This window comes from Beta vulgaris, chromosome 5 (assembly GCF_026745355.1).
Source record: "Beta vulgaris subsp. vulgaris cultivar EL10 chromosome 5, EL10.2, whole genome shotgun sequence".
Lineage (NCBI taxonomy): Eukaryota > Viridiplantae > Streptophyta > Magnoliopsida > Caryophyllales > Amaranthaceae > Beta > Beta vulgaris.
In genome coordinates this window covers 931917-1076095 of record NC_079206.1, presented here as the reverse complement: position 1 = coordinate 1076095, position 144179 = coordinate 931917, and the positions used below count along the sequence as shown (strand labels likewise).

Here is a 144179-nt window from a genome sequence, read left to right as displayed (position 1 = left end):
TTTATCTAGTAAAAAGTTGGTGGAAATGTGAAGAAATTTCCTTGATTATGACTCATGATTAGTCATTTCATGATCTTCCAATGAATTAAATCACAATTATATGTTTTTTTTATCTGGTGCAACACTAAATTTCGTGATAATTGTAACACTTCAATTTTATCTAAATAACCTTTTTAAAGCATAACTTGACTAAGTACTTAACATATTTACTTTATTAGTAAAATTTTTTACCACATTGATAGTTTGTAAATATAAGTTGAAACTAATCTTCACAACACATACACAATACACTATTTTGGTATAAAAGCCAAGAAAAAGTGAAAAATTATTTTAAGAGTCCGTTTTTGGAGAGACGGTCTAACGTGAGACCGCTGATGTCATGCCGAAATCACGCGCGTGCATCAAACCAGCAGTAAATTTATTTAAGCGCTTGCACCCATTAGTTATGCTAGCCTTAAATTGCTTCTGGGTGAATTAGTTAAGCGTTGAAGTATATTAGTTAAGCGCTGAAATATATTAGTTATATCATAAAAATCAGATTATAATGCATTTTATTGGCCATAATTTCAGTATCACGCATAAATAATTCTCTCTTTCTTAAATAACTAACATACTAATTCTCTCTTTCTTGAATAACTATCGTATTTTTGCATTAGTTATGCCAACCTCAAATAATCAATGCAAAAATAATGTTTACTAATGCATACAATAAATGAAATTAATGACTTTAAAATCATAATTATTGACGACCCATACTAGCAACCCTCAAAGTATAATTGTTAACCAAATATCAAAACTATAACCATAAAACCATGCATCATTATTACTCATGAAATTAATAAATAATTATTCATTTTCTATAATAATACTCTTTCAGTTTTTTTATAGACTAAAACTATTAGCCATAAAACCGGAACTAAAAAAAAGTCATAACTAATGTAAAAAAAATAATAACTAAATACCCAAATATCATAACTATTTATTAGAAAACAATAACTAATAGCCAGAATCACAACTATCAACCATAAAACCATAATTATTAACCACAATTAATAACTAATAACCTAAAAATCATAACTATATATCCGAATTTCATAACTATTAAGCAAAAGCTAACTATGAATCAAAAACCATAACTAAGAGCCAAAAATATGTAACTAATTATTAAAATTCCTTAACTAATTGAAAAATTATAACTATAACTTAAAAATGACAAAATAGGCCCCTTTGAGAAATATGTAACCCATCATCTTTATTCGCTCTCATGGCTTCATCTAAAAGTGCCACATTAGTGTTTTGTTGTCAAAAGTTTGTCTCATTTCAACAAAATAAATGGAACCCCAAACCCAAAACTCTAACCTATTTCTCTCCCTCACTCACCATCCTTCTCCTCTTTCCTCTACTGCCGTCCTTTTTGTTGTCGCCTCTGCCGGCGACATTGTCGTGCTCCGGTGCTGCTACAATTGGTGCTGTTGTTGGTTGTTCTTAGTCCCATTTTCTCACTCCTATGCATTTGTTGCCCTCGTTCTCTCTCCTCGGCATGATTTGCCAGATGGTGGTGCATGCAGCGAGGTGCAGCGCCACCGTGGTGCTTTGAGTGTAGATTGCTGTTACAATGTTCGCGTAGCAATTGATTGGAGGTAAAAGGGACTAGTCTCACGTTAGTGTTAACGTGAGACGGCCTTTTATAAGACTTTGTGTTATTTCAAAGTCAGCACTTCATATGATATGGCTCAGACATTCCCAAGTCATGTCATGTAGTTTTTTAGTGATTTCTTTCGAGTTATATGTATCAATTATTTTACTTTAAGGACAACATTCGCTTATTTTTACATTTATTAAATTAGAATCTCAACAAAATATATAATCAAGAATATATAGAAAAATCGATTTTCTAGGTTAAACTATCAATTTTTTACCTTAATTCAACATAATTGATATATATATGACATAGTTTTATCATATGACTTTAAACGAATACAATAATGCTATGTTTGGCAATACTAGCTAAAGATATACTGAAACTGATAAGTTAATTGAGACTAATAAGATAAAGCTGAAACTAATAAGGTGTTGGAAGCTTGGAACTGATCGATAAGGTAGCTGATTAGTTTAAATGTTTGGCAAAATTAATTAGTTGCTTAAGTTGATAAATTATTTTGGCAAAATTAGTTTTATAAAAAATTTGAAAAGATTTTTCAAAATTCCAGTCACCTGATTTTAAAAAGGTAAAATTTTTAACTTATTATTTAAGTCAATTTAATCAACTAAAATTTTATTTTAGGTACTTCCAAAACATTGCTAATCATATTAGCACCTAAAATATGTTAGCAACTTATCATTTAAGGTAAGTAGGTAACGAAAATACTTTCCAAACATAGCCAATATACAAGATATTTTTTAAAATCATATATCAATGCTTTTACTTTAAGGACAACATTCACTTAATTTTACATTTAATAAATTAGAATCTCAACAAAATATATAATTAAGAATATATAAAAAATCGGTTTTTCTAACCTATGCACCTAATTCATAAGTTTAACTATTTATTTTTACCTTTATTCAACATTATTGATATACATCACATAGTTCATTAATGGAAAAAGCTATATGCAGCATTAATGGTTGTATATAAGAAGCTAAAAATGAAAATAAGTTGCATTAATTGATCATTTATTACATCGGTTGATGCAAAAAAAATTCATAAATTCACAACTTATTTCCATTTTAAGTAGTGTATGTATGTCTTGTATGCAACCCTAAGGGCTGCATATAGCATAACCCTTAATTAATTAATTAATGATATAGTGTCTAATTAATACTACTCTATCTAATTTCTATTATGAGAATAATATCTTTAATTAAATATGATATATTTAAAATGTGAACTTAGAATCAGGATTAATGTTGTACTGTCTCAAAGTCAATTCCTTATAACAATTAATTCATCTGCCTACATCATTTAACGATTGGAATGATTAGTTGATGATAATTTACACTTAGCACTAAAGACTAAAGTGAAGTCGGCACTCGGCAGTGGGCTCATCTAAACTGGGACTAGTCGCCTGAACTTATGATATGCTTCCACTAACCTTGAGATATGAGATATGATATCATAGGAATATTGTATGCAATGTGGTCTAAGGAGTTTGTGGTTACATATATGAGAATGTGAACACTCCCAACTTTTTTTTGTTAAAAAAAAAAAGATTGGACTGAATTTTCTTTACAAAAATTATTAAAAGAGACAGTCTAATTTTAATATAAAAGTAGACTTAATCACTGAATGGATTAAACTAGTCCGCTAACGAAATTAACCTAATCAATATGGTATGTATTTTGGGACATGGAACTTGGTTTCGGAATCAATCTTTTCTTTTTTGACGGTATGAATGAATCAAATTTACTGGTAAATTTTGTTTTATTTTATTTGGGACTTGTAGTGAGATGTGGATAATTTGTTTGGGCTTCTTCTTTCTGAAAAAGATTTGAAAAATATGTTTTGTTATATACATGAAAGCTTAGTTTGTTTTTTTTGGGTAAGGGACAAGCTTGACAAGTTGGGGAAAGGAGTAAAAGAAAATAGGGAATCTTAACTTACCAAGGGTGAAAATCAATCACAAAAGGTCTTAGAAGCGAAAAAGATGCTCTAACCATAAAATTACTCTTCACTCTTATAACAATTATTCAGTTGTGTAAACTAAAATATAAAAGGAAGTTTAAGTATATTGTATTATATATATGGCCTACATAAATATTAAGTTTAGATAAGAGGCGATAACAACTAAAGCTGAAAAGTTAGATAAGTGGCTATCAATTACAATTTGCAACTATCAAGAATGTCTTGGCCTAGTGGTTAAGATTGAGGTAATGTGGATAGATAGGTTACAGAAAAAAAAAATTTACAATTTGCAACTAGAATTAAGTTCATTTTTTCCAGTAAATTTTGATATGGGCTAATTGTGGTGATTTAATCTTATCTCCTATACTAATAAGTTCACAATAAAGTGTTCATTTTAAGTGATCTTTATTCTAAAGTTACCTGTAAATCTAATTACTGGTCAAAGTTGAAGTTTGCTTGTACTTGTTGGGACTAGCGAGTTTGTTGGATCGGCCTTGAATGACAAATTGCCGAGGTTCATTATGATTGGGCTCATTATATGGGCATTTCATTAAGAAGGCGCTCAGATCTCGTGGGTGGACGAGTAACGTTTGGATTTTATATTTGTACTTCGGGCCCGCTACAGAAAAGTATATACTTCCTCCGTTCCATATTACTCGCTGAAATTTACGGATTTTTAGGCAATTTTTGGAGAAAAGAGCGGTAGAGAGTAAAAAGAAAAGGGACCCATATGAGAGGAGAGACTGAGAGAGATAAGAAGAGTTTATTTCCCAAAATAAAAGTGTAGCAAGTAATTTGAAACTACCCATAATGGAAAGTGTAACGAGTATTATGAAACCGAGGAAGTAATATGTTTTCAACAAGGGTATAGTACTAAATAGTTCAACATATAGATGACATCTAACTTAGTTGATAAAGTCGTAAAGTCTTGTTGAGTGGTACTTAAGATTTTAGACTGAATTATCATTGCGCTTAATCGCTCTCTAACATAAATTTTTTTTTTATCAAATACAATATTATGATCTATCTTGAGTCCTACACACATAAACCTTTGTCGAAGCAAAGTTTAATCACATACAAACCCAATGAGATTATGTCATTGGCATTTGCAATAAGTAGGGTTGGAGCTTTGTTAAGAGTTGTGGGGTCAATTGATTTTATTTGAGTTTGAGATTTTTTCAAATTTTCCTTGAGATTATTTTTGATAATTCTACTTTAAGTTAGATAAGTTGATTCCATTAAAACTTTCAAATTCAAGTGGACAAAATAAAGAGGTTTTTTTTCGTAGTTTAACCATAGAAAACGTGAAATGTTTTTAAAAGTACGCAAGATTACTGTTAGGAGTAAAGCCCACATGTGAGTTAGGAATAATTGTCCCACATTGAAGACTTAGGCTATGTACCTTATTTTTGCTTATTTCGGATCAGATCAGATCAGAAAAAATAAGTTCAAATCATGCTTATATTTCAAAATCATTATTACTATTAAATATCTTTCATTACATATTAGTAAAAATTATAATAATTGAATATCAATAAAGTACTCATTTGAGACGAATCAAACAAGACCTCACATGACTATATTTTTTCTTATATATTGAGAAAAATCTAAAAGATAAGATCGTGTAAATCAGATCAGAAAAAATAAGTTCATATCAGATCAGATAAGTTCAGATCAGAAAATTTCAGGTGAACTAAACGTAGCCTTAGAGAGAGAATGACTAAACATATAGATTGGTGGGTTAATTCACCTATCACCAGTTGGTTTTAGGATAGAACCTTGCCAACCTTCATGTGGTCACTCTCTTCTCCGAGGTATGAATTTCCACGAATTTTTTACCAATTCATTTTCTTCCACAATATGTCGTACACATTTTTTCTTTACTAATAACAAGAGGCTCGGATAAAAGAGAGATTATGAATTATATACAGAATCTAGAAGTGGTATCATTCTCATGATCATTTGGGGGTGGCCTTCATTTTATTAGCAGTATTATGAAAACCACTAAAAACTTCTTGGAACGTCACTACCCAGCATGGCTAAGTGATGATGATGAATTTTAACTGTACATCATAATACTTATCACCTTCAATTTACGTAGTCATTCTCAATAAGTGTTATAGTAATGTATGATAACAAATCACAAACTTTCTTGTTAAATGCTTATATTTGGTATGATCTTATTGACTTATTAGCACTTTTTAAAAGATAGCAGTGCAAGTTCTTCACTTAGTGATTTGGTGAGAGTTTGAATAAAAAGAATACATATGTTACTTTGTTGGCCAAGGCTTCGAGATCAAGCATATGATCTGGGGCCACTTTAACTATGTCAATTCATAATTTAATTATTGATGCTAATTCGTTTGTCAAGGCATTGTGGGATTATGAGCTCACAATACAAATAAATATAGTTAACTAGTGTTTGCGTCCCGATGATGCTTCAGGCTAGTTTTTTTTTTTTAATTTGTATTAACAAAAAGAGAATAAGTTATTTGGTAGTGTTGGAATTAGAATTAAAAATGGATCCATATAAGAGATTTAGTTTAGTGATAAGATCATGACATTTGAAAGAAGAGGTCATGATGAGGTTTTAGACCTCTTACGCAAATCCATTGATCATTTTAAAGAGAATTTCATGTCGAGAAATTAAAGAGAATGAAAATAAGTCATTTTAAGCATAAAATATATTTAAAGCATCATAACTTAGCTCCTGGTTTCAAAACTCAACAATCGGTATACTTGTCTAGTAGCCTATGAACAAGTTCAGAAGACACCATGTAAAAAAGGTTATACCTAAATAATTAAAAATAAGGGTCATTTACACCAACACAAAACTCGTACCCCGCGTATTTCCTCTCGCTTCTCACTAACAAACTACCAACCCTAAAAGCTTAGCTCACCGCCCAACACAGGCTCGCTGGTGGCCGGCTGGAGCATTGCATTGCTTCGCAGTCAACGGCGAGCCTGCAAGTTAGTCGTCCTCTCAGTAAGTTGTCATAGGCCCGTCTTTTTCGAGTCTTTCTTCTTCCCCCTCCCCTCGTCAATCTCCATTTCCCCTCCCCCATCTCCCGTAGCGTCGCACCACCTCCCCCATTCCCCGCCGTCACGCCGTCCTTCCCCCATAGTAGCGTTGCCTCCCTTCCCTTAGTGTTTCGTCGGTTTAGTCTCCCCCTCCTCTATTTCGATTATGAAATATGATGGTTGCAGGTGTAAAACTCCTCTGACTTGTGTTTTTGTCGCCGCCACCGCCTGTTCATGGTGCTTCGTCGTTGTCCATGATCCCCGTCTTAACGTCCCTGTTTAGTGTTGTAGTTGTTGAGGGACAAGGTGACACAAGAAGTTCGTAAGCATGGACGAGGCGATGATAGTTTTTCATGGTCGTAACATTTGTTTTTCAATTTGCATCGATTTTGCAAAATGGAGGTGTGTTTGAGTGCTTAACTTGTTCGGCTCTCTAGCTTTGTAGCTTGGCATTGATCTTAATGGTCTTTGCCTTAACAACTTCAAATATATGAAGGCGGCACCTCAGTTGCATTTGGAGTATTCAGAAAGCCCACTCTTTGGTGTTTCTCCTACATTAGGGAGAAACCTGAAATACTCTCGATCGAGAGTAATGAGTCACAATGGAACTTGACTCCTCACATAATCATGAGATCAGAATCCCAAGTGATATCCGATCGTTGGGATTTCTCATTGCGGCGAGACGCGATGTTCGCCGTTGGTTGTTCGTTGTCCGGATCGTGATCGTCATCCGCTTCTTCTACCACTTCCATCAGCCATCCGAGGTTTGCATCCACCGTCACAGCCACTGACCAGTTCCCAAGTGATTTTGTATCAGTTTCACTTATTGTCGGTTTAGGTGGAATGTGCGCAGGCCCGACCCTGGGGGTTGTTTTGAGGGGCAACCGCCCAGGCCCCATAAACATAAGGGCCCCAGTTTTTCAGTAAGATTTAAATAAATAGAATTAACAACAACTACATTAGACAAGAATCAAGTTTGGCTTGTTGGTTTGCATCTATACTTATTAGTACACACATGACAGTAATGACACGGGTTCAAATCCCTTTATTAGGATAGAAATTTTGTTTGCTTTTTTTTCTTTTTACATTTTTCTTTTTACATTACTATCTCACAATACTTTTAACACTTTATTTCATTTATCCTACATTAGCCTTGACAATTTCATTTTTTGATAAAATTTCATTACTATGTCAATCTTTTTTGTCCTCGAAAAACATAAGTCATGACGCTTTCTCCTCTAAATAAAATAACCACTTGGCTAGCTTGTATCAGAACTACCTTTTTTACAAGATAACAACTGATATCAACCCTATAAAGTTATGTATCTTGATAGGTGTATGTCAAAGATAATATTTTAAAAAATATAAAAATAATGTACTTACCCTAAAAAATATACTTCCTCTGTTTTTTTAATTGCCTACTTTAACTTTACTACTATTAAGATATCTACATGACTATGACTATCTATTTTAAAGTGTACTTAAGAAAAAAATATAGTGTACTTATTTTGTTGTGTACGTGTCAAATAAAGTACTTTAGTGGCGAAAAATCTAACTCTGCCATCACATGTAAGGGTCTCCAAGCTTTTGTTTCTCCATGGGCCTACAAAATATCAGGAACGGCCCTGAATGTGCGAGCTTCTAATAAAGCTCCTTTAAGTTTGTTTGTTTGTTTTAGTTTGGGTTGTATTAGTGATAGAGTATAAATCTATTCATGGGGCCTCAACCATCAGCTTAAGCTTTTGGTTGAGTTAGTTGGTCCTTTGACATGGTATCAGAGCCAATGGTAGGCGTGTCGCGCACCTATCAAAAATAATTACCTAACTAACTTCCTAACTATGTAGCAGAGCAAGTCAGGGTCGAATCCACAGGGACAAACGTATCAAACACTAGCTATCTTGACTCAATTTAACTAAACGAGTGACAAACCATGATGAAAAGGGTGTTGACTAAGACTAACACTAAACTATGACAATTACTAGAAACACACAAGATATAATCAATTAATTAAAGCATCTAGAATTAAGCATCACCACTAGCATGACCAATACATGAATAAATTCCATCCCAAATAACATAATCAAGAATCCAAGAGGAGTAATGCACCCTATAATTACCAAAGATCTCTCCCGAGTACCAATGGCTACTCTAAACAAGCAATCAAACCTATTCCCATAGAATCATGCAAGAAAGAGGCATTAAGCATAGCATCACAATTAAATTCCTAGCAATCCCATCTAACTATTCCCATAGAAAATATTCATACCATTGATTGGATCAACAAAACCATCTAGATTCAATTCCCATTGAAAATAAGATATACGGAGTCAAATCAAAATCACCTATCCCTAGTATGATAATGAGCATAAGAACAATCCAATCAAACAAGAACAATTGATCATATAAATTTGGGATTAATGGAAGAATTCATATATTAAATCATTGCTAGGGTTTTACTTAACCCTAGATTAATGGACTACTCACTCATAATTGAAATAACAAAGCAAATAATAAACAAATTAAGAGACATAATAATAATGAAAGGAAAGAAGAGATTAAGAAAACTTAGTCTTTACTTGAAGCAATCAAAGCGTAGTAATCAATGTTTAACAATGGAGTAAACTCAAAAGCTCTCTAAAAAGTTATAAAATGTATTCTCTAGTAAAAAGGCGTAAATTCTAATTCTAAGAAAATAGTATTTATATGTCCCGTAAAAGTGGCGCAACACGCGCTTAAAACGCTCAAAGATCGTCCCGCCCGACCGGTCGGGCGGTCGTCAGGTGTCATTTTCCTTCGTCGCGCCTGGCCGGGCGCTTTTCAGCAGGTCTTCATTCGCCACGCCCGACCGCCCGGTCGGGCCCGCATGTAATACTCTTTTGGCTGCTTTAATCTTCTGAAAATTGGCTAAGTAGCATTCGCCCGACCGCCCGGGCGGATTTCGCCCGGTCGGGCGGTCGTCAGACTGCACAAAATCTCAATCTTTAAAACGCCATAACTTCTTCGTTACTCGTCGGAATTAGGCAATTATCTCCATTCGCTCTCCTAAAATCATCTTTTCCCATACAACATTTATTTAAATAAACAAAAAATCTTTACTATCCCAACTTGCATAAATTATCGTGAAAAAAGGAAAATGAGAACTATATTTTGGGACGGAGGAAGTATACTTATATTCTATAAGGTCATGAAAATGCTTATTAGATAAAGTAAAGAATGACTGTGTAATCATTTTAAAATCCACCTTCTCATTCTCAATTCGTTGTCATTTCTTTCCACCACAAAATTTCGTTGTCACTTCATAATCTTTATTGTTGCTGCCATTATTAGCGCTATAATCATAAATTTTCTAAGGAATATATAAAAATTGAATGTAATAGTTGCACTATTCGATCTTCCTGTTAACTAGTTATTAGGTTCGGACTATGTCTTGGGTAAGAAAAAAATTCATTTATTAATATAATACTTTATGATAATAACACTAAATACAACTTAGTCTAGTGGTTAAGACTTTATTATATGTACTTGAGGTCTCGAAATCAAATCCTATACTGCAAACAAGTTCTAATTTTTTTTTATATTGTTGTGGATTACATAGAGTAAAATTTCCTTAGAAAGAGCGCCACGTGACACCGTGTTTTGTTTAGGCACAACTTTTAATATATTAGTATATATTAGTCACGTATTCTTAATTTTTTCAATGTTTTTAATATATTTTATTTGGTTTCCCTTTCCTAACAATTAACATATGTAGAAGTTCAATGCTATATGATCGTGAAAAGAATAGCTAAAATATTTGTAGTAATTATTAGCCATTAAGCTTAGCAACATCTATGATGTTGGAGTGTGGGAGCTAATCAAGTTAGACACAGCAGTTGACCAGCATCTGTCAGAAGTCAACTGTCAATGAACAAAGATAAAACAAAACAATAATAAAACCCTATTTTCTGTGTATTATTAATTATATGTCATCAATAATCATACAACATGAGTAGAGGATTATTATAGGCTACTTAAGGAAAATTAGAATTTACTACTAGGCTTAGTGTATACACAATAATGGTCCATAAGTGGCCCTTCGGATGAAGTTCAATTGAATCCTATACTACACACAAGTTGTACTTGTTTTTTTTAATGTAAATGGGGTGAGCTAAAGCTCATTTTAGTGTTTGGTTAGTTTTACTTAGTTTATATTTTAATTTGTTGGCATGGTCTTTTCTAGGTTGTAATGTCAGGTTTTGATTAATGCAAATTTTATTGATGCCAAAAAAGAAAGTTTAGCACATAAAATAATGGAGCCTTTGTGGTATTTTATGCGGTAATAAGCTAATAACTACTAACATGCATGGTTGTATACAATGACACAGGATCATTAAGAATTGGGGATTACACGTGAAATTAAATCAGCTTGCAATTAAGTGAAAAAAGAATAGGAACAATCCAACTAGCTATGAATTTTTAATTCCACTTTTTTTATGCCAAAACCTTCTAATAAATTACTCTCTTCTAACTTACTTCAATGTATTTTTATTAAGATATGCTCCATCACAAAGGCCATTGATGTTATCATACTTTTTCTTTACAAGAAGAAAAATGATTTCATTCATAAGAAAGAGCCAAAACGACACTTATAATCAATTCTTGAAAAGTCGAAAATTTCAACACAAGTAACGCATATATAGAACTAGGTACATAGCAGATTCAATCAGATTTAACCTTAATGAAAAACTTCATCCGAAGCAATACAATATGTGAGTTCGCTCTGATTCAGCTTAGCTTCTGCTGATGCATAGTAGTTTGGGTGAAGATACTTTAGTGGTCTTCTAGATTCCTATAGAGAATAGAGATTGTTAGATCTGCCTCCTTCATCAGCAAACAAAAAAAGAAATTGAATAAAAATATCATCTTAAGGATATGAGATATACTTATTGGAAGCAATTAAAGGAGTTTTTGGGGCTTACTACCAGTAAGAACACCACTGGAACCCCCTATAAAGATTCAATTGAGGCCAAGAAGAAAATAGATAAAAGAGAAAGAAGGGTAAATAATGAAGGAAAGACCTCCGAAAAAAGCAGGAAAACCTGTGATGAAGGCTATAAAGAAACTTTTCCAAGGAGAAACCCTAAAGGAAACCAAAAAAAACCCTTACAATGAGAAACCCTATAGCAAACTTTCTACACTCCCTTGATTTGTCATTGGTGTTATGATACTAAGTGGTCATTTGTATGTCAGTTGTAATGTCTAATTTTATGAATTTTTTTTCATAACAAAAATGTGTTGTCTACCCCATCTATGTCCCAATAGTGGTAGATAGTGTATATTTTGTATTCATGTAAATTAAAAAAGCAATAGCCTTTAAATTTTAAGGTGAATTAAAATTGCCTATAAGATAATTGTTTACATTTTTGCTAACTTGCTATTAATACTTTTGGAGTGCTTGATGATGTAGTTGACTATATCTTACAATTTTTTTTGGTTGACATCAAATATATCTTACAAGTTACAATTTAGCACTATATACATATATGGCACCAATATTAAAAGTCAATACAAGAAATAAATTCCCAAAGTTATATTATATTGTGAAAGAGGCCGGTAAAAGGTCCCCTTTCTATGATGCAAAAGGAAAACAAATAAAATATACTCGTATACCCCCCAAAAAAAAAAATACTTGCAAAAGTTGAAAGTTGTCAAACCAAAATATAATAATGTATATATCTGCCAACAATTTTAGCTAGCTACTAATTATACATTGCCTAAGCTTTACTCTTTACCCACATAGTGGTACATGGTATCAATCGACTGGTAGGACCATAGGACGCATTTTGATCGGATGGATTAAATTTTGTACAAATAAATTTGTTTTTTTATTCAGTCTATGTAATGGCTCTATGCTGTATTCATCGTTATAACTTTACGGTCACTCTCCCTTGCCACAATTCGATCATAGTTATATTGAGGTGGTGGATTTAACTGTACTAAAGGCTTTTTGAGGGTGGAGATTTCTTCTTACCATTCCCTCCTACTTTTAAGAAACCTTGCGAGCAAATCCGAACCAGGTTGACCTGAGTGAGGTTACGGTTCAATTAAGCCGCATTCTCTTTACCTTATTAAAAAAATTCAGCTATGGTTATATGACATAGCCTAGACATAGGACTAAGGAGGAATAGATCTGGCAGGGTTATAATTATTGGTTTTAAGTCAAATTATTTTGCATATGTCTTGTTTTTAGATCATTTTAAGTCAGATATGTTCTATTTCCTTTTCGATTTTCATTTGGTTTTTTATGGATCAGGCCAGTTTGAAATTAAGTAGAAATCATGTAGGATTCAATCGAATTGCATCTATATTTGGTACGGTTCATGTAGGAGCAAAGGGAAAACAAAACTTTATATTTGGTTGGGCTAAATGACATTTGGGTTTGGATAAGTTTACAAGTCAAAAAGTAAAATGTATATTTTATAGGTTTAAATTCATTTTTTTTATTGGGAAATTAAGTCAGTTCAAGGGCTAACCCCTACCAAGGCTACTAGCCTTGTAAGAACTACCAGCACATTGGCTGGTAATGCATACAAAACATGCTAAGGAAATACCCCAACATAATGCTGGGGTAAGGATCGAACCCCTGACCTCATAGATCAGAGGGGAGTGCTCTACCACATGAGCTAGCTCCTCATCCTTTATAGGTTTAAATTCATAATAAGCAATAATGTCACTTGGAACATTAGGAATTTTCATTATTTATTATATTTTCATTAGGTTAACAAGTTTTTTAATTAGTGTTATGGTTTATTTTAGTCTAATATCTTACATAGACTGATCAATGTATATTTTAATACATAAGTGGTAAAACCACTTTATATTGAAATTTATGTTTCTCTTAAAAGTGGCAATTTTCAAGAAATCTTCAAATCCTGCAAGAGTTGGAATCCATTTTATTTTTATAGTTACTTACATTTGGGTCTACTTGATCCATATCACTGTTATCCTTTGAATATTTGCCTTTTTGGAATATGAGGTTACATCATATTATTTCGAGTTAGACCGGATCATTTTATATGAAAACATATTTATATAATATTATTATTTTTACATATAATTAGTATTATTATTGCTATTATTCTATTAATATTATTACTAATACTAATAACTTTAATACTATAGTTCGAGTAATCTGTCGCTCGAACCTCTTAAAAGTGACGTCATGTTTCTAGTATAAAGGTTGCATTAGTCACTTTTCCATCTAAAAATAAAAATCCCTTAGACCTTAGCATCTCAATTCTCAATTGTCAAAAATGCTCCTAATCTTTAAAACATCTCTTCAGTTTTAGTTAATTAATTTTTGTAATATCAAAGGAAGATCTCTCCATACTCCCTCTACTTTTTTCTGGCCTCATCTCTTTCTATCAAAAATTAGTGTCCTTCTAATTAGCTAGATGCGTGAAAGTTTTCGATTGTACGTCCCTCAAAATGCTTGAATACTGAAATACTTCCTCCGATATTTATTATGTTATCCACTTCTCTGGAGTTAGAATTCTGGAAGAACTAGATATGTGGGTTAGTTGATGCCTTCACATACGATAATCAAACCATTGTTGTTAAAATCCCGATCTGAATCTTACGATCCTACAATTTTACGATCCAGGAGTACCTCACTGATCCCGATCCTATGTAGGATCTTAATTTTTTATGATCTTTCGATCCTACCCAATTTTAACCGAAAGAGACATTTTCTTCTGAATACTTTCACTGAACTAGCTGTTTTCTTTCTTTTCACTTCAAAAGAAGCGTTCCTTGCAACAATTGTTTGTTTGTAACGAATTCATTGAATTTTTTTTTTAATCCGATTTGATTTCATTCAAATGTAGTAGTATACTAATGAACCGAACTAAACCTATTTCATCGAAGTTGAAGAATCAAGGAATTTGTCTTACAGATTCTGATAACTCGAGAAGTTTTTTACTGAGGTGAGAAGATATGGGATAGAAAAGCGCATATTTACACGATTCTATAATCCTACGACTTTACGATCCGATCCTACTGTAAAAAGTCATAAACAATTTCACATATTATTAAAAGGGTAACCCACGAGTACAAAAGAAGCTGGCCAATGCCTATTGAATATATTAAAAGGGTTGGCCCCACAACTTATCCTGAATTACTCGTGGGAGCCAAAACAATAATGAGTGGGGCCCTCTTTAACATCAACTTACCATTGGTGCTTCTTGTTTACCTTTTGGCTAATCAATGTTCTGTTCTTAAGGTATTATATCTAGCTATCTGCAACATATGAACAAAAATAAACATCACTTTGTCAGTTCTATATAGACTGGCCGGTGGTGGGCTTATGTCTCCTTACAACTTTAGATGAAAGAATCTTGGTTTCATTCCCAGCCCAAGAAACGCATTAAAAAAAAATTATCTTAAGTACTATCATTATTTAAGTCCTATTTTGTTAGAATAACACAATCATTCTAGATTGAATTAAAATTCATTTGTTTGAACTGAAGTGAATTAAATTTATAAGAAGAAATAAATGAATTTGAAATAAATTTGTGTGAACTAAATTGAATTGAATTTCCATTACTTTAGTCCAAAAAAAACAAGGACTTAATATTATGTAAATTGTGAGAAAAATGTGATATAAGTAATGACAAATGTATACTATTAATTGAGGAAATAGAGATAGGTAGTGCGCCAATATGAAATTTCTTTAGTATAATTAAATTATATAATTTCAAAAATAAATAAATTATATCAATAATGTGTAATTGAAATAAATTATTATATCTGGTATAACTATTAACTTTATAGGATATATTCTCATTACTTTTTGACCCAGTCGGACTTTATGAAGAAAAGCAAGCGCTAATCTCGAATCAAGAACAAACAGATTTACAAGCGATAAATCTGTAAAACTCCGGAATCCACCAGAATAAGAGTATAAACTTTGTGATATTATTAAAAGTCAAAAACTGCCTCCAAACATTGACCTAATAATGTTTAAATACGTAAAACAAAACCCTAATACGTAATTAAGGAAATAACAAAATTCGAAAATAATTAAAATGCCTATTTCGGGCCTTAAACGAACTCGTATGGCTTAAAAAGCCTTCCGAAAAGGTATCACAATAAGCAATCGGACTCCGTCGGCCCAATTAGCGCAAATCATTTCAGGCTTTTCGTCGCGCTTCCTTATCGAACTTATCTGCCAACCGTCCTACGTCACTTTTGTACCAAGCAAAGCTGGGCGTAGTAGTAAAAGTTTGGTCTCGTGAATTCAAGGTCATGGGATCAGATCCCACTAGGGACTTTTGGGGTGAAGTTTCCCTTACCATCCCCCTTTCCTCCAAGAAATCCTACATGTCCTCATTAGTTTTGTGAAAACTCATAATCTAGATGTTTCTTCCACTTTTAAAACTATGTTTTAGGTATCCGCATTATAATATACATTTCGTGAGCCAAATATATTCCACAAACTATTTCACGTAATTTTTCATGTAAAATTTTGCGTATGGTGATACTATCAATTGATTATGAAAGTTCGGTTGCTGGTAATTATCCATGTTGAAAAAAATTCCTAATAGTACCAATTTATTTTATTATTCATTATTATTCTTAGTATTCTCAACCCTATTCCTGCATGTAGTTTACCGTTTTCTTTTTATTTTACATTAATATTTTATCATGCTGTTACATTTTCGTCCCCATTTGCTTATATGCATAACACATGGAGATCTCGAAATTTAAGAGGGTAAAGGATAAAAATACACTTGAATATAGGAAGAATAATTATGTAAAAATTCAACTCTTTCTAGTCAGCTAAAGTACTATTCTTTCCACCTTTCTGGAGAAAAATGGAAAACGAGGCTTTCCAGTAAATGGGTGAATAACAATGTAATGTAACTTTTGACGGTTGAACAATGTTTTGGAATAGTTACATAAATCTGAGCTTTGTAGGTCATTGAAGTGTTTGTTCATTGTTCATGTTCGTTTACAAACCTAACAACTAAGTTTTACCGAACATTAATTATTCTAAAACTAATTTAATAGCTAATATGTAGCAAGTAACATTCAAAAGCTGAAAAATGTATATACCTTAATAACTAACACAACTCTAGTAATTGTCACAATTACTAATTTTACAAAAGAAGCCTTAAAAACTTACATACGGACTACAATATAACTTTATCTATGTAACCATTAGAGTAACATTATATGTAAAGGGTAGATATAAAAACGAGATATAAATGAACAGTAAAATCACACTACAACTAACAATTACCAAAATTAAGCAAACCACATTTGAAAGTAAAGGAGTTTATGTAGGAGAATTTAGACTTAGGCCTCATAGCTCAAAACACATGACCAAGATATTAATTAAACACATTATCTCCTAACAAGTTGGTCCACCATCCTCACTTTATGAGCTAAAAATAACCATTTCTTATGTGAGTATAATCATCCCTAATCAAAGATTGAGGATAATATTTTTCTAATTTAAATTGTAGACTTGTAGTACTTTTGTTTAACAACAAAAAAAAAAAATGCCACATAGGCAAGGGTGGTGGGGAGCACGCAGCATTACACTTGAATCACGTGTGTCCCTTTTGCTTCACTTCTCTACTTCTTATCACCACCAAGCAAACATGTTCCCTTCCTCCTCTTCTCCCCTTTCTTTATGATCCCATTTTCTTTTCCTTTTTCTTCAAAATAAGGATTCTTCAAAATAAGGAGTTCCTCAGTTTTATAATTAGTGCAACATCAGCTCACGACATATATATCATTTAAAACGATATGTGAAGAAATTAGACATGTAAATAGATTAAAAAAAAATGAGATTCATTTACTTGAAGAGATATAATATTATGAAACAAAAAGATCAGTTCACGACATATCATTTAAAACGATATGTGAAGAAATTAGACATGTAAATAGATAAAAAAAAATGATATTCATTTACTTGAAGAGATATAATATTATGAAACAAGAAGTCTTGTTATTAACGTTAAATTTCCATATAACGATATAAGAAAGATACTGCAACAAAAAAACGAAGGAAATATTATTCAATTTTTTATATAGTTACGCTAGACGGGTGCGATTAACCGGGAGAAGCGAAGGAAAAAAGTGGAGAGGGTTGTTAAATGTCGCTCCAAAATTACTTAAACTTGTCCCAAATTTATTTTTATAGACTATTTTACCCTTCCTCTTTTCCACACCACGTTCCACCACGCACTTGCCATCCCTTGCCACCATCGGCCATCGATCACCTACCTCCCCGCTGCCACCCGCCACCTCCTCCTCCACCCACATGGAAGCAGTCGAAATTTTTTTAGGTAGATGGGGAGAACGTCTGACCTAAACGTTCGGGCTATGGAGCGAACGTCTAGGCCAGACTTTTGCCACATCATCCTAAAAAAATTCCGACTGCTTCCAGGTGGGTGGTGGATGGTTGTGGCAATGGAGTGGTGGTCGCAGGAGGTGGATCGTGGTGGAGTGAGGTGGTGGTGGTTTAAGAAAAAGGGAGGAAAATGTTAGAGATATAATTTCAATTTTTTTTAGGCGATTTTAAGTACTTTTGGGGTGATGAATTGAAGTTCACAAGTGAAAGCCCATTTAACATATTGGCACGCTTAAGCACACGAGGGGATAGATAGAAAGGTGTTACGTGGAGGATGCTTCTTGGTTACACTTGGCACTCTTGGAGTTGATCAAAAAATTATAACTTTTCCCACATAAAAAAAAAGTTAAGTGGGCCCTGCAACAGGTTCATGGATAACTGCAAGGGGCCCACTTAAAACGGGGGAGTTCTTAATGTTCTTGGGCTAAGCCCACGCCGGACACCAGCCGCCACGTCCTGAATTTCACCCGTACATCATCATTCCGTTTAGTGGGCCCTTTTCTCCACCAGCCTCCACATTCCACAAGGCCATAAACTACTGTTTCTCTTTTTTCAGTTTTTTTTTTTTTTTTTTTTTTTTGTCTTTTCCAATAAAAAAACCTTATTGTTTACTCCCTTTCTATATATTTTTATTTTTTCATTACTTTCGCACAATTTTCAATATATGTTTCTGACGGATAATAGATGAATTCAACAAATTCTCAAACGAATATATTAAAAAAAAACTACATGCATTACCTCTGAAAATAAACACAATTTTACACATCAAATATTTATTGTTCCGTCAAATGAATTGATAATTTATATAAATTTTATAACAAGTTAATTTATATCTACTATATATGAGATTATAAGAGACAATTTCATGAAACTAGTAATAAGTTAAACATAAAACTCTTTTTTTTTTTTAAAAAAAAAAGGATTAAACATGGAAACTTTTGAGTAACATATCATTGTTTTACAATAAGTTTCAAATTTTCCGTTATCTTTCTATTGAAACAGTAATTTTTGGATTGCAACACTTTAATTATGGTATAACAGTTACACACTAAAACTCTGTTAGATGAAGAACAGCTCGTCGAAGCTACCCAAGCCATGGCTTAAAACTACTACTATAAGCCACGCCAAAGTCTCAAGCTTCCTTGTGATCTACACACTTATTTTTTTTTAAATGTATAGTTTTCGTGGAGGATCGTAGGCTGATATAATGATAACATTTTTGGAGAGCGGTCGTTGTCGCAATATATGACATAGCATTGGGGTCGGTTTGTGGGGTCCATTTTTAATCCTATCAAAGAACACAAATTATTATAATAGACGGTCTAATTTTAATATAAAATTAGACAATGCAAACGTACGTTCTTCTAAGAAGCCCATTCAATTTCTCTCTAACCTAACACTATTTTTAGGTATCTTGCACCATCCTAGTCGTCCATTCTCTTCTCCTTCTTTTATTTCCCTTCTAAATTTCGAATTAGAACAAACAATTTTTAAAAATAGTCCGTCAGTCTTACAAAATGGATTAAGCTAGTCACTAAATGGATTAAATCAGTCACTAAATGAATTAAAGAATGTTATTAATGAATAGATTAAACTGGTCACTAAATAGATTAAAATGGTCACTAAATAGATTAAAGTAGTCACTATATTAAGAAATATGATCTATTCTCTTCTTAATATTGGGCTTGGGCCGCGCCTACTTTTAAATTAAAAGTAGACGGTCTCTTACAAGACCAACTGATCAAAGAATTGAAAGAAAGAAATGGACTTTTAATTTAATATTTTTTTTATCGCTAACCAACCAATCAAAGATCGCGTGCATTTCTAATGTTTAAAGTATCCCAAAAAATAAAAAACACAAAAATGAAACAAAATAGTAATTCAGTAGTTTATTATTAATGAACAAAAATCCGAAAAGGTACTTTTTTAACGTTGTTTCTGAGTGTTTTGTTGTGTTTGTTGTTAAGTGGAAGTAATTACATAAGTTTATCATTTAATCAATCTGTACTAATATATTAACAGACGTGTGTGATAACATAAACACATCACGTGATATCTCTATATATCGATAAACAAAAGGAAATTGGCTTGTAACAAGATTTGATTATGTGATATTTTTGCTATTATAAATAGCACAATTACCATTTGAATCAACTTTTAATTATGTTTAAAATCTCGACATTATTGTATTTGTATCTTTTACATGTTGAATCTTCTTTAATATTGATGCGAATGGAAAAAAAGCATATTAAGCACGAAAAAGCAGTACTACCTGAAGCAACGTCTGAACCAAAATACTAGTTTTTATTTATAAGAGAGGGAAAAAGTAAAAACCCCGTGCAACACACTTTGAGAAGATGTTGAAGTTCAACGTTACAACTACTCTGATGTTGCTGACTCTTTTGGTCATGGTCAAGCACTCCTTTACACCACGCTTATCTCAGTTATCAGGCTGCTTGCTTCCCTCTTCTTTAGATTAATTTATAGGTGGTTTTAATGTTCATGTCACCTATAGTTTAGTCATTTAAACTTTGAAATCATTATGTTAAGAACATATATGTGTAAATATGTAATATATATACAATAAAGAGAAGGGCGTGAGTATCATATGATTTTTTGTTCATATAAGTTAAACTATCATATAATTTAAAGGTGCTTGTTTTTATATGTTCTTTTAAATTATATTAACAAAAAAACCACATAATTTAAAAGAACATATAAAAACAAGCACCTTAGTTAATTACTCTTGTTTTAAGTAACTCGAGCGTTAGACCATAACACTAAACCAAATAATTAAGAAAATCAATATTTTTGCAATCACATGTGCATGAGAGATAATGAGTCAGCCTAGATAATCAAGATGAATGTTTTATCTTACTTTTTAAAAATAAAAGTAAGAAAACAGAAGGTTAGCATACCCCGCACGAGGGGAGCTCCAACCTCATCGTTTACAAGAATAGTATGAAGAGTAGAATGAGTACATTTTTCTACATCAAACTGAGAATCAACCAAGTGGTCAACATTGGTTGTCCAATCAGCTGCTTTGTTTGCTTCTCGGTAAACATGACGAATAGTTAGCGAAATGAAGGAACGAAAAGCAGAGCTTGGATGTCTTGAATGATATAAGCAATCTGTCAAGAAGGAGACCAAAGACATTTAACTGCATTGATGACCATAAGATTGTCTGTGTAGGTGGTGAATATTATTTTGGATAGCAAGACAAATCCCTTGATAAAAAGCGGTGACTTCGTCCATGACCGCCTTGTGAAGGTGACCATCAGAATCCCCGATTATAATGCATGGTGCAGCAGAAGTACCACGAATCGTGTCGTCGAAGTTGAGTTTGAAGAAGGGGTTGGGAGGCGGCTCCGAAGCAATGAGGATGGAAGATGGATACTCGGGGTGGAAGAGAGGAATGAGAAAACGGGGATCCGAGGAGATGCAGATGTCAACCGCGTTCTTAAGTATCCATTATGTAAATAAAAATTTTGTTTTATTAAGAATCCTGTGAACATTAAGAGAAGCATTATGAAAAATTATATTATTTCTTTTCAATTGCTCCATTTTTATCTTACTACTAACAAATAAATTGATCATAGGAGTATATTTATTTAAAATAAGTACCTCAATTACTTTTGTTATACTATAAGCTACGAGTATCCCGAGTGATTAAAATACTTTCTTTTATGGTTATTCAATGACTAAAATTGATAATTAATTTTGTCATTATTATTAAACAATGCAAGAACTAATTTAATTACCTCCCATATGTATCAAATATAGACAAAAAAAAAGCACTACTTCAACAATCTATAAACCTAAAAAAAATATAGGGCAACTTCTAAAGCAACCAACCTATAAAAAAGATAAAAACTTTATAAATTTTGTGATTGGTTGCAAGTACCCAAGGGACAAAAACTGTAGAAGGACCAGTTTAGGTTGTAACTTTTGTTAGAACAACACAGTCCTTCTAGTTCAACTTACAATCCCAAAAAAAAAAAAACAAAAACAAAAAAAAAAGCCCTCATAATTCCAAATCTGTAGATCACACCATCTTTTTTGAGAAGCTTTTAGAAGACTAAAGCTTTCTCTTCTGCTGACATATCATGTAGTGTATGTACTATTATTTTTATTAATAATAAGGTCTTTATCAAAAGCTGGTAAGAGTATTAAGAGAAAGAATAGAAGAGTTTCCATCTTTTAATCCATATATCCTTAAGCTTATACCTTAATCTCACCCTCCATATCTGTCTCAAATCCTCCATTTTTCGCGGCGAAATCTTTCGCAGCAATCAATCCCAAGATAAGGAAGAAAGAGAATGAATTAGCCCTACATACTACATTTTCTAGAATGATGATTGATAATGAGATCACTATATTAGTTTTCAGCTAGGGATTGGTTTTTATTAGGGCTTTTTGCTTTTTTATAGAACCTTTGCTTCTTATTTAACCCTCCTTTCCTCTTTCTTTTTATCACTTCTTCTTTCTTCTTCTCCTCCTCATTATCCTTATTATCTTGGGATCTGATCCCACCCTCTCTCTCTCTCTCCTCCTCCTCCACCAATAGAGTTCTTGGTTCGTTTTTCGAGGAGCGCAAATCTAAAAGGACATCTGATCTTGTCTTACTTATATCTATCTTTGGTCCATTCTCTAAATAAGTGTCTATTTTAGTTACTCGAATCGATTCGAAGGAGGTTTGGATTTGATCTCAAGCTAAGTGTAGTGAAGCTGATCATATATATCAAAAGGTTATGTTTCTAGCTAGTATTATATATCTTCATATCTCTTAAGTAATAACTAGATCGATCTCTTTGTTTTGTTTACTATATGATGATGTTGTTGTGTGTTTTCTAGTTTTGTCTATATTTGTTCATAATATTTGTTTGTTTATAACTTCTTTGAGTTTTTAACTAACCATTATCATATCTAGGTTTTTTATATGATTATGTTTGATAATATGTTTGTTTTCCCCCCCTTGTTGGCGGTTGCTTTTGCTTTAAGCTTTTCTGTCATCAAGTGTGATAATCTCTTCTTCTTCTACTTCTTTTTTTTTTTTTGAAAAAAAAATCATTTTTGATGATCTATATAAATTTCTATGGTGATAATTCTACTTAGTGCAACTTAGTTATGATTTATATCGATTCAACTTCTATTTATATTGTATGATTCTGATATTTAAAAGGTGCATAAATCATATATATACACTTAACTTTGATGTTGGTTCTAATTTTTCTCTTCATGTTTAGTCTCTTTTTGTTGCAAAGTGGGAAATTTTTGTACAAGAAAGCACGTTTTTAATCAACCGAAAATTTGCTACCGCTTTCTAATCAGTCGCAGTTTCTTACATATATACTTCCTCCGTTTCGTTTTAAATGTAACAAAGGAGTATTATCAGTGAGATACAAAATATTCATTTGTTGCATTTAAAACGAAATGAAGAAAGTATAACAGATTACCTTCAAGAAGTCCCAAACAATTTTTTTCACAAATAAAACCCTTCTTTGATTTTGTTTTAAGGGAAATATATATTAGACTCTATTACATGATGATTTCTTACAACATTGGTTATATTTTTATGGAGATTAATTCTAGTACTTGGTTTATTTGTTTTCTTTTCCATTCGCTTTTGTACATCTATAAATTATGAACCCGGATCTATCTTCAGTGTAGTAAAATATACATAAGAAAATTAGACTGAACTTCTCTCAATGGTAAATATTATTTGGTGCAGTTTATAGGTTTGAAATACATATGAATTATCATTCAAATAAATGGAAAACTGAACAATAATCAACATAAGGAGGAAAATAAAAGTGTGAGTACGATTAGATCATTCCAATCCTCAAAATATTTATGTAGTACGTGCATCATTAAAATTGTGGAAACAAACCAAGGTGGTGAGCACTTGAACATACCCTCTTGTTATAAGTTCACTTTCATGAGTGGCAACAACGCCTTTTTTAAGCATTTTTACAAAAATTAATGTGATTTAGCTTTTAATCTAGTTACATAACATGCTTGAAATGGAAACTTAATTATAATCCAAAACTTACATATATATACACATAATTATTACTCGGTATGGGAATGAGGAATAATGAAAAATGCATAGTGTAATGCATTTCTTTTATCCTTTTCATCTTTTTAGTTCTAGAAGTATAGCTTCGTGTCCGTGATTTTTCTTTATGTTGAACAATACATTAAATTAAGAAGTCATGGCAAAAAGCCAGGTGTTCGTGATTGATTTTGGCTTTATATATATATGCTTGGAAAAATGATATCTATGGAAAAAAACCACTTACATTAAAAGTGTAAAACTTGACTTCATAACTTTACTTTATCATCCTTTTTCTATGGTAATCTTAGCTTGATGCTATACTTTCCAACTGAATTATGTTGACATGCATTATTCTACATAGCATGCATGCAAATTAAATTATGTAGAATTCATGATTAAGTTAACATTATCCTTGTAATTACTTTGTACGTACCTTTAAAGAAGCTACAAACTAATGGGTGACATTTGGATCATTAAGCATTTTACCATAATGTTTAATGCCTTAATTAGTCATCATCTCATGCAAAAATGGATTTGAAACATCATATTCTAGCACTTGTCCAATAGAAGCATGCAATGTAGAATAAAAGAACCTTACTATATAGTACTATAGTAGTACTCCAATAATTTTTGAGAATTTATTTCCACGCGTTCCCTTAATTAGTGATGATCATCTCAAGTTCTTAAGCCTTTCTCTAGTATAGTATATAGAGGCATTGGACATGTATAAGAGGGTTAATGTGAACATACCAAAACAAAAATAATAATAAAGCAGAAATTTAGATGATACAGTGAGTATGAGAAGGAATGATTCATTTCCTGTATAATCAACCCATACTAAAGCATGTAACTTATATTACTTCTTAATACCTATATATGCTTAAACAAATGGCTAAGGAACCATAGGAAGTTAATCCAATTACATATTCTAAGCAATAAAGACATACTTAAAGACTCTTGAGGTTATAAATAAAGAGCCACACATCGTACCCCTATGGCCTTCGTTTCCCTATCCTTCAAAGGCGAAGCCAGATTAGGTTTAGGTGGAGGGTCTCAAGGTCCAATATACTTCCCTTTTTTATTATTACATTACGAGGGGCCACTTTACCAGAATTCTTAATTTTCATATATTTGAGTTTCTTATATATTATAGGTACGGTTGGACTAGCAGGGGTCATGGCCATCTTAGCCCATCAGCAGTCTCACCCTGCTATCCTTTCTTGGTCGAAAGAGAACGGTTAGATTACAATGATATAGTAAAAAGGGTTCATAAGGTCTAACATGATCCTTACTAATAGGAGTATAGGACTATATATATTTAGGGTTGGGAAATCATGGCTCTTAGTCTGAATCATCATCTTCAACCTCGGTCCACGAGCCGAAAGGTCTATGTACTTGGCTAATTTCCTCCCTACCTTTCTGCAAAGATATGTCCGACTTAAGCACTCCATGCATATAATGCATGACATGATATTGTACAAAGTGGAATATGCATTTTGTCGGTGTGTTCTTGGTGATGCCTTTTATTGTCCTCTTAACAATCTGAAAGATATGTTGCGCCTTTAAACAATCGCACTTGAAATAACAGAAATTGGTTAGGTGTTGCAAATTTTATGTTAGGTTATTGGATAAACACCACAAACGCAATGTTTGTTACTTGACGTATAAATTTATGAAAATCAATACTCGTTTCTGAAATGTCAAGAGATTAGTGCATGGTTAAAGATCCCTATATATATTATATCATCTGTGGTCTCGACCATTGATGAGTTCCTATAGTGGAGCACTACATGTAAGCTAAGAGTAATTAATTATTTTGATGCCCTATCACAAATCACAATACTTAATTGGTAATTCTAGTGATGGGAATACTTAATGTTCTACATAGGACCTTTTATTATTGTGTTTGAACAAAGGTAATATCTGATATTATTAGGTCATACATACTAAAATATAAATCAATTTGTATGTAACACACTTGCTGGAAAAAAAAACTTATTTCTCTAGAAATAAGATATGGATTTTTAAAAGGATGAAGAACTAAAATTCGAGAAAATTAATCTATTATAGTTTAATTCCTCAAAACAAAAAAAAACCTAGAAAATTGTGCTATATGAGGTGTTCGTGAGATACTTGCTCTATTTGGGGAAGCATTTTAGTTAACTTGGATGATAAGGTGCTACAAATGATTATTGTTTGGAGAGTACCTAAACTGAATTTTAGGTGGTTAAAATGACTGAAATGATAAGTTAAAACTTTTTATCTTTTCAAAATCAGATGACTGAAATTTCGGAAAATCTTTTTAAAATTTTAATAACAACTAATTTTGCCGAAATAACTCATCAACTTAAGCAACTAATTCCGTCAAAATAATTCATCAACTTAAGCAACTATTTTTTTCCAAACAGTTAAGCTAATCAACTAATTTATAAGTTCCAGCACCTTTTCAATTTCAGTTCTATCTTATCTAATTTCAGCTAACTTATCTGTTTCAGTTTATTTTCAGCTAGTATATTGTCAAATCGAGCCACAATCCCCTGAATAGTATTTTTACTACTTTTTGCATTACCTATAAAAGATTTTAGCAAATCCATTATTTTTGGAAAAAAAAAATCTATACTACAATGAAGGAAACTAAGGGTTTATATCTAGAATGCAAGATTCATTTGTCTGCTCATTTAAGCATACTGGTGAGGGCAAAAGAGATTGGCCTTTCCTTTAGTAGCATCATCTTGTCTGCCACAGCTGAATACATGTGAAAAATTTGTTTGACCTGAAGAAAAAGGATTGACTCTATTATAATTTTGGTTAATTTGTTTATATTGCAATTAGCATGCGTTTGCATCTTTGTTGCATTTTTATAACAATGTGTGGCTACCACCTACTTAAGTATATCACGATTTGCCTCCCCGTTTTATGGCAAAATTATGCAGCCTAATATAGGGTTTTTATCATATAATTTGCTTCATTTAGTAGCTTATTTTCATGATTGAAATTTGAAGTGATCTCAATATAATATTGCATCACCTAAAAAATTTGTAGAAATTTGTCTAGCAGGAAATTTGTAGAAATACACATGTATGTACAAATACAATGCGAGCTAAACTGAAACGAGCTAAACTGAATTGAACTGAAGTAAAACATTAGGAGGAAAGTAGCTAAACTGAAGTGCACTGAACTGAAATAAATTGAAACTATGCCCAAAAGAACAAAGCCTAAATGATTTATATGCTAAATTTCTTTCTTTGCATGAAACATGCAGGTTGCTTGACCTAGTTTAAGAAAATGGATACATTTGCGCATGTTCCTCCGGGCTTCAGATTCCATCCAACTGATGAAGAACTGGTAGATTATTACCTGCGCAAGAAAATAGCTGCAAGAAAGATTGATCTTGATGTCATTAAAGATGTTGATCTTTACAAGATTGAACCATGGGATCTTCAAGGTAAGTCTTATTTTCAAATGTACACATTTCATTGAAGTGCCTAATGAAATTTTTTGTCCTTCGTTATGATCAGAATACTCAAAGGGGGTAATTCCAAATCAATTTGAGTCAATATGTAACAATCATTATATTATAACAAGCATAAGACATGTGTAGCACAATTTTTTTTTTTTTTTGGCTTTTAAAATATACTCCCTCCGTCCCAAAATATAGTTCCCATTTCTATTTTGGGAGTCAAATTTTAAAAACATTGACCAAACATTTTTACTAATGTATACAAAAAAACATATTCATGAGGGGTCTTGTTAGATTCGCCTCAATGTATAAATTCGTAATATCAAACTTTTTATATTTTTTACTAATAAGAAATAGAAGATATCGTAGGTCAAAGGTAAGTCTTGGAGACTGTGCAAAATGAAATGAGAACTATATTTTGGGACGGAGGGAGTAAATATTTCTAACATATGGAGACCTTTATGCATGTCCCGGTCATTTCGGAGATTTATTAGCATGAAAACAGTTGGGGTTTTGAGAATAGAAACGTTTTAAAGAAAAGGGAACTTCGAGTAGTCCTAGAGGTGTCCATGCTTCATACATAGTATAAAATTATTAGCTAAATCTATTTGACTCTATTATCATACCTAGGGTGAGAGTCTCTTTAGAAGCGTTGGACGCATATTAATGTTAACCTAAATAATTTCATTTATTCATGTTGTATCGTTTGTAAAAAAAATTGAAGCAGAATTATGCAAAATAGGTAGTGAAGAACAACATGAGTGGTATTTCTTCAGCCACAAAGACAAGAAGTATCCAACGGGAACTCGTACGAACCGAGCTACCAAAGCAGGATTTTGGAAAGCTACTGGAAGAGACAAAGCCATATACTTGAAGCATAGCTTGATTGGTATGAGAAAGACTTTGGTTTTCTATAAAGGTCGAGCACCTAATGGACAGAAGTCTGATTGGATTATGCATGAGTATCGCCTTGAAACTAATGAAACTGGAACCCCTCAGGCAAGTTTACTTATCTCCTAAGTTACAACTAAATTTGTATGCATGCTGTTCAAGCTATGATGTATAGCGCACAACACATGTTGTGAGTGTCCCACATTGATAAAAGAAGAGGGATGTGTTCACTTTATGGCGCCGTTTGGTAGGGCGTAAAACGTTTTCCTGGAAAACTATTTTCCTCTATTTTCAGTTTTACGTTGTTTGATTGACAAAAGAGTGTAAAACCATTTTACCTTGGGGTAAAATCAATTTCACAATGACGGAAAATCATTTACAATTCCCTTCAAAATAAAGGAAAAATTGTTTTCCTTAGCTCTCTTGTACATTCCTCTCACTACCTTCTTACTTTCCCTTTCATTTCATCATTTTTCTTACATGGAACCAAACAACAGAAAACTAATTTTGGAATTGTGTTTTACATTGTAAATTGTTTTCCATGAAAATCAGTTTACACTGAAAATATTTTACGCCCTACCAAATGGAACCTATATTGCAAAGGGGCTACTCCTTTTCTTGTCATATGGTTTTAAGGTGCAACATCTTTTGTCTTGTGAAGTGGGAGTTCTTGAGTTATGCGTGGTCGATCTGCACATTGATCAAGTCAAAACTTGTTAACTTTGACCATTAATTTCCCTAATATAAAACAAACATTACGAATATTAAAACACTTTTGTATGGTTTATTTTGTCAAATGCTTTTTATGCACATCAATGGTTAAAAAGAATTGTATAAGTGCGAGGGAATGAAGTGGTCATAATTAGTAAATTTTCGAAAAAAATGTTACACAATAAATTATGAAGTATTCGAATGTATGACGTAAATTATAACACGGTAACCTAATTGAGATAACATTACTCCTATCAATAGTGATCTCATACAAGATTACTACCTAAAAAAAACACATGCTATATATCAAGCCATATCATGCACTTTCTTGCAATATAATGTAAGCATTTTAGATATCAAATTTCCTGTCACTAATGAAAATTCTAACCTATGTTTAATTTACTAATATTATTCTTCCTAACAATTTTTTCAGGAGGAAGGTTGGGTAGTATGCAGGGTTTTTAAGAAGAGAATGGCAACAGTACGCAAGTTAGATGGTTCTCCATGTTGGTACGATGATCAAGTTTCTTTCATGCATGATATGGACTCTCCAAGAAGAATTCCTCATCATCCTAATTACCATGCACCTAATAATAATTTTCACAACCACAATATGTACCCATGCAAACAAGAGCTTGAAATACCACCCTACAACATGTCTCACCATGACCAATTCCTTCAATTACCTCAATTGGAAAGCCCTAAAATGCCTCAAGCTAGTGTGCAAAATTGTAGCTCAATACAACCCTATGGATCAAGCATGAATATGCATTCGTCGTCGATGCTTACTCAGGATCAAATTATTCATTCACAACCATTGAATTCAATATATGGCAACAATTTTGGAGGAGTTGTAGATCAAGTTACAGATTGGAGGGTACTTGATAAGTTTGTTGCTTCTCAACTTAGCCAAGATGAACATGGCCCTCCTGGTCCGAGTAAGGAGTCAAATTACTCGAATGCGCCTATTTTTCCTGAATCTGAGCACATGAACATGGTGATAAGCCCTAATTCGAATAAGCAAGATAATCTAGGGATGTCATCGGATCAATATGCTTCAACATCTACCTCGAGCTGTCAAATTGATATGTGGAAGTAAACAAAGATGTTTACTATATTACATGCTAATTAATTACCTAATTAATCTGATCTTATACATATACATACTGATTATATAGGAAGTACAATTACTACAAGAGGAATCTTGGATAAGTGCCTTGTACATAATAAAAATATACATGGTTATGCAATATTGTTAGTAATTAAGGGTATTGGACTTAATTATGAGATCAACCCTTGTGGTTGTCCTCAAATGTGGACTTAGAATATATGATGCCTATTGTTATTGGATGATAATAGCATCTATCTAGGAGATTGAAAGGTTTCCAAGTATTATTGGGATTTCAGACTCAAAACGAATATTTGATTGTACTTATTTTTATTGAACTTAACTTACATTCGACGGATTATTCTGTTATCTTTATCCAATCGCTTGATTATTTGTTATTCTACAATATTATGCACTACTAATTTTCATGTATGAAGAAATATACTTTGTATTTCAATAGATTTCTATGAATATTTTGTTTGTAAATAAATCATCCAAAGTAAGAGATTACTTGTATTAATTTTTATTCTACTAAGCTTGATCTAACTTAGTATATTTATATATTGTTGGGGATAGGAGATGATTATGTGCAAGAGTTGAGAGGATTGCATTTGTATTGTAGGTGACCATCCTTGTTGATTTGGTTGTTTGATCCCAAGGGACAAAAACTTGGAGACACATACATTGATGTATTAAGAGATGGAGGTGGATAAATTTTTATTAGATACATTATAAGCCCTCAAATATTAGTTAAATTGCTTTGTTTGATCTTGAAGGACAAAAAAGTTGGGGATACATTGATGAACTAAGGCTAGTGGAATGAACAAATTTTTTAGTGATGGATATTTTGTGAACCTTCAAATATTAGTCAAATGGCTTCGTTAGATTTCAAGGCTGAAACTTGATTGTTGAATCCCGTTGATCACCACGTGTGAGTACTGTCCCACATTGGAGAAAGAGGAGAGACTAAACCGGCCACTTTATAAGATTAGGAGTTAATTAAGATGGAACTTTTTTTGGCTTGTAATAAGTGGACTAAACTCTCCTCCTTTTTATTGAGTTATCCAGGCACATTTCATATAATCTGAAAATTGACAGAACTTACATGGATGTACTAATATATTGGAGTGGAAATTATACTTAGTAATAGTATTTTTTTTTTTGTCATTTAGTCAAATATGTGTTTTATGATTATTGATCTCAAGGAACAAAACAATTGGCTTACATTCATGTACTAAAGGGTATTGGAATGGGACAAATATTTAGTGATAAAGTTTTTGTTAGCTCACAAAATTTAGCCAAATCTTATTTTTGCAATAACATGTATAAAGTATACATAATACATATATATCATAAACTTTTTAACTATAAGCCTTTGTTTACATAGATGCAAAGATATTCATATAAGTGCACCACATTAATCATGGCATCATATAGCTGCAAAGTTAAAGTAGAGGTTAGCACTTGAGTCTCTTATGTTCGTACGCCAAAGCATAGAGGTGGATGTGTCTAATAGAAGGAAACAGGCATATATATATGATGCCAACTTCTGCTGTGAAGTGTGAATCATATATGGTAGTTCAAAAGGTGTAAAATACTAAAATTGCCAATGTGATGAATATAATTTTTTTTTTTTGGGTGTTTGCACCCGGTTCACCCTTCGGGCTACATCCGGATCGAGGCCAAGTTCACAAGGTTGCACATATCTATCTAAGCAAAATATTTCAATATAAAACTACCATCCATTATTTGTCAATATATCAGTTAAATCCCTAAGAAATGTAATATATCTGACAGCCTCATAATGTACATTGTGCTACCATATTTGCAATTTAAGTCACAAACAATGTTTGTTTTAAGTAAATTTCATGTGCAAATGATGTTTAAAAGTTACTTATTGAGCTTAAATATGTAAATGACACACTCCTAAATGGCCACTTATATTTGTTAGATTCTTTATTGCAATATTGGAGTTTTTTTGGTTCATTGGCCTGACATTTTTACTAATATATAAATAAACAACACTAATTATCACGTGAAATCTTGATAAATTAGTTTTTTTTTAATAAGATAAGATAAATTAGTTTCAGTTTATATTTCCAAATACTAACATTCATCAAATTTATATATTTAAATATGTTTGAAAATATGAAGACGTAAAGATTATGAAAAGTTTAATATTGCAACTAAAAATAACTACATGTTGCCAAATTAATTAATATTATGGGCATGCCCGACAGGCCGACACTATATTTTGGACTTTTTTTCGAAATAGCTAAGCACAACATATATATATATATAACCAAGGATGTCTTGGCCTAGTGGTCAAGATTGAGGTGCTGTGAATGATAGGTCACAGGTTCGAATCCCCCCTCTCCTTCTTTGTACTTTGTACCGCCTTCGTGACTCATATGGATAAAAAAAAACATATATATGAGCCAATATTATCATGTCGAATATTAGTATAAAATAAAACAGATTCAACTACACAATTTTTTTGATATCTTCTCCATGTCTATACCATAGCATTGAGCAACATGCATCATCATCCATTCTCCAGGAGTGGACAAGTAGAAGTGTAGAAGAACATCATCAAACAAAAGAGATAATGTTTTTGTCCAGGGCCGGCTATGAGCATGTGCAGCCAGCCCCATAGCACAGGGCCCCCATTTTTAATGGGCCCCAAAACTGTAAAAATAGATTATATACAAATTGCAGCATTTATATTTAACTAGTTCTTACTCGGCTCAATGGTAAGGTGTTATGTTTTGTTTATGCCTTTTTAATATAGGTTGTGGGTTCGATGATTGTAAGCAACATTTTTGTTCTTTTTTCATATAATCTTCAAAGCATAATCCTATAAGGTCATAAGCCTATAATCTATAATACAGTATACTATCAGTAACTCTTAGCACTTGCCACTTTCAATCTACAATAGCAATTAGTCTGAATATCAATGTCAAAAAAAATAAAAGTAATAAACTTACTAAAAATACTACTTAATGTAATATTTTACAATATTAAAAATTACATATAGTTAAAATTGTCTGATAATTTGTAAAGGGCCTAGTTTTTAAACAAGGCACAGGGCCCCGACATTGTTTAAGACGGCCCTGTTTTTGTCTAATGTACATATATATTGAAAACCATGCAATATAAATTTTTTTGCATTAAAAAGACACTAACAACATATTACTGAATACTCAATTCTAGTAAGTACTAGATTATTAGGCTAATTAATAATACATTCAAGAAAATAAAAGCTGAAGCAGCATATATCATTTCTTTCAATTGCTCTTATTTTTTCTTTCTTTCATTCTGAAAAAACATACCTGAATGAAGAAACATATCCCTTGATGAAGCACACATCACTTTGAATAAGAACAGCAATTTTCTCCTTTCTCCTAGAGAAATAATAAGACATGCATCTAATTAAACTTCTTCTCTTATAAACGATACGCGAATACAAGTAAATCTGTTGGAGATTTATTACAATTTTATTTCATCAGAATGTAGAAATATTCTATAGTACATAATTTTCATGCATGAGCTCAATCATCCACGATATGTGTGATGCTTTTTTTTGGTGACCGTTAAACCCTTATTTCTATATAAATGGGTAGAAATATATATTTAGAAAAAAGAAAAAGGAAAATAGTGGACCTAAAATAAATGATAGTTAAAGTTAGCAAAATGATTGTTAATTCTTTCTCAAAAAAAGACATAAGAAGACACCAGTAGAATCCACTTACTTAGGTTGAAGTCAAGCATCTGACTCAATCAATTGCTTTTAAGCAATGTGAGACTAAAAAAACAAGTAAAATTAGATGGAAAAATTTGTACTATTAGTGGTACTCTTATTTTTGGCAGGTTGACATAATCATTGAGCGTGCTGGTATTAGAGAGAATGTGGGTAGATACAAATAAGCAAGTAAGAAAGTGGTGTGCCTTTATTTTCTTTTTGAATGTTTGCTTCTTTTTTGGGATTTGGATTGGTTGAATTTTAATGGCTAAGTTTGACAAGCATGCTAATTGCTAGGCTATTCACATCAAAGTTAAGTTCCCATTTCGTTGTTTTTGGGGGTGTTTGTTTATTTAACTTGTTTCACACTCACTTGTGGTATAAGGAAAAGAAAGAGAATAAGTTGTTTGTGTTGTTCTTTCGTTTTACGCATAGGTTACAAAGGTACGTAGCATCAATTAGGGAAAGGAAGAGAATCAAGGAGGGTTGGAGCTTTATTGTATAGCTAGCTCTATCCCAAAACAACATATGCGTTGTTCCGCATTGACGAAAGAAAAGGGATGAGATTCATTTTATAAGACTGAGAGGCTACTCACTATATCACCAGCCATATGGTTTTAAGATGGAAAAACTTAGTGAGAGGATGACCAAAACCGAAAAAATTGAAAGCTATATAATCCATGATTTTGGACATTCCAAAGGACCAGACAATGCAGCTCGTACGATGCACCCCAAGGCTATTAGAGGGTCTTTGAAGAGAACACATGTTTGTGTATGCGCATACAATTGGCTCTAAGGCAAGTCTGGGCGTAGTGAGGGTGGTGCAAATGGTCCCAATAGAAGGCATATGTGGACAACGAAGAGGTCAAAATCACCAAATGGTCATCCTGGGCCTGTTATTAGGAAGGTCATGGATGAAAATTAAGGCCAATCCCGGAAAAACCAAAAATGGCTCTCAAAAGGGAAAAATTTAAGGCAATAATCCATTATTCTAACACCCTAAAGGTGTGAGAATCGGAGCCTGTATGATGTGCCCCAGAGCCATGAGAAGATCTTTGAAAATGTTATTGAATTCGTGTCACTGTATATTTTCTAAACTTTGTAACAAGACAAACGGCCATAAAGCCCATTTTATTACCCACTTATGTCTTCCACTGGATTTGAAGACAAATGGTTGCAATTCCGAAGAAACAAATAAATGTTGGTTTGATATGGTAACATTTTATTTATTTGGAGTTTGTGGCGATCACAAAATATAAAAGGAATTATTATAGAGATAAATTATGTTAGTTTAGTAATCACATTTACTTGCTAGAGAATAAATGTTATTTAGTGGGACAATATTGATTAAATCACAACTAAGTTAACCTAATTCTATGAGGTCACACATTTTAGTAACTAATTGAAGTAAGAAAATCGGCAAATAGGAGAAATTAGGGTTAGGTTAGGTCTCTCTCTTAACCTATTCTCCTACTATTAAAAAAGGTTATAATAAGAGAGTAGAATAGAGCGTTCTTTTTGTCAGTAACTTTCAAACTGAAAAAGAAAAAAAAACCTATTATTTCCCTTTGGAAAATCCGGCTACCCTCCCTAAAAAGCAAGAGAGTGAAATTTGTTCATCCTCTTCCGTTCTAACAAACGTGGGAATTCAATTGGTGCTCGTGGACTAAGTAAAGGGATATCAATTGTTGTTATTTGATCTCTAGCACTTGCAATCCGGTAGAAAACACGCTACAAAGGTTGTACACTTTTTTCCTTATAATATGATTCATGTTATGCATGCGATCTTGTGATAGATATGTTTAGAAAATTTGTTTCCTGAAATTCCGCTATATGTTCATCTATATTCCTATAATACTCGCCATAAAGCTAAGGTGACAATATTAGGGTCTGTGGGAATATCCTCCAAAATTCAGCCTGCTGACATTTCATCCTAATCCAAAATATGGGTCAGAAAACTTAAGAGACTCATTGATGCAAGAGATAAGTATGAAAGAATTAGTATTTACTTCAAGTGTTAAATTAAAATGTTGTTTGCAGATTAAGAAAGAGGATATCATTGGGTTTTCAACATGTGTAGAAGCAGCAGCATGTGAGTGCCTGTAGAATTTTTATTTTAATCATATCCTTCTTCAAAGCTTTCTTTCTGTACATTAACTTTATGCAATTCTTATCTACTTGGCACGCAGTTGGTAACACCCCAAAGAATCGCATAAATTTTTTCTTATTTCATAGTATAAAGTGTAGTACTATATATATATATATATATATATATATTTATTTATTTATTTTGTCCCTTTCGAAAATCCGTAGTATAATGAATTTCCTCTATCCTGCTCTCGAATAGGACCATTCATCCAGTCTCCAGAGGCCCAACAAGCCGCAAGCCCCCCTCTACAATATTGAAATTTTGCTTCCGTCAAAATTTGAACTTTAATCTCCCATATAGGAAATAGGAAGCTATATCATTAGACTCGAAAGTTTTTGGTCACAAATACATACATATATAATCAAGTAGAAGAGCAAATGCTACAAAAAAATTGGTTGTTTTCAACTCATCTCATGATCATGCTGTACCAAAAACACATGTGAGTTCATGTCCAAGGTATCTGAAAAAAGAAAAAGTTGCTAGTTTTGTCTTTCTAAAGGGAACATGTCGCCATTTTGGTACCGCGCATTCAACAACAGTCAAATATTCATAACTATGTTAGATTTGTATTACGCTCGCTCGGAGCTAATTTCGATATCATTGGTGGTCTTTCTCCTTTTTCTCTATTATTTCCATAGTTCTATTTTGTTGTTTTTATAGTTTTTTACTTTTTTTTTTTTTGATACATGAGAAGAAGTTAATACATCCTTAAATCAAGAAGAATGAAACGATTAAAGGTAGAATTGGTTCCAACAACGACGTCCATTGTGGGAGCAGAGATAAAATGACCTTTTTTTTATATAGTTTTTCTATCTATACAAATATATTAAAAGGCGTGCATAAACAAGAAAACGTGCCACATGGCGCTCTCCCTAGGGAGTTTTACTTCATGTAAAACATGTACAATAAAAAAATTTAGAAATTGCATAGTAGGGTATCCTGAGACCTCATGTACATATACTAAAGTCTTAACCACTAGACTAAGTTGTATTTAGTGTTCTAATCATAAAGTATTATATTAATAAATGAAATTTTTTTCTTACCCGGGGCATAGCCCAGGCCTAATAACTAGTTATTGGTTATTAGATGGGTTAGTCACTAGGACTTACAAGCTATTTATATATCACTTAAGTAAATTTACGTCCTAAAAACGACCAAATTAAAATAATAGCATATGCAATGAGCTCGTATAAGAAGGATAACTTCTAATCTATAAGATCCATGAAGTTACAAAAAATTCCCTAGAAAAAGTTCCATAATTACTTATTGCATTTCTACCTTTTTTTTAATTTTTTTTTATCAATTATTAGTATAAGTAGAAATAATGTATAATTGAAATTTTTAAATAGCCCTAATATAAGTTATAGAAAGTTCAATATGTATCAATATATATTAATAAGCTCTAATTAGTTTTCTTTTTAAAGAGAAATTTCATTAATTGAAGGTCAAGCAACGTCTAAAATAAGTATTAATGAAAAACAAGATATAATCAATCAAATCAAATTCGTATTCGAAGAAATTACAATGGATCAGATCAAGCAATACAACGAACTCCCTTTCAATTTGCTGAATCACATAACTATTAATGGAAAAGTCTATCATTCTGATATATATAGTTTGGGGAGAAAAAATCTTGATTTAACCATGTTGACCGCATTCGAATTTCCAATATCTCGTTGTTGATAGTCTTGAACTTCAACCGATAGGAATAATTTCTCATACCATTTTTTAGACTTCCACATGGGAAGTATTAGACTAAATATAAGCTAGTATATTTTGTCCATATTTAGTAATGTAAATATGGTAACTAGGTTACGATGTATCTTCTGTATCCTTGAGTATATATTGTGAATGAGAAGTCAAAGCCTCCGGAGGGAGGATTCTACATTATAACATGGTATCAGGCTTCTTCTTCCTTCTCCTCTAATCCCCTCTTATTCTTCTTCTTCTCCGCCATGCCCGACAACGCCGCCTCCTCCCCGCCGTCGTCGGTCACCCCGGCTTATCATCCAGCCTTAACAGTCACTAATGTCAAGGCTTTGATTCCCTTGGTTCTTGATGTCGAAAAAGCTCAATACTCACCCTGGGCTACACTCTTCCGCAACACATCAAAGGTTTATAATGTTCTCGATCATATAGACCCCACGATCAAGCGACCATCGGACGTTGATGATGCATTATGGGAGCGGTTGGATGCCATCGTATGCCAATGGATGTATGGCACGATCTCCATCGATCTCCTTCTTAAAATTCTTGATGATAAATCCACAGCTATGGCGACATGGGACCGTCTTCGAAATATTTTTCAAGATAATAAGGGCACTCGTGTAGTGCATCTTGAGAATCAATTTGGTAATATTCATCTCTCTCAGTTTTCCTCTCTTGCGGATTATTGCCAAGCTCTCAAGACTATCTCGACCCAACTCGCGGCGATTGATCATCCAATTTCTGATGAAAGGTTAGTTCTTCAGTTGGTGGGAAAATTAACTTCTGATTATCGTATGGTTGCTACCTTGATTCAACAATCTAGTCCTCTCCCTCCATTTGATAAGGCATGTTCCATGCTGGAACTTGACCGTGTAAGTCGTGATAAGGCTGAGAAAATCACTCCTCCTGCTGACACCGTCCTTCTCGCCAGCGCCGGTGACTCCTCTCTCCGGCAGACACCCAAGTCCATTAATGGTGGGGGTCATCACTCTGGTATGGTAAACCTTCTGGTTATGGGAAGAATAAAGGCAAATCTAAGGGGCATACTAATAATCCTAAGCACTCCCATGCATCGCAGGCCAAGGCCCAACCTATGTTCTTTTCTCCTTGGATGTCTCCTTGGGCCCAGCAGATGTCCTACCCACCCTGCCCATATCCGTCTCAGCCAAACAGTACTTGGAGACCTCCAGTTTTTCAACAGCCCGGTGTTTTGGGTCCAGCTCCTGTCAACACCTCTTCGGTCCAGGCCCAGCAGGCCCTATTAGCCCCTGGCAGCTATCAACCCAGTGAGCTCCCCACCTTTTTCAATGCTCTTTCTCTTCAACCGCCGGATTCAAATTGGTACATGGATACTGGTGCTACTTCTCATCTTATGAATAATACAGGTATTAATTCCTCTATTATCAATTGGCACAATTTTAATTCTCACATTTTGGTTGGTGATGGTCCTAAAATACCAGTTATGGGTTCAGGCACTAAATCTTTATCTTCTTCGTCTCCTTCCCTCACTCTCAAAAATATTCTTTATGCTCCCAAAATCATTAAAAATCTTGTGTCTGTTCGTCAATTCACTTCCGATAATTGTGTCTCTGTTGAATTTGATCCCTTTGGTTTTTCTGTGAAGGACCTCCAGACGGGGAACATCTTGACCAGGTGCAATAGTGTGGGCAATCTTTATCCAGTGTCTTCCCCATCATCATCCTCCTCCTCCTCTGCTTTTGCTGCTATCTCTCCTGAAGTTTGGCATAATCGTCTGGGTCACCCTGGAGATCATGTTCTTAGTTTTCTTAAACAAAATAAATTCATTCATTGTACTACTCAGAAATCTTTATCTGTTTGTCATGGATGTCAATTAGGAAAACATTGTCGTCTTCCTTTCTCTGTTTCTTTGACTAAAACCTATGCTCCGTTTGATATTATTCATACTGATTTATTTACATACCCTCTTCGTAGTCCTTCTGGATTTCGTTATTATGTATTATTTCTTGATGATTATTCTCATTATTTGTGGGTTTTTCCTCTTAAGAATAAATCAGATGTTTTTCCTACTTTTGTGCGCTTCCATTCGTATGTCACCACACAATTTGGCATGTCTATTAAAGCGTTACAGTGTGATAATGGCCGTGAATATGATAATGATCCTTTCACTTTATTCTCTCTTACCCATGGCATGATTTGGCGTCACTCATGTCCTCACACGTCTTCCCAAAATGGGAAAGCGGAACGTATGATTCGAACGATTAATAATATTTGTCGTTCCCTTTTATTTCATGCCTCCCTTCCTCCTTCCTATTGTGTTGAGTCTCTTCACATGGCGGTTTATTTGCTAAATATCCGTCCTACGCGTCTTCTAGATAACCTTACTCCTATGCACATTCTGTTTCACAAAGCTCCTTCTTACGATCATATTCGCACTTTCGGATGTCTGTGTTATCCTAATCTTTCATCCACATCCCCCCATAAAATGAGGCCTCGCTCTACTCCGTGCATATTTCTTGGTTATTCTCCTTCTCATAGAGGGTATCGTTGTCTTAATCTTATGACTAATAAAGTCATCATATCGCGACATGTGATTTTTGATGAATCTATTTTTCCCCATTCCTCGAAATACAGTCCTACCTCGTCTGATTTTGCATTTTTGGATTCCAATTTTGGAACCAACTCGCCTCCTTTACTTCGGTCCCCCATAACCCACTCTCCTGAGCCTGCCCCTACTTCTCCTTCTACAGCATTAGGCTCGCAGGCCCACTCTCCTTCTTCCGTGTCTCCAGGCCCATACGCCCTCTCTATCTCTCCCTCCGTGTCCCAGGCCCACACCCCTTCCCTCTCTCCTTCCGTGTCTGTTTTGGCCCCCAGCCCAGATCGCTCTGTTGCGTCTGCTGGGCCACGCATTCTCCTTCCTGGCCCAGACTCCTCCCCGCCTCTTATCCCTTCTCCTATCTCTAGCCAACCGGTCCATACAATGCGGACCAGGTCTCAATCAGGCATTTTTAAGCCCAACTCTAAATATGCTAGTCTTGCCTTAGTTACTATCCCCTCTCCTCAGATTTCCCCTCTTCCTAAATCTCCTCTCCGTGCCCTTGATGACCCTAACTGGTATAACGCCATGTGTGATGAATATAATGCTATGATTGATACTCATACTTGGGATTTAGTACCCCGTCCTTCAGATGCAAATATTGTTCGTTGCTTATGGGTTTTTACTCACAAAGAGAAATCTGATGGCACTTTTGAGAGATATAAAGCCCGTTTGGTGGCTAATGGTAAAAGTCAAGAGGTTGGGGTGGATTGTGGTGATACTTTTAGCCCAGTTGTGCGACCCACTACTATTCGCACAGTTTTGAGTTTGGCAGTTTCCCGTCATTGGTCTATTCATCAGCTTGATGTGAAAAATGCTTTTCTCCATGGTGATCTTCAGGAGACAGTGTATATGCATCAGCCACCCGGATTTGTTCATCCTGACAAACCTAAGCATGTTTGTCTTCTTCGTAAGTCACTTTATGGTCTGAAACAGGCTCCTCGGGCGTGGTATCAGCGATTTGCCACTTACATTGTTTCTTTGGGGTTTGTCAGCAGCAGGTGTGATACTTCATTGTTTATTTTCCGCCAGGGGTCCGATACTGCTTATCTTCTCTTATATGTGGATGATATCATCCTTACTTGTTCTTCTGATGCTCTCCGCCTCCGTATTATTGGTCTCCTCAGCTCGGAGTTTGCAATGAAGGACCTTGGTCCTTTATCATATTTTCTTGGTATTTCTGTCTCTCGTACCAAAGACAGCATGTTTCTTTGCCAACGAAAGTATGCGATGGAGGTTCTTGCCCGTGCCGATATGTCTTCTTGTAAGTCGGCTGCTACTCCTGTTGATACTAAGTCAAAGCTTAGTGCGAGTGGTGGGAAAGCCCTTGACGATCCTTCTCTTTATCGTCAGTTGGCAGGGGCTCTTCAGTATCTCACTTTCACTCGTCCCGATATTTCATATGCCGTTCAGCAGGTTTGTTTATTCATGCATGCTCCTCGCGAGCCTCATTTTCATGCTCTTAAGCGTGTTCTTCGGTATCTAAAAGGCACTATTGATTATGGCATGCATTTCTCTTCGACTCCTGCTTCGGGACTTGTCTCTTATACTGACGCCGATTGGGGTGGATGTCCCGACACTCGTCGCTCCACTTCTGGGTATTGTGTTTTTCTTGGTGATAATCTTATTTCATGGTCTTCGAAGCGACAAGCCACCTTATCTCGTTCTAGTGCCGAGGCTGAATATCGTGGTGTGGCGAATGTTGTTGCTGAATCTGCTTCGATCCGCAATCTTCTCCTCGAGCTTCATTGTCCTTTGAAAAAGGCTACTGTTGTGTATTGTGATAACATTAGTGCTGTTTACATGTCTCATAATCCCGTGCAACATAAACGCACAAAGCATGTAGAGATGGATATTCATTTTGTCCGTGAGAAGGTTGCTCTGGGTCTCATTCGTGTTCTTCATGTGCCGTCTTCCTCTCAGTTTGCAGACATTTTTACAAAGGGTCTGCCTCAACCCTTGTTTACGGATTTTCGTTCCAGTTTAAGCATCCGTCCTCCTCCTGCTCCAACTGAGGGGGTGTATTAGACTAAATATAAGCTAGTATATTTTGTCCATATTTAGTAATGTAAATATGGTAACTAGGTTACGATGTATCTTCTGTATCCTTGAGTATATATTGTGAATGAGAAGTCAAAGCCTCCGGAGGGAGGATTCTACATTATAACAGGAAGAGAATAAAACCATACTCCAAATTTCCATAAAAGAAGAGAAATAACTAGAAAATCGGGTGGAAAACTCTCAAAAAGAGAGAGAGAATGGAAGATTACTAATAAGTTTAGATAGATTTAGATGACTCAAATTTAGTTTAGTAAAAATACACAAAATGTTGGAAATCAAACTTCCCCTCGAGTTCGAGAAAAATGATATATTCTGCCATCCCTTTTCTAGATATAAAGTGCAAATTTATTTTCCAAGGATTGATAGAATATAAATATATATGGGTAGAATTGTCGTATAGTGAGGATATATTTTGTTGATAGAATTATACTTTGGGTAGGTTTCCTGGTCATAATAGGACTATTATTCCTAGAATGTATCACTATATATATCGATCAATGATAATCTATTAGTACTCCAGTTGAGGAGTTTTTCCAAATCTAGCTAGGACAATACATTCTTTATCTACGTGGTATATCTCCTAAAACTTAATATTATATTAAGTTTTGATATTAGATGTAGGGTTTTATAGTGTGTGTAAACGTTAACATCATCTACGTACATATTGAGAAATGAAGTTATAGAATGTCAATAAAGGGATATAAATTGTAAATTCAAATATACAGAAATTTTTTCACAAACCAATGAGAGGGAGAAATAATGCAAATGATTACCCTTGATTTTTCGATCCGTCTTAGAATATACACACAACACCACTCACAAGATACAACCATTAAAGACAAAGTATAGATTCGTATATATTACGAACAAATTGAAGTACAAATTAAAAAGAAGAAAGAGAAATACATATGATTTATATGTGAAGATTAAATACGATATATTGATGGTGAAGATCAGAACATTATTATTGATAATGGGATATAAGATATCAGGCGTTAATGATTTACTTGAGATCGAGTGAGTGAGCAAATAACTTACTATAATTAAGTGGGACACTTAAAAAGGAGTAAGTTGACAAGCTAAGAGGGCACATTTTTTGACAACTTGTGCTTGAAGGCTTGAAGCGCAGCCATTAACTAGACATTCCTCTCAAGTCTTTGTTTTTTTGTTTTGCCTTTCTCATTCATCTTTTGAGAGTTAAAGTGTGCTTATTATCCGGGATTTACCATTCCCTAATCATAGTTTAGTTTGTTTTAAATAGGTTTTATTTCATTTTCTACTACCCACTTACCCTTGATATCAAAAGGTGGCCCAAAATCTTCTCTTTCTAAAGACTAAACTCTAACTAGCGTTCAACCTCCTTGTCAAAGGACCAACTAAATCAAAAGTTTAACCTGATTGTTGGAGTCCCATGAATAATAAGTTTATATTTTATCAAGCCCCCTCACGTGAGAGCCTATTGGGCTTGAACTGTGGATGCAGCATAGGTCTCCCTCATATATGGCGCTAAATATTATTCAACTTAGAAGGAGGGATGGATAAGATTTGAACCCGTGATCTTTATGTCATGCTGGCTCTGATACCATGTCAAAGGACTAATTAAACCAAAAGCTTAAGTTGATGGTTGAAGTCCCATGAATAGTTTTATACTCTATCACTCTTCACTTATATTTCACTTATTTCAAATGTTGTTTTTATTGATATTCTTTTGTTCTTTTGATTATGAATCAATTACGTATGTTTAGTTCACCTTATTTTTCTTATTTCTGATCAGATTAGGTCAAATTAGATCAGATTAAATCAAATCAGAAAATTAAGTTCTAACCAAATCAGGCAAGATCAGTTTAAATCAGGCTTATTTGATCAGCTCATTTGATCAAACTTATGATGTAATTTTTGCTGTCTAACCCAATCATTATTTTTATTACTAAATATTATTATATTATTAAATTTAATTATTAAAATAGTAATATTAATTTACTTCTTAGATATTATTGTTATTATATATCAACATCAAGTATTAATATATTAATACAAATAATATAAAATAATTATTATTAATTATCATTATTATCATTAATTATTATTATTATTAATATATTATTAATATTATATATTTATAACTATCATTTAAAAATATCCAAAATACTATTATTATTATTATTATTATTATTATTCATTATTATTACGTATCATTATACTTATTATTTAATATTCATATTATTATTTTTTAAATATTATTTATATATTTATTACATTCAATTTAATTCAATTTAATTTAATTCAATTCAGTTCAGTTCAGTTCAGCTCCAATCAGTTCAGTTCAGTTCAGCTATTTTATACCGAAAAGAATAGGCCTTTAAACTCTCCTTCTCCTTCTTAAATATCTCAAGTCTATTAACCTCTAAATTTATTCAAAACCGATATAATGAAACATGTAGTAAGAGTTCTTATCGTTCGTCCATAATACAAATATAATGAACACAATTTTCCTCCTACAGGCTTAACATTTTTTCCAAACATTAAACGCAAAATATTCTACAAGGTGTAGTTATGAACTAACTATTTATCTTAATCAACCACCAAAAGAAACATATTAGTGGGACAAACAATTAACATTGTTGCAATCATGTATGTCATAAATTTAGGTACTTCTGGGTGAAATTTGAGGCCTCAAAGGATTTTTCATCATAATAGTGAATATTTCCTTCTCATCCAAATCTACACCAATTCCATCCATTGCTTTCCACTCAAAAGGGTTGTTTGGCAATTGGTTGTTGGCTTTTGACTGGTTTAGTTAGTTTGTTTGACTAGTTGGAAGCATTGGATGTATATGTATTGGCTTTTTAAGTTGGTTGTTTAAACCAACTATATGCAAAAGTGTTTAGTGAAATTAGTTATGGTTATCGACTATTTATTAGAGAGTTTGTGGGCCAATAAGCCAAAAAACAATCCAAAAAGCTGGTATTGAGGTGTTCTAGACAGCTTTTTCATTTTGGCTGAAAAACCAAAAAAATCAATAATCAAACACTTTTTTTTACTATTTGACGAAATTGAAAAGCTAAAAGCCAATAAAAAAAACCATTTATCAAACATGGCGAAAATGCGAAATCAAATTAGCCACAATGTACTTCAAATTCAGCCTAGCCAACCCATTTCCTGGGCACATTCTCCTTCCTACCCCAAAAGGCATCATTTTCATCTCTCTCCTTCCACCCACATCAAAATTTACAATATATTTATTTTATCATGACCCGAACCCATTTTCGCCAAAAAAAATTCTCCGAGTTGAACTTCATTGGATCCTCCCACACATTCGGGTAACAATATTGTACAAATTTTTCTTCCATCTCATTGTTCATAATTTCCCGGGCCTTTATTAACCCAAGATACACCTCGTTAAGCTCATTTCTTAAGTTCTGTACTTCGGCCCACCAACCCAGTAATAGAAACCTGGTCAACTTGGGCCATGCATTTTGGGTATTAAACTTTAAAAAGGGACCCCATACCTTTTTTTTTTTTACTTAACACGCGTTAATTTTAAAACTTTTTATTTTAATATATATAATCTATCTGTATTATAGTTATGATCACGTTTAAACTGTGAAAGATTAATAGTTAGAAGAACATAGATATATATTTATCCGTTGAAGTAAAAAAAGGTTATGAATGTTTAAAATTAATTATTTGTAAATGAATTTTAAACAAAAAGAATAAACATAATGAGTTGATTTGATTAATTACTAGTCTTACATGCACGCAATGCGTGCGATAATGTGTGACAACAAATGAAGTAGAAAATAAATTAATTGGGTAGAAAAATTGTTTTTATATTTTGTTTTCTCAAAAAACTAATGTTCAGTTTAAATATCCTACTTTCCCCTTCTTTTCATTCAAATAAAATAATTAGTTATCCTCTATTTTTTTTCCCTTTTATTCATTTTTTCTATTTTTTGGTGTCCCCCATGTGTTGCATTATATAATAGAGATTAAATTAAATACTATCAAAGATAGCGAATGTATAAGACTTTTCAGGATGTTTTGTCCATTTAAATTTTTGATTGAAAAATTGATTCATATTACCATTTTTTAACTTGTTTAGAATGGCAAGTTAAAATGACAAAGGATTCTTAAATTGTTTTTTTATATAATTTTTTTTGAGTTTGTTTTGTACAGAGACCGCCTATTTTTAAATTAAAATTAGTCAATGATAAGCCCAATATTAAAAAGAGATAAGTCCAATAATGACTAACTTAATTTCTTTCTTTAATCCATTTAGTAACTAGATTTACTTTTATATTAAAATTAGATCGTCTCTTTTAATAATTTTTGTAACAAAAATTATTAAAAGAAACAGTCTAATTTTAATATAAAAGTAGACCTAGTTACTAATAAATGAATTAAACTAGTCACCGAAAGAAATTAATCTAGTCACTATTGGGCTGATTCTCTTTTTTATATTAGGCTTACCATTACTTCGATCTCTTACAAGACAAACTCTTTTTGTTAATCTTAACATGGTATCAAATCCAATACAAAATCTATCAAATCAAACCACAAAATCCATATCTTTATGAACAACACCAACTCAGTTGAATACAGACATTGCCAGCTTTTACTTGGCTTAACTATATTACTTGGAAAACAAGGTTTTCCTTAAAAAAAAAGACATTGCAATATTTGCCAACTGTTTAACCACATTACTTGGAAAACAAGGTTTACCTTAAAAACCTAGGAAGTAGTATAATATAAGTACATGGGTCTTAAGTCTTGACTACCAAAGAAATCAATTATCATACAACAACAAAAAAAAAATGGCAACCTCAGAAGAAGAGTATGAACCTCAATACCCTACTGATTCTGATGAAATCTATGTACTAGAACACTACGACGATCAACCTCAGTCGTCGTTGTCGTCGTCGTCGTCGTTACTTCAATTGTTTGATAATTTAGATGGAGTAGAAGAAGAAGATGAACGTGAACCTCAATTAGGTGAGGATTATGATCAAGATGATGATAATGAGATGTTGCTCGAAGGTTTTGGTGATACGGACGATTTGGTCTTTGGATTTAATTATGATATTACTCTTCTACATGATGATAATGAGTATTACATAACATCATTCAAGGATTCACCTGAAGAAATTTTACATGATATTGATGCTCCATGTCATGATGATGATGAGAAAGACATAAGTTTTGGAGATAACAAAGAAACCTCTTTTGGATGTGGAAGACAAAGAAGTAAAATTGATGATGATGATGATGTCGACGATGTTAATGATGAAAAGGGTACAATTGCAGGAAAAACAAGAAAAACCCTGTTCAAGAAGAGGAAGTTTTCTGCTGTTTGTGATGATAATGATGAGGATGTTGATCATGATGCTGATGCTGATGATGATGATGGGGATAAGAAAGATGTAACTTTGCAAGAAAAGAAACAAGGTCTTTATAGGAGAAGCAAGATTACAGTTGTTCGTGATTTCCCCTTTGGATGTGGAAGACCAATGACTAAGACGAGTGATGATGATGATGTTGGTCATGATGTTGATGTTAATTTTGATGATGATGATGATGGGGATGGGGATGGGGATGATAAAGATGTAACAAGGCAAGAAAACAAACAAGGTATGTATAAGAGAAGGAAGATTACAGTTGTTCGTGACTTCCCCTTTGGATGTGGAAGATCAATGACTAAGACGAGTGATGATCATGATGTTGATCATGATGATGATGTTAATTTTGATGATGATGATGATGATGGGGATGGGGATGGGGATGGGGATGAGAAAGATGTAACAAGGCAAGAAAACAAACAAGGACTGTATAAGAGAAGGAAGATTACAGTTGTTCGTGACTTCCCCTTTGGATGTGGAAGACCAGTAATTGATAAGAAAGATTCTGTTACAGCTATCCAAAAAAATAGTACAGAAGAAGAGGGTGAAGGAAGAAGAATTGTTTTGGCTTTGGCAGCTCCTTCGATTTGTCCGTGGAGGGACACCAATGGCGGTCTTAAGAAGGGAAGATTTCGCGTTCATCACCTTAACTGAAGGCATAATTCAATCTTGGATATCTTGATTTTTGCTCATAGCTTTATGTAAACATGGTGTCTATTTAGTAGAAGGAAGAAGAGACTAACTTTATCTAATTAGTTTAATTTCTATATGTTTTAATTGGTTTTGGAATTAGTTCATAGTAGTATCTGATGTATGACAGTAATTTGAAGTTTTAATGATAACACAAGTAATTCTCAAACAGCAAATTCTGCTCTGTATCACCTCTATGCAAACTATATGTACATACAAATTAGGATCTTTCTTGTTGATGTACTATTCTGGAATTACCCATGTTACTTAGCTTCACAAAGACCAGTTGCAGAATCACAAAAGCCATCGCGATCAAGCAGTTTTTGAGGGGGTGCTGAGAGTAAAGGGGAAGATGGGCTACCATATGCATTTCTTTTCTTGCTTCCGCAACCTAGGCTTACTCGCGTGCTTACTCCTGTAATTGGGTTTGTTCCACTTGCATACTTGCAAAGAGCCTGTAATATGACATACCAAATTTAGTATTCTTTCAACCATAAAACTCTTAAGAAAGTTAAGTTGTGGGTTGATGCAAGAAAAAGTAAATAAACTTTTACCTGTTTCTGAAGAAGGTCAATAACAGCATCACTAAAATCAGCACCTTCAATGGTAGCATTAGCAAGGTCACTTCGAGTAAGGACTGACCTTACAAGGACAGCATTCGTCAGATTCGCTTCATTTAAAACCTGTAATATGAGTATTAAGCAGCAAACCTCTGCCTTGACAAATCAATTTATTTATTATTGAAGCCAAATTTAGAGTGTAATACGAGTATACGACATACAGTCCCATTCAGAATAGAACAGGATGATTTAAATTTGGCAGGAAATCTGAAACTAACAGGCAGAAAATTGCACTAGGTAGGTAAGGCCATCAGCTATTCTCCTTTGAGATTTCAGAGCAAATGATGCACATTACATCCTTTTCATCAGCCATTTACCTTTTGTTACTAGGACTAAATTAAGTGTTCAAGTGATTAAGTCTGCTATCAAATGAAATTTTCCAAATTCACGTCCCAAAACGAAGTGGCAAAGTATTCATACCCATTTCGGAGTGTCAAAGATCCAACGATACACACAAATACTTGATGCAAAGATGAAGAGTATGAGTAACGTAGAACTTCAACTTACCATACGATCCATCAACGTATCACTCAAGTCAGCACCTGGAAATGGGGAGAATTACAAAATAAGTCTACTAGAGTCCATCAGGGTGCATCAATGCTTTAGATTCTCTAAGTCGAGACTAATTTACATACTGATCATACTCTTGCATTGTCAGCAAATTTGCTCAGTGCAAGACACTCTTAACAATGACCTATTGTGACTTCTGAGACTAAGATGACCTGTTCTTTTAGGGGTAACTTTTAATGTTACAATATGTGAGACGGTCTCACCCAAGACGTGCTCATTTTAGTCTATCTACTTGTTCTCTAGGACTGAAACTGCTGAGTTCAATGCAATGGAAGTAATAAAGTAGATATGATTATATATTTTGCAATTTAAGGTGAACCATACCAGTGAAATTGGTTTTGTAAGCAACAGCTTTCTCAAGATATGCACCATTAAATGTTGATCCACTGAAATCTGATTCTCTCATATCTGCTGATGTGAAATTTGCTCTTCTGCAAAATTCACAGTATATCACCATGATCACTTTTTTATCTTCTAATCTCTTATGATTCCAAATTATAAAGTCATGAATCTCTAACTTTACATTCACAGTAATTACTGTAGAATTTTTAGAGAAGGAAAGAGAGAAACTTGGAGAGGATTAAAAAGACTACATTTTTATATATTTTTCATACTCACATCATGAATAAACAAAACAACTTTTAAATAGGCATACAAAGCACTACTAATAATATGTCCACTATGTAGCCCACTACTTGCTGTCCCACTAACTAGATCATTATCTAGACTATTACTTGTTAACCCACTAACTAATTATTAGCAACTAATCCTAACTATTAGGAAAACTATTTGACTAATTTTGGAGCATAATCCAACAATTACAATCACTCAAATGAATTACTTTCTATAATGCATATCAGAAAGATACATGTTTTTACTTTTTACCTGAAATTTTCATTGGTGTGAACTGTTTTCCTGCATCCAATCAACAGGCAATAAAATCATCACAATCAAAATTCAAACAATGTAAAATTTGTATTAAACCCAAACTAAGAAGAAAAACAGACTTTAAATCAGCAGAACCAAATTGAGCAGCAGAGCCAATCCCAAATTCGCCTCGCATTTCGGCTTCAAACTTGTTTAAATCAGCCAAAGCAGGGTAACTAGTGCTCAAGCTCACAACTGCAGCAGCTGCCAAGGCTGTGGAAATCCATGATCTTAACCTCTTTGACTCTACATTACCACACAACATAAATTACTTTCCTTGATTTATTCTATTACATTATAACCAACTTAGGGCATGTTTTCTTCAACATAAAACAACTGAATTGAACTGAACTGAATTGAACTGAAATGAATAGTGATATATGAGAGTAAAAGTATTGTCCAGAGCTGAACTGAACGAAACTGAATTGAAAATAAGCCGGGAAGAACAGACCCTTAATATAAACTATGCATGAAAGGATTAAAAAAAGCAGAAATTGCTGAACCCACCTGATAAAACTGCATTCTTGGTGTTTTTGGGTTCTAATTGGCAAATAATTGAAGTTGAAGATTTTGTATTTCTATGAGACAAAATGTTTATACTACTTGATTTAAGTGGTAATAAAGAAAATGAAGAAGTTGCCATTTCTGTTAAAGATGAACTCAAACTTTGTGATTTGTAACTGGTAAAATGATTGAAGAAAGAAGATAGGAAAATCTGTTTTTATTATTATTATTTGTTAATATTATTATTTCCCTCCAAACTCCAAACAATATCTTTGGCTTAGGTTGAAGTATGATTGGATAAAAAGAAGACACGTTTTACCAGTTTTCATTTCTTTTTCTGATCTTGTCACTCTAAATAGTGAATTTCAATGGGCTTAATAAGTCTGTATACAGCTGCAATAATCGTAAAATGGGCTTGGGGCCTTGGACTGGAAAATAGGCTCCTTTCAACATGTGATATATATTCTATAAGGCCTCGAAAATCGGCTCATTTCAATTATACATCGAGACAAATCTAACAATACCTTATAAGATTATATTTTTCCTAAACTGTAGATTACCAGAGATAATTTAGATGTAATATGTGAATAGTGCACAAATTAGAGATGGTGCAATTATTTTTAAACGGAGGAAATATTTACCATTTACCTTCGCGAGGACTTAGATGTGTTTGATTGGGAGTAACATATACACTTTTTGGTTTGTAAAAGGTAGATTTAAGTAGTCAAAAATACTTCTTACTATGATAGGAAACATTTTTGTTAATTAGTTGAAGGATTGTTAGATTTTCTTCCTTAACTCTTATCTTCCTTCTTCCATTCATTACTCATTAGTCCATCACCTCCTCTCCGTTTCGATTTTTCATGTTTGTAACTCTTTTGTAAATAACCAAACAAAAACCTAATATACAATTTATATATTCTCCCGAAAAATGCTTTTCATGCGAAATTATTCTCCAAGTTCAATTTCTTTCACTCAACCAATGTGTTATAATACTAATATGTCTAGTGCAACTATTGTGTTACGTCTTACCATCAACTAGAAAAATCCCACTCGTTAAACGAGTCTGGGTCGCGCTCGCCACAGAAGAATGCAAATCTACTTTACAAGATAAAGAGGTTCACAACACTCTTACTCGCATGTGGTTTTGTTCATGGGCTCCACACTCCCCCCTCATATGTTGGGCTCTGATGATACCATGTTAAACGGGACTTAGTCGCGCTGGTCATGGAGAGGTGCAAATCTACTTAACAATACCAAGGAGGTAGGTTCACCTTAAAACATATAGTGAGAGGGGAGTTTCTCCTTATCCTTATAAGGTGAACACAACTCATGTATTTCTTTTTCTTTTTTTTTTTTTTAGGGGAACTCATGTATTTCTTATGAACAACACATCGCAACACTCCCCCTTAATTTCAAATTCATTAATTATGCAACAACACTCCCACTCATATGTGTGCATGTTTATGGCTCTAACACCACTATGTCATATGCTTAGACACACATATTGCTAACGTGGATTGATATAACCTATATCAATTAGATAATTTAGCCTACAATGTAAAAAATGCAAATGTTGTATTTGAAGGAAAAATTGTTATTAAGAGCACTTATCTAGCGCTAGAGGAAAAAAAAAAAGGAAACGCCGTTGCCGGGGATCGAACCCGGGTCACCCGCGTGACAGGCGGGAATACTTACCACTATACTACAACGACTTGATGTATAATAATTGAAGTTAATCTTATGTGGCCTTTGTAGGATATTATTATGTGCGAATATGTTATAGCCGATAGGATATTTCTTTTTTTGACAATGTTACAGGATATTTGTGTAATTGTGTCCCAGAATATTATCTTTCTGATTTTTATACTTTAGAAAGTCTTAGAATTATTTCTAAAAGGAAATTATCGTCGAATATTAAGTTAATCTAAACCTAATAGGTAAACCAACTTACCGAAATCTATATGAAGTAATTTCTCCGTTTCATTTTAGTCGCTACACTTTGACTTTGACGCTTGCTGATGTACTACTTTGACTATCAATATCTTTAATTGTGTATTAAAGTAAAGTATAAAAAATTGATTTTAAATTAAAATATTCATTGAGACGAATCTTACAACATATTACATTATAACATTTCATTTTATCTAATGTTAAGTAATGCATGGTCAAACCTCATGGATGAATAGTGGAATTTTCAAAATGTAATGAGTAATTTGAAACTGAGAAAGTAGTTTAATTGTTTCCTTGCGTGTTAATTAGGCGACAAAAGAAATTTGGACATGTGAAATTGAGACTTTGGGATCAATGTCTAAAGTGTGAATATTTCATGGCAAGTCTATTAAAGCCAAACTGAAAAGCCTAATCAAGCTAAGATTCTCTATATTTGTCAAAGAATTATGCATCTGTTAATCAATATATACCTACAGTTGTTTGTATATGCCTAGGCAATTGCCATGCTTGCTTCTGAATGCTGATCAATTGTCAGCAAATTAAGCTTTGGAGACGTTATTATTAATATTTTTACTACATCCTCCCTAGATATATGCTCCATTTCTCTTTTAACCTTGATCACATAATCTCGGTAATATATAGCAAATAATACTATCATGTTAGATCTCGATAGATTTGTCGTGACATATAGTTTTATCTTTTTATATTTTTTTTACTAATGTGTATTTAGTGATATTATGGTCCAACATACATATTGAAGACCGTGAATAAGAAGATGAAACATAGGTTTAGAGAAGCCAAGGACCGGAGAACTATAATAAATTAAACACCCTCGAGTCCTTGGATGATCAAAAGAAAAACACAAAACACCAAAACTATCTTCAGATTAGTACTTGATCTTTGGATTCTTAATTCTTAAAAAAAAACTTATAATTGATTAATTTAGTAAAAAAAAATCGGTGAACTCATCATGATAGACCAATAATAATATTAGTAGTAATATTAATAATAAAAATTATTGTTGTTGTTTTTGTTATCATTATTAATAATAATAAAGATTAAGTTAAAGTAAGTTAAACTGAATTAAAGTGAAATAAACTTAATGGAGTTGAGCTAAAGTGAACTGAATTTAATGGAGCAACTAAACTAGATAATGAACTACCTAATAAAAATGAACTTAAGTCCGAATGAATCTTTTAAAAGTATGTAATTACTCTAGGACAAAGAGAGTATATAAAATTTAAAATCCGTTTTCTCCTCTCCTCTATGGAGATCGAGGAATCAAGGGAATATAAATTCTCGGTGCAACTTGTTTAGGTGGAAGAATCAATAATGATCAAGGTAAGAACTAAGAAAGGTGGTAGTATATGATGCATTGTTCCCATTTCGATCAATAAAAATCCAATAACGCAATTCTAGTATAAACCCTTTGGAATAAATTCACAGTTGTTATTGTACGAAATGCTTCAATATGACAGATATGTATTCTGTGATTTACTAAAAGAAGCTGATAAAAGATCAAACTTTTCTCTTCTTTGTTCTCCAAAAGCCCAACACTCCCAAATTCTCATAGGTTGTCAGAATATATACCTGTAAATATAAGGTCTATTTGGTTAAAGCCGCATAAAATGTGAAGCTTAAAGTACTGAGTAAAATATCAAATTAAGACCGTCTAAAAAGAATCCATAAGATATTAGGGACTTAGGGTTATTCAAATTTGAAGAGAGCTTAAGTAAGAGTTCAGAGTTGTTTGGTTCCAAATTTAAAGAACTCTAATTGAAGAAATTGAATTAGTTACTCTTGTCACGAAGGTAGTACAAAATACAAACAAGGGGAGGGGGGATTCGAACCTGTGATGACCTATTGTTCACAGCATCTCAATTTTAACCATTAACCCAAGACATCCTTGGTTCAAAACACTTCTAATTCTAATGAGAGTATTAATTCCGTCATGTATGAGTTAGTCTTGCGTGGACTTGGTCCACAATAATATTGTCGTGGATCAAAGCCCACTTATTTAGCATAGTTAAGTTACACTATACATTTACTATCTATCATAGTGATCGTTTTTTTAATATAGTCACACTTTCTTACATTAGCTTATCGTATAAAATTTTCACTTTGTGACATATTAACCTTTTTTTTTTACATAGTCAAATTTTACAATCTATATCTACTCAACTTTTATATCTATTTTTTTATATAGTTACCTTTTTTCTCATAAATCACATGAATTAGCATTAGGCCGGTCCACACTAATTTAGTGTAGATCAGATCCATATAAGTTTTTAGAAATACTTATTAAACTAGATCAAATAATATAAGTCGACAATGAAAAAACCAAGATCGTTGATTAAAATGAGTATTCTTCAACTTATTTTTCTCGCTTAGCTTAGTTAGGAAAAACACTGATTCATAAACCTCTTATTCATAAACACGATTTTTATAAGCGATCATAACCTTTTACAGGTCAACCTAATCCCAGTTAACAAAGTGGATGTTTTGGACGTTCCAAAACACTCTTAATAGGAATTTAAAAAGTGTAATTTTTCACTAGGTCAAACTTAGCTTGATATACGCACACCATGTTAACTAACTAATAAAGCTTTCATACATTAATTTGGCATGGGGTTTCTTTATTTTGTAGAAGACAACACACTTCTTCTGAGTTCTTCCTAATAACTAATAAGTACGTAAATGATAAATCTAATGGACCACTCATGTTGGCAGCATTGAGGAATACGATAATTGAGTCAATTTATTCGTAATGGCCAAACCCAAGTGGGAGCACGAAATAGCCATGCCATATTGGCTTGTTGCCATACATTTGTTACATATTACTATTATTAGTGGGGCGCCATGAAATGTGCAATAATGTACAAACATGCACTTTCAGATGAGGGCCAATGGGGATAAGTGGTTATATATACTCTTGTTTTTTTCGGGTGAAAATACTACTAAGTTTATACAACAAAAAAGTCAATTGCCTCTAATTGTGGGATCAAGATTTTCTACATATATATCTAGTTATGGAAGAAATTATATTAGGGTTATGGAAATATGGAATTTCTTTTCTTCAAAAGAAATTATTAATCATGTCTCATGTTACTACTAGAGGATCATCAAATAACTTAGAACACGATTTAAGATAATGTTTGATAAATGATAGAAATTTGTTATATTTCAAGGACGTGATGTCATAAGAAAAATAAATTTAACATATTTGTAGATCAGTAGATATAATTTGACGTATAAGTAGAAAAACTCTTCATTTGAAAAAGTGAAAAAAAAATTTGATTACAGACAATAAACTTAAAAACTAGTAGCGGGAAAGAAAAAGAGGTCTACCACCATCCAAAAAAGTGGTAGGGTTCTTTAGATTGAAGAAAAAATAAGGTTTTGGAAGGGAGAAGAAAAAGAACAAAGAAAATAGTTATTCTAGCATAGATTTTTTTTTTCTTCGTTTGTTTCTCTTTAAGGGCATGTGTATTATTTTTGTCCTATTATTGTTATATTAACTTCCAAATGTGTGGCAATAAAATTGTGTGTATGCATGTAATTTTCGATAAAATCTCCTATTGTTACGTCAAATTCTAAGATCGCTATTTTTGTCCTATTTCTAATGATGAAAGGGGGAAAAAGTGAGGTTGTGGAAAGTATTTTGTGAGCTAGAATAATTATATGAAGTTATTGTATTTGAGTAACTCCCAAACTAACACTTGGAAATTCTATAAAATATTACAAACCAAAATCTCACATTTCAGGCATGCACCAATGGATATAACCCCCTCCCCTTTCTAAATTTAGCACACTAATGACGATAAATTTGCAGGTAACATTTGCAGGAGGGAAATAAACAGAGTTTCGCTAGACTTATAATATGATTTTGAAACAATGAACCATTTATGAACAAGTTATCACTAAAATAGTCACAACTTACATGTGTATGATTTCAACCCGATTTATTTATTAAATTACTTATATCTCTATTATTTACATAAGAATTAGTATTATTATATTATATTATCGACAAACTCGCTGGAGAGTATAAAAATTGATGGATTTATTAGAGGAAGTAGTTAGTGGGCTTTGGTAAATTTAGGAGGCAAAATTTTAATGTTGCAATATTTGATAAGGGAGAACAATTGAGAAGACTTTTTATATTATTCTGGAAGATTTGTATTACATGTAATAACTCACATGAATTTATAGTGCTCTAAGTCAGTTTACAACCGCCTAACTGCATAGTTTTAGTTTTTTCTTTTTCTTACTAGATCTTTCTAGCTTATTTACTAGATTTTTATTAGACACATTCTAAAATATAGATTACATATTATTTTACAAAAGTAACTAAGATTTTTCTAGATTAACATTATTTTAACAAAAATCATGCATTTTTCAAGTATTTGCTCATTTTCTTAAGGTGGCAAGTTAAAATTGACAACATAAATATGAGTAATCTTTTTATCCTGACTATTGTTTGCTTAAAACAATGTAGAATCACTATATTATTACTTGAGGAACTCATGATTGGATCATAAATTTCAATTGAGCCTACATAGTAGCATGTTAAAATCTATGTATATGGAGAAGTGCACCGGCATAAAATCCAATTACAACATACTATATTATGAAAATAAAAACCTAGGGTAAGGTTGTTCGAAAAAAAAAAAGTAATGGAAACCTTCTATCCCTTCAAATGTACTCTATTATATCTGGTCTTTGTTAGTTTATCTGTTTATTCTTTTGCACATATTTCAAAAGAAATAGTGTTGTGGGTCATAATAAAAAAAACTATTATTTTATATTAAAGTTGAATGTACGTCTGTTATAAAGTTAGCAGTCCTATTTCAAAAATAGAAAAAAAAAATGGTGAACTAATAAGTAGAAATGGCAATGGATCAGACTTTGGATCGGATTATGCATAATTCGACTCCGACTCTATAAGAAGTCGGCTTTTAAATCCGAATCTGACATATCTAACCCATTTTATCCGAATCCAACCCGACTTATCATCCGAACAAAGCGAACATTCCAAAAAAATACGAGTAAACTAATAAAGATAGGATTCAGAGGAAGTATGAGCTAATTTAGGTAAAGTGACAGTATTTTCGTTTTTCTCTTTTTCTTTCTTTATGTATTCATTAAAAAAGTTAGCAGTAAGAAAGAATTAATAGGACAAATCAGAGACAGGCAGGCAGCTATTTGGCTTTACTGACTTAAATTCATATCTGCATGATAAAGTAGGGACTGATTGAGTGGTCAAGTCATAAAAAGTTAAAAATTTCATACCAGAAAAAAACAAAAAAGAAGAAAAAATTAATAAAATAACACTAACCCTATTTTCATGATTTATGATATTGTTATGTAAGAATAGCCGCCCAGGTGAGGCGGAGACGGATCCGGAAGGTTTGAATGTAGGCTTATTATCCGCGGGTTTATACATTTTCAATCAATCACAAAAGCCGCATCAAATGGTCTCCACTAGGCAATAAATTTGTCACCAACACTATGTACTCAAGGTGGGAAGGAAACTACTTTATGCGATCTTTATTAGTTTACTCGTTTTTTTTTTACATAAAGTTTTACTCCCTTCATCCCAAAATATAGTGAGAATATTTATAGTACACCTGGGTGTACCATGCGCTGGGTGTACCATGAGCATGGTACACCCAAGACTATTTTCTCCAAATGAGCAAAATGAGCAAATGAGCAAACATTTTTACTCATTTAAGAAAATGAGCAAATACTTTTATTACAAAATGAGCAAATGAACAAATGAGAAAATGAGCAAAATGCCCATATGAGCAAATTTGGTGTCAAATGAGCACATGAAGTTTTAATTTATTACAAAAATACCCTTGGGTGTACCATGCTCATGGTACACCCGGGTGTACCATGAGTGAACTCAAAATATAGTTCCCATTTCTTTTTGCACAGTCTTCGAGACGTATCTTTGACCTATTATATCTTCTATTTCGTATTAGTAAAAAATATAAAAAATTGATATTATGAATATACACGTTGAGACGAATCCAACAAGACCCTACATGAATATGTTTTCTTGTATACATTAATGAGAATATTTGGTCAAAAATTTTAAATTTTGACTCCCAAAATAGAAATGAGAACTATATTTTGGGACGGAGGGAGTAGTAGATTAAAACAATATTGTCGGGCATAAAAGGAAAGATAAACTATTATTTTATTTTAAAGTTAAATATATTTGTGATGAAATGTTAGTGGTCTCATTCCAAAAATAGAAACAAAAGAAATAGGTAAACTAATAAGGGACATCTCAAAAAGAAATACGGGTAAATTAATAAAAACTGGAGGTAGTATTAGGATATTTCTCCGTTTCTTAACCTTCATTAGATAGAGATGATGGTATTTAAGGATATATAAGTAAAAGTTAATGCATGCTTACGGAGAGCTTTGTCATACATATAGGAAAGTTGTAACATTATTTTGTTCTTATCAGTTTACCAAGAGTGTCAATTAGCTTTTGCCTTAAGGATATAAGCAAGATCAGTTATTAAATCAAATTTTACGGAATCGAAATTGGACCTAAGGAGACTACCTTTTAGAAGTTTGAAACTGAAACTACGGTTATCGATTTTCCTTTTGATAATTATTCTTTTTTTTAGGAAATCCTTTTGATAATTATATATATTCTAGGCATATATGTCATGTTTCGATAAATTTACTTTAGTTATGACAACTTCAATTCACTTGAGTTCAATTCCATTTCGACAAATTGATTCTGTTCAATTTGAATAAACTTTGTTCAGTTTTATTTGGACAAATTCAGCTCAATTCGATCAAAAAAAAAAACTTTAATAGGTATAGTTATATAGCTTTTCTAACCTTTAGACACTTTTATAAACCTATTGCCAATGGTAAATAGCAACCAAATGTTTTTTTTTTCTATTCTTCTCCATATTAGGGCACCGATCAATTATTTATCATGGCGAATTCTTGGAAGAAATTGTTTCCTCACATAATCAAAATTGATTGATGAGATTTATAAAATATATCATGTATAACAATATATACCAACAATATCTATACCAACATTTATCTTATAGTAATATAGTATTTTTTTTTTTGACCGGATATAGTAGTATAGTATATTGATAAAAATAAATATGATCAATGTTAATATTTGAATAATGCAAAAGTTAAACGCGTACGTAATGATGTAGACGAGATCTCATGCTAAGATTTTACCAACTAAGTTAGATGACATCCCCTGTATATGATAGAACTTGCTCTTGTTGCATGCTAAAAGTCCAAATTAACCAATCCCAAAATAAGCTAAAAGTTGATTGTTAAATTTAATCTTCTTGTTTCATTTGCTATGAAAGGACACATTCTTGATTCTTTAAGAATTATAAAGGAAAACATGATGAAATCTATGGGCATTAAATGGGACCAAGATGTTCAGAAGTGCGTTCCAAATTTTTTTAGCACTTGTACATCCTATAGTTCCATGTGATTAGTTCGATCTTTGACAATCCCATCAAATTCTTCACCAGGCGAAACAGCATATTATACTGGTGTGAATGCTCTTCCCACGCCACAATTAGAAGTCACAATAACTAATTTCTTGGATATGTTGCCCATATGTTCCTTATTCCAATATTAAACAAAACCATGCGATAACCTAGCTTCTCTTGAATATAATCTTTATCACTATCTGGCCATTGATGGATCCAAATAAAACATGAATATAGTCATCTAGTAATGTGGACACTTAAAGCATGATTAAAAGTTGGTTGAGATGGTAGTTGTGTCATGTTGTAATAGTAAGAGATCACGGGTTCAAATCTTGTTGCAAGCTAATTTTATTTTTGTCAATCGACATAGCTAAACTATCCGATCCACTGTATTCAAAAAGTGGTATATATGTTCTCTTCTTAATATTGAACCTGAATAGTTGCCTAATTGAGGTTGAGGTGGTGGAGTAGTGGTATCCCCCCCCCACCCCTCCTCAAGTGAGTCCCGTTCATCTTACCAAAAAAATGCATAATTTTAAATTAAAATTAGATGGTCTCTTATAAGACCGACTCTTTCTGCACATAGGTCGCAATTTCTTTGTTTCTATCTCTTTGCTTTATTTTAATTCCACACTCTCCGTCAACATCTTACTTATTTTAGAATAGTATGTATGGTAGTATTAAATGGTAAAGCACTAAAACTCCTATAATACACAAAAGTTTACATATTATATACGAGATTACAATATACTTCCTCCGTTCTTTTTATATTACAATAATTACTATTTTCTATAGTATCAAATCTATTGCAACAATTCCAATTTTGGTATAAAAAGCAACTTTAATTGACAATATTGCCCTACTTTATCTTATTAAAACCATCATTAATTACTCACTTTGCCTTATAAAATTGCTTTTATTTTCTAAGGATGATTTCTCTCCTACTGTAGTTAAATAAAGAGTTACTTTTATGCTAAACTACACATATGTTCCAAATCCTTAAAAATTGTGTCCAAACACATTGTTGTAATAGAAAAAGAGCAGAAGTAATATTAGTTCGGCTAAATTTTAATCGAATTGGGTCACCTTTAGTTATTACTCCCTCTGTTTTTTTTATCATTCCTACTTTTCTGTGTGCGTCTTCCAATGTACGTTTTAAAACTTAAATATCTTTCATTATATATTAGTAAAAATTATAACGATTGAATATTAATAAAGTACTAATTAGACGAATCAAACAAGACCCCACATGACTATGTTTTTTCTTATAAATTGAGAACATTTGAGAAGATTCTCTCTATGCATGAATAGTGTCAAGATTCCAAGTGAGAAAGATAAAAAAAACAGAGGGAGTACTACTTATAACCTTCAATTTTGTTGTTTTTACGACATTTTTTGACTTATTCGGGTCTGGTCATATTTTCTCCCGAAACATGTCTAGGAGTTCCGACGTGACTTGTAACATTGCGCATGTACTTCGCACCATTTGCATTGCCTCGAAAAGCCTCTAAACATCCCATTTGTTCATTTCTCGTGAAACCCAAAATTAACTCGCAATGAACGTAAATGCTTCCATATACTCGTTCCAAGCCACATGAATCATTTTCAATGACCTCCCATATCCCTAGGAAGCATCCCGTGGTGTTCGGAGCTCGGACCCTGGGAAAGTCCGAAAGCGTGTATTATAGCCTTCAATTTTGGCTGTTTTTTGGGACATTTTTAGACTTCTTCGGGCCTGATCATATTTTTCCCCGAAGCATTCCTAGGAGTGCCAATGTGACTTGTAATGTTGCGCGTGTGCTTGGCGCCATTTGCGTTGCCTCGAAAAGCCTCTGAACAACCCATTTGTTTATTTCTCGTGAAACCCAAAATTACCTTGCAATGAACGTAAATGCTTCCACATATTCGTTCCAAGACACATGAGTCCTTTCCAATGACCTCCCATGTCTCTATGAGGCATCCCGTGGCGTTCGGAACTAGGGCCCCGGGAAAGTCCGAAAACGTGTATTATAACCTTCAATTTTGGCTGTTTTTTGGGACATTTTTGAACTTCTCCGAGCCTAGTCATATTTTCTCCCGAAACATTCCTAGGAATGCCGACGTGACTTGTAAAGTTGCTCGTGTGCTTGGTACAATTTGCATTGCCTCGAAAAGTCTCTGAACACCCCATTTGTTCTTTTCTCGTGAAACCCAAATTTACTTCGCAATGAACGTAAATGCTTCCATATATTCGTTTCAAGCCACATGAATCCTTTCCTAGTGACCTCCCATGTCCCCACGAGGAATCCTGTGGCGTTAGGAGCACGGGCCCCGGGAAAGTCAGAAAGCGTGTATTAACCTTCAATTTTGGATGTTTTTTGGGACATTTTTGGACTTCTCCGGGCCTGGTCATATTTTCTCCCCAAAAATTCCTAGGAGTGCCGATGTGACTTGTAAAGTTGCGCGTGTGCTTGGTACCATTTGCATTGTCTCGAAAAGCCTCTGAACACTCCATTTGTTCATTTCTCGTGAAATCCAAAATTACCTCACAATGAACGTAAATGCTTCCATATATTCGTTCCAAGCCACATGAGTCCTTTCCAATGATCTCCCATGTCCTAGGAGGTAACCCATGGTGTTCGGAGTTCGGGCCCCGTGAAAGTCTGAAAGCGTGTATTATAACCTTCAATTTTGGCTGTTTTTGCGACATTTTTTGACTTCTCTGGGTCTGGTCATATTTTCTCCCGAAACATTTCTAGGAGTTCCGATGTGACTTGTAACATTGCGCGTGTACTTGACACCATTTGCATTGCCTCGAAAAGCCTCTTAACACCCAATATGTTCATTTCTCGTGAAACCAAAATTAACTCGCAAAGAACGTAAATGCTATCATATAATCGTTCCAAGCCACATGATTCATTTCCAATAACCTACCATGTCCCTAGGAGGAATTATGTGGCGTTCGGAGCTCGGGCCCAGAAAAGTCTGAAAGCGTCTATTATAACCTTCAATTTTGGCTGTTTTTGCGATATTTTTTTACTTCTCCGGGACTAGTCATATTTTGTCCCGAAACATTCCTAGGAGTGCTGACGTGACCTGTATGTTGTGCGTGTGCTTGGCACTATTTGCATTGCCTCGAAAATCCTTTGAACACCCCTATTTGTTCATTTCTCGTGAAACCCAAAATTAACTCGCAATCAACGTAAATGCTTCCGTATACTCGTTCCAAACCACATGACTCATTTCCAATGACCTCTTATGTCCTTAGGAGGCATCCCATGGTGTTCGGAGCTTGGACCCCGGGAAAGTCTGAAAGCGTGTATTATAACCTTCGATTTTGGTTGTTTTTGCGACATTATTTTGACTTCTCCGTGCTTGGTCATATTTTCTCCCGGAACATTCCTAGGAGTTGCAACGTGACTTGTAACATTGTGCGTGTGCTTGGCACCATTTGCATTGCCTCGAAAAGCCTCTGAACACCCCATTTGTTCATTTATCGTGAAACCCAAAACTACCTCGCAATGAACGTAAATGCTTCAATATATTCATTCCAAGCCACATGAGTTCTTTCCAATGATCTCCCATGTCTCTAGGAGGCATCCCATGGCGTTCGGAGCTCGAGCGCCGGGAAAGTCTGAAAGCGTGTATTATATAACCTTCAATTTTGGTTGTTTTTGCGACATTTTTTACTTCTCTGGATCTGGTCATATTTTGTCCTGAAATCCTAGGAGTGTTGACTTGACTTATAACGTTGCACATGTGCTTGACACCATTTGCATTGCCTCGAAAAGCCTCTGAACACCCCATTTGTTTATTACTCGTGAAACCCAAAATTACTTCGCAATAAACGTAAATGATTTCATATATTCGTTCCAAGCCACATGACTCCTTTCCAATGATCTTCCATGTCCTTAGGAGGCATCCCGTGGCTTTTGGAGCCCGGGACCCGGTAAAATCTGAAAGTGTGTAATATAACCTTCAATTTTTGTTGTTTTTGCGACATTTTTTGACATCTCGGGCCTGGTCATATTTTCTCCCAAAATATTCCTATGAGTGACGACGTGACTTGTAATGTTGCGCGTGAGCTTGACACTATTTGTGTTGCCTCGAAAAGCCTCTTAACACCTCATTTGTTCATTTCTCGTGAAATCCAAAATTTAGGATTAAATAACTATTGTTGTATAGAAATCTGTTGTAGTTTTTTAGTATCGACAAAAGATGTACATAATAGGGTATAGACTATAGAGTTAGCTAAGAGATTTTTAGTTGGGAAAATATCATTTTGTGAGTGAAGATCATTGAGGCAAGAAACTCGCTGGTCTTTCAAAGAAATTTGTCCTCTCGAGTTTCGAAAATGGAAAACATGATCTTCATGAGAGTTTCCATGATGAATAGATTTTTAGATTTTTTTAATGTCTATTTATTTACACATCCTTACTTCCGCTTCAATAGTTCTGTAAGTGAGATTTTCTTTTTTCATAATGCAAAGCGATGGTCTCCGGGTTTATTATTTTTACCAAGAGGTTGATTCTTTGGTGGCTTCTTATTATATTATGTCTTTTTCTAGATGGTAATTTAAATTAAATTTTTATTGTGGACACTTAAAACATGATTAAAAGTTGGTTGATATGTTAACTGTGTCATGTTATAATAGCAAGAGGTCATAAGTTCAAATTTTGTTGCAAGCTAATTTTACTTTTGTTAATCAACATGACTTATGTACATATTGTACAATTCTAGTGGATTAACAGAGGTGACATGTGGCGTGTATACATTGTCACACACGCCTTTTAATATATTTATATAGACATACAAACAAAGTATCATATACAAATTAAATCTTTTCACCTTCTCGAATTATAGAATTTTTTTCAAAGAATGTTAAATTCTATAAGCCTTTTTCACCTAGTTAGTTCCCCTCAATAATAGAAGAAGAGTCATAATATATTAAGTGCATTATTTGATAGTTTAGTTATCATTATTTGATAAAATTTGTATTTCGCAGACCTTAATTAGAAATATAACAATGGTGTTTATGAGAAAGCTCATCTCATCTAAAAAATTTAGAAGTATCTTTCTTTCCTCTCTTATCAGTTGATTATATGAACAACTACTATTTTTTTCTAATAAATTAGCGTTTCTCTTGAATTGCCCGGATATTTTAGGTCCGTTCTTTTTTACCTATTTTTGCTTATTTGAAGAGTTAATGAACTTACATAAACTTATTAGACCTTATTGGCTTGTGCTTAAAATTATTGCCTTATTTTGTAAGTGTCACAAACCTTATTTTTGCTTAGTTTTCCTGAACGGAATTTATTAGACCTTATTATCTAAATTTAGTTGAACTTAGTTAATTTTTCTTACGAGAACTGAAAATAAGATGAACAAAACAGACTTTATTATGCTCTAGAGTGGGAGAACTCTTCATTTTCTTATTTGTGTCATTTTTATCTATTATAACCTCCAAAAATCATCAATGAAATCGGCAAAACCAAATTATCAACAAACCTCCAAAAAGATCCCATACAAAAAAGAATTGTTCATATGCACTTTAATTTATATAGTTAATTTTATGTACGCGCTTCAAACGGGTTAAAATAACGAATGTGAAACTTTAGGACCAATCATATTATGAAGTCATTTGAAAAAAATTCCTAATATTGAATTTAGTAATACAAAGAAGTTATTTTTGGTGTAGAGAAAATCACAAAGGCGAATACTAATGTAGACGGAATTTAATCGCAAGTCTTGGACATCGCCTCTCAAAATTTTGACCAATTAAACTAGTTGACATCTACAGTAATACAAAGTAGTTTAGAAACTACATAAGTGCATTGAATTTGTTAGCTACATTTTCTAGGCTTGTACCACTATTGAGTTATTGACTGTGTAAAGAAAGTGATAAAACCACCAGCAGGGAGCTTACAGAAAGGTTTCACATTAACCCTAAAATTACTAATAATTTAAGAACGCAAGAAAAAAGATCAATTTAAGGAGAAAATAGGAACCACATACATAAGATCACAGACCCCTCTTAACTGTGATAGCAACAAGTGAATGATCAAAAACAATAAGCAAATGTCCCTTTCTAACTCCTCTCCCATATCTGCCGCGTCTGCTTCCCCCCCTTTCCCCCTCTCTCACATACAAACACAAACTACAAAGATAAATTGGGAACACCACCAACATCACATATATGTCTATAATGGACCTATGGCTATGTATGTGACTAGCTATCCATTGTAAGCTGTTACAATCCCTATGTCTCTCTTCATCCACTATCATGTCGTCGTAATTTGTGTCTTACTACTAAAGGCACTTTGGAAGTGGGATTCTGTTACTCTATCTCCACGCTCAAGTATGTCGTGTTCAAATTGGATGGAGAGTACGTACCCTGATATATAGTAGAGCTATACGGTTTAATCAACAACTATTCTTTTAAATTGATTAGTTAAATATGTTATTATATATATCAATGTAAGTGATATATTATATTGTTACTCTATGAAGAAATGATATAATTGACATAGTATTTTTATTAGGTTGGATGTTTCATCAAATGTAAGTATTATTTTCAAAAGGACATAGTGATTAGTGGTATAGATGATTTATGGAAATATGGCACTTAAAGCTAGATGGAACATTGGCACACATTACCCTAGTCATAGTTCACAATTATATACTAGCTTTTTTAACAAAATTGTATGGTTTAAGCAAGTGTTAGTACATCTTTATATGAGATCCTCAAGAGTTGTAAGTAAGGGTCTGTTCTCTTCGACATAAAACAGTTGAACTGAACTGAACTGATTTGAACTGAACTGATCTGAACTGAAGTGAACTGAACTAAAATGAATTGAACTGAACTGAAATGAATAGTGATATGTGAGAGTAAAAGTATTGTCAAGAGCTGAACTGAACTGAACTGGTCGGAACTGAACTAAACTGAATTGAACTGAACTGAATTGAACTGAACTGAATTGAACTGGACTGAAAATAAGCTGGGGAGAACAGGCCCTAAGTATCGTGAATGTCAACAGTCCTCGGGGCGGATTCAATGTGTAAGTAAAGATAGTAATAGTCAAAAGCGTGTATTTTCCTCAATAAATGTACAAGGGATCATTCAATAATTTGAGATCATTTAAGAAGTCAAATAGTGATGATGAGATAAAATGAAGGAACATTAATTTCCGTTACCTTATTTAACTTGAACATATCTACATCAAACTCATTTGAACTTAATAGAATAGTTGAACTTTTTTTCTATAAGCTGCTAATACTTGTTGAAACTTGTCTAAATTTATTAAAACTGATATAAACTTATTAAACTTGAAACTAATTTAAATTTTTAGGTCATGAAAATCAAAAACGCACCAGAAGTATATCACATACATCATCATGTTAGTGATGACATAAATGAACATGACATACATCCATACATGTAGAATCATTTAGGCCAGGGTATAGAAGGTTACACAAAGGGACAAAATAGGGATGAATGAGTACATAAATAAGGAGATGAGCAAGTAAGAACAATACTTTTGCTTCCTTATTTAAGATATCTCTCTTATTATTACCTACTAGATCAAAAACAGCTCCCCCACTATCTTTCTCACTCTCTTTTCTCTTATCTTTCTCTCTCTTTCTCTCCACTAACCTGTCTTTCATCTGAGCAGAAATACACAAAGCTGAAATCAAACTCATAATAAAGTAAAAGAAAAGAAAAAAAAGGATCCAAGGTGTTGATTTCATCAGTCAAACCCATCAATCAAATCAAATCAAATCAAATCTCTCAAATACAGGATTGATCATAATTCAATTCTCTGATATCAAAATTATATAAGAGAGAAAAAAAAGCTAAGGAAATGTCAAGTTCTACAACTACAACTAACTTGTCATTGGACCACTTCCCACCTTCTGAACAACTTTGTTATCTCCAATGCACTCGTTGTGAGACTGTCCTTGCGGTATGTTATGTATTACTACTACATTTTACACTAATCAAACTTTCTATTCTCTTCTCATCATTTCCCTTATACTACTACTACATATACCACTCTAATATGTACCACTCGGCACTCGATTCGTTATATACTGGGTCGTTGTTGTTGTTATTATTATTATTGTTCGACAAGATTTGTGAAGGTACAGTTGTTAGAACAGTACCTTCACAATCATCTTAAGTAGTCTAACATACTTAAAAAATTGCTTTTGATTTAGATATTGGAGTATCTTATTCTAGGGTTTATGTTGAGTTATTTCAAGGAATTTGCTACTTATTGAATTATTGGACAGGTAAGTGTGCCATCGTGCAGCTTGTTTAAGACGGTGACGGTCCGATGCGGCCACTGCACCCACCTTCAGCCAGCCAACACGCGGTCTCTACTTGTTCAGCCGCCGCCTAATCAGTTTCATTTGGCTCATAACTACTACTCTCCGCCCACATCCCATTATCGTCTGGTATGATTATCATGTTATTTATAGAAGTATCATTAGCTAGGGTTTCTTCTTTTGGAATGATAAGAATTTTTTTCATTAAATGAAAACCTAGATAAGGGTTTCATCTTTGGTTTAGGTTAAATTCTCATCTTCAAGCATAAGATTCTAATAACTCAAATTTCTTTTGAATTTTTTTTTTCTAACTTTTTCCATTAACTTTTCCCAAAGTATTTTATTTGTTATCGATATGAGCCACGAAGGCAGTACAAAGAAGCGGAGGGGGATTTGAACCTGTGATCTATCGTTCACAACACTTCAATCTTAACCATTAGGCCAAAACATCCTTCGTTTTTCCAAAAGTATGTTAGTAGTTCAAGCTTTTGCTAATCTTGGATAATTATATTTTGATTGTTGTTTTATTAGGGAGAGATGGCAAATCCATCCCCAACTTACTCAGTGACACAACCAAATGCTACATCTAGTTACATGACTCCAACACTAAGCCGTGGCGGTTCGAATGAGCTGCCTAAGCCTCCTACCACTAATAGACGTGAGCATTTTCATAATTCATCCTATTTTTCTTTGAAGATCTTGCATATATATGATTCATCTAATTAAAAAAAAGTTGAATTAAATTTGATGGAATTTTGAAAAAATTATTTATTTGTTAGAATGGAATGGGGGTGTTCTTTTAATGCCTATGTCCACTTTTTGCAGCAACTTTGTCATTGATTCAGTGTTGTTTCAGCATTAAGTGATGACTTTGTTACTATGTACTTTGAGCTATCTATAGGGCTTAATCAATTTATTGTAATTAAAAGCAACAATAAGTTTGGTCAATTTAAAGTATTTGTACACTCCTCAAATCACGTTTTTTGTTGCCATTCGTTACACTAGCAGTCCAAAAACTGGTCGTATTTTTTTTTTGGGGGGTAACATACATACCATTATTGATTACAAAAAGTGGTAGCTAATCTTTCATTTTCTTCATTTCTTGTAGTGAAAATGATTGAAGGGGCAGGGTATGAAGTATACGAGAATTATTGGTTCATCTAACACCATCCTTTGTTTGTAATAGAACTTTAGGTTAAGTAATTAAATTAACTAGGGTACATGATAATCAGACGATCATATACTTCCTCCATTGTGAAATAAAAGAAACGCTTTTTTTTATGTGAGAGTTTTTGAAGAAGTACATATTTCAACGGTCAAAAATTATTAAAAGAGACGGACTAATTTTAATATAAAAGTAGACCTAGTCATTAAATGGATTAAATTAGTCACCGAAAGAAATTAACCTAATCACTATTGGACTGATTCTCTTTTTAATATTAAGCTTACCATTGCCTAATTTTAATTTAAAAGTAGGCGGTCTCTTATAAGACATACTCTTCAACTGTGGAGGGAAAATATTCATGGGTGTTTTAGATTTACAAAGTTTCAAAATATTGGGTTAGAAGACAAAAAAGGATAATAATTAACTCATCTTTTCTGGTAATTAATTACTGTTAATATCCTTTCTGAAAAGACAATGTCTTTTCGTTTGGTGATTGAGGGAGAGAGAGATGTTATATCATTGTCACCCGGAAGTTTAGGGAAAAGGAACCAAGGGTGAAAACCAGTGATGACTGATGTGAACAAAGAGGGTGGGGAAGATATAATAATTATTGCAAAAAAGTGAGAATTTGTTATTGTCGATCAACATATGTGATATGTCTAATTTGAAGAAAAAGAAGTGGAATTATGTACACTGATAAACTAATTTTTTAGTATTTATAAGCATTTTGCAAAGTTGGGAATAATCCTTAAAATACTATCAAAATTAGCATTAAGTTCAAATGAATTCTAATAACTTCACTTATATCAACAAAAAAAAAATAGATTTTAGATTAATCAAATGACACGTGTGTAGAATTTTTTGCGGAGGAAAAAAAACGTGGATAAGTTAAAAAGACTACATTTTAATATATATATTCACACATAAATGAATAAACAAAGCAGTCTTTAAATAGGCATACGAAAAACACTACTAATTACATCTTAACTATTAGTCATTAAACAGAAAAATTGGAAACATGTCAATTACATAGCCCATTACTTGCTATCCACTAAATATACCATTATGTAGACCACAACTTGTTAGACCACTACTTGTTAGTCCACTAACTAACTGTTAGCAACTAGTTTTAACTATTAGGAAACTATTTGACTAATTTTGAAGCATATTCAACAACGTGTTCATCATTAATTATTTCACTTAGCTCGATCTAAATAAGAGATCCAATGAAATGAGTTAAATTGAAGCCAATAGGTAGTTCAAGAAAAGTCAAGTTCATGAATATTAAGTTAAAGTCAGTTAAAATGGTTTAAGATAAACAGATGTGATCACAATGTAAGTTCATGAATATTATGCATTGTTCAAGCTCACAAGTTTTATGTATTTCTACTTCCTAAGTAAATTATCCAATTACCATATCCTCTTTTCGTAGGAGTTCAAAAATACTATGATGGCTTCGTTGCATGGGATTAAATTCCGAGTTAATGCGAAGTAAAAAAAAAACAATAAGATTATGGAAGTAAATATTCTCGCATTTATTACTTACTATTATTAGTAGTATTTTCTATTATGAATAAGGGTTTAGTAATCTTTTATAGTGTAGACATTTGGAAATTTTTGATAATGAACTTATATTCATTTTTGAAGCTTTTGTTGTTGATGAAAAATTAAAAGCTATTATCTATGAATTTTCTAATAAAATTTTGGGTAATTTGGGGTGCCAGCTCCAGAAAAAAGACAGAGAGTTCCTTCTGCTTACAATCGCTTTATCAAGTAAGTAATCCATCCTCAATTCTCTAAGATTTCTTCTTTCTCTTTAATTTCTAGCCTATTTAGTGACATTATTTTCTAATTAATTAGTCAAAAATTGTGAATGCAGAGAAGAGATTCAGCGTATTAAGGCTGAAAATCCCGATATTTCGCACAGAGAGGCTTTCAGTGCTGCTGCCAAGAATGTATGATTATTTAACTTACTTTAATTCAAGCATGCATATTAATAAAGTTTTTAGTTTAAGCATTTTATGCACTTTAATTAGTTTGTTTGATTTCGTTTAGAATATGAAAATAGACATTCTTTATTGTTGAGTTAAGTTTATTTGGTTAATTGTTGATCATTTGTTTTGATTGACAATTTAATTCACATTGCAATTATCCAACCCTAAATCGTATACGAAAATTTAGGACCGGTTCGTTATCGTTTTTTGTTTTCGGTTTTTTAAAAACTAAAAACAAAAAATATGAAAAAGAAAAAGCGGTTTTCATTTTTTAGTTGTCAGTTTTCAAAATCATCATGTTCCTAATAAATTTGACTAATTTTTGTCCATTATAGGACATATATCATATGACTTTTTACATAAAAAAAAAAACCAAAAAACTGAAAATCACACTGATGTCGAACGAGCCCTTAATTACTTACCCAGAATTTTGATTCGAGATTTGTCCAATATTTGCACAACCTTATTGTTGTGACCAACTCAACCAAAAGTTTAAGCTGATGATTGAGGGTCCAGGAATAGATCTATACTCTATCACACTCCCTCACGCAAGAGCCCTTAGGTCTTGAAGTGTTGATGCAGTACAAGTCTCCCTCATACCTGGCGCTAAATATTCCACTGAGAAAGGAGGGGTGGATGAGATTCGAACCTGTGACCTTTATGTCACGCTGGCTCCGGTACCATGTCAAAGGACCAACTCAACTAAAAGTTTAAGCTGATGGTTGAGGCCTCAGGAATAGATCTATACTCTATCACTTATCGTTTATAGAACTTACCATATGTCGATAGTTTAATAGTTGATTTTAGGTATGCCATTGTTCTCTTTTGGGTAAGCAATCTGGAGAAAAAAATTGCCATATCATGCTTATTTACAATATATAAGTTGTTCGATTATCACAAATTTACAGTCACATTAGGTTAGCTCAAGTGTAAGTAAGAATTTATGGTACATCAACATATTTCAACTAATTTTTAGACAAACCGTCTAAAGATGTGTGTTCATGTGATGAAATTGACGATATTTGGTAACAGGACTATAAAATTTCATGTACATACTCTAATCATTGACACGAGCTCAAGGTCTTAGGCAACCTAAAATTGTGAAGCATCTCATTGCAAAAAGTGAAAGCAAAATACCTTTAATTTAAAGACAAAATATTTTTTTAAAAAAAATCATATTCCAAACATCAAATTTTAGGCTTTTCTAAAATATAAAATAACATCTAACGAAGGATTTGAACAATAATATCGACGATCAAACAAAATATAATTGATACCTTGATTTTCTTCCTTTTTCATTCAAATAAAAGATGATCATATCATAAGATCGGAATATCGCGTGAAATATTATTGTGGGGGAAGGAATTATCATAGGATTTATACTTTGTAGAGAAGCTACTACAAATTTACAATCTTAATTTCTATTCTTATAATATTACTACATGTCTACAATTAGGGTTTCCATAGACCAATTTTATAAAAGATTTTGCATGAAATTTAACTAAAAGGTATAATTATGGTAATTAACAGTGGGCCCACTTCCCCCACATCCATTTTGGGCTAATGCCGGATCAGACGGCGAAAAGGACAAGTACCATGCGCCCTCACCATCCTCAGGTATTTCTTCATTCCAATAATATTTTCTAGGGCAAAACACCATTTTTTTCCCCAAAAAAACATAAAACAGACATTTTCATCGTGTTTTTTTCTTCTTGTTTTTGAAATTTGCATGTTTGTTATTAATGTAAGTAGGAAGCTGGAGAAGATAATGTTCGCATGAGAAGTGGATTTTACTCTGCTCAAACTAATGTTGGTGTTTCTCCATATTAAATCAAAACTATGCTGATGTTTGATTAATTTGTAACCTTCTACATTGCTTCAATTAGGGGATGGTTTTTCATAATAGTCGTCGACGACGAATGTAATTAAGATATCAAGATTAATGGCCTTGTTAATTTATCTCTAATCTATGTACGTGATATCTTCATAACCCTCCATGCATGGCTTCCAGTAATTTCAATAATGAAAATATGTTGGGAAATTCTATATGGTGACCCTCAACTTTTTCAAATTCTATTTGGTAGACAATTTTTATCTTTCCTCTATTTGGTAACCCTCTACTCTATTTTTTTAATTTTCTTTAACCTTATTGCATTTTAAAATCATTTTTTAATTCAAAAATTGATTTTTCAATTACAAAAAACTGATTTTGAAATTAAAAAAAAAAATCCAAATCCTCCCCTACCATTACCACCCATCCCACCCTCCTTTCCCCTCCCCTAGCCTGTGACTACCGCAAATAATCCCCCGGTTCCGGCCTCTTGCTACCACCCCCACCCCACCCCACAACCTGCGACCACCGCAACCCCACCCCATGCAAGCACCGCAACCCCCAAAATCAGCTCTCCCCGCAACTTTCCCCTTCCCGTTCTCGATTTCAGCCCCCATCCCCATTGCCGATTTCGGCCACCCCTCCCTTATCCGTCCTTGATTACGACCCCAACTCCCTACCCCGTCCCCAATTTCGACCCCCTCCCCTTCACGCAACCTCCATCCTTTCTGCTTTTCCTGTAGGTTAAGGTTCAGGGAAATGGGTTTCGTGGAGGTGGTTTTGCAGCAGTAGGGAAAGAGAGTAGTTTCTGGGAGGGGGTTGCATTTTCGATAGGGGAGGAGGTGGAAAATGGAGAAGGGAAGGGAGGGGTCGCCGGAAATGGAGAAAGGAAGGGGAGGGGGCGCCGGAAAAGGAGAAGGGAAGGGGGCGCCAGAAACAGGGAGGGGGAGCCGGAAATGGAGAAGGGAAAGGGAGGGGGTGCCGGAAATGGAGAAGGGAAGGGGAGGGGGCGCCGGAAATGGAGAAGGGAAGGGGAGGGTTTGAGTTTTTTTTTTTCATTTTATAATCAGTTTTTTGTAATTAAAAAGATCAATTTTTATTTAAAAAATAGTTTAAAAATGTAATAAGGTCAAAGAAAATGCAGAAAATAAAGTAAAGGGTTACCAAATAGAGGAAAGATAAAAGCTGTCTACCAAATAGAATTTAAAAAACTTGAGGGTCACCATATAGAATTTCCCAAATATGTTTGTTGTATTTTTTTTTTTGTTTGGTAAACAAAGCCCTCCATTCATTAAACATTAGAATTCAAAATATTACAGTTCGAGATTAGGTGTTCATTACAATAACTAGGGAGGTGAGGGAAAATCCTAATTACGACACAATCATCGTACCATATATGACCCTACATGTCTTGGCCATGCTATTCGCCGCTTGACTGTTTGTTGTATATTACTCTTACTATCTAGTACAACGTTAGCTTGGTTTATACACTTAACCAATTACTCTTTCAATCAGTGTACTTGGAGTGCTTGTTTACTGTCTACAATACAACATATGCTTCACTGCAACTCCCTTCTGATAATACAACATAAGTAAAAGATTAAACTGATTAAGATAATTTTTTTTTAATTTGAGCTTGGCATATTATGTTATTTAAGAAAAGTATAAATGGTTACACACGTAAATAAGAAAAAATTGTAACCATTGTTTTTGGATTCAAAGTTTTTCTAAATCTCTATAGTGCTCTCAAGAGCCTCAAGAACTAGGTTTTGTTTTGTCTCACATTTTTTATAAATTTAATATTTACACATTTGATATTGTGCTCATTTGAGTAAAGTATGTGATAAAAGTTTTAAAAATTATGTTGGAGCACCTAAAATTTTGTAACACTTTTAAGTTTTTCAAAGTTATATAGATATTTTTATTTGAATTAGGGTGAAGAGCCTTTAGATTTCATTTGATCGATGGTTAATTATGTTTTCAATGATCATATCGTGTCAAGTACGTGTACGGTCTGTTTGTAAATGGGTTGAACACCCTCAACCCTAACTCGACATATTTATTAAACGGATTATTAACACACAATTCTAACCCGATCCATATATTAACTGGGTTACGCGGCCCGCTATATTGACCCATTTGTCAAACGCTTATATATGCAAAAACTAAACAAAAGTGTTTTATATATATTTTTTAACCCATGTCATATATACTAATATCTAACCTAACTAAACAAAAACAAACAACCAAAGAATAAATCTTATATTTTAATGAAAAATATTCAAATTATTTTAAGCCCAACTAATACTATTCATATAGAAGAGCGATTAGACGGATTGTCGTGTTAGATTCGGGTTAAAATGTTCAACCCTAACCCAACACGTTTAATATATGAGTTATGTTGAGTCAACCCATTTACTTAAATCAATTGTGATAAACTTCATTGAGCATGTACACAAGCCCATGTCAGATGAGAGATTGACCACATACAAGGTTGACAGGGTTCCATCATAAAATCAATTGGTGATAGGTGGAGTAATCCACAAACTTATATGTTAGTCAATCTCTCTCTAATTCTTCAATTTGGGACAATTATTTCCTACCTCACATGTGGGTTATTCTTAACAAGTTGAAACTTGACCTTGACCCAAACCCACTATTTTTTGTGAGGTTCAAATCGGGTTGGCAGGTAGTGTCACTTTTTACCATCTCTATAGGCTCTTTTGCCAACGCTTATATATATATATATATATATATATATATTATATATATATATATATATATATATATATATATATATATATATATATATATATATACTATTACTTCCGCTATCCCAAAATAGATAACTCAGGCTAGAGTGAGCTTGGACAAACTTCATCTTTGATCCTATTGATATATTAGATAAATCATATTGATGTGGAATAATATTGTTGGATTCTATTGTATAGTTATTAATAATCAAAGTTATGTCTTTATAATCACACTCAGTTTGTAGATGTGACTCTAGTTTGATTAGAGGGAGTAATAGAATACTGAATACTCCCTCTGTCTCAAAATATAGTTTCCATTTCTATTTTGGGAGTCAAATTTTAAAAACTTTGACCAAATATTCTTACTAATATATTATACAAAAAAACATATATATTCATGAGAGGTCTTGTTTGATTCGTCTCAATATGTAAATTCATAATATCGACTTTTTATATTTTTACAAATAAGAAATAGAAGATATCGTAGGTCAAAGGTACGTCTTGGAGACTGTGCAAAATAAAACAGGGGATGAAGGGAGTATAATATTGTTTATAGGCTATATCCTAAATTGAATAAAATAGAAAGAGTTTAATTGTTTGGCTATATATTATTTAACTAAATTTAATTTCATTAATTTTGTGGGCATTTTGATAACTTTATTTTCTATGAGGCTACGATATAAAAAGTTGATATCTTGAAAAACCACATTGAAAACAATTCAACATGTTACTAATAATTGTTATTTTATATATATTTTATATATTAGCAAAAAACACGATCAAAGTAAGTATATAATCAATAGTATAAAAGTCAAAACGTTTCAATTTTACAACCACGACAGAAATACAAAATTAGCGGCTCCAATATAGTTACTTAATACTAAGCACTTTTGAATATAAAAGGGTTACTCAAGAATAAGCTCAGAATAATATATTCTGGACCCAATATATATATATATATATATATATATATATATATATATGCATTAAATTTTGACTAAAATTTACCCCAGATAGAGTTTTTGTTGTTAAAAAGGAGTTTTGTCTTCTATATTGAGAGACCTAAAAGTAGAAGTGGAAAAGGAAAAAGATATTCTCGAAGAATTATGGCATGATAATGATGGTTTAAATGAATTTGGTTCTGCTGCTGAACAGGGGGCAAAGGCAAAAGTATTATTCCCACTGTTTAGAAACAATTAGCCCAATTTTATTTTATAAGTTAAACTTTGGAAAGTAAATTATTAATCTATTGGAAATTATCAAGATCAAGATTGTTATTGTCTATCCATGTTCTTTTATCTACCAATTTGATTTTTCATTAGTATAGTTTGTTAAAGACCACATCGTAGATAGTAATATTTTATTTTGTTGGCTCATTTCATAAGAGGAATAATTAGATGAGAAGCAGGTGTTAGTCTAGTGGTATACGTATTACTTTCGATTTTTAGAAAATTTGGGATTGAATCTCACCCCTAACAATATTGAATTTTCCTTTATTACCTCAACTTACTAGGGTTTCTCCTTGCCTTATAAAATATGTAATCTAATTGAAATCTAATGGAGTAAAATTTATAAAAATATATCATAATTTGGATTTTTCACATTAATTGCAACATTTTTATTATTTGATAATACCTTTTTCATATCTCTTTTCTATTACATGGATTTCATTTTTTATCTATCTTTATCTTTCTCTTTTTACACGAAGACTTTCGTTAAAAAATGTGTCAAAGAGTAATGTTGCAATAATATTGGAGAGAAACGAAAGGAATATATAAGAAGTCATGCATGCACCTCTATAGACAAATACAAGTCACTCCATATTAATATTTAACCACCAAATTACAATTTTTATTTAATTCGTAGCAAAGAAAATAAATTATTATAACCTTCTACCTTATCAAGTGAGGCTAGCCAGTAGCCACCATGTATAGTGCTCTCCCAACCGTTATCCACGTATATTAAAAGAAAAGGCTAGTTAATTAATTGTTAATAAAGAACTAAAAATCCACCCATAATAATTTTCACAAATGATCTCTATGATATATTAAAGAACTAAAGGCTACCACCAATTCAAATATACATTATCATAACGCTATTAACAAGTTTTCATATAACAACTAGTTATTAGGCCCGGGCTATATCCCGGGTAAGAAAAATTTTCATTTATTAATATTGTATTTTGATATGATAACACCAAACTAAATATTACTTGTTGTACTAATTAAGACTTTAGTATATAAATTTGAAGTGACGAGATCAAGTCTCTTACAAGACAAGTAACACCATTCCTTATTTACATGATTACCTGATGTTGTCTTAGTGTTATAGATATGAGATATAATCAATATCGGAAAAATATATGCATGTATTTTCCGATACCGATTATATCTCATATCTCTAACACTTAGCTTATCGGAGATTTTGAGTGGACTAGCTATGTTAAAAGGCCGGGATGTGGTCAATAAAATGCTTTTGGTAACAAGCCTAACAGGGTAGACAGTAAGCATATATTGACATAACATGTAAAGTTCCAAAGTGAGATGCAAAAAAAAATGTACTTTTTTTGCATTGCATGTCTACCATACACTTATGCATCCTAAAAAAAGCAATTTGTTGATGCTCTTGCTAACTAACTTAACCCCTCCTCCAAACATATTTCAAGATGCTTTTTTTAAGATAGTTTTTCTCCTTCATTCTCCATCTCAAGCTGCAAATTTAGATTGCCATATATGATTCTTTTTATATATTCTACTATTATCTTTGAAGAATCAAATTGTAATTATTCTGGCTTGAAATTAAATTCTTCAATTTTTGAAATAATATTTAAAATCTTCAATCATCCCATTTTTAAGATTATGCTAGGAGAAAAGTTGTACTCTGATCTTTCCATGGCAGATGACTTAATTATAACTTATTGACTTGCCACTTTAAGTTTATCAGCTTTGTACAATTTTTTCCAATAATGAGTTATAGTAACTTATAACACTTCTAAATTTGGAAGGGTCCCAAATTAATTACACCAACTTTTTCTTTAATTATTCCCTTAGGGTTGCATATAAGACATACATACACTACTTAAAATGAAAATAACTTGTGAATTTATGAATTTTTTTTGCATCAATCGATGTAATAAATCATCAACTAATGCAACTTATTTTCATTTTTAGCTTCTTATATACAACCCTTAAGGCTACATATAGCTTTTCCCTTTTTTTTTTTTACATATTCTACTCGGATACGGTAGATTTGGAAACCTCTAGAAGCCAGAAATAGGTCCTTTTGGTGGGGGTAAAGAAGGGTAAACGATGTTTAGTCAATTTATGTGTACCGTTTTGCTAGGGAAATGATGGTATGTAATACAGAAAATAAAATTTATTAAAGTGAGTACTTCCAAGAACAAATATGAGTAGATTATTATACACAAAACACAAATGTTCTATTGATTATTATTTTCAGAAAGAATTTATAGATTTGTCGAACAAATAGCAATATAGTTGTTGTTTTAATACCTAAAACCAACCACATACTCTGATACTCTAATGGTTAAACCAAAGATACTTTATTGCTTCACATTAACCTTTTTCTTATCCTCGGGCCTGGGACTGGAACTGGGCCTGGGCCATAACAATGCCTTGTCCTTGCTTGTGTAGTTGTGTCTTTGTCAAGGTCGAATAAGCTAGGAAATAACAATGCACATCTCAATATATGGCCCACACAGACCAGGCCCAATAACTTTTTTTTTAGGGTAAAACCGTTAGATAGAGCTATCATTGCAAATCATATTCCGCCAAAGTAGAAATACTTTGGGGAATTGGAGCCATACAAACAAGTTCAGCACTACCAGGCCCAATAACTTCAGTAACTGTATATACCAAAACCTTCTTTTTGGGGTAATTCTTTTTCCTCTTTTTTCTTTATGGTGCAATTTTTTTAGTCTAGTAATGTAGATAGAATCTAATACTTCCTCCGTTTCTAAATAAGTGCAACATTTGCATAGTGTTTACTATTCACAGTTTAAACTTTAATTAGCTTTGGTGATTTACATTTTAGGAAAAACATAGTCATGTGGGATCTTGTTAGATTCGTCTGAATGTGAATTTTTTTTTAATATCAACTTTATAATTTTTACTTATTGATAATTGAAGATATTAATGGTTAAAATAATGCATTGGCAAACGTGAAAACAAGAAGTGTTGCACTTATTTAGAAACGGATGAAGTATTAGTTATCGGATATTATCCACCAAGACTTTACCATCTAATCTCGATGACATCCTTATTATTGCAATATGATTTTATAGTAGTTCACATCACAGTGAGTCCATCCTTTTTGGCTCAACATATTTCTTATAGTATTGAGGTTAAGGGAGTGGAGTAATGTATTAAATGTGACTATTTTTTTTTCTTTCAACATATACTCTTACAAATATGGTCAAAATACCACAAGATCTTTCTAATGTGCAAAATAAAAAATATGAGTATCATTTTTGCATTTTTTTCGTCTTATATTATACTGAAATTTTAAGACATCGTAATTCTATAAATTTAGTGTAGATCAATAAAAATACATGATGTATAAATATATGAAATCTTGAAAGTAAGAAGATGAACTCTCGAGTATTGACATTTAACAAATAGATAGTCATGATTACATTTGATAAATAAATGGTTGAAAATAAAAAAAGAATAATTAACTCTCACAAATTAGGCTACATGGAGAATTTGGGAGCATCAAGAATATAAGAAAGGGATGAGCTACAAAAACTAAATAATAAAGTGCCGTAGAAATTGTGGATATCCATATTGACAAACCTAAAAGACACTCAGACTCTAGGACCAATTCTCACCAACAATAATCCATGCTTCTTAACAGTAAACAATCTCATTCCCATCCAGGCTATAACACCTCAATGGAGATGGAAAATCGCCGCGCATATCATCAACAGCGTAAAGATGAGCTGAATGGGACTGTTTGCTGCAGAAGAGATGTCTTGAGGCCTGCGAAACAAAACAAAACAAAACAAAACCAGATGCAACGTTATAGTCTATCTTGCACGTTGATATTTCGTGAAAATTAAGAGTCCGGCTAATTGCCTAGCAAAGTAACAACAACTAAGGGGAGTAATGTTGATGGTGCCCTTAAACCATAATTTGGAGATTAAGGGTATTTAGGATACTTTGCCCCCTGTTAGCTGCTGAACTTTCTTAGACAAGTAGAGTTTTTCTAGGGAATATTGGGTTACAAGGACATACTTCTGCAGCTTCTTGAGTGCACCACAAAAAAGGACATTGTCGGGAACAGGCAACTCAGTTTTCAATGCCAACTGTGGATTGCCAGCGGTTTCTGGATTGACCACCCTGATATAGGTTTCTTGTCCAAGATACCACGAGTCAAGATTTGCGGTTCTCAAATTCCAGACACCAACGTTGTCGAGTGAAACCAAGATAGCAGTCCAAGCCCCAGGATAAACCTACAACAATAAGGATATTTCGGGTTTTAGTTATTGCTCAATGTGAATATTTCTTGGACTTACCAGAAACTTCAGCGCTTGCTTCAGTTTACTTGATGATTTCCATAATGGACTAAGATGAAAAAGAAGCGTAGTTGTTTGTATAATGAAACAAGACATGATGGTACCTGTGCTGTGGTGCGAGCAATTCCATCCCATTTGTTGTATGTTCCTCTACTGTTTTCTGACCACTCACCGTAATCCATTCTGTAATTGAGGCATCCAAAACATTCTTGAGTATAATTGATACCAAAAATGTATGAAGAAACAAAGTTCAACGATAACATAAGTTATAGGTTGAACTTGATAGCAATAATAAGCTCATATGTAAAGGTTGTCCAAGTTCGATTCACAACTAGAATACTTAATAGAGCCAATAATAAGTTTGAGGTTGTCCTAATTTATATCTGATATATGCAAATATTGCATACTAGTGGCATTCTTGGTTATTTTTGGAGAAATTGACAGGTGTTTCGGGAATTGTAAACAAAAATAGGGGGTGTTTAGGAAAGTATTTTCACAAAAACTCCTGAATTTCGGGAATTTTTCTTAGAAATTCAGGGGGTTTCAAGTTATAAGAACAAAGCCATAATTGAAAGGCTAAAGAGAAAATGATCCTTACCCGACCACGAAAAAGTTGTATCCATCAAGGTGATAAGTGTGGACCCTGGTCTCGTTGTTTTGAAGAATAATCTCCAGAAATCCCCTGTAAGTACCATTAATAATTGATGTTTCCATGCGAGGGGCTCCTGTCAAGGGCCTATGGGGAAAGTCCATCTTATAAACACCTTTCAGTTTGTGCTTATCAGCAAGCCTCATTGGTGTGGAAGGATTGACAAATGAAACCCCATTGAGAGTGGTGCGTTTTTTCCCGTTGATTCTCACTGGTGGCTTGTTTTGTATGAGAAAAAGATCGGTCACATTTATGGAACCGTATTTAAAGGAACCTTGTGGGTTAGGACGGGCACCACTAGCAGACACATTCCACCTACATAATATGACCACAAAACATTTCAGGTCAGGTACAAGATAGGGACATATCACGGCCTACCTTGCTCAATAACATAATATATCAAAAAGAACAACGATATCAACATTCAACAAGTTGTACGAGTGTACGGACATCTTATAATAAGGTAAATATTCTGCAATTTATATACTCCTGCACAATAAATACTCTGATCCCCAACAACACACCAGAAACAGCCTTATTATACGGTAAGTATTCTGCAGTTTATATGCATCTGCAGAATAAATTTTCTAAACCTCAATAGTACCAGAAAACATCTTATTACAAGGTAAACATAGAATGCTTTACAAGAACATGGACAAATTCAGGCATCTACTATGAAAAAGTGAGCATTATGATGCAAGTATGCAACCGATTTTTCCTGAACTGCTTCAGTTTCCCCAAAGATCTCCCAAAACAGTACTGCTCCCTATTTTCACAAACTGATAAAGTACATAAACTAAGAGGAAACTTATCTACAGTAACCCTGTACTTTATGTAGTTTTATGAAATAATACTATTTAATTACAGCAAGAGAAGGGAACCATTTTCTAGCGTGTTTCCAAAGTTTAGGGTTATATTAGAGAAGGCCCAATAAGTGAGGGACTGAGGGTCATTTCAGAAGAAAAAAAACTCTGAAGTACTGGGTAATGTATAATTTCCCAAACTAAAAAGATCAATATTTATAGTGGATCACACACAATTTAGATATTACTAATTCACTAACCTGATCGATCTGGCCTGGTTCATGGAGAAAGTCTTGTCATTTTGATCCTGTGGTGGCTCAGGGAGGTGCCCGTGTGCCTTACCTTTGGAATTTGAGTAATGCAAGATTCCAACACCAGTAACTCTTCGCCAAGTTGTTTCATTGACCATCCGAGCACTGGCCACTACATAGTAATCAGAACTGGCATTCTGATCCGTGGTGAGCAAGAATGAGTAAGATTGTCCAACATGTATGTCCAAGCTAGTGTAGTTTTGCTGCACAGTGTAGGATCCCTCAGTTTCAGCTAAAAGCAGATTGTGGCTCTGGATTCTGAAGTTTAAGCTAGTTGAGATTCCGACATTGTGTACACGTAAACGGTAAGTCCTTCCTGGTAGTTACAAAAACATTGTTGCTTATGTTATGCTCACATAAATAGCATGATAACAACTTATTTGTTATCGATATTCTTTCGGTAACTAGAAAAAGTAGCTCCTAGTATTCTGTTGTCAACGAACATGCTTAGTTTAAGTATTGAAGGTATATTACACAGAGCTCATATCATATGACTTTAAAAAGCTTAAAACTTAAAACCAAAAACTGACAATTGACACTTATACCAAACGACCACACATTTTGGATGTATCATACGAACATGCTAAATTTAAGAGCATTCTCCACATTTTGCATCAAATTTCACATGCTCAATTTGGGTTATAGGGAACTAGAAATAGCAGTAATGAGACAGGCCGTAGTTCCAGGTCCTTCGTACCATCGTAACCCCCAAAAGACTACACCAGCTAAGTTGGCTGGCATCCACAGTTTCACCCACTTATTGAACACCAAAAGAAATCCAATTAAGACCACCAAAATTCTCATGACAACAGAAAAGTTGGAAATTATCATTGTTGTCCAACACATAACATGCAAAGATGATATAACCATAAGCAGCAACAATAACCCCACCAAAAAAGAATTTAGGGGCCAGCTCAATTTGGTTAAGTCAATAAAGGAGTTTTGTTAATAAGAATATTCATTATTCACATTAATTACTCCAAAGAATTCAAACATACAGAAGATCAAGCACATGGCTTCTGTCATAACCAAGTGAGACAACAACTTAGTCAACACATAATGTTGAAAAACAATAAAGCATAGGGAGCAGCTTTAACCCAACAACAGGTATTCTATCACCATTCCTCAAACTAGATGATTAAAAAACACTAATCACAATTTTTTTTGACACATTTGACTAAAGCTAAAGGATTCAATCAAACATATAATGAAGCACATGGGTTTCAAATATCTCAATTAGTAAAAAAGATCTTATGCCTTCAAAGATAATTTACCTGGATGAACATTAAAAGTCTCATAATCAATGCCATCAGGAACAAGAGTGTCATTATATCTGTAAGGACCCTTTCCATTAATAAGAACACCATCTGGCATTCCTAGAGATTTCCCTCCATTAAGAGTTTTCCTCAAATCCTGAACATATCAAAGAATCAACCATTAATCTATATAAATTGATTCCGTGAGGCCGTGACCTCAAGTTCATATATACTAAAGTTTTAACCACTAGACCAAGTTGTATTTAGTGTTAACATTTTAAAGTATAATATTAATAAAAGGAATTTTTCCTTAACCAGGGCATAGCACGGGCCTGATAACTAGTTTTCGCTCAAAAGATGCACAAATATTCAAACAAATACAACATTGCACAAATGAATAAAGGGTTTAGTAACACTAACTGAGTGGCTCTTGGTGAACCAATCTCCAATCATGATAACAATATCTTCCTCCGGCAGCGCGAATGGAATCGGAATAACTGGACGATTATTGATGATTATACCTCCATAACCACCAGAAGCTCTTTGGAAATTGGTAGAAGGGAAGTAAAAGAAACTTCCAATTTGATCCTTAACTTGAAATTGGTAAGTCCAATTCCACTTTGGAGGAATTGGGCAATTAGTTCCCAAAACTCCATCTTGCCAATGAGTTCTTCTCTGAAATATACCAGCCCTATTTCCAAAACAACACATTTTACCTTAATAATATGCTTAACATTACCAAAAACACAAAGAATTTGTTAGGGTGATGTAGAAATGTTACCAAGTCATTAAAAGTTCTTCATCCAATTTGTTGTGCACATTGACAACTACATTGTTGTTAGTAGTTACATTCATAGGAGGTCCAGGAAATTTACCATTTATAGCAATGACCTACATGCAAACAAGTTCCAAACTTTCAAAAAAAAACACAAAAGCTAAGAACTTTAACTAAAATTGCATAATATGAACATGAATAGTTCAAAAAGATTACAACTTTAGCTATATAGTACAAAAACAGTAACTCACTATTTACTGAGCTTAAAGATTAAAAGCACATTTTGTAGATCTGAAAGAAAAACTACCCCTTTTTTCAAAAATTTAAGTAAAACCCATTATTCAAAATCAAAATCATAGCAATACCCAACTAATCAAATGTGCAAAAACAAGAAAAAAAAATGAGAAGATCTGAAGAAAATTTACCTGCTGAGGAACACCCAATGGAGAAGCAGTAATGTAGGATACTTCAAAATCATAGTAAACAAATGCATCTCCAGCTGAAGATAAGTTCACTAATAGTGAAATTAGGAAGGCAAATAACACTAAAGTAGTGCTAGTATAAGCCATTTTTTGTGGGTTCAAAAAAAAATGGTGTGTTTTTCTTTGAAGATTTTAGAGTTTAAAAGCCAGTTGTTTTTGAGATATCAGTGTTTACATTATCAACTTTAGGAGAGAGAAAAGCAGAGGCAGAAGAGGATGATGAGGAAGACACCAAGAGAGAGAAACAGACACAGAAGAGACTATATAATCTAGAGAATATGAGATTATGAGGCTGTTTTTATGGGAAATTTGAGTTTTTTTTTTTTTTTTTGAGGAAGAAAAATTTATTAAATTAGGTGTTGAAGTGTGGTATAAGTTCACGAAAGCATAAACTTTTGAGGCAATATGAAAAAAAATTAGCAAGATTTTTTTTTTAATTAGTACCTTCTAAACTACAGTAATTTTATCTAAGCATATTTTACAGTTTTCACATGTGTTTGGTATTTCTTACCAAAAATAGGAAATGTTTGCTATTATCAATACTCTTTCTTACAAGTTAATAGGGTTGTGAGGGGATGTGTTAACTCAATGGAGTACCATTTCGATTCCAGGACATTGCTAGTTGAATCTCGCTTTTACTTGTAGGTTGTTTAGTCTTTTATCCAATCATTAAGTTGGTGTTCTTATTAAGAGATAAATCTTATCTTCTATATGTAGATATCTTTTCTAATATTGTTATTTAGAGTTGACTCCTTATTGTTATCTTTTAGATATCTTATCATGTAAACAACTGTATCCCTATTCTTTAGCCTACGAAATACTTATCTCTCTCTAGGTTGTTGTAATCTCTGCTTATTTAAGCAACTCTCTTTACTCAGTATAATTCACTTGAAATTATAAACCTTACCGTTCTTAGGCTAGTAGTCTATCATGGATTCATCTTCGTACCAATTATCTTTCTTAATAAAAAAAGAAGTTAATAAGATTTTAATATATTAAAATTTAGATTATGTGATAACTCGACAAGTGGTCTCACATAGATACAAAATTTTGTGACTTATTATATTTAAACTATAACCATTATTCCTTAAAGAGTCAATTTTACATACTACAATTATGTGTCTCCAAATTTATGCTTATTTGCTTTATACATGCAAATTTGCTAAGATCTAAAAAGTGGGAAAACAAATGAATCGGTGAAGAAAGTTTACTTAAGAAGATTCCATCAAAAAATTGAAATAGATTAAATAGAAAGATGTAGCACATGTTTTGAAATGGTGGAAATATTTATTTTTGCACTCTAATTTTTTGTCAATATTTCATACTAAATTTTTCGAGTATATAAAAATAAAAGTGAGTTTGCAAAATATTTAATTTTATCTTTATATATAATTATAAAATTTTAAAATTAATTATATATTTTTTATACAAACGATAATCAAATATATTAATTGACAACCATACATATTGAAAAATGTGAGAATCCAAGTGTTATAATATTAATGAAATGTACATAGTGATTGTGTTTAGAAAAGTAATGCAAATATGCAAATTATTATTCTCTAACTTTGAACTTTTCACACCAATACTTTTCACACCAATACGTCTTTATAGGTTTGTGTAATTAAACTAACACAAGAAACAAATTGATGAAAAGGAAATTTGTAAATACCTTATGCTTCCTCCGTTCTTATTCTAATATAATAATTGATTTTTAACGTTTGTTAATGCACAACCTTAACTATCAACATCTTCAATTACTTTTTAATAAATATTATACAAATTTGATATTTTAGAAATATATATCTAGACAAACCTAAAAAGACCCTACATGACTAAGTTTTTTGTATGTAAAAATCACAATAGATAGTAAAAGTGTAGTATGTGGATAGTGAAAAACCTAATTATTGCAATAAAAAAAAGGACAAATTAAGTAATACTCATTTGTAGAGATACAATTTTGTATCATGCATTCAAATCTAGCGACTAGTGTACACATGAGTTAACTTTTTCAGTCGTCAATTATTTCGAACGCTCCAAATAAGTAGAAACAAATTATATACGAAAAAATAGTCTTGAGCATACGATACACTCTACACGTAGAGAAGTTTTTTTTTGTTGTATGCACCCGGTTCATCCTTCAGTCTACATTCGGATCGAGACCAAGTTCGGGGTGGTTAGGTTCCATTCCTCTCCTAAGGGTGTTGCGGGGATTCGAACACGGGTCCATTCTACCAAAACCAGTCTCCATCACCACGAGAAGTCTTTGGATAATCTTAGAAATAATAAACCAAAAAGAAATCAATGTTATGGAGAAAATTACGCCGGAACAAGCGAGCCGCAACAAACACCTCGAAAAGAATATTGATAAATTAATAAAAAATGAACATAGTGAAAATATTTTTAATGAACAATAATAATATAGGTTGGTTGAATAGACGAGCTTTTTGTCGGTCATGATAATTTATTTTTACAATATGCATAGGAGAGAGAAAGAAAAAAGAAGTAGAAGAAGAAGCATAGTAATACTATATGGCAAAAATGACAATACAAATGACAGCCAATTGACAGGTCACAAAATTAAGGGAAGAAAAAAAAAAAAGCACACGCGCACTAACCTTATTGACCGTTGCTTCCTAGTTCCTAGCAAAAGGGGACCTTTTTTTCAAACTACTCCCATTTTATAAATCATGAGTTTTGTTATTGTGCATGTATTCTTATCTTTTTTTCTCTCTGTTGCATCATGTTGTGATCGTTTGATTTCATCGTCTACCTTTTTACTACTTTTTTTTGTTATTGTTTTGTTTGTTACTGTATGTTAGATTGATATACTGTTGTCCAACGGTCAAGCAGAAAGTGAGTAAAATGTAAATTTGTAAGACTGCGTAACCAAGATAAACTGTAATAACTGCTTTAGAGATGGCCAGCAGTGGTAATTCAGCCCATCCAGCTCAGTCCATCTCTTAGGCTGCATGAGTCGAGCCCGCGAAAAGACCAATTCAGCTCGACTCGAAACATGAAATTGATGAGTGGATCGTGGGTCGAATTTTTTGATCCCAACCGGCGAAAGTTCGCCACTAAAACTGCCCAGTTCGGTCCACGAAACTGGTCCAGCCCGGGCCATGAAACGGACCAACTCAGTCCAAGTAATTATTCAACCAAATTATGTACTTCCTCCGTTTCAAAATAGATGGTACATTGTGATTAAAACGGACTCCTAGGCAAAATTTCATAAGTATGTTTAAGTAGTATAAACGGAGGTAGATTAATTCTAGTGGTCCCATGTGAAAAGGAGGGAGAAATAAAAAGTTGGGACCACATGTATTAATTAAGTAAAATGGTAAAAGTGTAAGGCAAAAGTTACTAAATAAGGAAAAAAAAAACAATGTCTCATCTATTTTGAAACACCCATAAATAGACAATGTATCATCTATTTTGAAATGGAGGAAGTATATTTTAATCAAATTGTATATATTTTAATTAAATTGTATATATTTCATTAATAATAATTATTATATACATATATTTCAATTAATTTTAAAAGTTTTATGTAACAGTAATGAATAATTTCAATGATTTAATAATTTTGAAAAACAAATAAAAAAATTCTGATGTCGGACTGCCAGCACAGTTTTGCCCGCAAGGCCCACGAACATTCAAAATCGCTCATCGAACCGTAAAAACGGGTACTGATGTGGGCTAAGATTTTTAAATCAATGTACCAGCCTGCCCAAACCGTGAATTTCAACTGTCCGGTCGTGGGCAGTGAAATCTCAGCCCGATTCGCTAGGGCCCACGGACTGGGCTGCACCAGTGGCCATCTCTAACTAGAGATGGCAGTGGGTAATGGACCGTAACTGGATCCGTGGATCCAGATCCATTTTTGACGGATCTGGATCCTCAAATTTTGGACCCTATGGATCCGGGTAGGATCTGGATCTTCCTTGAAAAACCGGATCTGGACCGGGTCCTAAATTATTACCCAGATCCAGATCCGTTTACCATTTTGATAGTATTATTATAATTTAATATTATATTTTGATAATATTATAATATTAGTTATTACATGTAAAATGGATTTTCGCTTGAATTTCGGATTATTATTCTAATTATTGTGTGATTTTTGTGCGAATTTAGAGGATAATTAAGTTCGAAAATTGGGTAGATAACTAATCTACAATTTGATAATTGAATAGTTGTAAGGAGTTGCAATGGTTATTTTTCAAAATTTAAATGTATTTTTTGATTGATGTTAGATGACTTTATTATTTAAAATCTTTAATTATTTTAAAAATTAGGTTAGTTTGAAGACAATAAGCAAAGATCCGTTTTGGATCCGTTTAGGACCCGGATCCATAGGATCCATATGGATCTGGACCCTCATTCTTATTACCCAGTGGATTCGGGTAGGATATGGATCCGTGTGTAAAAAACGAATCTGAATCTGGATCCTAGAGGATCCTGTCCAGATCCTACCCATTGACATCTCTATCTCTAACTGCTGCCTACTTTTTTTGAACTTTGGGTTATGTTGGAAATTAATAGTGGTATATTTTCGAAACTTCCAAGAATTTTTTAAAAAATGTTAGAAGAAATTTGGCCGGTTTCATGTTAGAGATTTTATTTTGTTTCATTTTACCAAAATAGTATTTACTCAACTGTTCACTCAAAAAAGAATGCAACACTTGTATTTTTATTTTTTCAAAAGAGAATAGGAAGATTTAATTAATAAATTTAAATTGTCATGCGACATCTACAACAACAATAATACTTATGTAAAATATAATCTAAAACACCAATTTGAGATTCTTCGTTGAAGTGACTAATATAAACACTTCGAAATCGCGTTTTTTGTTATATAGTGAAAACCATAAACTAATTCGATGACTCTAGTAGAATTAATGTGGTTAAGGGTTAAGGGATTGGAGGTGATTGAATCTGTAGGTTGATAGGAATATATCTGTGCAGGATTGAAGGGGGGACGCGGAAGCATGTGGCCTGGTATAATTTCTCATCACATGCGCAAGTTGGGACAACTTCCATTGGCAACTCATATATTTACTATTTGGTTGGTAACTTAGTAGTATTTCAAACGCTACGCCATACACTTTCGTTTTTTTGTTTTTTCATAGTCAACATTCTTGATATCTTATGAATGGAATCAGTTCCTAGAAATGTAGTAACTTCTCGTACTTTTAATTAACTACTGCATTCGAATTTGAATTTTAATTTTAAAGTCTTGATTCATATTGTCATATACAAAACTGATGAGAAAGTTCTATATGGATGTTTGTGCTTTTAGTTTTGGCAATACTCACGACTTCGTATCAACAATTACGGATCTTCATCATACGATTATTTTTCAATCTCAATTTTATGTTCAATTCTAGTATTATTTACTAATTGATCATCTACATTCTTATCTTGATCCTCAAATTCCAATCCAACCACATCAAATTGTTGCGTATAGGAATATTTGAATGTACCTGATTGTCCTTGGACGATTTCGATCGTTCATAAATTGCTTGCATTCATTCATTGAAAGTATGTCGTATCTCCGATTGCTGTTTCAACGCCATTACAGAAGATTTTGGAGTTAAAACTTCACCAAAGCCAAAATCAATCGATTCAACTCCCTTATATGTCATCAATAGACCTAGTTTTCTGCGCTTGAGAATCCGAAGAAGGATCTCTAAGCTTGCCACCCTTCTTTCCACCACTTGTAGTTTCTTGCCATGGCAACAACTCACGTTAGCAATGTGCGTTGAGAGAAACTTTTGGAGGGAAAAAGGAGAGAAAACTTTGATATTTGGAATTATCACACTTAAAAAATGCATCTTTTAGGAGACCTTCCAAGTTGATTTAGGGTAAGTTTCAACCTCCACGTGTTTTGAGTTTAGGCTTTATAAGGCAAACCTCTGGACACCCTCGCTGCAGGGTCAGAATTAATTTAAGGATGTGACTTCTTTATTAGTTCATTTAGTAGAATCCTAGGAGGAAATTACTGCTCAAGGACCTTGGAATTTCTCATCTTGTGGACATAGTTTTACAAGATGAAATAATGCGGCAATCTACTTATGAAGATTGTAGGGGTTCAACATCTCAACAGATTCTCTCTCCTTATATCAGGTCCTTTTATCCAAGACATATAACCCAAACCCACCAAACATCGCCCAAGCTAAGCTTTATTTGGACTGAATCAGCAACAAGTTGGCTTTCTTTCCTCGAATAATTAAGAGCAAATGAAGCTCCTCTTAGTGTTTGTGTGTTTTCTGTTTCATTTTTCTTTGTGATAGTGTTAGGTTGTACTTCTGTTTTCTAATTAATGCAAATTTTCACGATATCAAAAAAAAAAAAAACAGCGGTACTTTTACTTGTTCACGAACAAGTAAATGATTAAAACGTCTTTGTTTGGATAAAACATTCTCCATTTCAACTATATATAGTTTATCAAATCCAATCATATAACTCACTCCATTTTTCGTGTGATTCAAATTACAAACAAAAAAGAAAAAGATAGATAAGTGGGAAAATGCAGCAATCATTAGACGGGCACAAATTTCGCAAATGAGCAATTCTAATTTGATTTAGTTTAGTCTAGCAACAAGCAAACCACGCCAACATTCTCGTAAAACGCTATGCTCCCGTTGATAATGAATGATATTGTGAAAGAAAAATACGTGTAGACGACTACTACAAGGCAATATAATGCATGCACAATCGAGCTGTTTTGGTGATTGGCTTTGTTTACCAAAAAAAAAATCGAGCTGTTTTGGTATGTGGTGACGATGGGAGATGGATGATTATAAGGTGATATGAAAATAGAGGATCGGTGATTGAAAAATAATCAAATACTGCAGAAGGAATTATTTGGTCGGTGATGGAAATAGGTCAAGATTAAGGCTGTAATCTTTTAGACTGAACTAAATTGAATTTAATTTGTCTGAATTAAATTAAACTGAACTGAAATTAATTTGTTGGAACTGAATTGATCTCAACGTGTGTTTCATGAATTGAGTAATAATAATAAAAACAAATAGAATAATATTTTTATCATCATTAATAATGATAATCAAGATAATTAGTAATATTGATAATAATAATGACAATGAACTACATTAATGAGCTAGCCAATAATATTAATAATTATTCCATTATGTTAATATTAGTAATAGTTTTATTGATGATAATAATAATATTAATACTAATACTAGTATTATGTATAACAATAATAATATGGATTTTTTGTGGGGAAGGACCAATTAGAATAGGGTTTTTGTGGGAAAACACCACTTATTTTTTTGGAGGGAAGGACAAATTAAAATGCTCCCGTTGGCAACTAAATACCACTTTATGATTCTCAGGCCATTTTGTCAACATTTCGATGGTGACTTATTTTTTCCTCCAAAAGATCGTTTTTTTCTTTAATCTCATTCTACCTCCATTTCCTACTTAAAACCCTAATTTGCCCAATTTTCCCCAAAGTAATTGAAGGCGCTCTCATCCTCAACTGCACTTCACTCAGTCGTTTCCAGCAATTTCTAATGAATTTCTTTCTTTCACTTTATTTTTTGAAGTTTGTGTAATTTAGGGTTTCGGTTTTTGCGGGATTGAATTAGGGATTTGATAATGTCAAGGGGAATCTTCAACCATTCGAATGCATACCATATGTGGTTGTGGCATCCCTGTTATAAAGGTTAGGTCTTGGACAAAAGATATTCCAAGTAGGATGCCTCGAGAGAACATGAAATGGTATATTAAGGACTCCTACGATTTTAAACGGGAAACATCTTTTACGATCGTTTCGAGGCCATTATTCCGTGGCTGCACCACAATGTCAAAAATGGGTAGTTTGATGGCATTTTGGGGAAATGTAGAGGGTCTAAAGCGCCCGTGATGCATTATAATTTGTGGCATACCCCATAGAAAGACTTTCGGCGAAAAAATATGACCGGACTCGAGGAGCTCTAAAACGGCCGAAATTGAAGGTTATAAGTCACGCTTTTGGACGTCGCTGGGACCCGTGCACCGAATGTCGTGGGATGCCTCGAGGTGATATGGAGGGTATATTAAGGGCTCCCACGGCTTTGAACGGGTATAAAAACATCATTTACGATCGTTTCGGGGCCCAACCATGGCTGCACCACAAAATCACAACTGGGTCGTTTGGTGGCATTCTGGGGCAGTTCACGTTGCGGAGCACCTCGGATGCATTATAAGTCATTCCGCACCCCCATAGAAAGGTTTTCAAAGAAAAATATGACCGAGCCCAGAAGAGTCCTAAAACTGTCAAAATTGAAGGCTAATTCACGCTTTTAGACGTCCACGAGACGCGTGTACCGAATGTCATGGGATGCCTCGAGGGGACATGGGATGCCTCGAGGGGACATGGGATGGTATATAAAGGACTCCCACGGCTTTAAACGGGCATAAGAATAGCTTTTACGACCGTTTCGGGGTCATTCCGTGGCTGCACAACAAAATAATAATAGGTCATTTGATGGCATTCTAGGCACTTCAGATGGTGCAAAGCACCCGGGATGCATTATAGTTCATGTCGCATTCCATAGCATGGTTTTGGGTGAAAATTTTGAACGGAACCAGAGGGGCCCTAAAACGGTCAAAATTGAAGACTAATTTACGCTTTTAGACGTCCACGAGATGCGTGCACCGAATGTCGTGGGATCTCTCGAGGGACATGGGATGGTATATTAAGGACTTCCACGGCTTTGATCGAGCATAAGAACAAATTTTACGACCGTTTCGCGACCAGTCCATGGTTGCACAATAAAATAATAAATGAGTCGTTTGCTGGCATTCAAGGGCAATTCAGATGGTGCGAAGCACCCATGATGCATTATAAGTCATCTCGCACCTCACAGGAAGGTTTTCGGCTAAAAATATTATCGAGCCCGGAGGAGCCCTAAAACGGTCAAAATTGAAGGCTATAAGTCACGCTTTTAGACGTCAACGGGACGCGTGCACCGAATGTCATGGGATGTCTCTAGGAGACATGAGATGGTATATTAAGGACTTCCACGACGACTTTGAACGGGGACAATAACAACTTTTACGACCGTTTCAGGGTCATTTCGTGGCTCCACGACAAAATAATAAATGGGTTGTTTAGTGACATTCTAGAGCAATTATGATGGTGCAAAGCACCCGAGATGGATTATAAGTCATTCTGCACCCAATAAGAAGGTTTTGGGTGAAAAATATGATCGGGCCCGGATAAGCCCTAAAACGGTCAAAATTGAAGGCTATAAGTCACGCTTTTAGACGTCCAAGGGATCTCCGCATCGAATGTTGTGGGATGCCTGGAAGGGGGCTGGGATGGTATATTAAGGACTCCCATGACTTTGAACGGGCATAAGAACAACTTTTACGACCGTTTCTGGGTCATTCCATGGTTGCACAACAAAATAATAATTAGGTCGTTTGGTGGCATTCAGGGGCAATTCAGATGGTTCGAAGCACCCACGATGCATTATAAGTCATCTCGCACCCCATAGGAAGGTTTTCGGCGAAAAAATTACGGACCCGGAGGAGCCCTAAAACGGACAAAATTGAAGACTATAAGTCACGCTTTTAGACGTCAACAGGACCCGTGCACCGAATGCCATGGGATGTATCGAGGGGACATGGGATGGTATATTAAGGACTTCTACGGCTTTGATAGTGCATAAGAACAACTTTTACGACCGTTTCGGGGTCATTCCATGGTTACACCACAAAATAACAAATTGGTCGTTTGGTGGCATTCAGGGGCAATTCAGATGGTGCGAAGCACCCAAGACGCATTATAAGTCATGTCGCACCCCATAGGAAGGTTTTCGGCGAAAAATATGACCGGCCCGGATGAGCCCTAAAACGGTCAAAATTGAAGGCTATAACTCATGTTTTTATATGCCAACGGGACTCGTTCACCGAATGTCGTGCGATGCCTGGAGGGGCCATGGGATGGTATATTAAGGACCCCACAGCTTTGAACGGGCATGAGAACATCTTTTACAACTGTTTTGGGGTCATTCCGTTGCTATACGATAAAATAATAAATGGGTCCTTTGGTGGCATTCTAGGGCAATTCTGATGGTGCGAAGCACCTGTGATGCATTATAAGTCATGCCGCATCCCATAGGAAGATTTTAGGTAAAAAGATGATCGGACCTGGATGATCCCTAAAACGGTCAAAATTGAAGGCTATAAGTCACGCTTTTAGACGTCCTCGAGACCCGTGCCCCGAATGTCGTGGGATGCCTCGAGGGGATATTAGAAGGTTTATTAAGGACTTCCATGACTTTTAGCGGGCGTAAGAACTATTTTTACGACCGTTTCAGTGCTTTTCCATGGCTGCGCACAAAATTATAAATGGGTGGTTTGATGGTATTCTGGGGCAATTCAGATGGTGTAAAACACTCGGGATGCATTATAAGTCGTTCCGCCCCCCGTAGGAAGGTTTCGGCGAAAATTATGATCGGGCACGGAGGAGCCCTAAAATGGTCAAAAGTGAAGACTATAAGTCACACTTTTAAACGTCCACATGACCCATGTACCGAATGTCGTGGGATGGCTCGAGGGAACATGGGATGTTATATCAAGAGCTCCCACGAGGCCACGACTTTGAACGGACATAAGAACAAGTTTTACGACCGTTTCGGGCCATTCCGTGGGTGCACCACAAAATTAAAAATGGGTGGTTTGATGGCATTCTGGGGCAATTCAGATGGTCCGAAGCACCCATAGCATCCCATAGGGAGGTTTTTGGCGAACAATATGATCGGGACTCGAAGAACCCTAAACCGGTTGAAATTGAAGCCTATAAGTCACGATTTTGGATGTCCCCGAGGCTCGTTCATCGAATGTAATGAAATGCCTCGTGGGGACATGGGATGATATATTAACGACTCCCACATCTTTGAACATGCATAAGACTGCTTTTACGATTGTTTCGGGGCCTGAGAAATTATTGTTGAGAAAAATATCGATCTTTTGGAGGGGAAAATAAGTCAACATCGTAATGTTGAGAAAATAGCATGAGAATTATAAAGTGGTTTTTAGTTGCGAACGGAAGTATTTTAATTGGTCTTTCCCTCAAAAAAATTTTGGGTGGTGTTTTCCCACAAAAGCCTATTTTAATTGGTCATTCCCCACAAAAAATCCTAATAATATTCTTATGAATTGAGTAATGCTCCCCTGTACATTTTTTCTTTCTCACTTTGAATCTTGACAATATTTACAAATCAAAGAGATCTTTAAAAAGTTTCTCAATATATAAGAAAATTTATAGTCATGCGAGATCTTGTTTGATTCGTTTTAACAAAAGATATTTAATGTCCAATAAGTGCATTGACAAACACACAGTTAAAGTAAGATAAAGATAAAAAATACAGACGGTTAATTTAATTTTTTTTTTACCCTCTTACGTATGTGTGAAAGATTAAAAGTGAATAATCAATTGACTGTTGTCTCACCTGATAAAATAGGACTAGTTTTGGTTAGTGTGTTAATTAGTTTGTTTTATTAGTAAGATGAATAACCTCTTCTGAATTGCCATCACGTATTCCCGATTAAGAGACCGAAACCACTTACAGGAGGGGGATGGCAAGGGGAATCCTCTTCCAAGTGCTCCTGACTTGGTGAGATTTGAATCGCTGACCTTGAGATCGTGAGGTGGAATCCTCACCAAGTTAGTAGGTTTGTCTAAGCACTAGTGCACTACCAAATACTTCCTCTAAAGTTTATTCACTTTTCTTTTTGGGTTGTCATTACTAGCATTAGTTTACCCACTTCTTTATTTTAATCTGTTTTTAGAATGATCCTATCAATTTTAAATTATTAATTTTACAATAAACCTGATAAAGTATCTCTTTCCATGAGCCACATACCTTCTTACAATAAATCAATACTTAAAATTCCCTTTTATAATTCATATATATATTTCTCCTAAAACTTTGCGTAAACTAATAAGAACCGGAGTGAAGAGTAGTAGTATTTGAAGTACTAACTACTATCATTGTAGAATGGGCTCAGCACATGATGCAACTATGCAAGTGTGGTGGGTTCCCTTTTTGTGCCTTTTGCATTTTCGAGGGTGTAATACTTATAAGGCTGGTCATAAAATTTGGTGCTCAATTAGCTTTTGTAATTGATTTCTAGTTTATTCTCTTCATTTTTTGTATTTGTTACCTTCTTTTTCTTTTTGGAAGAAGGAGCAATATTAATGTTATATGTAGCCCTAAGGGCTACATATAAGCATTAAATATATTTTTTTAAATGGAAACAGTTTAAGAATTTAAGAAACATTTTCACATCAACTGAGGTAATAAATGCTTGATTCAATATTTTGTTTTCATTTTAAGCACCTTATCATTTTCCTAATATTAATACGAGCCACTGAGTGATTTTATGCCCTTCTTTCTCTCCTTTACATCTTGTGTCATGGGAAAAAAAATTTGGATGAAAGGAAAAGGAGATAAATAACTTCAATTTCCATGTTTATTCTTAAAAAATGGTGAAAGTGATGGGGAAAAAAATCTTATGATTTTAACAGTGCCTCAACTTTGTTTTTGTCCCCCTTTCCCTCTTAGTTAGTTAGCTTGTCACATTTGTATAATTTCGACTAACAATCTAACATGTTTTACACAATGAAGTGAAAACCTATAAAAAGATCTAAAACCACTATAATTAGCCTTTGTGACTATGACGGTTTAGTGCAAGCCCTAAATGAAATTGACAATGACATTCGTAAAGATAGTCCAAATTAACCACATGGTTGTTGCTAACTTGTACCTCTTCATCAAATTAAATTTGTCTCCCTTCAACAAACCTCCTTTTTAAAAAAAATTCTTTTGTTGGCCGACTAATTATACTTCCTTCGTTTTTTTATAACTGCATTATATGGAAGTGATACAATAAATTTAAAGAAAACGGAGAGATATAAAAAGAGGAACTCATATAATAGGACGTAGGAAAGATATACCAAATAAAGTAATAACGACTTTATTTTGCATAAAAAATAAGGTAATGATATAGTTTAAATTAAAAGTAATACAATCATAATAAACAGATAAAGTATTGAATAAGACCATACATAATTTGATGGTTCAAAATGAATTTAAAATGTGAATGTGACTTTGTGAGTCTAAAATTATTCCCAAACCAAAGAAAACTTGGGCTTGAGAGGCAGGCTAGAGCTATGGAACGGTAACGTACTAACTCTAGGAAGAAGTCAATTATCACCTAATATCTCCCACCTACCAACGGATCCAATGATTAGACACACAACTACAACATACAATGGGCCCGACTTTGAGCCCTAATTTTAATGAGGCTTATATTTTTGGTCCAACGGATATACTATCCGCTATTAATAAAGACTTGTTTAGAGTTGTTTATTGCTCTATTAGTAGTGAGTTGTCTACTCGATTAGTAGGTGTAGCAATGTTCATGTTCTTCCCATAAAAATTATGTAAATAAATTATGGCATTTTTGTAAATAGTAAAGTAAGTTTTTTCAATAAAGATAAAAGAAAATAAAACTTTGTGTTGTTTTGCCAAGAAACAATAGTGTTGTATAATAAATAACAAATGTTGTATACAAAATTATTAATGTTGCATAAAAATAATAATTGTCGTATAAAAAATTATTAATATTGTATATTAATTTTGGCCATGAAATAAACACTATCAATTTTGACTCCAATTTATCACCATTATATAAAGAAAAACATAGTCAAATGAGATCTTGTTAGATTCGTCTCGACGCATACTATCAAATTATAACTTTTTATATTTTTAACGTGTGCACATCTAAAGATATCAATGATTACAGAAGTGCATTGAGTTGTAAGAAAAAGCAAACGTTTCATTTAAAACAAAACGGACGAAATATATACACTTAATCCAGTACATACAATCATACAACATTGCAAATTTACAATACGAATTGTGAGCTTCGTTAATAATTTCTGCTCCAAACAAGTAGGCGGCTTGATTGTTCCAAAAGGTGAAATAAAACTCTCACAATAACCTCCCAATCGCGATGCTCGAGGGTAAGGACAATTATGAGGGTTAAGGTCATGTCAGAATCTTTCTCCTTTACCCATTCTTTTATAATAAAATAGGATCGAGATAAAACACTCCATATAATAATACGGATTGTCATTTGACAAATATGCATAAAAATGCTTTTTTTAAAGAACAAAATATAGATAACACAATTTTGAAATAAGATAAACGGCATTGAGTTATAAGATATATATTGAGTACTACATCTACAATGATAAAAGTTTTATATAACCAAACACTAGAATTTGACAAAGGTTGTTAGAAATATTGGTAAGTTAAGTTTCACCTTTCAACTTTGCACTTGTTTATGAAACACTATGTAGAGATTAGGGAAATTTATGACGAATACTTGACAAAGTCCAAAATCAGTACGTATTTTACATCTATAATAAACAGAACATCAAATCATCAAACGAACTACTATATTGAACATGAAGTAATTAGTTCTCGCAATAGATATCATATTAGCTATAACAATGAACTTTCATTATTACCACAACAAATCAGAAAATGAGCTTCAAAATTCAGAAGTTCATTCTCTACCAATGTAATACATAATGAACAAATGGATATCAATACAACGAATTAATGATCGAAGGGATCGAGCAATGGAGGGAGCCATTAACACTCATGGAGACATCATGGTTGCATAAGGATCATACCATCATGCTACATTGCTACCCAACAACTCTATTAGTATTTTTTTCTTCCCCCAAAAATGTGTACATTGTGTTATCATGACACAAATGAATGATGAATGATGAATGTTGAATGATGGATGAATGTTGATTGTTGAATGATGGATGGATGAATGAATAAATGGCATGTCATGACTCCTCTACACTCCACTCCCATTGCTCATCCTCTTCCATCAAATGGACTGCACTCTATACCTCTTTTTCTTCTTCTATCTCTCTTTTGTTTCTTCTATATTTTCCTGTAATCCTATATTCATATACACAAAACAAATAGTCAAAAATCAAAAGCAAAAAAAAATATAATTCTTTGTGTTCAACCTAAGTTCAGATTAAGGGGCGGCCAATGAAGATGAATGTAGAAAAAAACATGATGAGATGAACCCAAATGGAGTTGCGAAGCATACGTGCAGAGCTCATTTGCCAGGTTTTGATGGAAGCGGTTACAGTAGCTGTAGTTGCGTTGTTGAACACATATAGCTTTGTTTCTTTGTAGATTGCTTTTGTTGGGTAAACTCGGGATGTGATGCAGGTTCTACCACCTTGTGCAAAGGCTTCTACTATTGAATGATCCACCTTTTTCCAGAAACAAAAGAATTGATTATATATACACAGTTCGTAGCTGGTAATCTCTGACAAGATACGATAACATGGACACTGACATGAACATGAAATTACAGAGAACGATTGAATTGACAGCTCAAGTATACATTTGATCCAGAGAGGATCAAGAAACAAAATAGGAAGAAGTTACTATGATCAGCTTACCAGAATTCTCATGGATAATTTTTCTCCTTTGAGAACTGGAACTGTGCTACCATAGATGTTTTTGAAAACATCAGTGGCTGCAGATGACCTGCACATATATCATCAAACAAAGAACAAATCAGAAATGTTACTAAAATAAACAGAAAAGAAAGGTAATCTTTGAAAAGAAAGAAAAAACAGACCTTGATAAATCAGTGCAGAAGAAGGTTTTGAAGCTGCCACTAAGGGTTTTGATGACATAGAAGTAGACAGGAGTCTGCTCAGCAAGGTCATTGTTAGCAAGAACCAACAATCCAAAAGGTCCTAGAGCGCCTCTCTGAGCGGCTCCCTTGCTGGCTGGGCAGCTATAGTGCTCTTCCGAAACTGGTAAATTTTCCAATGCCTCTTTATCAATGTCGAATTCTGCTATTATATCAATCTGTGGATTTATGAAAACATGAAATTACTAGTTAACAGCAAGAAAAAAAAACATACTATTTCATGGTGAGTTTGATCCTGAAAAAAGGGGTTAAAGATTGTGTAAGCACCTCGGTGGCTGCACTGACATCCAAGGGTACAACAGATCCTGCAGGAACTTCAACCTTGTCAAAATCCTTGTTGTTCTGTCTCAGAGTTTCTACTTCTTCTACTGGCCATTGAACTAAGTTGGTTCTAGTCTTTTGATCAAACAGCACAGTTCTTGGAATTCCCTGTAAAACCATCATACAACATATATAAAATGGCTTCAGAAATTATTGACTTGAATGGTGCGTTTGGTTGGATGTACAACATTTTCAACGGACTTTTAAAGTACCTGGAGAGATGCCCATCCTTTCTTTACATCAGCTGCTTCACTATCGCCTTCTGTAATCCAACCCCACAAGATCCTTCTCTTCTTTTCATGGTCATAAAATGTCTTAGAAGCGTAAAATCTACCATAATCATACCTTAGTCCAATACCAACATCAATGGCAGGATTATCAGGCACCCATGTAACATTGTCCTCAATATAGGTTCCCAACGTGTAGTAATCGTTCCTGTCATCATCCATGCTTGCCTTAAGCACATGCTTTACTGATGGGCCGTTAGTGGATGTATCAAGTCCATTAGGCTCAGCAACAGAGACTGGATAGAAGTCAACACACTCCCACATACCAGTGCCTTGCACAGCATGAAGGATGTTGCTCAGTAGCTCATAGTTCTTAAAGTCAGTGGTATCATACACTAGAGAAATGCCTGTTTTGTTGAGCTTGGACCCAATTGTGATCCTCCATTTACCCTCAGAGGTTAGCCAAGCAGTTGTAGGGTCGCGGAAATCCAATTTGCCGATTCCTGGAGGAGGGACAAGGACCGGGTTACCAGGGTACTTAACCCATTCCAGGAGAAGTGGGTCAGATAAGTTAGCTGGATAGGCAAGGTTTTGGACTTGGACCGATTCGTTGGTTGATCCAGTGTAGAGCATCATGATTTGACCATCAGGTAGGATAGTGGCTGAGCCAGTCCACACTCCATTGAAATCATACCAACGGTCCGCTACCATGGCTATGGGAAGGTGCTTCCACCTTATGAGGTCCTTGGACACAGCATGACCCCATACTATGTTTCCCCATACTGCACCTGCAGGGTTGTACTGGTAGAAGAAGTGGTACCACCCATTGTAATATAATGGACCTATTTTTTAAAAGTACAAAACTTCATGAGATTTAGAATGCAATTTTTCCTTAAAATCTAAGAAAAAATCATGTCCATGAATAAAATTGGTAGAACATTATTCAACCTTTGCAGGATTTGCTAGTCTAATTAAAGTGAAATAATGACCAACTGGGTATGCCAATGTGATCATCTTTTCAAAGTAAAGTACCTGCTTATGAGTTATGACTGTTAAACAATCACCCTGTTCTCTACTTAATTCTTCTTTTAGTGATTAAAACTAATAGTGATCAGCATGATTAAGACATATTAACAGCGCTTACATGCTTATAGCGATCTTCGACCAAATTCTAAGTAGCACTAAAAAGATGATGTCCAAGCTATGCAATTAAATGTGACAGTAACAGCATACATAACAAACATGAAAGAACTAACTTGGATTATAGGAGAATTTACAGTAGTTAAAGGTTTCAATTTCACATAATGACATAAACAACATACAGTTAATCTGTTTTCTAATTTCCTCCTACAAATTGTCCATGTTCTTATAAAATTCATCAACACAATCAAAATCATGCTTTTTGCAGGACAACTTATGTTGAAGCCTTAGCTTGTAGGCCATGCAGAATGTTGCTGTTTCTGAAACCTTCATGTATTTTACAGCAAAATTTTGAATCAATGACAGAACATAACATAAAGAATGAGCAACTATACCGTTTGGATCTGATGACGAACAGTGGAACATCGACAGCAACACCAACCACCAACAATGCAGATCACAGAAAAGAACATAGATAATATTAGAAATATGAAGTTTGAAGTTGTGCAAGTACTATACATTACCATTAATTATGATAACACAGATATGCCATACTTTTGTGTTTTTGTATATGACAGATATGCTTATGGCAGGTATTAATGTAACAGTGCTAGTAAAGCATCACTGAATTACAGTTCATCTTAGTTTGATTGAAGGAATATACGTCCCACTAATTACTTCATGATGTACTATGTTGATTAATTCCTAATCTCTAATAAATTACAATATCATCTACTCTGTCATGTAGATTTGGAAACATTCCTCCTTTTCACTTTTCAAAGAACTGCCTACCTTTCTAAAAGTATTATAGATGTAACATGTAAAGCATCTTACCTTTTCCCTAACTACATTGTCACATGGTTAACCTGACAAATGATATTGACATTACAGGTGACAAATGAGTCGTTTGGATCAAATTAATTAGAAAAGGATGATATTTACGCGATACAGGTCATATTCGAAAAATCGACAATAGAAGTCTGAATTTTGGGGCTTGGGCGATAATTTTTAAAAGGTTTGAACTATTGATTAACCTGGTCCCAGCTTTAGGGGGTTTTAACTTTTAGCGGGCTCGGTGACTTAAAACTGGCGATTTTTTTTTAAAAATCTCACCTAGTTCCTACTTCCCTCCCTCAATTAACCCTCCTGGTGTGACCCAAGTTTTACAAATTACGACCTATTAAGCCAGTTTCAAGTCACTAAGACCCGCTAAAAGTTAATACCCCTAAAGTTGGGACCTACACAGGTTAATCAATAGTTCAGACTTTTTAAAAATTATCACCCAAAGTTGAGACATCTATCGTCAATTTTTCCTAAAAATAAATTAATACTAGTCCTATAATTTTTAAACTACATAGGGTAATTCGGCTATGGTACGAGTCAGTTTTGTCAGGTCTAATGGGTACGACTAAAAAAAAAGTTGAAAAATTACCATTCATCCAATTCTTCTGAGGCTGAAAATGAAAAGCAGTTCTTTGCCAAGCTAACTGAAGATCATTCCAATCAAAAAAAGGCACCTTAAGGCCACGCAAAGGCAAAGAATTAGCCTTCTGAGATACACCATGAGGCTTACCACGCGACACCTTAAACAACAAATCCTTTGATCCAGGCATAACTTCTACACTAGCCACATTTTCAGGTGGTGGCCTTAAAGTTAGATCACCAACAACATTATTGTATTTGTTGGGTGCATTATTGTTAGACACATTATTCTCAATAACATTGTTGTTGTAATCCAATATGCTCATTAACAATGCACATATCATAAGGGTCGAAAACACTGCTAACCCAATCTTTAAGGACCTTCTCCTAGGCTGGTTTTCGCCCGGTCCGAAACCATTGAACTCATTTTTTGTGGCTAAAGGTGCATAGGAGTATGGAAGGGTTGAATCTGAAGATTCAGACATTGTATGTTTTGTTTGGTTTGTATTTGTGATGTTATACAATGTTTTGGAGATTGATTGATGATAATAATAATGGTTGAAATATGGGAAAAGTGATGAAAAGAAAGAGAAGATATGGCAAAGTTTGCCAAGTAGTATAGAATGAAAGGAATGAGAGGAAAAGTTGGTTTATTTATAGTGTGTGTTGTTTGAGAATCATACAAAAATATATACTTACCAAAAGGGTGGTTCTTGGTTGATTAGAGAGAGAGAAAAACATTGATGATTGATCTATGTTAAGAAAGTTGCAATATAGAAATTAATTGGTTAAAATTCTAAGATATATGCTTTTGTTATATTTGCGTGCATGAGTTTATGAGGAAGAACAACTGTAAAAAAAATATATGGTTTTTGGTTTCTGACTTTTGACAAAGATGAAGATATGTCATGTGTGGTTTTACTTATTTTTTCTTTGGATGTTGATACTACGGCATAGGTGATAGGTCGGTTCTTGACTATATAAATTGGGAGAAAAGGTCGGATTATTATTAATTCAGAAGATACGTATAGTACACTATATAAAAATTAATTCACGTATAATTACGAAAATATATCTTAAATTAAATATAGTATTAAGAAATATTATCTTTAAATAAAGATTTTTTCTCTAAATAAAATCACTTTTAGATATGTCTAGATAACACTTCTAGATAAATAAATTTAGGAAATCATAGTATAATGAATTTTAAATTAGTCAAACTAATTCAATTATATATTCCCATACAAAAAAGATAATTCAGCTATAAATCTTGTTTTGTTGATTTATATTTCGAAAAAAAGTAAATTAAAAGATAATATTTAAGATAATAATGTGATTTAAAGATATCAATCATATATTTATTCTTTTGTGATATTCTGATATATGATATATCCCCAATAATACACGCAAGAATTAATATGTTGTGTCCAATCACTGAATTTATCTTTAAAAGTATTTAAAGAAGTGACAAGTATTTGAAAGTCTTTTAAAAAAAATGTGTTTCTAAAGATCAACTTCTTCTTCAATTACTTTCTTTATTCCTATCTAACTATTACATACTTCTCTTTTGGATGTTCTAACTAATACTTCATCTGTTTCTAAATAAGTGCAACACTTCTTATTTTCACGTTTGCCAATGCATTATTTTAACCATTAATATCTTCAATTATCAATAAGTAAAAATTATAAAAAGTTGATATTAAAAAAATTCACATTCAAACGATTCTAACAAGATCCCACATGACTATGTTTTTCCTAAATCCTAAATCACCAAAGCTAATTAAAGTTTAAATTGTGAATAGTAAACACTATGCAAATGTTGCACTTATTTAGAAACGGTGGAAGTGCTTGTTATCTAGGTTGGCAAATCTTTCTCTTACTTTTATCTAACATTGGACTGCACATTTATTTACCCATTTTTCTCTATTTTTTTTTTCTTCCATAAAATTTGTGCAGAAAATTAGTATAGCAAGTAATTTAAAACTGAGTAATTTTGATGCATTCATAATGTAGTGTAAAATATAAATTGATCATTCAAAGTAAAAGTTAATAATGTATCGGAGGAACTAGAGTGGTTAATATTGTGTAAAATGTAAATCGGTCATTTAGAGTAAAAGTTGATAATGTATCGGAAGAACTCAATTAGTTAATATAGTGTAAAATGTAAAAGTCAAAAATAGAGACATATACATATACTAGTGAGGTGGAACTCTTGATCGTGTATATTGCGTCATCTCACAAAGCTAATAACAACAAAAGCTAATTTGATTGCGTTGAAGATTCTCAACAATACTCCAAACATAAAGTGGATTATTCCACAAAGTCACTCTTATATTATGAGCCTTAAACTGAAACCTACATTTGATCTAGATATACATAAACTCAAGATGGCGCATAGTATTTCACACACATGCACTGCCAAGCAATATGCGGGAAGCAGAGGGGTAGATGAGGGTGTGCAAGGAGCCCAACAGCACAAGGTCCCCAAAATTATAAAGGCCCAAAATATATAATTTTGAAAATTTTACTTCATATTTGAAGAAATCACCCTTGTTTCCCACCCTTAATAAATTGAGTTATATAATCTTTAGATTTTCAACTTTCTATCTTTAGAACTCTAACCTTCCATCTTTATTTTTTGTAAATTGAGGGGCCCAATTTTCATGTTAGAACCGGGGTCCCAAAATCTTCAAGACGGCCCTGGCGGAAAGGGCATTACATCAATACCGTGTTCTTTTGGACTTATTTTCAGTTCAGTTCAGTTCAACGTAAATCAGTTCAATTTAAAGCAGTTCAGTTCAATTCAATTCAGTAATTTCCTTTCAGTACTTGGTAATAATATCGTGCTAATGCCATGCATTGCCAAACAATTTGATTGATATGGATTTGGTAAAATCAGAGCAAGTTTTGCGATCTACACAGTACCCACTTATCCACGTTATGCTCTATTGTCATGAATCTCGTTAATGATGAAGAAGACAAAACGGAAATAATAACAAAATCTCAAACTTCAATATCCAACCAAGGAACCAATATAAATGAGCAATAAACAGGTCGAATGATTGATGGATGGTTCAACTTATATTAATCATAAGGGGGACAAACCATGTTATAATCCTGGGTCCTTATTTCACATGTTGCACCTCCCAATTCTTATTTTGATAGTTTATCCACATGCCTCTCATATTCTCTCTCCTAACCTAAGATATTAACATTGAACGAATCACATGATCATGAGGGAAAAGTGTTGTTAAATTGATCTCGTCTGTTATTTCATATAATACTACTTAACTTAGTTATTTACTTATTCGTACTATTATTTACTCCCTCCGTTTCATATTAATCTACACACTTTGACATTTTACACTATTCACAAGTTGCACTTTGACCCTCGTTTGTGATTTATACGTGAATAAAAACATAGTCATGTGGGATCTTGTTAGATTCGTCTTAATATGTATTTTATTAATATGTACTTTTTATAATTTTTAAAAATACAAAACTAAAGATATATGTCCTCAAAGTTTTACATTGGCATGCGTAAAAAGTGTAAGTGTGTAGATTAAAATGAAACGGAGGGAGTAGTATTTACACGCATTAAGGTTGATACACTCAAAATTAGCGATTCTTAAAACTTTTTAGTCCTTGTATATTGTATATGTTTCTATGGGGAGGGGAGGATATTCCATGGGCGTGCAGGGTTCTAGTCCGAGATCTTATTTCTTGAATTATCAATTATAAAACCTTCATTTTTTTTTTATTAGGAAAGATAATTGTCGAAGACCAACCCCTGCTAGGCTACTCGCCTATATGACACACCAGCTTCGAGACTGGATACAAGGCTAAACATCCTAGAATTAATTACCCAACATATTGTTGGAATGAGAATTCCTACCCCTGGATAATGTCCTGGAATTATAAAACCTTCATGATTGTCCAAAACACAAGGTTGAACATATTTGTTTGATTGTTTTACAACACAAGGTTGGAGGTTTAAATATATTTACCCGTCCATTTTTCTTGTCCAAGATAGATATGTAACTTATTTTCACATTAAACATGGACGTGTAATCTTTGGAATATATAAATATCAGGAAACATAGTGGAAAATCAGTATAATACTACCAAAGCCAAAATAACATGTGTAATGTTTCATATCCAAATGACAAAGAAAACTATATGATTAAAATTCGACATAGATTAAAATGACTCAATTATTGATATTTCAAAATGTAATCATAAACTAGTATTGATAATGGACCAAACTATAACACAATTCCAATTGAATTACTCGTCACTTATATGTAAATTGATCATACTTTACAATATAATCATAATGTCAAATTTTCTTTATCCGATGACCTCGCTTCAACTTTCAATTTTACCTGCTTGGAATATATTTTTGTCAATTCGATATATGATATTTACTGTCTTGTTTAATAACGAGCCACATACCACCTCCAAAAGACTTTACCGACTAGAATATATGATATCCATATAATAGTTCCCCGAGTCCACCAACACAAACCTTGAAATCAACGCAAATGATAAACATTGAAATCAAGCAATATGTCCTCTTTGTTTGTGTCAAATGACATCCGATAAATTCTACCCTCCCGGAAGCACAAAGAAAGAAATCCCTCAGTATAATACTCAAGTCACAACAGGTCTAGAAAGGATACAATTAGTTAATCAAGAGCGCATACCATCTCCCTGCCAAAGAAGAAAAGGAAACGAGGCAGCATACATATTTGGAGGTCAGACGATAAATTCAGTAAGGTGGTGTCTGGTGAATGCATCATTTTACTGCTCTGGAAGTGAGAATTGGTCGTCACTTGTGAGTCAGCACAGTAGATGTTCACACATTTGGAGGTGGCCAAATCTTCCCAAATAATTCTTCAACTCTGTTTGCTTGATTAGCATAACCATCAATCCCAGCAGTGAGAAGCTCCACTGCAGCAGGCCCCATTGCTGATGCCAAGGTTCTTTGGTCCCACTTTACAAGCTGACATAAAAGGAAAGATCAGCATCCCACAGATCCACCTTCAATCGAGATGTAAGAAGTGTGATACAATATTACCTCTAATGAATGGTAAATACATTTTTGGAAAAGTGAATGTTATAATTGTGTGAGTGACGTTCTAAATCTTAGTGCATGAATTTCTAAATGGGACTGCACTCCCTCAGACTCTTTCCATCTATCACTTTCGGTGTTTGATCCTGACTCCAAGTGACAGCACAATGCTCCATTGGAGAAGCAAAAATTGGGTAAGCATGATATTCTCTCCAAGTTGCAATACAGATATTTCCATTTTGAAAAGAGATCAACATTTGCTTTGGCACAAAAATCAAGAAAAAGAAGAGAGGTAGTTAACTTGTTTCCCATCGAATAAGAGGGGAAATCAATGATTGCTATTAGAAAGATATGAGGGGCTCATTTCTAATATTTCATTTTGAATTTGGCTGAAGGCGAGGACTCTCCCCTTCCCCCCCCCCCCCCCTAAACAGCCTGATATTGGGCCTGCTAAAGGTTAGGGTCAGAGGAGATGAATACAGAGCCCATCTAACCCAAACGGCAAAAACCTACCAGTGACCAGCCATGAAGTCTTTGAAAACTAGAAGGTGCAGTTACTCCTACTTTGGTTTGACAATCTGTCTTGGTAGTGAAAGGCTTACACTGCTGAGTTAAGTGGCGTTTCTGCTTGTATCAATGTATTATCATGAAAAAAATCTTAGATAATCTATCTATATCAACTTACACATCCACATAAAATCTCTTTTTTGTGCACGATCCACCAACTCTGCCATCTTGAAAAATTAATAATTGTACAAATTTTAAAATTTAAAAAAAATCTGTACCAGATTGCCACTTTACGAAAGAATGAAGCATATACATATCAGCAAAGCCACATAATTACTGTACCAACAAGATTTTATTGACTAGCATTTACTTACATCCTCAAATCATAGATGTAGCTGTTAGGGTTTTGAGTACCTTAACCCAACAGTAGCTTTTGCAGAAAGAGAGCAATATTCATTTCAGATCACAAATCAAGCATTCTACAAATCATTAGATATTTGAAGATCTCCAAAAATAAGCTCAACAAGAGGTAGAAACTAGATATGCAACTATGCAAGCAAGGACAGAAGCAAACCTCATCTTTGCTGAACTCATAGGTAGCAGCAGATTGTGGAGACAGCCTCCTCATAATAGCATATTTCTCATCAGGCGAGCTTATAGATTCTTTTAGTGACTGTAGTACTTTCAGGGGTGCTATTATGTAGTCAACCCTGAAGAATGAGGATAAGCATTAGAGGAAGAGCTGGACAACTGGTAGTACTTCAGAACTATTCAAGCACTCAATATCTCTGGAAAAATCTAAGATGCTGTATTACCCAAGAAGACTATATAGGTCCTGCTTATTGCGAACTGCTGCTGCCATTAGCTTTGATTTGTGACCATATTTGTGAATATAGTTGTATGCTTTCGTCATCTGTAAATATTGCATATAATGAGACTTCAAGGTGAACCTTTATAATCCTCATGTGATCTAAAATTTACTAATCCAGAAATCAAAATAAACACTAACACCAGCCTAGCTATGGATCTGCAATCTGCATTTCAAGGTCCGAGGAGGACCAGATTTATCCAGCTTTACCTCTATCAAGTCAGAATTAGTAGTGTGTGTACCAAAGCAACCTACAGCTCCAATTACAACATGAATATAGTATCATAGCTAAGCCCAAATGATGAATGTAAACAAACTTCAGAACATCACACTATATTGTAAATGTGGCAAGAGAATCTCAATCAACATCTTGCTGCCAGAAGCAAAGTTTCTAAAGGACAATGAACTATATAGTGAAAACAGCCTTGCTAGGCCTGCAAATAAAAACTTCAATAGGGTAGGAATCAAAAACAAAATAACTCATTCAGCTCCTTCCCTTGAGCTTCACCAACATGTAGTGAAACTGACATGCCAAGATTGATCCTCCCCCCTCTTGTCTCACTCAGGGATGATGAGTTGATGACCATGGTTTGTTCAAAATTCCAGGTCGTGTGGTCTTTCTAGATTTCTTCTGACAGACAACTCCTTCAGCAATGTATAGAATATTCATTCAGAAAAGCAAGAATGTATGTACTACCATCCACTAGGTTGAGTGAAAAATCCACAATTGTGACTCGAATAAAAAGGTGACTAACAAGCTCGAAGTGGCATACTGGATACAACCAATATTCCATAGTTACAACTTACAATTTACAAGATGGCTAAACATTGAACATATTTTTCTTGTCCTATTCAAACAAAGACATCACTTTTCATATTCAAGTTGATCGGCGTGAGATTACTCGACACGTGTAGAACTAGCACACTAAGAGGTAAGAGCAATAAGGTCTAAGAAGTCCATTTAAAACTCACCAGTGCCAACCCAGGATCTTCTCCTCGTTTAACAGCAGCATCAATCTCAGTATCACCAGAATGATTACGAGCCCAATCCTGTATAAACGCAAATGATTATTAGAGAAACAAGAGTACAAGACACAATTATAATGAACTCCATGTTCCCTTCTGGTTGAAATTTACCCTTATGCGACCAACAAAAATCTGAATAACAGATGCTCCTGCTTGGGCTGCTGCAGAAGCTTGGGCAAAGCTGAAATATCAGATAAGAAGCATGAGAAACAAGCGACATTTACCAGCATCATAGCATGCATAGATCTTTATCTAGAAATCAAACAGTATCTAACAAAAATAATGGGCATCATATTTATACTCCCTACATAAGAAATCATACAACCGCCATTGAAATTTATGACTCATAAGAAGGTGCCAAACAAAATGGGATGGCGGGACCAACTTACAACTTTAGATCATCAAAACCGAAACAAATTGAGTTTCTTCTCTTATTAGTGTCCCTGGTTTTCTTATAGTAAAAACGCTACTCCATTTTTAGTAACCCTAGATTCCCAGTTTTCACTGCGAAGCTTGAACATATTTGTTTAACAAGAAAAAAAGCATTTTAAATTTAAGTTAGAGGTGGTGAAAAACATAACATAGACAAAAATGACAATTTTCGAGGAGGAAAAGGGAAACCAAAAAAAAACAAAGAAGAAATGGATAGAGGGATTATCAGTATTCATGAGTCAATGATATTCAAATATATTACAGTTACCTATCAAAGACAAATATTGAAGAGTTTAACAAATTTCTTTAGTCACAAGAAGAACAAATCTTAAATATTAACTAGGGAAAAGAAATAGCACTTCTTTCACCAAAGCCAGATCTGAGTGAATGTCCATACAATCACAAGGAGAGTATGAGTTAGTAGTAACATGCCTATAAACAAATGTCAAGTGAGTCTGTATGCCCTCAGATTCCAGCACCCTTGCAGCCTCTATCCCCTGAATATAAAAGCAACAATTGTAACATGAGCTACTCAAAACCACGGAGGCTTGTTTAATACATCAAAAATTAAAATTACTGCTTTTAAAAAACCTGCCATGTTGAAGGAATCTTAAACAGCAAACGCTCCGCAGGGACCTCAATATCATTGTATAGCTTCAAAAGGTCATGCACCTGAAATTTGATAGTGTAATAGTTATAATGGAGAATACAAGACTTCTATTATGAATAATACTGCAGGATTCAGTTCTATCACATTGTTAGAAACCTTGGAGTTTGTGACTTGCAGAATTTAGAGAGAAATTTTCAAAGCTTGCAAACAATACCAAATGGAGAAAGTAGCTTTCATATAAGATATAATATATTCTGTGAGAAATCATTCCATGTTAGTAGGCAAACTCTTCTTATTTTTGGTAAAAACCAGTGATCAGGGAAAAAAAACTCGGTCGCGGTCGCGTTCCCGGGAACGGTCACGTTGTCGCGGGAACGGCTTGTAACGGGCAAATAGAACGTTTCGCGGCCGACGCGGCGTGAATTTTTAAAAAAAATTCACATAACTATGTTTCAACTTTATTTGCATTTTTTTAGGTTATGAAGCATTATTACAACATAATGTAATCAAATCTAATAGAATATCATGTTTCATCAACTACATAATTAAATCATAGAAAGAATTTGGCCAATGTTTGAAAAAAACGGATGTAACGGTGATAAAAGCGTTCTAACGCGGCGAGTTCGCGTTACGGAACGGACAACGCGGCGAGAAGTATGTGAATTTTATTATGGCGTTCCGTAACGGGATTTCGCGGAACGGCAAATCCAAAATCCGTTACAGAACGGCCGTTCTGTAACGGAACGGGAGAGTTTTAATTCCCTGCCAGTGATACAAGGAACGAAATTCGATACGAAACGCGGGACGGAAACGGAAACGGGAAACGCTACCTTGAGTGAATCGGGAACGTTTGGTGTTTAGTTTAATATATATATATTTTTTTTAAAAAATCTGAAAAAACAGAACTAAAAATGTATTTAAAATTAAAATATTAATTACCATTAATCCATTTCTCAAAATATGATTACATAAAAGAAAAAATAAGAAAAACCTCCATAGTTCATAACTTCATACTTCATAAGTTCATATTACCTAGTACATAAACGTCCAAAAGTTAACTAACAAAGTGACAAACACATGAAAGGTTTCAACTCTCAATTACATCATCAAAATATTTTTAGTTCTCAATCTGCATATCTTTGGGTACTTGAAGAAGAAAAAGGAAACGCCATGACCACCGTATTGAGACGCAAACCGCAGCAATTTGGGTCGCGTTCGTTCCGCGATTCGGTACGAACGACTCAGGACGCGATTCGGCCGTACGTCCCGCGTTCCTGGTTTCACCGGTAAAAACACACCCCTTGCTTATCAACCAAAATACTACCTTAGACAAAGTACTACACATTATGTAAACTTTATTGCTTCCTGTAATAACAGTCATGCACAACATAAGAGCCTAACACGTCTATAAAATGGTCAATTACCATCCTACGACAACTCAGCCAAGTGTTTTCGCACAGTCACCAATCAATCTCATATATGGTGTGTTTCTGATTTTGATTCCGGTTAGATCTGCTAGGATCCTTCTCAATCATTTGTTAGCATATTTTTACATTGGTTTGGTTAAAAGTATAAAGGTGGGTTGGGTGAAACTAGGAAAGAATACTTTCTTAGGGCCTGTTCTCTTCGGCATAACATAACTCAACTGAAATGAATAGTGATATGTGAGAGTAAAAGTATTGTCGAGAGCAGAATTATACTGAAAATAAGCCGGGGAGAACAGGCCCTTAGTTTAGTTTGTTTTTTAGATAATTCCTCGAGAGGTGGTATCTACTAGCTCTAGTTGGAGTAAACCCAGGAAGTGGGGTCAATAAATAGAGATTTGTGGACCATTGTTATATAAATTTTGAGTGTGCAAGTTTGATGTATCATAAATAATTAAATACCATAAAATAAATCTGGAGATGTGCAAGTTTGTTGTATCATAAATAGTTAAATACCATATAATATACACTTTGATGATTTTCCTAATAAGATTTTCACATTAATTTGATTATGGCTTTGTTCGCTAGCTAAATCTCTCATTTCCTTAACTCATATCTCTATTATTAACAACAACCATGTCAAAGTCTTAATCTAAAAAGATGGGGTTGCCATTGGCTGACATAAAGAATCTCCCAAGATCCTCTTCCTCAGTTAAATTTTATCTATAATATGCTTATATAAACCCATTATCTTCAAATCATTTTCAATTCCATCCAAGTCATCTTTGGTCTTCCTTCACTCCTTGGCCTCTTCTTGAATCCCCACAATCCAAATCCAAATCCAAATCCAAATGAGGCAAGGTCAACGGAATTGGAAAGTAGACATCCATAGATTTCGAAAAAACTATTATAGGCCTCTAGAAGAGGTTCGGGTAGATAGTTATGGCCCATAACTTATGGGTTTCCACAAATCATCCTTCTGCTGAACCATAGCCTTTGTAATATTGAAAAATAGCTTTGATCCTCTACCAACCTATAATGTGCGACTATATAGATGGTTAAGTTTCAGCGCCTTGTGCAATGTAAATACTACCAACGTGCAAACCCTCTGTGCAATGAGCAACTCTTTTCTTATGTCTTTTGTTCTGGCACTCATCGAACCTTCTGCCGAGCTAACCAGCACACACCTTTTCCGAATATTAAATCTTTGTAAATAGCCTAACTTTCCTATTTCCCCTCAAATATCAGACTTCTCATCAGTCATTCACACGCCAGCATTTGCAAAAACCCTAAATCCTCTCCAAATACCAAGCAACATCATTAAACCTCCTCTAAACTTCACCAAAATGCCTACGGGAAGACTGATCTTTGAAACAGCATGACTTCATTCCAGACCTCCTCTGGGAACCCATAAGATATTTTGGAAAGCTACGGAAGTCTACTTTCCAATGCCATTGATTGCATCATTTGGATTAGTAATGAACAACTTATGGCCCAAACAGTGAAAGGTGATCGATTTGAGTCTGATTTCAGAAAATTGCTCACGTCTCCTCAGCTTTAAATCGTAATTGAACTTGTTGTATATCGTTGGAAAACTTTTTCGAAGGATTATACATCCATGCAGATTGCATGAATTAATTTTTAGATGAATGAACCTTATAAGCTTGATTTTGATTATTTTCAACTTGCTTGGCTATGAATCGGACATGAACCCTTCAATTTGAACATTTTTAAAGCTGCTTACAGCTTGATCGAGTGATCCCATCGAACTTGTGACACTCAGATTTGATTGCACACAAAGGTACTCTTGCACCATTCATCACTATCTACTTTTTTTATGCTGCTACAAAAATCCCAGTTGGTTCATATCACTTTTAATTCCCTTCATCTAAGCCATCTTTGGTCTCTCTCGAGTCTCGACTTCTTCCTAAATCTCCACAATCCCCATTATGGTCGACATCACAGCATCACACGTACCCAAACCAACATAATCAGTTTCCTTTATCTTATCACCAATTTGTGAACTGAATCTTATTCAAGGTCTATCTTTACGGTGTTCCCACATATCCAACTCAACCGAAATATCTTTGTTACACCCATTTTCTTAATATGATCCTTCCTAGATGCCCTGAAGTCATCTTCAGTCTCTTTATGTTGTCTTTATTACCCCCCTTAGTGAACTATGCCCAAAAGAATTTGGTTAGGGTCCTTAGCAGAGCATCTAGGAATGATTGGATCTGAAAAAAACCTCTTAACTTGTCAACCAAATGGCCGAAAAACCATGGCATCACTAATTTCACCTTTGACTGGAAATAAAATCCGTAAGGGTCTTTGAAAAGCAATCTCTTCTTTACAAAGATCTTAACTTCCGAAGACCTCACCAGTGGAAAAGTCAAAAATAAAAGTGGTATCGTTGTTCCTCATAAGTAAATTTAAAAAGAAAATTTTTGAGGTGAGACAAGAGTAGAGTATTCTTTCCCATATTATGTTAATTTAATTGTTAGAATATCATCGAGCTCCTATACTAAGAGAAATGCCGTGAGTGGGTTTTGAACCCGCGTACTCGCAACATTCCCGTGAAGACAGTGCCATACTACCATCTCTGCCAAACTACACACTTGCAAGGCTAAGGCTGAATTAGATACTTAATAACTTTCAGATTTCTGGCGGGCGCCCCGCCTGCCGTAGCCCATGGCCGGCCTGGTCCTTAGGGATACTGGGATAGACCCTATCACATGGTCCTTGGTAACTTGGTTATGACCTACTCCCTCCGTTTCTTTATAATTTACCCACTTGACTTTGGGGGAGAACCAAGGAGAAGTGCAAAAGTACGAGAGAGAAAGTGCAAAAGTACGAGAGAGAAATTGAAAAGTGTGAGAGAGAAACTAAAAAGTGGGTTAAAATATTAAAAAGTGGATGATATGGGTGGAAAAAGATGAGAAAGTAGATGTGACATGTTATCAAAAATAGAGAAAACAACAGTGTGTAGATTAAAAAGAAACAGGCCAAAAAGAAAAGTGTGTAGATTGGAGTATGATTTTAGCTCATCCTACGATTTCCTCCCATCCGAAACAGCTAAGTCTTAGGTTGATTGACACCATAATACCTTCCTCATGCGTCATGGTGCCTACTAGGTGTGACCTAGATCACTAGATGGGTATTCTATTGTCATTCTGGAATAAGTATTATGGAAAGTAATGGAGATGTACAAAGGGATATCATCCAAAGATAAAAGAATAGCAAGGCATAAAAAGAAGTCCTGCCCCTCAAATGGGCTTTACACATAGAGAGAAACAAGAGAGGAAAAGATTCCCATAAGAAAATAATTACTTGTGATTTTATCTACAAAGCCAAGATCTTACAAAACAAAACTTTGATATAACCATTTGGCCCTGCTACATAAAAGCAGCAAAACAGATAACTTGAGAGCTTCACATAAAACAAGCAATACCCGAAAAAATCAACTACTATCTCACTTTCCAAGTGCACCAAACGGCAAAGGGAGAATATTCCATACTTTTTTGGCTTGCTTTCGATGCTACGAAAATAAATATGAAGATGCCTATTGAGCCAAAAGCATATCAAGAATGGAAAAGTGACACTAAGCAACTTCTACCATGACATCATCGTATTTCCACATCCTCAGATATCGGACATATACAGAATTTTGAAACCTAATTGAAATATGCAGAGAACTTTGCTGGCCCTTTCTCAGCCCATAGCCAAGACACACAGACTGGTGAGTTTCCTCTATAATTTAATGACTAGAAGAAACGTACACTGGTTGAAACTTTAAAAGAATAGTTCCTGAGGGTGTTAAAATATGCACCTAGAGTTACTCCAGGGAAGAGTTTATTTAAGATGGACATTTGCTCCAAGGTAGAAACAATGTCATGTCTATGTCCTGGCATTCCACACAATTCATAACAAATTAAAAGATCACACAAGTGCAAGTCATGGACTCACAGTTAGTTTGTGAAGCGCAGCCAAAACTCAACATATTCCACTCAAACAGTAGTTGATGCACATTCATCATAAAACATTACTAAGGCATATTGATCCCCAAATGAAGAAGCATGATATATACCCAATGGAAGCACAGTACAAACAAAATGGCATATTTCCCCTAGCATTAAAAAAAAAAAAGCAATCTTCATTCATGCTGCCCAATCGATAGGTTTTAACAAAAAGCTCCCATCATGTGAGTTAGATCAATACCTTGTGAATAATCCCATGGGTGTCATAAGCTAGACGGGGATCCACTTCTGTCGATACCCTACCGGGTACCAGCTTAGCCAAGTCAGCACCAACATTCACTAGGGCCTACTCATGGCCAAACATATATAAATCATTTGATGAATCTTCCAAATAAATACATATACTTATACTTTGATCCAGAAAAATATTGCCGAGATATATAATTCTGTAAAATGAGAGAAAAAAAAGGACAAACCTTGTCATAGAAACATGACAATCTACCATCTGACTTGCCAAGACTAGCACAATCAGAGTCTGCCAGGGCGGTATCGACTGCACTCTACATCCAAAAGAAGAAAAAGGAAAAAAAAAAACAAGGAGATAAGCTTGACATTATCACATTATCAATAATTTGAGTTTCTACTTCCTGTGTCTTTTAGTTCTACTACTATTTTGACTTTTGACACTATCAATATACTCTACTTCGACCATAAAAAAAACGTAGTCATATGGTATCTTGTTAGATGGTTTCAATACATATTTAAAACATAACAACTTTTACAGTTTTATACATAGTAAATCGAAATTAATGCTCGAACTTGTGCATTGGCAAACATGCATAGTACTAGAAATAGTAAAAACAAAAAAAAACGGAGGAAGTATAAATCTTCTATGCAATTGGATTACCTTAAAAATCGTATCAGGAAGACTCAAAATCCCTAACAGAAGGGAGGAACTAACAGTTGCAGCGGTTGGAGGAAACCTATAACAAATTAACAATAATACATTTAATTCAAAAAAAAAAGATTAACATGATCATCGAATTTGATAAGTTATTAAAGCGAAATTCGAGCAACGAAACGATGAAATAACCTTTCGAAATCGTCGAAAACGACGGTATCAGGAACAATCTCACTGAAGGTCGAAACATCATCAAGTTCAGTACTTACACCTTCATAAAAACAAACAAATGCGACATTTCAAATTCAAATTATAACTAGAAAACAAGTAATACATTGATGAATTCAGAATGATGAGCGAAATAATTAGGTTTGAAATTACCAGCATGAAGAGAAGAAGGAAGATTACTAGCAGAAGTGCGAAGTTGAGGAAAAGATGATTGTCGAAAGTTGAAAGTGAGATTAGATCGAACAATGAGCTTAGATCGTATTCCCTGATTTTGCGTCAATTTTGCAGAGTTTGATGAAATGTGATTGGAGAAAGATAAAAAGGAGAGAGAAAAGAGAAAAAAGAGGAAAAGTTACCTGGAGAGGTGAGGAGAGAGAAGATGGCGGAGATGACAAGGTTGTTGCGGACATTGCTGAATTCTGAGCGTGATATTCGGTTGAGAGTTGAGAGTTGAGAGTGAGAAGTTTTTTTTTTTTTTTTTGACGGGGAGAGTGAGAAGTTGAAGTACTTTTGAGTGCTAAGAATCTTTTTTTTTGACTTCTATTGACGAAAAAAAATGATTGACCATTGTCCGAAGGCATTACAAAGTACAAAGAATGAAAGAGGGAATTCGAATCTGTGACTTATCGTTCACAGCATCCTAGTCTTGATTGATTTTTATTGAGAAAAAAAATGATTGTCTATTGTTCGAAGACTGTACAAAGTACAAAAAATGAAAGGGGGAATTCAAACTTGTGACTTATCGTTTAGGACACCTCAGTCTTAACCAATATGCCAAGATATTATTGGTTTTTAGTTGATGTTTCTAAATGAGACTAGAGTTTTGTTCGGAACTCAATTCTCACTATGATTTGACATTTTGCAGGTAGATGCTTGAGTAAGGAGAAAATAAGGGGATATTTATACTTCATACCATAAAACATCACATTTGACAAGATTCAAATCTAAGATCTCTAGAATTTAAGGTAAGAGTCTTATTAAGTGACCAAGCAATTGGTTAAAACTCTCTTGATTAGCTTGTCCAAATTTGTAATTGTGATATTTTAATAATATGTTACAAGTACAAGGATAAAGATGGAATAAATTGATGATTGTTTGTCGCTATTATTAATGTCTACCTAGTGGGTAGGTTTTTTTTCCCTATAAATAGAGATTTAAACACTTAAAACATCCGACAATCAAAATATCGTTTTTTTTTATTATTATTCAAATGAGGAACAAGCGAAGATAACAGACTAGGTGTGGGAAAGTCACACATCTACTATCCTCAACCATCAACATGCAAAATTGAGTTTGACAAGACTCATTACATGAGTCCAACTCAACTCAAGGTCCATCTTTGAATGAGTGACTATGAGCCCAAATGTATTAGGGACTAGGTCACTAGGGAGTCTCAACTCAGTAACAACCCAAGTATTCTAAAGCGAAAGCATAATGGACATCAACGCAATAATCTACTAACATTGCATGATGTTAACAGATCTACTAGAAAGCAAACACTCCAACTTACAGGAACTACTCTAACAAAAACTATACTACATAAACATAAAAATGGCTGATTAAATAAGACTTTGCATTAATCACTTAAGAAAAGATTGCAACTCCACCCTAAAACATACATTTACTTAAGAACGGTGGCGAATATAGGCAAATTTCGAATAATATTTCTTAAAAAAAGAACCAAATTTTTTGGTTCAGACTGAAAATTGTGAATGATGCAGGCACTAGGCAGCCTTTGCTGCATACCTTTTCAAAATTTAAATCTCTACCCTAAACATATATAATTAAGTCTACATATTATTAACTAATTGTTCCTCCTCTTTGTGCTCTGATTCTGCTCTCTCCATTGCACCAAGGCCTCCAGAAATTGCTTAACCTGCTTGTCGCACAAGTAAAAAAATGCAAATTAATCCTCGTTATTAAGATGTCAGATTACACGAAACGGAAAACACGAGGGCAAAAACTAGCCACCTCTGAAGGGTCCCTGAGAGAGTAGAATGCCTTAGTATCTTTTGGGATTGGGGATACTAGAATACCATATCCTCGGTTGCCCTTCCGTAGCACCTTTAACCAGAGTAAAAGTTGAGAGTGAGTACGATTTGTAGTTATCAATGAAGTGATCAAACCTTAAAAAATCTGCAGCAAAATAATTTGCATACCTTAAATGCATCTTCATCAGTCCTGTCATCTCCTATGTAAATTGGGAGCACATCATCACTGTTACTTAGGCCTGTTGCGTTTGTGCACAAGACACAACAAATATTAGGGAACATTTCCACAATACACACATAATAATGGAATAATGGAAACACATGAAGCGGAAGTGGGAAAGAGATGAGAGAGCCATCAACCGTCCAGATTTGAGTCCGAGAGAAAAGCTTGTAGGGGTATTAACTCCCATCCCACCCCTCCAAAAAAAATTGACATAAATAATTCCAACTTCCATAATCTTCTCAATAATCCTATGTTTTCAAAGGTCCTTGAAATAACTTGAATTATTGTTTTTTCTTATGCACAACTGAAAAGGCTCGATTATTTTTGTATAATCAAAAAATTGATGTCCGAGAAATTGAGATTATTCATGTCACCTTTTTGCCAAAACAAAGAGAAACAAAGAGAAGTAAGAGAGGCAAAAGTACCAAGAGACTCAAGCAAAAATTCAACTGCTTTCCCCTTATCCCAGTCAATGACGGGTCGAACTTCTAAAACCTGCAATTTATTAATTGAGAAGGCAACAAATGCATCAGAACACGAGTTAGTAATATATTTGACGAAGAAACATATGGCAGAAAAGAAATAGATATAAGGTGGTACCTTCCGCCCGTGAGTTAAGCGTAACCGAGGATAACTTTTAAGAATATCATGCACAAGCTGGGCAATAGTAGGCCAATTCTGCAGTTCAAATAAAAAATAGAGCATCATTTTAAGGTGCTGCTACACAGTAGCTGGCTCATTTCTCATTCATTTCTATGAAGACTAATCTACTCACCTTCTCATCAACATTACGGTAATGTACAGATGCACAAAACTTGTGGTTCTCAACTTTTGCGCCTTTAATACTTTTAGTCATGTCAACAAGGGTTCTAAAAACCTGAAGTAACGAACAATTTACAAACATTAGTTGCATATTTAATAACTTGTTCATCAACTGAAGGGGGCTGCAGAAACGTTAAAACCACGAGGAAAACTCACCTCATTGATCATGGGCAAAAATTCACTAGCAGGCTGGAATAAACTTACTTCCTTATCCTGCAAATCATCAGACGGCTGTAAATTAAGTTGGTCTGGAGACCATATAACTAGACTTTTTTTCCATTAAAGTAGAGGAATCCTAATCTCACCTGCTTGTCAGTGGCATTACTAAAGTTAAAGTGGTCATCAAATACATCGTGCACTGGGCTCATGATATCCATCCCATGACTACCAGCATAGTGTAGCTCCGTTAAACCTACCAACTCGTAGACCTTATCACGGCTTCTTCCACTAATGATTGCTGTTGGAAAATACTTGGCAACATTTCTCACAGCTGAACGCATCTGAACAGTTGACAAATTTAGCAGAAAAAGATTTAGATAGAGCTATAAACAACTCAATGAAATGACAAAAATAACCATGTGACGATCCTTACATCATTAGACATAAGTGCACGATCAGGGTCATCCACAATTGGAGAAAGGGTCCCGTCATAGTCCAAAAATATTGCAACCTTCTTTCCGTCAGCAAAATTGGTGATTTGTTCAAAGGAAGTCAAGGCAGACGGATGCTTGTTCTAAAGATTCACATATACACCACAAAAACAAAGCATTAGTAAAGAGTCATCCCACACACTACACTCGATCATAGTCTCATATACTACACCAGTAAAGAGGAGATCATTACCATCCAAGCATAATAACCAAAATCAGTGTCATCTGAGACGACCCCAACATTGAAGTCCTTAAGAAGCTTCTTTCGAGGAGGAGAGGAAGATTTCATGGCATCTAACCAGCCGTTTGACAGAACATCTTCAAGCTTGCCAGGCTTTTTCTTGGGAATTGGTATATACATCCCCGTGGAGAAAGATGCACCTGTCTGTGAGTAAGGCATTAGGTTCGGATGGATGCCGACTCTCTCCTTGATGGGAGCAGGATCAGTCAGAACAGGGGAGGGTTGGCCTGAAATCATGTCTAGCGAATCCAGATTGCTTGTTTATGTTAGTGGAATAATTAGTCAAGATACAATTAATGTTATCAACTTGTTCAAGTCAACTATCCGACCCTCTTGTCAATGAAAAACCACCTCTTCAATGTTTTCTTATCACTGCAGCTTGAAGAACTGTCCATCAAGCAAGAATTACCTGAAGTCTATTGAAATACATGCATCAATCCGTATTCTAATTCTACAAATGCTTGAAAGAAAATAGACATACAAATACTATAACAAAAGAGGTACCTTGTCATCTTGAATCATAAGCTGCATTTACACGATATAGCTGAAAATCATTTCCTCCCAAACTCAGATTTCCAAGAAAAGTGTCTTAATTTTAGCCTGAAGCAAAATACAATAAGCTCAACTAACAGAAAGCTCAGAAGTCACAATCACGCTCTATGTGGACACCATACATAAGGGTACTGTTTTGTCAAGTATACAATGTCACTTCTTGCAAACGAAGTGGCACTAACAAAGGAAAGACAACTTGATGAATAAGTGAAGAGACAACTATTTAGATTGGAGGAAACACTGCATACAATTATGGGTCTAGCAACCAAGCAGTGACCAACAATTATATAGCGATAAAAATATTAACCATCATCTCCCTACGCTTTTAGTTATTAATTTCTTTCTTTAACCTATATGCTCAACTACCACTCATGGGTGCAATCTAAATGAGCAAGTAATAATGATACTCCATATCATTAACTTGATTTAAACAACGTTCTTTTTGGTTTTTTTCGGACTTTGAAAACACAGTTGGACCACCACCAACTAGAAGACTGTCCAATTAAGAAATCACAAAGGTTAAGTAAGGAAACTCAGGGATTTCAGAAGCATGTAGGTGTACTTATTTACATATTCGGAAGTAAATCTTCTCAAGGATTCACATCATTGGCAAATCCGATGTCACATGTCATTTGGTAGGATAAAATTTTTCAGTCAAATGTGAATGGACCAAACATGTGGAACAGAAAGAGAAAATCACACAATAGTTTGTTGATTTAAGAAAGGTGTTTAAATTAATATACTAATAAATTGGCAGTTCAGAATATTTATTTATGCTAAGGTCCACTTTGTCCCAAAGTAACTATTAACAGCTATGTCACCATAACACAAGCAGTCGGCACATTAATGCATACTTCAATAATAATGTGGAATTGCTTCAAATGAATTGTCACTATAGGTAAAAAGGGATTCTAGCATAAAGACTACGCTGCAGCAGCCTTTCTTTGTAAAAACAAAATTGATTGTACCCAATTTTTGACAGAAGACATAAGAGAAGGAAGTGGACCACTCTTCTGTAAAAACAGGAAGACAAACGAAGAAATACTTGTATAGTTGTATGCAATATGGAAAGAAAAGGAAACTCAAATTATGCACACTTCCTATCTATTGTCAATAAAAACGTTAAAAGATCCAGCTGGTACTCAAAGAAAAAACAATAACTTCCTACATCTAGATAAAAAAAACATAAGTAGAGACATCAAAGCACTGAAAATTAATTTTGGATTTACCTGTGATTCAAATAACATTAACAAATAGAAAACGTAAAGATTGTCACCAAAACTTGCACATAATTATATTAGGATTACTGGATTAGGATGTTGGATTTCCCAAAACAAACTTCCAGTTTCCTTTTCTAGGTTCTGGATTAATATGTCGTACATATTAGTAATAACATTGTCACCTAAAAAGGTTACTCTATGGAAATTATCCTTAAAGCGAAGAGCAAAATTAAGAATGTAAGAAGAGCAAGAATACTGATTCACATGACAGCAAAATGTGTAGATTCACTGCACATACATTGATCATTTTTCACAAGGTAAAATAATGGTCCCGAGAATTGGAACAGAATTTGACAAGATTTGGTCATGCACATAACGCAAAATCATTCCAGATCTATGTATTACAAGGATCTTCTTAGTTGTGAAGATACTAATTAGAACTAATATAATGTGTCATTTTACTCCTTTACCATGTATACTTGTCTTTTATGACTCATTTGGTAGGTGGTACTAAATGACGGAAATGGCATCAAATCATATGTAGTAATCTGAAAAGAAAAAGGCCCCAACTCGTTGCCATGATAATGGAATCCTATCTCCGAACATGTGATTTCTTTACAAATTATCATTCCCACTCAATACCATATTTAACGTGGTAAAGCAAAATTATGAAGAAGATCACATGCATGTTTAGAAATCGATTCTCATTACCATTGACGTCAACATAAGTCTTTGTTGCAAGACTACGCTATAATCCATTACTAGTAGTCTAAAACTGCCTATCAAACAAGCTGTTATGGTTATGCACGCATATAAGACTCAAATAATAAAGCATAAAGTGACGGATATTATAACAAGATCCATTAAGTCAACGATTGATACAAGATTGACGGAGCACTAATTAATTTATAAATCGAACAAGATGCCAATAACATATTTAGAGTTAAAATATAATAAAGCTAAACCAAACTTTTGACAATAATGTAGGTTAGTTGAAAGTTCTAGGATATATAAACTTTTAGTTCAAGTAATACAATGCTACAAGCAAAAAAATGTCTAAAATCGCACGATATTAGCAAGATATTAGGCAATATAAATTCAAAACTAATTCACATTTTTAAAGTGTCATTAACCATTAACATCTAATGATTTCATTAAACTGGACTTGAGTGTGACAGAAATTAGGTGAAGTAGAAAAAGGTACCAGCTAGCAATCTTACTTTAATGGTCTAATAAAACGTTGTGATGAAGAAAGAAAACAACAGCTGACTTATTAAATAAGTTTTGATTAAGACATGTTTGTGGAAACTTGGTCATTTTCAAGCTATGTCCAGAAACTAACTTCCAAACATATGGTATTGGTAGTATAAAGCATTATGGACCTGTACCATACTATTTCAAGTCGCTAGAAGTTGGCTTTTGGGACAGAAACAAAGACCACCTGAAATTAATACATTTTCTTTTTTCTGTTCTAGGGTAAATGAGTTGGGTAAAAATCATTTTCCTACAATCATTTTGCAGGATCAATTGCCATTTTCTCCTCTTTAACTAATTGACCTACAGATTAAACTATGAATCATAGAAACTTCAGCAACCCGACGATCCAAAACCCGACTGTCTTCATGCTAATGATGCCCGAAAATGTTAGGGATCTAACGTTTATCCGCTTCAAAACCCCAACCATTTCCGTGCTACATAAATTTTTAATCCATTAAAGCGCAAAATAATTGAACTTTCTATTTCTCAGATTGATATTGTAATCTTAGATGACAAAACAATGACATGTTGATTCATAATCAAGGACAGTAAACAAGACTATAAACCCAAAAAAAAGGTGGTGATTAAGACACATACTATATGTTAATTAAACACACAAGATCAATACTTCATATAGCATCAAAGATTATCATCAAAGACACAACAAATACATTAATTTGACATCTTAGAAAAGGTCAAGCAACTAACTTTTACACCCAAACAACAATTTAGAATTCAGAAAACTCACAAAATCTAACCAAAATTAACTTTGTAAAAACAAATTAAAAAACACCAACCACTTATAAAAATAAAAAATACAACTAAGAAACAAAAAAGCAAGAATCTAATAAATAAACAAACGAATTTCCTATGATAATAATTCACCCAACATGCGCCACGTCCACCGCCAAATGCTCAAATCAATTGCTGCTTCCTAAGTTAAACAAATGCATATATTTCCTCCGTTTCAAAATATAGTTGCACTGATTGGTTTTCACGTTTGCCAAGACACGCTTTTTTATTGAACGATAACATCTCTAATTGCGTATAAGTAAAAAATCGTCGTATTGACACGAATTTAACGAGATCATCCTATTTTGAAATGGAGGAAGTATACAATAATACTAAAAACTATAGTATATATTCATCATTAATGAAAGTCAGCTGATTTGCATGTTTCACCAAAAATAGCGTATTAAATCAGATAGAAAAAAGGGAAATTGAAAAACAACAGCTGTCATTGTTACCCATCAACAACACCCAGAAACACGATTAAATTAATTACACAAAAACAAAAATAACAGATCTATCAGTGACAAAAAAAAATAACACAATCATCAAATTTTACAATTTACAATGCTAATTAATTGAGAATTAAACAGCATTATTGCAGCTAAATTAATATGAAAATTGAAAAGCAATTGTTTACCTGAATTAAAAGAAAGACGCAAAAATGCAGAAATTAATTCTTCCCCAATTGAGAAAAATGAGAAAATAAAATTAGGGATTTAAAGAATTGTTAAAATGAAACGTAATTTATGAAAGAAACAATCTTTGAGAGGGAGAAAAACGGCGGAATTGGAGGAAGAACAAAAAAAAAGAAAAGAAAAGAGAAGGAAGGAGACGAAGAGGTTGAGATATAGAATAAGTGTTTGTATTTATAGAGTTTCATAGGTTTTCTAGAAGACGTGCTAAACAAGGCAACTTAAGTTTTGCTCCAATTGTAAACATTTTACAGGGTTTTTGTAATTACTCCCATTTGCCAACTAAGGTTATAAATTCTATACCTCATGTTGGAATTGGGGAATTGGGGAAGGTCCTAGCATCGAGTCTCACATCCTTATAAGAACGAGTTAATATAAAAAAGCTGATTTGCGTAGACTCGGTGCATGTTAATATTAATGTATATCAGGTTAAAGGCACGTATCATTTCTGAATAATTCATTATATTAATCAGAAACTCATTATATTATGCATAAACCCATTATATCATTCAGAAATATACTAAATCATGCAGAAACTACATCATTTCTAAATTAAACCATCCATTATATAATTTAAAAACCCACTATATCATGAAAAAAAAAACTCATTATATCATTTAGAAACATACTATAATATGCAGAATTTACATCATATTTGAATAATACACTATGTCGTTCACACACTCGCTATATCATGCAAAAACTCACTATACCATTTAGAGACTCACTATATCGTGTAGAAATTATATATTTCTATATGTTAAAACACGTGTCACGATATATATTATGCGATCTAGATATTCTTGTATATTAAACATTATATTAAAATTGAATCCTCCACTATATTGCATATAATATCAATATATGTTTTTCGTTGATAAAATCCACTATATTGTATATAAGTATACTATATCTCTATAAAACTCACTATATATGAAGTTAATATCAATTGCCAACCCGGTGAACTTAGTATGCGCGACTCCATTTAAGTTTTTTTTATATTGTAATACTTCCTTTGCTCTCATTTAATTGCAATACTTCCAGTTTTGACACTATTCACAATTACTCATAGGACTAGCTTTTATGTTTCTATATATGTATGGAAAACAATAGTTATGTGGGAGCTTGTTGGATTTCGTCTCAACGTGTACTTTATTGTAATATCTAATTTTATAATGTTTTATCAGAAAATAAGTGAATATTTTAATGACGTGACTTATACATTGATAAGTGTGAAACTAGAATTATTGGAATGGAATGGAATGGAAGCAAGGAAGCTAGTATATACTTCATCTGTTTCTTTTTACTTGCAACAGTTTGACTTTCACGCTTGCCAATGCATAATTTCAACCATCAATAAGTTTAATTACCGATAAATAAAAATTATAAAAAATATATATTCGAAAAATATACATTCAGACGAATCTAACAAGATCCCACATGAATATGTTTTTCCTTAACTATAAATCACCATACATAAACTAAGTAGAGTTGATGAATAGTGTAAAAGTCAAACCGTTGCAAGTAAAAAGAAACGGAGGAAGTATGAAATATAAAATATGGTGGACCTCATCACAAGTGAAATTACAAAGATGTACTATAGAATCGTATTACAAATTTAGTTATCTTATAATTCAAGCATTTATCAATGTAGATATTGTCAATATAATATAAAAAATATACCATTTGTACTAAAAAGATTTGAACATATGTTGGAACACGTAGATTAAAGTGATAAATTATATAGTATGGTTATCAAATGTTATTTTATTATTAGGGGCAATTCCTCCCTAAGGTTAGATATTTATAATTTTGAGGTGACAATCATGTCGTTTGGTCAAATTTGGTTTTCTAGTGTTTGTCAAGTCCAACCCAATTGGCTTGAAAATCAATTCGATTCTTTGTTAAAATTCCTACATTCTTTATTGTTATTAATCTTGTCCAATTCTTCGGTTGAAAGTGAAAAAATACGAATTTTTTTATTGTTGATCGTTCATAAAATTCTTGTAGAGGGGTAGAAAAATAATAGTACAATAACTAATACTTTACTTGGGTAGGAGGAATGGAGAGAAAGGCAGGGGAACAAGTTCCCTTATCTAGATAAGATGTTGGAGGAAGAAAAGGGAGGGAGAGGGAAGATCATTTTCCTCCCTCTTTAAAAAAAAAACACCATCTCTCCCAAATTGGAGAGTTTTGGAGGAAAAATGGAGCTCCATCTTCCCCCTACCTTTCTTTCTCCATCCCTTCCTTCTCTAACCATCCCATTTCTTTTCCCTCCTACTTTATTATCCTAACAAAGTGTAAGTAAATAATAGAAAGTTTCGAATATTTCTATAGAGGATATATATATATATATATATATATATATATATATATATATATATATATATATATATATATATATATATATTAAATAGAAGTGATCAAAATGGATTTGGTACGTCTCAAAAATGGTTGGGTTTTGGGCATGAGTTTCGGCCCATGGTTCAGGACCGACCCGATCTTTTGGCAAAAAGGTTGGGTAACCTAAACCAGGCCGAATTTTGGCCGGGCCAGAAATACCCTTTTGGTTTTTTGCCCGTCTCGAGGTTTTGGCCGAAAATAGACTACTTTTTCTGGCCAAAATTCAGTCCGACCTGACCCATAATCACCTCTAATATTAAATTTTCATAAAAGAAAAATACAAACAATAATAGATGAATGGAATAAGTATAATTTTAGATGTTCACTACCTATATAGTACATAATAATATATTTTACTTTTAAAACATATTTCAAACACTTTCTTATACTCCATATCTTAAAAAAAAAACCTAAATATAAATAATGGTGGATAAATGATAATGAAAAATTTTAGGGTTGAATTTTGAATAAACAGCCTAATACTCCATATTTAAGATTCATCGAGGATAAGACTAAAACAAAGGTAAATTATAACATATTATTACTACTAGCGTTTGACTTAGTTCACCTTGAAAAGGAATGCATGCATCATGCATGTGTATCACTGTGCCGTAAGAGTTGAAAAAAATTAGCTGACAGCTGATTTCTTGCATTGAAAATTGTATTTGAGAATCTCATTTCGTGTTATTATATTCTCTCGTGATGTTTATTGAAATATGAATGCCTGAAATGACCACCATGTTTCTGGAATCACACAGCCATATTAATCCTTCATGCTTGTTTTGGTTGACAAATATTATTGCACACGACATACAAGTTTGATTGATAGAAGATTCTTAGAAATCGGGAAAATTGTTGATCGAGCTGTTTAGTTGACAAGAATTGAGAAGTGCAACATTTTGAAAGATGTTATATACTTTCTCGATTCTCACTTCGTGATTAAAATAATATTCTCGATAAGAAGAACTTCGAACAACATTTCAATGTAAAAAGTTGGAAGAATAAATAGAAAAAGAGATAGTACTTGATAACTAACTAAAATAGATTAAATTTATATATATAATTAAAAGATTATGAAAAATTTAAACATTATTAATTAGAGTATATTATTAGTTATAACTAATATTACATAATTCACTATAATTAATATCTCTAGGATTTCGCCTGTTTGAAATAAGCTTAATTGATAAGCTCGATTAGAGTTTAAGTTGAGGAAAATTGAGCCTCGAGTACAAATGAACTAAACCATGTCCAAGATGATACTAAAATTAGCTTTGAAAGCAGCTTGATTATGCTAAAAGGATTGCAGTTTTAAATCGATAATGTTTTTGTATGTTCATAGAATTCAATATTTTTTGAAAAATTTGATTTTGCTTTTTAGCATTAACAAAATAGTTGAGGAAATTTTAAAAATTAATTTCTTGTCAACTTTTGGTGATTGATGCTACATTATTTTCTTCACACATAAAGGTGTGTGGCTGTAAAAGTCGTATGACTTCATAATGATCTGTATATTTTACTTTCTGACTTCTACCGTAAAAGTCGTATGACTTCATATTAATAAATGAATTTTCACTTAAAGAAAAACATGCTCTTAACACAAATAGATGTAGTTACATAGACTATAATACTGATATGGGCATTTGATATATTCTATATATATATGATTATAAAGCCCTAACTATAAGTTATAACCCTCTTGAGTATAATTAAGCAACTATAACCCCCACTTACCGAACTACGTAGAACATTATATATATGATTTAGAGAAGAAAAATGAAATTTAATTACTCATTGATGATCAATATGTTGCATATAAATTTGTATCGACAAATAGTACTAAAATAGTAGTGTCATGTCGAAATCATGTGGTGGATGTTAAAGCTTGGTCCCTTGGCTCTTTTTATAAGCAAGGAGGTTAGAATTATTGGGCAACGTTCTACATCATAAAAATTCTTCATTTCAAGAAAACAAACTGAGAAAAGCAAAGGGGTTGTCATTGTGTTTGTGATCTTTATTATAAGGTTAGGTTACCGTCAATATTTCATGATTTGGTCGTACTCGTACCCAACTCCAGCATGCTACAAATTTTTATTTTTTTTTAAGATAAGGAGAATGCGTCATAATCGAACCGGAATCTCGTACAGGTCAATCGGTCCGGGTTTGCAGACAAGGCAAGGAATGGTAAGGGGAAATTCTCACGCCCAAAGTGCCTATACTTCAAGGTTGAGATACAAATCAAATCACTAGACCAAGTACGTACTAATTAGTAACATGCTACAAAATATGATAAGTTCTACTCACTTAATACGCAAATTGTTTATTGAGATGATGATACAAAATGATAAACATCATGGACGTACACCTTTTTATTAATGTCAAGGGGAAAAGTAAGCATTTTAACAATGACATATAAAACAAATAAACACAATGAATGACAACGTATCACGAATTCATGATACCATCAAAATTTTTGAGGAAGATCATATGACTATGGAGTTTAAGTGACGTAGGACGGTTGGCAGATAAGTTCGTCGATAAAGAAGCGCGACGAAAAGCCTGAAATGATTTGCGCTAATTGGGCCGACGGAGTCCGATTGCCTATTGTGATACCTTTTCGGAAGCGGAACGGTCCAACGAGTCAAACTCACCGCTATGCTGTGATGTATAGGCTTTTTAAGCCATCCGAGTTCTTTTAAGGCCCGAAATAGGCTTTTTATTTATCCGAGTTCGTTTAAGGCCCGAAATAGGCTTTTTAATTATTGTCGAATTTTGTTATTTCCTTAATTACGTATTAGGGTTTTGTTTTACGTATTTAAACATTATTAGGTCAATGTTTGGAGGCAGTTTTTGATTCTTAATAATATCACAGAGTTTTTACTCTTTTCTAGTGGATTCCGGAGTTTTACAGATTTATCGCTTGTAAATCTGAGTGTTCTTGATTCGAGATTAGCGCTTGCTTTTCTCCGTTGATTCCGACTGCGTCATTAAGCTTTTTACTAATCATATTGTGCTCATAATATAATATGGTAGATAAATATAAAACGAGGATCAAATAAATAAAGCTAGATTTAGTAACCAACTTATTTAATATAAAGTACATACATATACATAATAACAATATAATTAAAGTCTTGCATTAATTGAAAAGCAAAGTGTTCTTATGTTAGTGCGCATAAATGTTTTTGATAATATACGTGCATATGCCTAAACTTTAAGGCTATGTTCAGTTCACCTGAAATTTTCTGATCTGAACTTATCTGATCTGATCTGAACTTATTTTTTCTGATCTGATCTGATCTGAACTTATTTTTTCTGATCTGATCTGATCTGATCTGATCTGATCTGAACTTATTTTTTCAACAAGATCTTATCTTTTATAAAATATATTATTACTATTATATTATTACTTTGTAAATCATTATTATGCAATACATTATAAGATCTTCTTTATAGTGTTACTATTATTATCATTTTATTTCTATTACAACTTTTATACAACTTTTATTAATAATAATAATTATTATTATCATTATTATAAGAACAACAATAATAATTATAATCATAATTATTATTATTACTAAAAATAATTATATAACTCAAGTCATTATTTTATAAGAGCACTTATACAATGTTTCACACTTTCCCTTAAAAAAAAGTTTCACACTTGAGAAGTCGGCAAACTGAACTCTTTTTTTTCCATATAAAATAGAACAAGATATACAAACAACTATGACTTGAGCAAAAAATAAATAAATATCGTGCAACTTCAAATAGCTAGAGAGATTTGGAATTCGGTAGGAAGAGGTATACCGAATCTAAATTTATAATTTGTATCTCACACTTAGCTTATTTTGAAATGTAGTCCGAACTTAGTAGTTTTGTTGTCATGAATTTGAGATATCATATCTTATTTTTGCGTCAATCTTATGTTCTTAACACGTGACTTTTAATTTTCTATTATTTAATAACAACAAAATAACTTAATATAATAATAACAATGACATTTATAATGGTAACAACAAGATTAATAATAATTACCAATATTAATAATTAATAAATACAACAACAACAACAATAATAATTCTTTTGAACAAATGTACTAGTAAATAATAATACCCCCTTGTATTTTTTTTATCTTTATCACTTAGAATCTTGATACTATTCACAATTAGAGATAATCTTTTAGATTTTTCTCAATATATAAGAAAAAATATAGTCATGTGGGGTCTTGTTTGATTCGTCTCAATGAGTACTTTATTAATATTCAATTATTATAATTTTTATTAATATGTAGTGAAAGATATTTAATAATAATAAGTTTTTAAATATAAGCATGATATGATCTGAACTGATCTGATCTTATCTGATATGGTCTGATCTGATCTGATATGATCTGATCGAACTTATTTTTTCTGATCTGATCTGATTTGAACTTATTTTTTCTGATCTGATCTGATCTGATCTGATTAGATCTGAAATAAGCAAAAATAAGGTGAACTGAACATAGCCTTAGTAAGTATAAATACCAATTAAGAAGTTAATATCGAATATAAGACATCTATAAAAACTTGTATAGTTGTTTGCAACAATATTGTTCTAATTGTCATGAAATATCAAATATTACCTGTTGGTATTATGAATTTGCTTACTTGCTTCTCCGACATTCAAGTTAAACCATTTCTTTTGTTTGCTAAGATTAGATTAATAATTTGAGTTTGAGCTTAAAAAAAATAATAAACATAATATTTGAATGTCACGTGTACGGTTAATTTACACAATTATTCTAGTACAATAAAAACTAACAAGATCTCTATTATATAAGGGAAGAGGACGGGGACATAATAAATGGTAAACCTTCTTATACCCTTCAGTATAAAATATAAATTCACCATATTTTTATCATTATACCCTCAATCAACAAAATATTTACTTAGCTCATCCTTGATTTATTGATTTTCAAAAAACAAAAGAAAAATATACAATGAATTTTATGAACAATTTTTCGTATATATATTACGCAATTGACCAAATACGTGCGAAAACAGAACTAGTAACAAATATATTGAGACGAAGTTTAAAGTTACCATCTACTCGAACCACTTTCATATTTTTTTTTCCTGCTACGAGTACTCCTCCTATGCATTATAATTCAATGTATGAGTATCTCTTCTTTTTATTACCTCTTTTTAGTTTCGACCCCCCACACCAATTTTCTTCACTACTTTAATAATTAAGATAATTGAAGGTACAATAAAAATGGGTAACATCTGAGTCAGCATCTCCTCAGTTCTCATTTTCATGTTATTAAGTCTGCATCAAATATCCAAAAGTTTCTTACTATAACGTCAAATTTATTAATGGGACCTTTTAGAAAATGTATAAGTTGCCATCAATTTCTAAGTAAAGCTTTGAAGTTTGGTTGGTCGCAATTTTTTGTTGTTGTTGGTTTTCTTACTTTGCTTGATAGCGACAATTTTTCTCCTCGTGTGCTTTCTTGCAATTGGCTGCCTTGATTTTGTGCTACCACTCTATTGTCTTCTTCTACTACCACTACTATTACGATCACCTAGTGGTTAAAATTGAAGTGCTGTGAACAATAGGTTATAGGTTCGATTCCCCCTCCCCTTCTTTGTACTTTATACTACCTTCGTGACTCATATGGACCAAAAAAAAACCACTACTATTACGACCCGTTTGGTAAAAAAAGTAACGTAATATTTGGGAAGATGATATTGGGACTTGGGTGGTAATGAAAATTTAGAAAGGGAAACTCCTGTTTTGTAATAATTAATAAAGTTTCATTCCCATGATCATTAATATAATAACTTCTTTACAAATTTACACTAAATATCATTATCGTTACCACTAACTAAACAGGTGCTTATAGATTTATTTAGCATAAGAAAGTAGGGCTGGTTCTCTTCGGCATAAAACAGCTGAACTGAACTGAACTGAACTGAAATGAATAGTGATATGTGAGAGTAAAAGTATTGTCAAGAGCTGAACTGAACTGAATTTAACTGAACTGAAAATAAACTGGAGAGAACAGGCCCGTAATGTATCGGAAATTTCAAGAAACTACTGTAAAGTGATCTATAGGTGGAAAGTTGATCTTTCCTTTTTTTTACTTTTATAACTAAACCTAATTATAATATATTAACGTATTAGTCACCTAAAGGCTAAAGGGGTACATATTTTCCTTGAATATGCCCGTGATGTGCTCTTAATTTCTCTGCTTACGAGATCATTCTTGGTTAATACCTCAATTAGTATAAAGTAAACCGTTCTCTTTTAAAAATTGTTAAGACAAACACATGTAAAAACAACTAGGAAGATAATTAAGCTATTAATAATAATATTTTATATATTAACAGTTGGTTTTAGAATTAAATCCAATTATTTTTATGCATGTGGTCAGACTCTCCTTTGTCGATATTCAGGCTCATTAATCATGTATCACGTTACTTTTTTTGGTGAAAAACGAGGACAAAGTCCAACAATACAAGAAGAAAAGAAAAACTAGCCAACACACTACGAAAAGAAAGACAACATACTCAAAACAAATGGAATAAAACGACTAACAAGAACAAAAACACAAAAAAGAAAAGACTCAAGACCACTCTACCCAGCTACCCTAGGAAGAACGAGACATACTACTGCAAGGGACCAGGCGAGGTCGTGCTACGTACTCCACCAAGGTCTTCCAATAAAACGGCTCGAAGATCCCCGGATACCGCCTCTAAAAGCATGATCTTGCTCCACCAAATCAACCCCATAATTAGCAAGTCAATCCGCCACTCTATTCGCCTAATGATAGTAATGCTCAATCACCACTACCCATTCTCTTTTCTTGATAAGAGATTGACATTTTCTAAGAATATGAATATAGGAAGAGTTGGGTGGGGTTTTGCTCCCCCCCCCAACCCCCAAACAAGCGAACCACAATCTCGAAGTCTACCAATAGCACAATCCTTCGATGGCCACCATTCCACACAACACTCGAACCCCTCAAAACTGCTAGCAATCCAGCTTTTGTACACGAACAAATCCCACATCTCACAACAAATTAACATCTCGAACAATTCACTTCTTTTTTTTTTTTTTTTATGCCCACGAATCAAGCCCCCGACTCCTAAATGATTATAAGTAATTATCCAACTATCAGGTTATGACTTGTATGTTTGAAACGAAATGTCAATCCTAAATAATAAATCATTTCTGTCTTATGAAATTATTTTGGATATCATCCTCATCCAATAACTAGTCATATAATTATAAGTAAGGCGTATATATGGAACTATTAATAAAGATCGCACCAAAATGGACTTATCACACAAAAACAATATGTTCTTGAATCCCTAATTAGCTAGTGACGACTCTGCCATCTTTTTTTATGCGCAAGTGACTCCTCATTTAATGTGTACTCCAAGAAATACAGTAGCTAAATGATATCAATACCATGGTACGCCGTACAAGGCATCCTAGTTAATTCTTTCAGCAACGTTGTCAACTACTTCTGTTTGCAAAGAGAGTTGCGTGTAACTATACATTTTACACACTTTTTTTCCATTAACATAATTGGTATAACTGCTCGTGAAGGTATACATTTCCTACCAATTTTTGCGTATAAACATGCATGTCAAAGATTTGTCACTGTCGGTGCCTAATTGCACATTCATGTAACTGTAATGGTTGGTGCTAGGTTGTGTTGATTTTTCAAAAAAATCACAAATTCTTTAGATCCATGTAACAAGCGAAATAAGACTAACACAAATTCTTAGGTGCAACTGTTACACCATAATTTAACATATATACTACTATTTCTTTGCAAAAAGAATTCAAATGACATGAAATTCATGTCACTATTTGTATAATTCATGTCATTCTTATTGGAGCCTATGCCATTATGCGTGTTTGACATTACACAATAAGTTATGTGCAATACTAGTCACTGACTCATTGCAACCTGCTACACCAAACAAAACACACTCCTATTAGAACCAATAGAGGGATACAAAGTTTTCTAGTCATCGCTAATAATCGATCTTGCACTTTTCTAAGCATGACTGCGTCATGAGTGGGTGATGGTTCTATATCTTATGGAGATACCCGATTTAATAACTTTATATTGTCATTAATCAAACACTAGAACACCGTTTCCTAATACATAGATTATCCCAGCTTAATCAAAGAAACAACCACCTTGCAGATTAAATAAATGGGTTGGAGTTCCATTATTTTTTTGCACTTTATAATTTTATTTTAAAGTTCTATGATATGTACGATAAAGGCTTGTTGGGCCTTGGTGAGTGAACTTGTACAAGGGCAACTCAGAAAAAATTCTTTTTATCATTATACCATACCTAATCAAACACTAATATTTTTCATAATAGTGTTTTAAATGAGTCAAAATACTAAAAGCTACTTCAAAAAATTGTGCCGAACACAACCAGCGTGATACTTGGTAATCTATGCAGTACGCTCCCAGGTGAACTCTTAACGCTGATACACAAACAGACAACAATGAAATGCGGGCAAATTTACAAAAAAGGCAAAGACGAATTTATGATGTCCATTGTCTTAAGCTCTTAAACTTCCATAATAAACCCAATAGTAGAAACAAACTTATATTTTATAAGCGTGCATGTTGCTGATTGTCTGACATAGCAATAACATTGGTACTATATGTTAGTATTACTCTGCACGAATCTGATAACCATCTCTGTACATGCAAATCTCTAGCTTATTTTTAATACTTCAAATTATATTATGATAGCTACGATACATTAGTGCTGCTATGTTGGATGAATAAGAGTATAACTTAAATTACTCGTAACACACTATGAAGTAGTACAAACATATCTTAAACCTTAGGAGAGAAACATCAAACATCTTCGTTTTGAAATTTTCTGACCATTTCCATGACGAAAACGGTCTTTGTATAAGGTTTTGCTAATCTATTGGAGTATTATGTTAATAAGGAGTTTAGTTAGTTAGTTCAGTAGTTCAATATGAACTAGAATTCCTAACAACATCGCAGATTACACCATGATGGAGTCAATTGTTACCAACTCAATAAATGTATAGAGTAGAAAAATTACTAACTAGGTTCACCACCCTCTATATTATAGCACACTGCGCACCTAAGTAGAAAAGTGTAGTAGGATGTGTGAAAGCCACCTTATGAGCAATAGATTATGGTAGTATCGGCTTTGCTTGCCCATAATAAGTGTGGTTAACCGTGTAAGTGTCAAGAGTAGTAAGAGAAAGTGCTAGAGAGTTTGTGCTATCACTTTCATGTAAGTCTTCTACTAAGAAGTTGTTTCTTACTAGATGTTAGCTACTGACTTTTAGCTAAACTCTTTTATCCTACATTATTTTTGTTAATCTTTCCACATAAATTACCCCAAAATATCCTATATTCGATCCATACGATATGAACACAACATAAATACATGTATAAATGAGTGCAGAATCATATATACTGTTACTGTACAATATTTTCTGAAATCCTGCAGTTAAAATCTAACTCAGTTGAAGTTTGGTCAATCAGAACTTCAACTTCAGATATCAGGCTTAAAACCACTTCACAGTCTCAGGAGTCAGGTAAATGATGTTATAATAAGGAATTTAGATTCTAATTACACTACCCATTGAACAGCTTCAAAGGTCACAATCAATCAACTGAAAAAGATAACATAGAAAAGCACCACTTGTATAAATCACACAAAGAAATTAAAGCATCATTATAACATTGCTTTTGCATTATCACATTCACAGATCAAATCAATACTAAAAATTGCAAGTTGGAAGCTCAAATACAAACTTATTTGATGAGTTGTACTTCACATTGTACTCATACCTTCTTCTGAACATTATATTGTTTTGCATAATCGCATAGAGGCCTAATAAGGAATGTCTAAGATCATCAGATCAATGTGGCACGCTTTGTGGTTCGCGATGGTCCATATCTCATATGCAATGCAGCTCTAAACATCTTTGATCCAAACAAACAGTTATTAACAGAAAATATGAAACAAACAGTCTCCTTGTGGTTTGATCAAAATTCGTACGTAAAATGATATCTAACCATTTTCAAGTTGCATATAAACTAATACAGATACCAGTATTAAGACGACATCTGCGTGATTCAGATATCAAACAGTTCATGTGAAAATGTATGATTATTGATTAAAGAGCTGAATCTATAATCCCTTCAATATAAGATTATTAATCAACATAACAGTAATCTACAAATAAGGCAAGTACACACTTATTCAATGAGCTGTACTTCACAGTTCACATTGTCCTGTACCTTTTACTTCCAGGAGACATTATTGTTTATACTGATGCCTAATAAGGAAAGTCCAAGGATATCAGATCTATGTGGAACTCTCTGCTGTACGCGGTGGGACGTATGCAATGCAGCTCTAAACAACTTGTTTTAATTAAACTCTAGTCCAAACACACAAACACTTATTAACAGACGCATGAAACTTGGCACAACGCAGGCAGGGAGTATAGTCGTTTCCTTATTAGTCTAGGACTCTAATATAATATACTTACCATAACTCTAATAGGGAGTGTCAAAGGACCAACTCAACCAAAAACTTAAGCTGATGGTTGAGGCCCCAAGAATAGATTTATACTCTATCACGCCCCCTCACGCAAGAGCCCTTTGGGCTTGAAGTGTGAATGCAGCACATGTCTCCCTCATACCTGGCGCTAAATATTCCACTGAGAAAGGAGGGGTGGATGAGATTTGAACCTGTGACCTTTTTGTCACGCTGGCTCTTGATACCATGTCAAAGGACCAACTCAACCAAAAGCTTAAGCTGATGGTTGAGGCCCCAGGAATAGATTTATACTCTATCAGGGAGGATCAAACTATCAAATATCAAGACACAAGAAGCAGAGATATTATAATAATGATGTACCAGACAGTCTTAATTGTACAAGTTGCTAACTACACTTCGATTTCAGTTAAGATCCAAGGGGAATTATGTCAAGATAAGCAAATTGTATATCATTGTCATTGCGAGTTGCTACTACTTTTACTACCTGAATGCAAGATGAACTGTAAACAGCAGCAGTTTAACTTCTTAGGAAAATGCTAATCATATAACTAAACTAAATAGAACCTGATCTGTCATGTGTGATAATGCCAAGCAGTCTTGCAGCAAATGGGAATTACAGTAACTAAAATATGAAATAAAAAAGATTAGACGTCAGTTATCCTAAGCAGACATGAAGTTCGATCAACAATAGCATTTTATTGCTACTTGTGCAAAGTTTATCAAGTATCAACATGGTAACATATATATTAAGTAAGCTCATCACAAACTCTGAAATCAGAAATTTATTTAAAAGTAATGGAGTAATTCAGAATCATAAATAGATTATTCACAGAAGAAAGTGAAGCATGTGCTTGAACCACACAGATAAGCATGGCTTTGTTGGGTTGAAGAAAAAAAATACCTTTAATGGATAAAGATTATCCAAGGGAATATACAATTGCGAATTAGATTTCCTTTGTTTGGTTCCTCGCACGCATGAAAAGTTTAGAGAGAATAGAGGGAAAAGTATGGATGGAAGAAAAGAAAGAAGGTTTCAATAGGGTGTTCATAGTGGCATTACTTCCCTTAAGAAGTCTAGGAGATAATTTTCCACCCTAGAGAAAACAACTTTCCACCATTTCTCTTACTATGCCATTAACAAAAGAGGTAAGTTCATACAATACAGATGATAAATTTCAGTCTTTCAACTTAGTGTTTCTTTTACACTTTGAAAGAACATGATACAACAAGGGAACTAAGATAGTCTTCTCTTAAGGCTGAAAATTATTAAGTCGAACTATAAATTAAATCTAATACTTCCTCCGTTTCATAATACTTGCTAAACTTTCCGTTGTGGGAAGTTTCATATTACTTGCTATGCTTTCTTTTTAGGCAATAAACTCTCTCTATCTCTCTCCTCTCACATGAGTCCCTTTTCTTTTTACTCTCTACCTCTTTCTTCTCTAAAAATTGCTTAGGAGTCCGTGAATTGAGAAAAGTAGCGAGTAATATGAAACGGAGGAAGTAGCAAGCATTAACTTTGATCAAAACTGTCTACGCTACGAGTCTACGACAAAGCCTTAATCCCAATCAGATGGGTAGAACAATCTAGCATAGATTATATGCAGTAAGCTTGCTCCTATAGAGTTACCACTTCATCAAGTGCACAATATAGATATAAATCCATTTTCTGAGATCAGGTTCAAACACAAACAAGACTTAACACAACATCATTTAGTAAAAAATGTTCAATGCAACAAAGTATTATGGAATTACTTTAGAGAAGTAATGATTAATCTTTGAAGTGCACTCTGCATCACAGACTGATGAGTTGTACTTCAGACTGTAAGAAAACCTACTTAAAAGTTATCTAAAGTACCTCAGGTACTAGTTTAGTACAATATGGTGTATAAACATTTACACAATAATTATCTTTACAGTAAACAATAATATTCACAATCAAAAGGAATCTTTTTAAACTAAATCTAACAATCACAAACATAAAACAAATGCAAGCATGATATGCAGTGCATGGTGATAATTAAGTTTCCCAAAGAAGATGCAAAATAAACAAAAAGGACTGTCTCTTTCAGATTGGAGTTAAAATTAATTTGATGCTACATGATTAAGGAATTAAAACAAGTACAAGTTTCCATGTTTGGTAATGACAATGTTGATATGCATTACCCATTTCAAGGTGAACAAAATTTGCTTTGACTGGATTAAAAAAATGCAACTAGCTTTTTTGGAAAAAGAATAGGAAAAGAAAAAAGAACCATGCTTTTTCCATACAAA

The 144179-nt window shown here is 33.6% G+C and overlaps 8 protein-coding genes and 1 non-coding gene across 13 annotated transcripts; 3 read left to right on the top strand and 6 right to left on the bottom strand.

The window, feature by feature from the left end:
- Nucleotides 1-27390: 27390 nt before the first annotated feature.
- On the top strand, nucleotides 27391-30643 carry LOC104892061 (NAC domain-containing protein 7). 2 transcript variants are annotated; one of them, XM_010677880.4, is made up of 3 exons: nucleotides 27391-27550; nucleotides 28308-28564; nucleotides 29601-30643. In XM_010677880.4, exons 1-3 carry the CDS (start codon nucleotides 27391-27393, stop codon nucleotides 30264-30266), a joined length of 1083 nt encoding a protein of 360 aa, XP_010676182.1. In that variant the 3' UTR covers nucleotides 30267-30643. The 2 variants fall into 2 exon arrangements, with proteins under 2 accessions (XP_010676182.1, XP_010676181.1); XM_010677879.4 differs by having other exon boundaries at nucleotides 28293-28564.
- Nucleotides 30644-47326: 16683 nt separating this feature from the next.
- Nucleotides 47327-48590, top strand: LOC125497961 (uncharacterized). Its single transcript, XM_048645698.1, has 2 exons — nucleotides 47327-48247; nucleotides 48423-48590. The coding sequence occupies exons 1-2, from the start codon at nucleotides 47327-47329 to the stop codon at nucleotides 48588-48590; spliced, it is 1089 nt and encodes a 362-aa protein (XP_048501655.1).
- Nucleotides 48591-48720: 130 nt separating this feature from the next.
- On the bottom strand, nucleotides 48721-51528 carry LOC104892060 (thylakoid lumenal protein TL20.3, chloroplastic). Its single transcript, XM_010677878.4, has 7 exons — nucleotides 51223-51528; nucleotides 50796-50961; nucleotides 50674-50703; nucleotides 50113-50219; nucleotides 49726-49760; nucleotides 49153-49281; nucleotides 48721-49053 (listed from the first exon to the last, which is right to left on the bottom strand). The coding sequence occupies exons 1-7, from the start codon at nucleotides 51356-51358 to the stop codon at nucleotides 48862-48864; spliced, it is 795 nt and encodes a 264-aa protein (XP_010676180.1). The 5' UTR covers nucleotides 51359-51528; the 3' UTR covers nucleotides 48721-48861.
- Nucleotides 51529-52862: 1334 nt separating this feature from the next.
- TRNAD-GUC (transfer RNA aspartic acid (anticodon GUC)) lies at nucleotides 52863-52934 on the bottom strand. The gene has a single exon. It is a non-coding gene; the product is annotated as a tRNA-Asp (tRNA).
- A 15242-nt stretch (nucleotides 52935-68176) lies between these two features.
- On the top strand, nucleotides 68177-74132 carry LOC104892059 (protein YABBY 4). Of its 2 annotated transcripts, none has more exons than XM_010677875.4 (7): nucleotides 68177-68614; nucleotides 68943-69107; nucleotides 69510-69636; nucleotides 71868-71916; nucleotides 72023-72098; nucleotides 73668-73754; nucleotides 73890-74132. In XM_010677875.4, the coding sequence occupies exons 1-7, from the start codon at nucleotides 68513-68515 to the stop codon at nucleotides 73965-73967; spliced, it is 684 nt and encodes a 227-aa protein (XP_010676177.2). In that variant the 5' UTR covers nucleotides 68177-68512; the 3' UTR covers nucleotides 73968-74132. The 2 variants fall into 2 exon arrangements, with proteins under 2 accessions (XP_010676177.2, XP_010676179.1); XM_010677877.4 differs by having other exon boundaries at nucleotides 68178-68614; nucleotides 73887-74132.
- A 7189-nt stretch (nucleotides 74133-81321) lies between these two features.
- LOC104892058 (monocopper oxidase-like protein SKU5) lies at nucleotides 81322-86881 on the bottom strand. The gene is made up of 9 exons (XM_010677874.4): nucleotides 86477-86881; nucleotides 86058-86167; nucleotides 85697-85967; nucleotides 85295-85433; nucleotides 83970-84336; nucleotides 82856-83221; nucleotides 82362-82440; nucleotides 81977-82194; nucleotides 81322-81721 (listed from the first exon to the last, which is right to left on the bottom strand). The coding sequence occupies exons 1-9, from the start codon at nucleotides 86618-86620 to the stop codon at nucleotides 81631-81633; spliced, it is 1785 nt and encodes a 594-aa protein (XP_010676176.1). The 5' UTR covers nucleotides 86621-86881; the 3' UTR covers nucleotides 81322-81630.
- Nucleotides 86882-101007: 14126 nt separating this feature from the next.
- BIN44 (acid beta-fructofuranosidase 2, vacuolar) lies at nucleotides 101008-106279 on the bottom strand. 2 transcript variants are annotated; one of them, XM_010677873.4, is made up of 8 exons: nucleotides 105446-106277; nucleotides 104409-104417; nucleotides 102859-103715; nucleotides 102593-102754; nucleotides 102248-102483; nucleotides 102066-102153; nucleotides 101705-101873; nucleotides 101008-101547 (listed from the first exon to the last, which is right to left on the bottom strand). In XM_010677873.4, the coding sequence occupies exons 1-8, from the start codon at nucleotides 105918-105920 to the stop codon at nucleotides 101510-101512; spliced, it is 2034 nt and encodes a 677-aa protein (XP_010676175.2). In that variant the 5' UTR covers nucleotides 105921-106277; the 3' UTR covers nucleotides 101008-101509. The 2 variants fall into 2 exon arrangements, with proteins under 2 accessions (XP_010676175.2, XP_010676174.2); XM_010677872.4 differs by lacking the exon at nucleotides 101008-101547 and having other exon boundaries at nucleotides 101595-101873; nucleotides 105446-106279.
- A 3625-nt stretch (nucleotides 106280-109904) lies between these two features.
- LOC104892055 (uncharacterized) lies at nucleotides 109905-120988 on the bottom strand. The gene is made up of 14 exons (XM_057394859.1): nucleotides 120976-120988; nucleotides 120839-120933; nucleotides 120636-120747; nucleotides 120447-120525; nucleotides 120261-120336; nucleotides 119830-119913; nucleotides 119595-119699; nucleotides 113934-114014; nucleotides 113775-113839; nucleotides 113022-113091; nucleotides 112857-112934; nucleotides 111832-111929; nucleotides 111591-111726; nucleotides 109905-110440 (listed from the first exon to the last, which is right to left on the bottom strand). The coding sequence occupies exons 2-14, from the start codon at nucleotides 120890-120892 to the stop codon at nucleotides 110294-110296; spliced, it is 1185 nt and encodes a 394-aa protein (XP_057250842.1). The 5' UTR covers nucleotides 120893-120933; nucleotides 120976-120988; the 3' UTR covers nucleotides 109905-110293.
- Nucleotides 120989-122077: 1089 nt separating this feature from the next.
- Nucleotides 122078-129085, bottom strand: LOC104892054 (probable trehalose-phosphate phosphatase F). Of its 2 annotated transcripts, XM_010677870.4 has the most exons (12): nucleotides 128868-129085; nucleotides 124914-125009; nucleotides 124362-124825; nucleotides 124111-124251; nucleotides 123824-124018; nucleotides 123675-123731; nucleotides 123472-123573; nucleotides 123297-123374; nucleotides 123122-123191; nucleotides 122642-122712; nucleotides 122454-122546; nucleotides 122078-122358 (listed from the first exon to the last, which is right to left on the bottom strand). In XM_010677870.4, the coding sequence occupies exons 3-12, from the start codon at nucleotides 124644-124646 to the stop codon at nucleotides 122287-122289; spliced, it is 1164 nt and encodes a 387-aa protein (XP_010676172.1). In that variant the 5' UTR covers nucleotides 124647-124825; nucleotides 124914-125009; nucleotides 128868-129085; the 3' UTR covers nucleotides 122078-122286. The 2 variants fall into 2 exon arrangements, with proteins under 2 accessions (XP_010676172.1, XP_019104934.1); XM_019249389.3 differs by lacking the exon at nucleotides 128868-129085 and having other exon boundaries at nucleotides 124914-126408.
- Nucleotides 129086-144179: the final 15094 nt, after the last annotated feature.

Bases quoted from the DNA above. Each gene is read 5' to 3' on its own strand.
- LOC104892061 (XM_010677879.4), top strand. From the start codon at position 27,391: ATGGATACATTTGCGCATGTTCCTCCGGGCTTCAGATTCCATCCAACT. The intron at 27,551-28,292 runs GTAAGTCTTATT...AAATTGAAGCAG, and splicing joins TGAACCATGGGATCTTCAAG to AATTATGCAAAATAGGTAGT. The intron at 28,565-29,600 runs GCAAGTTTACTT...CAATTTTTTCAG, and splicing joins ATGAAACTGGAACCCCTCAG to GAGGAAGGTTGGGTAGTATG.
- LOC125497961 (XM_048645698.1), top strand. From the start codon at position 47,327: ATGGCAACCTCAGAAGAAGAGTATGAACCTCAATACCCTACTGATTCT. The intron at 48,248-48,422 runs GTTAATTTTGAT...ATTCTGTTACAG, and splicing joins ATGTTGATCATGATGATGAT to CTATCCAAAAAAATAGTACA.
- LOC104892060 (XM_010677878.4), bottom strand. From the start codon at position 51,358: ATGGCAACTTCTTCATTTTCTTTATTACCACTTAAATCAAGTAGTATA. The intron at 49,761-50,112 runs GTATGGTTCACC...CCCCATTTCCAG, and splicing joins TTACAAAACCAATTTCACTG to GTGCTGACTTGAGTGATACG. The intron at 49,282-49,725 runs GTAAGTTGAAGT...CTCATATTACAG, and splicing joins ATACGTTGATGGATCGTATG to GTTTTAAATGAAGCGAATCT.
- LOC104892059 (XM_010677875.4), top strand. From the start codon at position 68,513: ATGTCAAGTTCTACAACTACAACTAACTTGTCATTGGACCACTTCCCA. The intron at 72,099-73,667 runs GTATGATTATTT...GGTAATTAACAG, and splicing joins TCAGTGCTGCTGCCAAGAAT to TGGGCCCACTTCCCCCACAT. The intron at 73,755-73,889 runs GTATTTCTTCAT...TAATGTAAGTAG, and splicing joins TGCGCCCTCACCATCCTCAG to GAAGCTGGAGAAGATAATGT.
- LOC104892058 (XM_010677874.4), bottom strand. From the start codon at position 86,620: ATGGCTTATACTAGCACTACTTTAGTGTTATTTGCCTTCCTAATTTCA. The intron at 84,337-85,294 runs GTAAATTATCTT...TGTAACTACCAG, and splicing joins GACTTTTAATGTTCATCCAG to GAAGGACTTACCGTTTACGT. The intron at 82,195-82,361 runs GTACCATCATGT...TTATTGTTGTAG, and splicing joins TTGCTCGCACCACAGCACAG to GTTTATCCTGGGGCTTGGAC.
- BIN44 (XM_010677872.4), bottom strand. From the start codon at position 105,920: ATGTCTGAATCTTCAGATTCAACCCTTCCATACTCCTATGCACCTTTA. The intron at 102,755-102,858 runs GTACTTTAAAAG...ATGGTTTTACAG, and splicing joins AAGGATGGGCATCTCTCCAG to GGAATTCCAAGAACTGTGCT. The intron at 102,154-102,247 runs GTCTGTTTTTTC...ATATATGTGCAG, and splicing joins TTCTGCACTGATTTATCAAG to GTCATCTGCAGCCACTGATG.
- LOC104892055 (XM_057394859.1), bottom strand. From the start codon at position 120,892: ATGTCCGCAACAACCTTGTCATCTCCGCCATCTTCTCTCTCCTCACCT. The intron at 120,748-120,838 runs GTAACTTTTCCT...ACGCAAAATCAG, and splicing joins CTCTCTCCTCACCTCTCCAG to GGAATACGATCTAAGCTCAT. The intron at 119,914-120,260 runs GTAATCCAATTG...TTTTGGATGTAG, and splicing joins TTCCTGATACGATTTTTAAG to AGTGCAGTCGATACCGCCCT.
- LOC104892054 (XM_010677870.4), bottom strand. From the start codon at position 124,646: ATGATTTCAGGCCAACCCTCCCCTGTTCTGACTGATCCTGCTCCCATC. The intron at 122,547-122,641 runs GTATGCAAATTA...CTCTGGTTAAAG, and splicing joins CTGATGAAGATGCATTTAAG to GTGCTACGGAAGGGCAACCG. The intron at 122,359-122,453 runs GTGGCTAGTTTT...TGCGACAAGCAG, and splicing joins CTCTCAGGGACCCTTCAGAG to GTTAAGCAATTTCTGGAGGC.